A 144,179-nucleotide genomic window follows, 5' to 3' on the forward strand; every position below is an offset into this window, starting at 1 on the left:
GCTTTCCGGCTTCACGTTGTAAACTTGAATTCTAGAGATGCCACAGCTACTGTTGCCACCCACTGTTGTTTACTGTTATTGCTATTGGTAGTGGAAGCATATTGTTTGTCTGTGTTTATACTCGTAGGTATGTGTTAATACATATGTACATATGAGTGTGCAAACATTGAATCGTAGAGTGAGTAGTGTTGAGTGTTTTTTCTACTAAAGGCTGGTATTCCTGCGAATTGTCGCATTGGGGAATAAATACGAAATCATATTTACTGTTTATACTTGCAATAAAACACAATGAAAGGCAAAGAAAAAAAATTAAGTTAAATTACATAATGAGACTATAAAATAAGTGAAATGAAATAAGAAATATTAAAGGGAAATATATAAATTTAAGAAATTAAAAAATAGAGTGAAATTATAAGAAAGTTAATGAAACAATTAAAAACTAAAAAAATGTATTTAATTGAATTAAATTAAAAAAATATTTCGCAGAAAAACAGAAAAAATATCAAAATAAAACAAGTTAAATAAAAAACATTTAAGTGAAAAATAAAAAATTCAAGAATTCAAGAGAAAAATACAAATTAAAAACATAAAGTGAAATGAATTATAACAAAGTTAATGAAAAAATCGAGAAAAAAAATATTTTAAATTAAATAAATAAAAAAATATTTCGCAGAAAAATAAAAAAAATATAAAATAAAGCAAGATTAAAAAAACATTAAAGTGAAAAATAAAAAAATTAAAGAATTCATTTAAATGAAAAATATGAGAAAAAAATCTAAAAAATTTTGAATAAAAAATATAGTCAAATAAAATAAAATAGCATTAACAAAAAAACAAAAATATAAAAAGGAAATTAAGTTAAATATAAAAGATTTCGGAGAAAAATAAATAATTAAAAAAATTGCATCAGAGGAAAAATAGAAATAAAAAGATGATGATATGATGCAAAACGCTAAAAAATAAAAATTAAAAAAAAAACTAAGAAATGTGGTAAGATGAAATAAAAGAACATTAAAAAATATAATATTTGAAATAAAACATATAATTCAAAAATAACTAAAATTGAACTTAAAATTTAAACTATAATTAAAATTAAAATTAAAATTAAAAATAAAATAAAATTAAAATTAAATTAAAACTAAATTTAAAATTAAAATTAAAATTAAAATAAAATTAAAATTAAAATTAAAATTAAAATTAAAATTAAAATTAAAATTAAAATTAAAATTAGAATTAAAATTAAAATTAAAATTAAAATTGAAGTTAAAATTAAAATTAAAAGCAAAATCAAAATTAAAATTAAAATTAAAGCTAAAATTAAAACTAAAAAAATTGGAGTTAAAATTAAAATTGGAATTAAAGTTAAAACTAAAATTAAGATCAAAAATAAAGTAAAATTTAAGGTTAATTTAAAACTAAAATTAAAATTAAAATTAAAATTCAGTTTAAAATTAAAATTAAAATTAAGATAAAAAATAAAGTAAAATTTAAGGTTAAGGTAAAACTAAAATTAAAATAGAATAAAATAAAATAAAATATGCAAAGCAGCAGCATAAATACGATGCAAATGAGGAAAAATCTGATAGCAGAATTTAAAAGGCGCCTTCACGCTGTCTGTAAAACCCAACTTAATTGGAAAAACCAAATCCACGCTATTAATAATTAATTTGTGGTCCCGGTGGTATCGTATAGCTTCGGAATTGTAAAATGGTCATCTACTGAAATAGGAAATCTACAACGAATAATACGTACAATTATGACTAAATACCAGTCACGTCATCCAAAAAGCTCTGTCGTTCGAATGATGCTGCCTAGAAAAGCGGGCGGCAAGGGACAGATTGATATTGGAGCACTGCATGACAAACTTATCTTAAGCATAAGAGCATACTTCCAACATAAGTGCTGCCAATCCGATGTGCACAAGGCTGCAAGTGCTGCGGATGATAATTACACCTCTATACTTCGGATAAATCAATCCTACGAAATCAGGAACGCAACCACAATAGCTGAAAAAATCCAAAGATGGTCTGAAATGGCTGACCACGGCGTATATCGAAAAGACTTGCTGAGCCCACATATCGACCAAAAATTGTCGCACTTATGGCTTATCAACAGGTCGATATTTGCCGAAACGGAGGATACCATTTTCGCCATACAAGATGGTGTGATTCCAACTAGAAATTACATTAAATATGTAATGCGAGATCCAAATGCGGCTGCAGACAGATGTCGAAGATGCAATAGTCGAAGAGAGAGACATTAGGCCACGTGCTAGCGGGATGCACCACACTGGCAAACTCTATGTACCTGAAGCGACATAACGACATCGCGAAAATAATCCATCTAAAACTGACGCAGATGTACAACTTCAATCCAAGCAAAATACCGTACTTCAGATACACCCCAGAACCTGTTCAAGAAGACTCCAACTACCTTCTATATTATGACCGAACAATTTTAACAAATGCCACAAGAGACCACAATAGGCCAGACATTTTCCTGATTGGTTATATAGTTGATATTGCTGCTCCTCTAAGCAAAAACATGCGAAAAACATAAGCGGAAAAAATATCTAAATATTCTGACTTAGGCATTGATGTCAAACGCCAGTGGAAGCTAAGGAAGGTGCACATACTACCAATTATCATCACAGCCCACAGACTCGTGCATAAAAACTTAGCAGACAACGTGAAAACACTTCAACTCCCAGAATATTTAATTTTCGACATGCAGAAAGCAGCTTTACTCAATTCTTGTCATATAGTTCGAAACTTTTTACAGTAAACGTTTTTCTTGTTAGTAAATTTGTTAACTATTTTGTATAATATTTTATATATATTTAATTGTAATATTTTGTACCTGTTATAAATTATTGGTTTCCAGCTAAGCTGTCGCCAATTAATGTAAAACACTCCTTTTTTGGGATGCAATAAAAAAAAAAAATTAAATTAAATTAAATTGAATTAAATGAAATGAAATGAAATGAAATGAAATGAAACGAAATGAAATGAAATGAAATCAAATCAAATGAAATGAAATGAAAAGAAATGAAATGAAATGAAATAAAAGGAAATAATAGGGGAAAATGGGGAGTTGTGAGACACAGGGAGTTGTGAGACATTGTTACCTTTCGGCATTATTCATTTGTTTACATTCGATTTTAAGTGTCAACAAGTGTTCTCGATGCGATCTCTCTTTTCAGCTAGCACTGGTCATATTTACACGCATTCGACGCGTCTCTCCAGGTACTGTGTTTTGGAACTTCTCTGTAAGTTTTTTTCATCATTTGTTTTGCGATACATTCGATCAGTTGGTGAAGCGAATTGCAAATGTTAATATATACAAATTATTAATTGCCCTATTAGCTTTGAATTTACACATTCACTTCGGCATGAACGTTCGATGTGTTTATGACTACGCGGCCATTTATAAAAAAAACGATTTGGGGAGTTGTAAGACAACAAATGTGGGGAGTTGTGAGACACCATTTTTTTCGTCGTTTTAACGCATCTTTCATAAGTACCTCGCAATATTCATGCATTGTTGTATATATATCATGAAATTTTTGGTTAAATTTGAGTTTTTATTGTTTTAAGTTAAGCAGAAACAATTCCATTCATTGCAAAGTACGCGATCGAGCTGTGCACCTAAAGTGCGCCAATTTACGAACTGGTTATTATACATGTTCTCACTGCGAATCATCAGATTGATGGCATTGCATTTTTATACACTTTTTTATAACAATTGTCTTTTCTTTTTTATTTTTCATCTTAATAAAGAACTAACACCTAAAATAAGTCATTTTTATTGATTTAAACCATGGTGTCTCACAACTCCCCATATTTTTGTATTTTGTATTATATTTCATATGATTATATACAATTTTAATTTTAAGGAAAATTGTAGTTTTGTTAAATAGGCCATACCAATAGCTTCCAGTATTCATTGACTAAAGATTCCATCGTTGACATATGCAGAATATTAAGATTTTGAGTAATACGGGTCCAAAAACAAAACCCGTCTCAAAACTCCCCATTCTCCCTTAATTAATTAATTAATAATAAAATATATTAGAATAAAATAAAATTAATTAAATGCAAAAATATAATATAATAAACGAAAGCAAAATCGAATGAAAGCAAAACAAAATAATATCTGAATAATGTTAGCCAAATTGTTGCAGAAAAATGAAAACTTTAAATAAAAACCACTAAACGAAAAAAATAAACACTTAAATTTAGAAAAAAAACTTTACAGAAAAAAATTTACTTGGCGAAAATATATTCACTCAAGAAAATTTAATCACCTTGACTACTACTCATACCGCAACTCAACAAACAGCAGTTAAATCCATTACTCAATGCAAAATACTGCTGCTCACGTGGCACATACATCCTTTCACGACCTTCTCAATTATCTCAGATATCCTGTGGCAAAACATCGAATGCGTACTTGTCTGCATCATTTTATTGATCGACGGATTATCCTGGCGCATTAATTTGAAAGCAGTCAGACCCAAGCTAACAACGCACAGAGGCAGAATCAGAGGATAAGAGAGAGAGAGAGAGAGGGAGCGAAGTTGTGTATGAGAAAAAGCAAATGCAAACAGGCATAAAAGGAAATGCTGTCAAAAAGGTGGATGTAAAATCTAATGAAGTGCCGGCCAAATGGCTTTGTGTAGCCCCAAAGCGCATGTAGCATTCCCTTTGTTCGATGGAAGTTTCAATAAAGCTGTGTTTGTGTATTTTAAGCGTGCGTGTGTGCATGTATGTATTAATATTCAAAAATAGGCTAAGTAATCCTGAATCTGCCCACTGCCTACTAGCAATCATCGTTTTCCACATCCCCACTGAACTTTGATTCGCATGGAAATAAGTAATGTGGGGGGCGTTTGCTCACATCTCCCTCCGCACTTGCACACTTACACGCGCCCAAATCTAAATCCTAATATACTCCTACATGAGCACACACACACGCGCACACATTCGAACATGCATGAGCACAACAACAACAACCTTTTTGCAATGGTACGCGCGCGGATTTACGATAGCGCCAGCAGCTGTTTGCTGCTCATTGTACGCTTTTCGCATTTCACCGCGGGCTTTAAGTTGCTCTCTCCCCTTTCACCACAGCCACTCTGTGCGGATGCTGTCGCCGCCACCTTCGTATAGCAAACGTAATCTCACAGCGATTGTGTGCTATGAACCATATATCGGGCCGCCTTGTTGAAATGTTGCGTATGTCAGTGAACTCCCCATTTTTTGGCTTAACCGACCCCTACATCCCTTGACGCCAACCAAGTTGCTTCTTATGGGATTCCATTTTTTGTTTTACTTTTCATTTGGAATTGTAGCCACTGATCAGTGCAGTGGTATTTTTAGCTGAGCAGTGAAGCTGAGCGGCGAACGGCTGTATGTGACGATAACTGAGCGACAGCATATTTTCGAAATAAGCCAGATTTCTCATTAATCCCAACGATTTTCTGCACTGGGCATTACGGCCGTTGTCGACGTCATTTGCAGAAGCCAACGCCAACACCATCACCGCCAACTATCGTCTCGTCGCCGGGTGGGGAGCTCAACTCAACTCAACTCAACTCGACTCAGCGCAGCTCAGCTCCTGCTGCACTCCACAGCGCTGTCATACTTGCACACACACACACACACATTGCCAGCTTTATTTGTGTATATCTATGGGTTTGTGCGCCGTTTTGTGTCTGCGTTAATCCTTAAACCGGCAGCGCTGGCCGACGCCAACGTCGTTACTTTTCTGCTCGTCTGTCAGGTTGAATTGTAGCTGAAATAATACAACAACAACAGTCGAGTGGGAGCGTGCGGCGCTCCACCAACGCTTAGCCGACTGACTCAACCTGCTACAGTGGCAACATGCCATCGGCTATGCGGCCAACTGTCATTGAGTTTTTGTGTTTGGTAGGCTAACGGAATGACTAACTAACTGGCTGGCTGACTGGCTGACTGGATGAGTGACTGAATGACTGCGTGACTGAGCGACAATAACAGCACTGTGCTGTGCTCCGCTGCTGCTTGTCGTTGTTTGTGCTGCTTGCGATTTTTCATGAGGGCGTGGGATTTAATTTCGTGAGGGATTATTATTTCGGATTTAACTCTTCGTTTTATGGATCGTACGGTATTACGAGGTACAGTGGGATAGTGTAACAGATTTCGAGCACAAACTGTTGCACTCTGTAAATTTAATTAAATAAGTTACAAACATGAAAGAGCAAAAAGGAAAAACGAAATAAAGGGAAATAAAACCGAATAAAAACCATAAATTGAAATATAAAAGTCAACCAAAAAAAAAAACATGGTAAAAAATATTGTAAATAAAATTTATAAAAGCAAAATTTTATAAAACATAAAAAAACAATAATATTAAGTAAAAAACATGAAGAGAAAAATCAAAAAATTAAATAAAACGAAAAACATAAATTGAAATATAAAAGTTAAAACAAAAAATAAAAGTTTCAAAATAAGTTGAAATTAAAAATACTAAAGAGAAAATTAAAAATCTAAAGAACTAAAATAAAATAAAATATAACCGAGAAATTTAACTAAATTAAAATAATACCAAAAAAATAGTACAAAAACAAAAGAAATTACGAATTTAGTTAAGCAAAACTATATAAAATATAATGAAATAAAAAAAAAAAATAATAACATTTAATTAAAAATATTAGAAGAGAAAAAATCTGAACAACTGAAATTAATAAAACCGAAAAATTTAACTAAAATGAAATAAAATCAAACGCAAAAAAACATAAATAAAAATGTGGTTGCTGTTCTAATGGAGTTCTAAAAACAAACCACAAAAAAAGCATAAAGAAATTCTAAAGTTTACCAATTATTGTTGTTGTTGTTTTAAAAATTTTAAATTTTCTTTAGGTGATCCACTAAATAGTGTTGCTTATAACAAAAAATGTAGCAAACTTCTTGATGTCTTGTTATTTTTGGCATTTTTATTATATTTTATTTCATTCTCTTTATGCCAAAAACTAAACAGCATTTCACAAATTAACAAACATAAACTGAAAAGTGGCATTGATAGTTGAAAAAATTGCTAATAACCAACTAAAACGCGACACCAGGTGCAAAAAACTGTAACAAATTTTCAATTTCAACCAAAGTAATACCTGTACATACATCTTTTTTTGTTTTTTTTTTGCGGTGAGGTTGGGTTAAAAAATGCCTGCAAACCATATAGTAATCGTCACTACTACGTGTGTTGTGATTCCACTAAAATGTCCCTCCTCTTCTCTTGGATTTTTCCCTCCACTCCGGGACTGCTTCCGCATTGCTTCGAGGTAGAGGGCCAAGACGGCGTCCTAAGAAGGATACTTACATACTTACTCACCCTGCGTCCAGGGTTGCCTGTTTTGTTCTTATCTATTTTAGGCATAGATGCGTTACAACCTATCGTAATGCAATGCGTTATTGTTTTGACTTGTGTTTTTGGTGTACTATTCGTACAGATCGTCGTTTTATATTCGTCAATAGTTGCAAGGAGCGTCGCTGGGTTTAGCTTGTTTATGTTCCGTTTGCGTGTACTTTTATTTCGACTTTCACGCATTCGTTGATTTTCCATTTCAATGCAAAACGTGATGTATTGATGTTCACTCCCATTGTAATCTTCCACGGCTCTCCAGTCGTGCTTTCCGATGCCAGAGTTATGTCGGGTGTGGTTCCTTCGCAACCTGGCTTTCGGTACGTAGTCGTTCCTGTGTTGAGCACCACTAAAACTAGTCTGGCTGCCAGGTCCAGCACTCATCTACCTCTTGAGTTCGTTGTCGCCAAGCCCCATTCGGTTGCTTTTGAGTTGAAGTCCCCCGCTATTATTAATCGTCCCTCGAAATTAAGGGCCTTGCCTTCAGTACTTTCCAGTTGCCGGGTGAATTCATCTATATTGTCGCTCGGTGTAAGGTAATAGCTTATCATTGTGAATTGGCTGTTTTGAATGTAGACGAAACCATCGCCTGATCCTTTCGCGGTTATTACGAAATTTGTGCCCCTAGGCAGCCAGATGGCGGCAGTTCCCGACTCGTCTTCGATCCAATCTTTCTTGGATTGTTCGCTTATCAATACTGCTTGAACTCATGTACATACATACACAAAAGAGCTTTTCGGAGGTTGAAACCAGTTATGTTTTTTTATACAATTCTGTAGCGAATTGTTTAGGGTAAGTTAAAGTATTCGACTTCAGTATTGTCGACCAGATAATAAATAAAAGTAAAAAAGGGGAGGGGCGACCGCTATTAGAAAAAAGCCTTTTCTTAATTTTGGTGTGTAATTTTTTTTAAATTCATTTCAAAAAACATCTAGGCGCGTGTTTGGAAAAACTGTTTATATTTAACAATTTTTTAAAATCATTGAGGTTTCCCGTAAACATAAAATACGGTTGCATAGATCCATCACTTGAGACCATAAACTTATTGAATTATGCATCAAACGCAGTGCCAACACATTTACCAAAATACCCCTGTTTGTAAAAGCAAATTAGCAAAAGTTGCCCAGATTTGCCCAGCCTATTTTATAGGTCATAAGTAAAAATGGCGCATATCTCCATCAATTTAATGTTTGGTATTTAGTATTTGGTATTTAGCCTTTGGTGCAGCTCGAGTTGTGCGCCCTTTTAATTGTTTCATAGATTTAATAATTCATCCATCATCGTTGATGGCTATCTGAGAGTACCTAGGTGTGTGTGTCACAATCAATTATTATTTTTTATTCTTCTACTACTTTTGATTTATTGAATTCACGGAATTTAAATTATTTAGTCGGAGGAAGATTGAACTCAAACAATTTTTGTTTTTCCTTTTTTTATTTTTTTTTATTTGTTTGTTTTTTGTTATGCTTCATAATCTCTTATCGATTTGCCTCACCGTCTCATAATATCCGAGGTGTATTTCCTCCTGGATTAATTTCTTTTTTTTCTTCTTTGCTTTTATAAATACTACGCACGCACAACTTGCACACCGCGACACACACACACACACACAAACACACAAATAGTAGACTCGTATACCGTACAAATCAGTGGAACGAGAATACGCGCACAAACTTGCCAACGCACATACATACATAGTATCTACTTTCAGAACAAATTTTATCCATCCACCACATTCAAACACTTAAACGCCGTGAATCATTCGAGCATAAAATACAAAACAGAATTATCCCGTCTAAATGACATCCCTTCGAAATTAATCCTTAATTCCATTCATTTCGCATAATCCCCTCTGATATGGCACAATAAACGTACGTAGAGAGGTAGGAAGGCAATGGTGAGCGCACCAAAGAGAATAAATACAAAATTGAGCGCTGATTAAAACAACTCACTAGCATACAATTTGTGAAGAGTACCCAAATGTTGCGAGAGCGAGAGCAGCGACATGTCGTTGAACGCCAACAGCTATGTTTGTGTATACGTATTGGGGATACTCTCTCGTCGCACACAAGTAGTAGTATAATAGTATGTGTACTATAAGTATAACGATGTGTTGGAAATGGGGGGAGGGCCCACACACTCTCACTGGTTGGCTGGCTGGCTGGCTGGCTGGCTGGCTAACTGCCGCTGCCACATGTTGCGCTGCACTGTTTATCAAAGCATGCACGCAGCATTGGTAAGCGATGGCTGGCACTGTTGTTGACGATGTTATTTGGTGTGGTATTGGTGATGGTGATGTGGTGTTGTTTCATTGATGTGCGTGCGTGTGCACATTGTGGGCAATCATTATTTTGTTGGCGCTCATGAGTTGCGTCAGTTACGTGTGCGACATGCTAGAAGAAGGTTGGTGAGCGCATTTCTTACTTACGGCAGTTTTATAGTTGTTATTCCTGTTATTTTTTTTTTCTTAATGCTATTTGGCTTCCATTTGTTTTGTTATGGTTTTCGTGTGTTCCAAATTTTTAAATCGTCAAATTTTTTAAAGCTGGATTAAATATTTGTTTTGTTCTTTTTCTTCTTGTGTGCTCTACGGCGCATTTGTGAATGCGTGTGTGTGTGTGCGTGCGTGCAATAATTGAAAGCAATAAATTATATAGAATTATTTGCTGAAATATTTGTTGAATTTTTATATAAGCCACCGAAATGCTTGATATCTAAAGAATTAAGAAAATTAATTGGCGTGAATGATTGCTGCAAAATAGAAAAAATTACACAAGTGATTTTCATTATTAGAAACTGTGGTGAAATTAATGAGTTGGATAAAAGTCTATGAAAAAAGCAAAAAAAAAAACCAAAAAAAAAACAAATACAATTTGTGCTGATGACTCGGAATTAAATATGAAAAAAAAAAATTTGGTGTGATTTCTTGGTAAATTAAACTTTCTAAAAGTTTTTTTTTTCTTGAGAACTGATTTTTTTTCATGCGCTTTGTGAAGCGAACAAGCGCAGAAGCAGTTAATTGTGTGTTTTCTTTGTGAAACCGAGCTTTTGATGTGGATTTTGACAATTGCGTGATGTTTTTATGATACTATTATATTTTTGGTATTTTTTTGGGTAATATAATTGATGAAATAGATATTAATAAATAATAATTTAATTCAATATATTTGACACACATCTGACACACCAAACTGTTGCAGTGCCAGTTGCCTTTTTGCCAGTACTTTTGATGGAATTCGGATGTAATTAAAGTTACAATGGGAGGTAAAGGCATTTAAAGCTGGATTTGAGTTTGAGGAGCTAAGAAAATTATTTGTTATTTAAATTTTCACAAACCAACTTAAAATATGTGCCATTCCATGCAGGTATTTTAATTCCATTTACTAAAGAGTTCGATAGATTTCCAAAGCTGGCTGAAAACGAGAACAACTAAAACATACTTCATTAAGAGGGAAGCCTGCTTTAGAGGCTTAAAAAAATCTATTTTTGTTTTTTTTGCATAAATGTCTTCCCAAACTATCCAAGAATGTGTCCTCAAAATTTCAGAAGCAAATTCAAAATATTTTCGGAGTTACAGAGGAAATTGTGAGCAAGCGTCGAGCAGGTATACGAGCGGCCGGATCGCTCGAAGTGCGATTTCTCGATTTTTTATTTTTACGATTTTTCCTAATTGGCGGGAAAGATAGGGAAAAAGTTACACGCCCTATCGAAACGAGATAACATTGATTGTACTCGGAATTAAATTTTCTTCTAATTGAACCTAAAAAACCTTAAGAAAGTTATGATTAACCCACTTTTTCAACAATCTAAAGTGAATTTGTTTTTCCAAAGAAATTTAATTAGCGAGAAATTGTTGAATTTCTCACTTTATGTTTAATTTTCTTTGTTTAACTAAAAGCTATACTATATTAAAATAAAATTTTTTGTGGGTTTTTGTTTTCTGATGAAAATTGCGACCTGCATCTTTCCCACCGCACGACACATGCACACTCGAGGCGCCTCGGCAAAATGCTTATACCAGGCATAATATGACATATATTCTAATGAAAAAATTTGGAAAGACTCTCGAAATATATGACAATAAAACCTGAAAGTTTCGTGTCAATCGAATATTTCTTTCCTTCCCAAAAAAATCCACGAAAAATCGATTTTTTGAAGCCTCTAAAGCAGGCCCCCCCTTTAACTAATTCTATAGTATTTTCTACATAGCGCGAAAGCTATGCTAAATTCTGTGAAAAATTACAGCAAAAAAGTGCTACCGAAAACTTTTTAAGACCAACTTCTCCTATAGAAAAAAATAAAATAAATTTCTATATTATAAACAGTAATGGGCGAAAAAATGTGCTCTAAATTGGAATAGCCTATTTTTTAAGTTCATTTGACAATACCAGTGAGAATTCACTGCAAGCAGTCAAATACCGAAACAAAAATTTACTTAAACTGAAAATTCACTGCTTGCAGTCAAAAACTGAAATAAAATTTACTCAAACTGAGAATTTACTGCTTGCTTTCAAATACTGAAACGAAGTTTACTTAAACTAAAGTTCCATTTATAATTAAAAATTATCAAACACATTGAAAACTCACTAAAAGACTGGAAGAAACCGAAAACCGAATTATACGATAATCGAAGTATTAGGTGCTCTGCGGCTTACTTGCGGCTCTTAATCAATTTTTGTTTTTTCTAATTTTTCCTTTTCACTGTTACGCTTGGAATTTAACAGCGAATGGTTAACTTTAGAATTTTTCAAATGTCTCAGCAAATGAATCACCTCTCCTATTTTCTACAAGTAGAGTGACATTGATTAGTGAACTTCGGTGCGGTCGTAAAATATAAATTAACAACAGAAAACAAGCAGACAGAAAAAATGGCATTCAATGATAAATAAATAAAAAAAAAAATATGAAAATATTGTTTTTGTGAAAACAAAGCTATTGAGGTGGTGTGTTAATCTATAGTGTTTTTGTAAAGGGTGGTTAAGTTTTAAGGGCCGATACTGATTTTAAATAAAATAAATTTTTTTTAAGAAATTATTGTCATTTCTCTTTATTATGATAATACTCGTATAGCTCAATTACGCATAAAACAAAATATCGGCCAAATGGCTGCCTCGACAGCACACCTCCAAAGACCACCATCCGATGGTCCAAATTTTCGATGACGCTGAGGCATAATGGAGGTTCTATGCCGTTAATGTGCCGAATTATCTCATCCTTTAGCTCTCGAATTGTTGCTAGCTTATCAACGTACACCTTTTCTTTCAAATAACTCCAAAGAAAGAAGTCCAACGGTGTCAAATCAATTGATCTTGGCCGCCAATTGACATCGCCGCGACGTGAGATTTTTCAAATTTTCCGCGCAAAAGAGCCATTGTTTCGTTAGCTGTGTGACAAGTGGCACCGTCCTGTTGCAACCACATATCGTCCACATCCACATATCTTCCAATTCGGGCTATAAAAAGTTCGTTATTATCTCACTATAGCTATTCACTATTCACAGTAACTGCCTGACCGGCCTCATGCATTGGAAAAAATACGGCCCAATGATGCCGCCGGCCCATAAACCGCACCAAACAGTCACTCTTTGTGGGTGCATTGGTTTTTCGGCAATCATTCTTGGATTATCATTCGCCCAAATGCGGCAATTCTGCTTATTGACGAATCCACTGAGGTGAAAATGTGCCTCACAAAGTGCGCGATATGCATTTTGATTTGAACGCCCGTTTTCATAATAAGCCTGAATAACTTAAACGCGTCTTTCCATGGTGCAAATTGAGTTAGTCTGAAATTGAAAAATGTGAAATGATATACAAAAATAAACTTAACGTTTAGGTGTGGTTGATATTCAACATCGGCCCTTGAAATTTAACCACCCTTTTTATGAGTTGATAGGTTTGAATCTATTCACTCCTCTATGAGCCAAAAGCCGCTCAAAAGTGGGGAAATTTCAAGCAATTGACCGCTTTGTATGAAACTTCTCATAGAGGGGTTTTCGAGGTCGCTGATTACGAGTCTGAATTTCGTACTTTAAAATTCAATATGGTGGACAACTTCTAAAAATATTTAACCGTTGCTCATTTAACTTCGTCTGTCTTTGGCTCGCTTATCGGTCTCATGCCAACAGGAATCTGCCATCATCAAGCAGAACTAGCGAACTTCCATTGCGATTTGCAGGCATTTAAATTAAACTAATTTGGAATTTAGTGGGTTTTTGGAATTTAGTTAGGTTTTTGGAATGAACTGAGGTCACTGAACTAAAGTGAAATTGAGGGGCGGTCACTGTATTTACAATAAAATTAAAATCCTATTGAAGTCGTGCGCTAATTGTTCCAGATAGGTGAAATGGTTGAAGTGCCAGTCTGCACTCCTCAAGTAGCACTGAAGCGTCGGCGTTGATGCTAATTGGTCCAAATCTGCTGCATATTTCATAGTCGAAACTCACTCGTTGGTTTTCGATTGCCTGCTAACCAAAAATAAAAAAAAAACAATGCTTATAATTAAATGTCGCTCATTCAAAAATTTGCTTTCTAAGTCCAACTTTTCGTACTGGGTTGAGCGCATTTGGTCCTAGAGAGTGATTTGAAATATCGGGGAGATGCTAAAAGGTTCACTTGGCAGGACTAGTTCACTGCGTTGGTAGCCCAAGTAATTCCGGTAACGTAGAACCGGCTGCCATGGGAGCGATCATCTTGGAGATCCTGTGAGTGAAAATTGATTTCCGAAATACTGTGGGTAACTCTAGAATCCAAAATAATAGACAGCCAAAATAATTTGGTTCCCGAAGTTAAGTGGCAAAATTTGGCAAAAGGTGCGGAGAGGCATAATCGCTTTAATATTTGTTTTCTTAACAGAATCTACGCGACAATACATTTACATTTGGAGTGAAACTCCAGTAATGCTAAAACTACAGGTTCCTTCAGGTTCAGCTTTTATCTGAAGCATAAGGCGTTAATAATGCTAGAGACTATAAAAGTTGACTAAAGAAATTCTTGAAGCAGCAATCAATGCTTTATTAAAAAAAAGCGTACCAAAGAAATTTTATAGAATTTTAACTAAAATGACTATGAAAAATTATGCAGATATTATATATTTTTTTATTATTATATTTTAATGAAATATTAACGTGCATTCAACCAAAAAAAAAGAAAAAAAACTAATTTAAACCATCACCTCGAAACCGCAAGCGCAGCACAATAAGGCAAGCATACCGACGGCTAAAGGTAGGCCATCTAAGGCAGCCTGCCGCTATCAATTCTCGTTTGCTTTCATGCAACAAAAATATATTCATACATACGAGTATAAAAAAATTTTATGAATTGCATTTCAATTTAAACAATCGGATGATTGATTTTCTTCACTTTTTTATACTGCTCTAATTTAGCACGTCTTGAGAAGCCTAAATTTAAAGGGTTAGCGGTAGTCAGAGGCCCGAAAAAATGATGATCTTCAATATATTTGTTTTTTGCTAGTCAATTGTTTTGTTTTACAAAAATAAAAACTTGGCATTAATACATCATGTTTCGACTTGACTTAAGCAAAATTTCAAAAAAAAAAAGTATAATAATTGGAGAAGCTATCGCTGTTTGTGTGGCGCCCGTTTCTCCAGAAGTCCCTTGCGGTGATCATCACAAGTCTTTGGAGATTCATCTAAAATCAATCGGACAAGAGAAATTAGTTTTATTAATTGATAATATTGAGCCTGATCGAAGTTTTTAATGCATTTAAACCGACTAAATTTGCTGAAAACTCAAAATGAATTTTTTTATTAATGTTTTAGATTTTCGCAGCAGAAACGCAAGAAGTAAACACTTGGATGGGATGAAAATGAGAAAATTTGTTTGAAAGCTTTTTAAAATTGATCGATATACACGGGTGCGGAGCTTTCACAGCTAAAAATTAAAAGCTTGACTGCAACTTTAGCCTTCAACTTTCGTATATTTAAATTGCGTGGATTAAAATTCTTTGGAAAATATTTTTTTTTAGAGAAAAAATTATGTATAAGCCAATAAAATTCCACAAAAACTGGAAAAGAATTTTTTTTGAAATGAAAAATATTTTTTTTTGTAATGAAAATTTTTTTTTGGTATTGCAAAATATTTTTTTTTGTAATGAAATATACAAATATTTTTTCATTTATTTTATTTTTTTATAAAAAATATTTTTTTAATATATTATTAGTGTTTTATGAAAAATATTTTTTTATTATTATATTTTTATAATAATATAATTAGAAAATACTTTTTTTGTAATGAAAAATATCTTTTGTAAAGAACCGAGGAATTCAAACGCTGTTTAACGACTAACTTTATTGAGGACGACAAAAAGAGAAATACAAAATTGTGTACAGGGTTGCAAGTATGCATAGTTGAAATATCAAGTATTTACTACGAACAACTTTGCCTCCGCAACATTTTTGTAATGAAAATTTTTCTTTTGTAATGAAAAAATTATATATAAACCCATTAAATTCCATAAAAACCGGAAAAATTTTTTTTTTAAATGAAATTTTTTTTGTAATGAAAAGTTTTTTGTTTGTAATGAAATAATTCAATTCCACAAAAACTGGAAAAATTTTTTTTGTAATGAAAAATATTTTTTTTGCAATATTTTGTTTTCTTATGAAAAAATTATGCATAAACAAATTAAATTCCACAAAAACTAACAATGTATTTGACCATAGAGATCTAAGTAAGATCTGTTTACAAATTAGCGAGCACTACCTAACCTACCCTAAAATGTAATTAATTGAATGATTTGACTAATTTTTCAAAGCAGAAACTGGGCTGTTCAATCTGCAAGGGGAAATGTAGCCCAGCTCCTGCGGCTCACAACGAACCCATTTCGAGGTATAAGTGGCATCGCTGTCTCTATATGCGATGCGGCTGCCAACCTAACCTAACGTTTTCACATATTTTAGTTTCCATTAGTTCCCTGGGAGAAGAAACTGATTTCTGTCACACACTCACGAGTCGTACCTGGAGTTCTCGGAACAAATAGATATTGAAGGAAATTGCAAAGCCGATAAGCTAGCCAGAAACGGTACTAACCTTCCACTGCTTGAAAACAGAGGAAGTATTGGAATTCCTATGGCAAGTTGCCAATTAAGGATAAAAAATAATATTCGCCAGGAGGTCAATAGGTCATGGAGAGAAGAAAATACTTGTGTTACAAACAACCTAATTTGCTCGCAAATAGATACGAAAAGGACAGCAGAATTGCTCAACCTCTCAAAAGGGAACATCTCGAAGGTCGTGGCTTATGTGACCGGCCATTGGCTGTTAGGTAGGCAGTCTTCTAGGCTAGAAGTATTTTCTTCTGAATACTGCAGAAGTGTAGAGACGAGGAAGAGGAAGAAACAGTAGAACACTTCCTCTGTAATTGTCCAGCCTTAGCTTGAAGTAGAGCAAGGCTGTTAGGAAAATACTCTTTTGACTCTCTTATGAAACCATCTGGTGTTGGGATAAAATTAGATTAGGTTTCTTAGGCTTCATAAGAGCATCTAAATGGTTTCATGACAAATAAAAATTCAGGTTCTCGTGTGTTACACAGTGGTACCACAACGGACCTGCACGGACTAAGTGGCTGTTCTAAACCGACTATCACAAAAACCTAACCTAACCTAATTCAAATTAAAAAAACCATGTAACAAAAAACCGAGTGTTAAAGATACCCGCTGTATGTAATATAAAGGGTGGTTAAATTTTCTTTGGGGTTATTTGAAAGAAAAGGTGTACGTCGATAGGCCAGCAAGAATTCAAGAGCTAAAGGATGAGATAATTCAGCACATTAACGGCCTGGAACCTCAATTATGCCTCAGCGTCATCGAAAATTTGGACCATCGGATGGAGTTGTGCCGCCGAGACCGCGGGGGCCATTTGGCCGATATTTTGATCTATACGTAATTGAACCATACCAATATTATCATAGTAAAGAGAAATGACAATAATTTCCTAAAAAAATTGTATTTGATTCAAAATCAACACCGGCCCGTAAAACTTAACCATCCTTTATAAGTAATTATAAATTTATTTGGAATGTATCCACAAATGTCATTTGAACAAATGATTTCCACCTGCCAACAAAAACCTACTTAAAATGCAAACTGTATTCAAAACCGAAATTTTTTATTTAAGTGGTTAAGGGTAGTCACAGTTTTCAAAATTTTTTTTTTGTATTTTCTTAAAGTATGATATCTTAAAAATATTGTGTGAAAATTTGAAGTGAATCCGACAAACATTTTTCAGGTTATTCAACTATTAACAAAGGCGCTCGGGCGCTCCGGAGCGTTCGCAAAACTTTACTATTTATTTACTAATTAATTTTCTGGCTATTAAAATGCCCATTTGTCTGTCTTTGTACGATATTTTGCAATAAAAATGCAAAGTAAGTTTTTAACAAATACTCTTATATTAAAGATATTGGCGTCAAAATGTTCCAGTTTCAAGTTTTAAAAATGTCATCAGTTCATTATAGGGATTTGGATGATGCTTTCAGCTTAAATGTTGCCTTGGAATGAATAATTCTTTCACAAGCAATTCGCTGGTTGTATTTAAACGGTGATCAATTTCGGATTTTAAATTGAAATAAAACAACGAAAATTCAAATTATTTAGCCAATCTTTATTTTTTTTGTGCAGAACCATTCATGTCATTTATTTTTGAAGTGAAGCTTCTTAAACGTCGATGGACAAGCGAGAATGGAGAGTAAAATTTCAAGGTCATGCAACGTTTTGGGCATTTTCGTTCTGCGAGAGAGAAAAAAGATATAACGTAGAGGAAAAGGAGAGAGAGAGCTATACCTTATATATTTTATAGTAATGTAGCATCATAAATCCATCCATTTTCGGTTGATTATTTGCTGTTGACCGTCTAATATTTCGCAGTTTATATCTTGTATTATTTTATTGCGGGCATCAATCCCAACAATCTGTTTAAATATCGGCTTATTTAAGGTTTGTCGCAATGTTAATCCTTTATGTGGGTTTTCCGAATTGTTGCTGCAATGAATGAAAAACGTTAACCAAAAGATTTCAGATTGCTCAGATATGAACACAGGGCCTCCGCACACGGGTCGTATTGACAGTGGCTTGTCCGCACACAATGCAACTTTCTACCGTAAAAGTACGAGTTGTCAATGTGTCGAGCGATGAAGGGGAATTTTTTTGTAAATTTTGTCTATTTGTATTCTCTGCTAATGTTGGCGTAACTGGGCCATCCGTAAACACTAATTTTGAATGACTCGCTGGCAGACTTCGGTGGGTATTTCGTGAATAACTTTAGTAATGTTGGCTTCCAATGCCTCAATAGAAGCTACTTTGTCCTCAAAGCATTTTATATCCGCACAAATAAAAGCCCAAAGGTGTGATATCATACGATTTTGGTGGCCAACAGGCCAATCCATTGGTTCGAGACGAGAGTTAAATTGCGCACCGAAACGACGACGCAGTAAATCCATTACTTCACGGGCTGTATGGCAAGTAGCCTGTCTCTTGTTAGAATCAAATGTTGTGTAGATCACGGGCTTCAATTTCCGGCATCTGGTATCAAAAAGTCATTTATCACGGCGCAATAGCGTTCGCCATTCACTGTTGTATTGGCGCCTGCCTCGTCTTTGAAGAAATATAGGCCGTTGATTTCTCCAGCTCATAGCCCGCAATAATCTCTTGTTTTTAATGTCGATAGTGACTGTTTTTGAATGGTTGCTGGTTTCTGGTCCACTTCAGCCCAAATGCGGCAATTGGGCTTATTCACGTAGCCATTAAGCCAAAAATGGCCCTTTGAGCTGAACAAAATTCGTGTGCTAAAATGTGGGTCTTCAGCGAGTTTTTCAAGAGTCCAAGGACTGAAATTATGTTGCTTTGGAAGATTGGCCGACTTCAAATCTTGGACTAACTGTATTTTATGCACTTTCAAACTAAGATCTTTGCGTAAAATCGCTCAGGTAGTGCCGTGAGATAGGCGAAATTATTGAGATGGCCGCCGAATCGATTCTTTCGGATCTTCGGAAAAACTCTCATTTACAGCTGCAATATTCTTTTCATTTTAGGCTGTGCGTGGCCAAATCGGTCGTGTATCATCCAGTAATGTAAAAATATTCTCACTTTTGTCGATGGTTTATCGAATAGTGCACTCTGTAGGACGGTTATGTGCACAATAAGTTGGTCTGAGCGCGCCAGGAAGACTTTTCACAGAGCGTCGATTTTCGTAATACGAGTGTACGATTTCTAAACGTTGTTGATGCGTAAGTCTTTTCATGGTGAAATATCAATCTATACTGAAAAGAAATGTGTACTTAGTTTCACAGTAGTCAAGGGAGATCTGTCAAAAAACCCACTTTGAAAAAAGAACCTCCGATCTGATCACCCTTTACATATATGAAATTGAAACTACAACGGCTCGAGTGTCAAACGCAGACTTTCTGCAACAGCTGATTACATTTACACGTTGTCCTTGTGCATTTGTAGGCATGTACGATAGGTACATACTTACACACATACACATAAACAAACAATATTAGAAAATATCAAATGCAAGGAAAACTTTGTAGCGAAGTGTGATTGTGCGAGCAACAACTGAATAACAACATTAAAATCACTGTAAATATGCTGGATAAATCAAATGCAAAAACAACTACAATAACAACAACAAAAAACACGACCAACAGCAGCAGCAGTCAAGAGTACTGCATAGCTTAAATGAACTCACAGCAGCAGTAAACAGCAAATGGAAAGCGAAGGAAGTAAAGCAACGATGAGAAAAGCTTTCAAATCTGATGCTTTCATGCTGGCTAATCCTTGTGAAGTTCACTAGATTTATACTTGACGATGTTGGTATTGTTGTTGATATTGCTTTTGTCGCAACTACTTACAGCTACTGCTGCTGTTGCTGTTGCTGCTGGTGTTGGTGTTGGTGTTAATTCCAATGTTGCTACTCCAAACGGCTGTTGGGGATTCAAACACGAGCAGCAAAGCAAATAAAAAGAGTAAACAACAAAAGTGGCAGCAGGCAGCAGGCGGCAAGAGAAATACGTACATATGTATGTGTGTAGATGAAAAAATCGCAAATCTGGCATTCGAAATGCATCTACAACAACTGTAGCGGCATTAGCAACAGGAGTAAGTAAGTAACTGACACGCAGCAGCGCTTAGCTTAGTCCAAGCAGCTGGGAGAAAGTAGGTGTATTAAGTAAAAGGGTGCACACACACACACACACACAATCGCAGTACAATAAGCAAACAAACAAACAAAAGAAACTTGGTAAGAGTGCGCGCGACAATACGTTGCCCACAATACAACTTGCACACTCCCATACATACATACATACATACATACATGCTCACAAACATGCGCACAAACAAGCAAACATCTTGCAGCGAGCCACACACGCACTTACATATGCATGGCTACGTATGTGTATATGTGTGTATGAGTACAAAGTATAAATGTCGACTGTAAGCCACGGCAGCGGCGGGGTTAAGAGACGAATGAGCGTATTAGCGCAAATCCGCAAGGATAAATGTGGTTTGCGTTGTGCCAGTGCGGCTAAAAGCTTTAGCTCTTGTTCTATACATGCATATGTAGATATGTGTGTGTGTGTGTTTGCAAGTGTTTTTGGCTTTGAAATAGATTTGAGAAATTACTGTTTTTCTATTTTTCTTTATTTATTTTTCTATTTTTTTTTTTTGAATTTTTTTTTTCTTAAATTTTTTTGTTTTTGGTTTTTATTTTAATTTTTTTCTTGTAGTTACTTGACCATACTGAAAGTGTCTAAAGTAACTAAGAGCTATAGGCGAATTGAGAATAGTGCTTTCTGAACTTTCTGAACAATTGCTTTTCAGCAGTAAGTTGTGGGCGGGAAAACTTAGAGCGTCGTTGAAGCTACTCTCCTCATTACAACTGTGTTTATTTTATACGCCACGCACAAACAACGTCAGTGATGGAATGTTGGTGTGGCGACATTTGGAATTAGGAATAAAACCCATGAATAGTAATAATTTTTCTTACTTTCTCCAAATAAACCGGGTTTCCGTTTGCTTCGTTTTGCATATTTATATAAATATATACATATATACAATAAATACAGCCAGCTGTAGGCAAAAAGTAAAGTGAATTTGGTTGTAAAATGAAAAATCTTTATTTATTCTTGTAAATCAATTCCATCCCCTTCAAAATAATCCCCTCTCGATGAAATACACTTATGCCGACGATTTTTCCAATCCCAGAAACATGCCAAATAGTCCATTTCCGGTATAGCCATCAGCACCTTCTTCGATTCAGCTTTTATCTCCTCAATCGACTCGAAACGCGTTCCCTGGAGTGGTCTCTTGAGTTTTGGGAAAAGCCAGAAGTCACACGGAGCTAAATCAGGCGAGTACGGTGGTTGCGGAACGATATGCGTGGAATTTTTGGCGAAATGGTCACGAAGAACGAGTGCAGTGTGAGACGGTGCATCATCGTGATGCAAAAACCAAGAGTTGTTGGCCCATAATTCTGGTCTTTTTAGACGAATTGCTTCACGTAAACGACGCATAACGCTCAAATAATATTCCTTATTAATAGCTTGGCCAGGAAAATCGAAAACAACTGTCATCATGACCTTTATTTTTGAACGACTTTGACGTGCTCTTTTCGGTCTGGCCTCGCCTTTAGCACGATATTCGCTTGATTGGTCGGTTGCTTCGGGGTCGTAAGCATAAATCAAAGTCTCATCTCCCATAATGATGCATTTGAGCTTGTCCTGATAGTCTGAAAGCATTGTTTCACACACATCAACGCGACGACTTTTTTCCAAGAAATTGAGAGTTTTCGGTACCAAACGAGATTTGACTTTTCGCAGACCCAAATGGTCTTTCAAAATGGTTTTCACAGATCCTTCTGATATTCCGATTATATCAGTAAGGTTTTTAACAGTCAACCGACGATTTTTGAGCACTAACTCCTTCACTTTATTGACGTGTTGGTCATCTGTTGACGTCGATGGTCGTCCGCAGCGCTCCAAGTCATCAACACGTTCACGAACCTCTTTGAAGTCTTTGTACCACTTAAAAGCATTTTTCTGCGACATGGTCGAATCACCAAACGCCCTCTGCAACATGCTAAACGTTTCCGCAGCCGAAATTTCATTCCGCAAACAAAATTTGATGGCACTTCTCTGCTCAATCAAATCAGACATTGTAAAAATCGAAAAATGCACTCTTGGTCGTTTGGTAAACACAAGCGTAAATATATTACTGATAATGACATTCACATGAAAGTTAGCCCAGATGTTATTAAAAGTGCTGCCAACTCATGAAAAAAATAACTAGAGCGAAATTTTAATCCCGCGAAGTTTGACAAATAAATTCACTTCACTTTTTACCCACAGTAGTAAACTTTCAAATTGCCGATGCGCGTATATGGTTTTTGGCCCATCAGCCAGAACCCATTGCTGAAAAGTTGTTATTTAGGAAATAGTTTCACACAGGAACTCCTCCTTTAATCTCTATGAAAGTGCATAGTTGAGCCCAAAGAAAAAGTATTAAAACACGAAGTATTAAATACCGTTTTTTGGCATTTTTTAGAAAGCAAGCAGCCGACGGCCCTACCGAACGCTGCTCAGTTCAAATGCAGGTCTACTATGAGTAAAAAAAACTATACCTAACTCGAATTTGTGTTGTAGCAAAGTCAACACAGTTGTGACAGAAATCACGTAAAATCTTCTCCCATTGAACTTCAGTGACATCTTCAGATGCCTTCTAATGGGCATCATCATGACAATATTTCGTTGGGCGCGCCTTTTTGGCCTTCTTCTGCGCTTTCCCTGCACATTTTTGTTTACATGCTCTTGTTGAATTTTCTCAACTAATACTTTCGCTTGGTGTGAAATCGTAAACCACAAATCCAAACACATACAAACACACAAACTGACACACAAACATAGGTATGTACATGTCGCATATTCAAAAACCACAAGGAGACACTGCGCTCAATTGCTTGTGGTGCCAGTTTGCCCAGTTTGCTGATCTTCACATGCTTTGTTGGTGGCTCAGCTGACTCGCTGCTTGACTGTTTGGCATTGAGTGGAATCACAAAAAATTAGCAGTTAATCCTTTTAAATTGAATCCCTCACATGTTGTCGTCCACGTCCACGTCTACGTCGTCGTCGACGTCAACGCCATTGAGCCAAAGCGAAAATCACAGTCACAGTCACAGCCATAGCCAGAGCCACAGCAACAACAGCGGCAAAAGCGAGAACCACAGCTAACGTCAGAGCGAGCGAATAAATATGTGAAATGACAAAAGCTGTGCAGTGCAGATAAAAATCAAAATCAAAAGCACTACGTTAACTATTTTACAAATCCCAAAACCTCAACGTCGGCAGCAGCGAGCCACTCAGGCGTGCTGGTAACTTTTTTCATTTCAAATAGTACCTTTTTGTTTGTTCTTATTTTACGAGGGTGGTTCAACAAGTTATTGGACTATTGCTCTAAAAGTGGATGGTGTAAAAGGTTCTTAGAGCGGATGGTGTAGAAAGAATTTTCGTCTCACAAAAAGACTTGGCTTCAAATTTCAATTTAAACATTGAAAAACTAACTGATATTCTAAGCGTGCGTTGAGGGGTTAAGTATAGAAATGAGACATAAATATTCTAAAACTGCACTGAAGAGTTTCCATTTCTTCAACTCCAAAGTTGATTGGCCATGCCAAGAGAATTTAACTCACTAGAACACGTCAGCATCAGGTTACACGTTAACTGGTCAGATTTGGAGGTTATAGAATTTTTTTTTGTATAAGTTCCTGAAATATTTTCCGTTGATTTTTTCATTATCAAAAGTCATAAGGCGTTTTACGCCGGGAACTCCTGTAACTTGCCGGTTGTGGCAGGTTGCTTTGGCATATTTTTATTTTTTCATCATGGCTGAGTAATCGAATTAAGTGAGTTCTTAATGTCAAAGATTTTTAGGATATTTGTTGAACCTTTTTTTTTGTTTGTTTGTCAATTTTCCAGTATTTTTTATTATTATACCAAATTTAGTTTTTATTGTGTGCACTGCGATCGCTGATGGACCACATCTTGTGCTTGAAGGCGAGCCTATAATTAGAGACTTTTAATGAATGTTGGCAGTTTCTCAGACCTTTTGTGCCATACCACCAATGAGTTTAGAGCCATTCCACCTTGCTCTGGTATTTCATTGCCTAGTTCGCAGACAGGCAGACGTTTGTTTTAACAGGTCCTAGTTTGCTGAAGTAATAACGACTATTAGAATGCCTCGAATAATATCGAATAGGAGTTCGTAGGACCTCTTTATCTAAGCTTAAGAGTCTACTTGACCCTACCCTAGAACGAAATATACTTTTTTTGTTTGCATCTGTGCTAAGCTTTCCTTCCAGTCTCGTATGAATTCTTGGTTGTTATTGTTGTTGTTGTAGCAGTAAGAGAACCCCCGTCAGTGTAGAGTATATCACCGGTTGTCTTCGTCAGGCTCATCTAAAGGTAGGCCCAGGAAACATGCTGTTTCGACAGGGTGCGTTCAGAGGGAGAGAGTGGGTTTTAAAGGGCATGTGAAAAGGTGGTTAGTGTCGTGCGGGGTGCCTTCACATGCCGGACATATGTTTGGTATGTCGGGGTCAATTCTGGATAAGTAGGAGTTTAATCTGCTATTGTACAATATGCAGAACGTAATTGTGCCAGTGTTACCCGGGTCTCACGGGGAAGCTGGAACCCTTCATCTGCAATGGGTGGTGGTTGGACTCCGATTACGGCATTCACTGGACGAGAGCTTATGAAGGTGGTAACAGCCTCCCGGTGAATGTCTTATAATGTCTGTCTAAACACTGTTTGCTCCAGTAGGTTAGTTTTGTCCTGGATCTCGTCGGCGTAGTTTAGTAGGTGTCTCCTGATGTGCCTAGGAGGCGCCACTGGCTCAAGCAGGTGTCTGCAAGGGTGAAACATGCGGTAGCATCCTAACAGGAACTGCTTGCTGATCAGTTTGTTATGCTCCTTGACAGGTAGCATATTAGCCTCGTCATGAAGGTGTTGTATTGGGGACATCAGGAGGCAGCCCGTCGCTGTCCGAATGGCACTGTTTTGTCATGCCTGAAGCTTTATCCACTGCGTGTCACTGGTTCTGGGCGACCAGACAGGCTCAGCATAGTTTACAACCGGCCGGCAAATTGCCTTAGATGTCGATAGCAACAATTCTTTGTCTTTGCTCCAAGTGCTGCCGGCAAGCGATTTGAGGAACTTGTTGCGATTTTGGATTTTAGTGGCAATTGCGTGTGCAGAGAAAGAGAGCAAACTATCGAAGGTTACACCCAAAACTTTGGCATTATTTACCGTCGGAATTGGGGTGTCGCCGAGTTTTACTTTGAGAGGCAGTTTGAATTCCTCTGCCCAGGTGATAAAGAGGGTCGCCGTGGACTTAATGGGGGAAAATCGAAGATTCCTCGCAGTGAAAAAGCGAGAAAGGTCGGTGAGGTAGTTGTTCACTTTGGAGCGCGGGCCATCGATGCCATTGGTCTTCCCAGTCGTTTATAATTTCTTCTGTGTGTGTCAAATTTTTTTTGCCCATGACATTTTCTATGTAGCGCCTAAATTCGTTGAACAGTCCGCCTGTTTGTTACCGTTTTGAGTTTTGAGCTATTAACTATTCGAAAGCATTCTCGGATAGAAATGTGAAGATATCTCTTCCTCTTGTTTGGTGGCTGATAATGTAGCCTAGGAAACGTTGTAGTGAACGGTTAGTCGATAAAGTCAAATTCAGGCTCAATGTAAGACTATTTCAAAATCCTACATTTGGACGGCGAAAACGTTAGAAAAATACTCGATTTTTTTTTTTAATATATAAAAATTGTCTTGAGAATGATTAATGAGTAAATAAAAACATGAAATAATATAAAGTAAAATGCATTAAAAAGAAGCAAAATAAAGTAAAGAAATATAAAATAAACAAACAAAAAAATAACATGAAATGAAAAAAACAAAGTAAATAAAAAAAATAAATCGAAATAAAATAAAAGAAAATAAAATGAAATAAAAAGAAATAAAATTAATCAACTTAGGATAAACAAAAATTGAATAAAATAATATAAAATAAAATAAAATAAAATAAAATAAGGGGCCATACCCCTTTTGACATACTCGTTTGGAGTAATAAAATGGTCTCAGACAGACATCCTTCGGATTGAAACGCTGATACGCACCACTTTCACAAAGTTCCAAAGCCATTACCATCAAAGCGCTGTGGAAAGAATATCGCTTCCTCGAAACGTTGGTGGGAGAGGAATCATTAATATAGCGCGTCTACACTTCTCGCAAACTTTAAAGCTACGTACATATTTTCTAAGCAGCGAGTCTCATCTATTTAAAGCTATCGCTATGGCAGATAATGGCTTTACCCCGCTAAGTCTGATGGAACAGGATTTCCCAGTACCTGAGGGGGTTAAATCCCCAGCAGAAATGATCGCAGCATGGAAGGCAAAAACAATACACGGTGCCCATCCCCATGATCTCGAAATGGAATGGATAGACGCACAATCATCCAATTTATGGTTGAAAAGAGGAAAGCTATTTTCTGAAACAGAAGGTTTCGCAATCGCTATCCAAGACCGAGTTATCCCAACAAGGAATTTCCGAAGGTCGATACATGGCGAGGCAATAGAAGATAGATGCCGAAGGTGCGGCATTTACGGCGAAACAATCGACCATGTAATTGCTGGATGTAGTGTACTTGCCCCCCGTGAATATGTCATGAGACATAACAATATAGCAAAGATCCTCCACCAACAACTTGCGATCAGACATGGTCTCTTACAAGCAGAAGTCTTGTATTTTAAATATCAACCAAAGGCAATATTGGAAAATGCAAATTTTAAACTGTACTGGGGCAGATTTATTTCCACAGATCAAACCGCAGCTGCCAACAAACCTGACATTATTTTGTTCGACAAGATAAATAAAACAATCGAAGTAATCGATATAGCGGTGCCCCTTAATCGCAACATCCAAAGCACATACTCCACCAAAGTATCGAAGTATGCAGCTTTGGCCATAGAACTGAAACGAATGTACAAAGCGAGGGAAGTGAATATAATCCCAATAATTATATCGTCCACTGGATTAGTGCCTAAGCATTTAATAAAAAACTTGAAGAAGTATGACTGCCAACACCTCTTAGAAGACATGCAGAAGTCGACCATATTGGACACATGTGCAATAGTTCGTAGATTTTTAAATATTTAAGCAATAGCAATAGCATGGGCGGAGAACTTGGACTACGCTCCACCAGAGCACAATCCCTTGAAAATTTTATCCGGGATGTGTAATCTCCGGCAATAGCCGAGATGGATTAAGCTCAAATAAAATAAAATATTAAAATAAAATATTAAAATAAAATAAAGTAAAAAATAAAATAAAATAAAATTAAACTAAATTTAAAAAAATGAAATAAAATAAAATGAAATGAAATGAATTAAAATAAACTGAAATACAAATGAAGTAAAATAATGGGAAATAATTAAAATTTAAAAAAATTAAGTAAGATAAAATAATATAAAATAAACAAAATAAAATAAGGTAAATAAATACAATAAAAATTTAAAATAGTATAAAGGCAAATAAGAAAAAATAAAAGCTACCCTCGTATTTTTTAACTTGCCTTGTCAGCTTTATCCAACCATTTAAACGCTTAGCTGCATAGAGACTCTCCTTGTTTGTTGGTCTGTTTGTCTAGCTACATACATACATACACATATACCCACATACACATATACATACATACATACTCACATACACACATGCAGTACTATCTCTTTGCTGGCTATCCAGCTAACTGTCTGTCGTTCCATCTGTCGCGTTGTTCTACTGGGGACAGCTTAATGTGGCATGGCAATTAGCCAGTGTTGCCACATAATACACGCGGATAAATGTTTAAGATTTTGAGTTTAGTTGCGGATTTAACAGTTTTATTTCACTTTTTGTTATTTCTTTGTAACTGCGCGTGCATTTGTGCCACACAGCCATACACACGCACACACACAAACACACGCGCGCATGTGAATATGTCGATATTATATTTTATTGCTCTCGTCTATGCGCTACTGTTGCCATTGCTGCGGTTGCTTATTCTTGTCTATTGAGGTTTTCATTTTTAATTGGCGTTGGCATTAATGCAAGCGCGCCACTCGCACGTGTATGAATGAGTGGAATCAAACACGCACACGCACAAACGCACACTCATACATACACATTTGGGTTAGCGCTAATACATTTCTTTTGCACGGACTGTCTAATTTTACTGTGGCTAGGATTAGTCTGCTATAGATTTTTTCCGGGGATTTACTGTTGTTGCCACGATGGTGACTGAGAAGCGGAATAGAAAAGATGGAGGCAGTAAATGAAGCATAGCAAAGCTTTATCTCTCTGACTCGGCAAACAAATCAGTTTGCGTTTTCATGGGCGCATGTACGTACACACGCATACATTCATATACTTACGCATACTCGTGTATCCCAGTGCAGTTGTATGGGTGTATTTTAGATTTTGCGCTGCTGTAAAGGCAGCTTAACTGAGTGCTGAATTAAGGTGGAAGTTAATAAGAGCAGATAGAGATAGCTGAAGGGTGGAGGGTGGCGGGTTAGTTAGCGCGTTTTTTGGCAGATAAGGCATTAGGGGTGCAGCGAAAGTGGCTTATCGTTACTGCATATTTAGCTTTGTGTTGATTTTTCGATAAATTAAAATAATTCGTAAAAAATGCAGTCATCAGGGAATTATGTAATTTGTTGCACGTGCAAATGCGAGTGCTAATGATAAAAGTAAGTTAGTGAACAAATCATTAATACATATTACAATTTATATATACGCGTATTAGAGATTAGAGGCAATAATTTTTATAGAAGAAATAATAACCGTTTTAATGATTCGCATTAAAGCATTTTTATCTGCGAATTGCTGCCCATTCTCATAAACCTTACGAGCAGGCCGCACCCATCGATTTTCAATAATGTGCAGATGTGAGGAATAGGGTGGCCATGCTAAAGTTTTAATGTTTTAGGACGCAATTCAAGCTTTAGCCATCCTCGAAGTCGGTATAGGTGCATTATCCTGTTGAAAGATCCAATTAATAGCTCCAAGATCTTTATACTCGTAAGAAATCTATAGGCAAAACCTGGGGTTTTTTCACCTCGGATCATTTATTGGATATATACCTCGATCATCAAACCGATACTATTCTACGGTATGGTTGTATGGTGGGCAGCACTCGAAAAACGGTGTAGAGTAGCCACAATTGATCGAATCTAAAGAACAGCCTGCCTCCTGATAACAGGATGCTTAAGTACAACACCTACTAAGGCTCTAAACACGTGGCTTCACTTGTTCCCTATCGATCTGACTGGCAAAGCGATTGCAGCGAAAGCAGCGACACGCATGAATGCCATATCGAAATGGAAAAAGTATCTTGGCCATTCAGCCATACTGAAAAGGAACACTGTTATCTCTTCCGACATAGACTATCATGTAAGTCTTCCATCACCACCCTTGCTATTCTCCTGTTCACTCCCAACTAGGGAAGAATGGAAGACAAATCTTACCGAAATCGATGGCCCTCTGATTATATATACAGATGGTTCAAAACAAGACGGTAAAGTGGGATTTGAAATCTTTTCCAATTCGCCTCACATCAATCTATCGTTTAGATTACCTGACTACTGTAGTGTATTCCAAGAGAATATCACTAGAGGATATCCGCTTTTTCACTGACAGTCAAGCGGCCGTTCGAGCACTCAGCTCCTCTTATACCCACTCAGATGTGGTTCGATCCTGTCTCTCATCTCTTAACGAGATAAGTGTTCAGAATTCTGTCCAAGTTATCTGGATACCGGGTCACAGTGAATTCGAAGGTAACTGCAAAGCTGATGAGCTCGCGAGAGCTGGAGCTGCGCAATCAAATGTTAGTAACTTACCCACAATCCACATTCCGCTCTCAATATGTAAAATGATCATTGATCGAGAATTTCACAGCATTGCTGATCGGAGGTGGCGAGTGGAAACTACTTGCGTTACGACCAGACAAATCTAGCCATCCTACAATCTGAAACAGACAAAAACCCTTATAAGTCTTTCGAAACACGAACTAAGGCATATAATATCTCTTATCACCGGCCGCTGCCTTTTGGGCACTCACGCACGTCGGCTCGAGGTTCCTGAAAACGACCTGTGCAGATACTGTGAGGACGAAGATGAGGAAGTATCGAGCAGACATTTGCTGTGCAGTTGTCCCGGCCTAGCCAGAGGTCGACTCGCTCTTCTAGGCTCTCCAACAATTGACAATCTTTTAGTACTCTCGGACCTGAAAATCGAGTCTCTCATTAAATTCTCGAAACGAATTAATATCTTGGGCAAAAATCTAAAGTAAAAATCTCGGTTAGGTGGGGAAATCATATAACATAATGAGCTCTAGGGCAACACAATGGACCCAACTTGCAGTCTATGTGGCCCTCCGATGCGGGGTCACCCTTAAACCAACCAACCAATCAATCCAAATGTTTCATGAATCTGGCGAATGGATGATTCCAACAGAGCTTCATTGGCTGTTCCCTTCATTTTGTAGTTTACAATTTTAAATTCGAACGCACGATAGTACGAGTCGACATGGCAGAAATGGGTATGTCGACTCAAGTGTCTTTCCTTCTTCCTTAAGTCATGGAAATAGTAATTGTGTTCATTCGGCCCATTCAGATTGAACTTCTTTTTGTCACTAAATACTCATTTTTTCCATTCACCAGGTTCGTTATTTGTGACAGAACTCCTAGCCATGGAGTACTTTGCAAAATCGAGGCTGCATTCTTTACAAAATTTATTCAAAGTTGATTTCTTTTTTGTAATATTTTATGTTTCAGATGTGGCGCCCTTTGAACGCTAGATTTGCTGGCTGCAATATTTGCTATTTTTTAACTTCGGCTGTTGGGAGGGCGGAATTTGATGCAATTCTAAGGATTTTGCGGGTTTCCTTTGCTGTAGAAGCCATCGCTGTTCACTCTTTGTAGTTCTTACCTTAAGAGGCACCTTATTTCACGTAAAGATTCACAATATTTAGAGTTCGACCAATCTTTTTGGCGATTTGGCTATTTGAAAGTTCCTCTGAGTTCAAGATATTAAAACAAAGTAGGCGTACAACAAAAAAAAAAAATTAATTATTTATAAAATCGAATAGTTCGATAACGGTTTAGTTTTGAACGTCTCGTCATAATGTCATCATAAATTAATCGAAAATGACCTATATAATAATGTCTTCAAGTATCTAGGACGACTTTAATGGTTACCCTGTCTGTCTCATATCGATAATTTTAATATTTTTTTCTACTTACTCTTAAGCTAATGCTACTAGAGAGCAATAATTCTTCAAATATAGGCTTTTAATCCCTTTATTTCTTGTACGACTTCTAGCCGCCTAATAAAATGGCTCTTGTTCGTTTTCCCCCAGAGTTAAGCTGTTGTCATTGGGAAACCTTACGACCAACTTTCGATTAATAATAAATTAAAAATAAAGTGCGTTCAAACATTTTTTTAAGCAGCCATTACGTTCCCTATGATTTCAGTCCACTGTTCCATCCTATAATTCCTATAAGAAGAACGACAGTCCTTTCACTTTCGTTTATTTTCAGTGTTGCTAATGTCATCGTTGACGGTCCAGTTCTACTTGAGCGGATAAGCTTTTATTTTCCACAAAGAAGTCTTCCCAATGTTTGCCCTTTTTTTGGGGAGAGCATTAAGACTAAATTTGTGAGTAATGTTGCTCGCCCACTTAGAGACTTTAATTCATTTTCCAATTGGAGTCTGTTTGATTTGGCTTTATCTAAATCTAATTTTATAAGCTTTTAACTCACTCAAAGACTCGTAGCTTTCCAAATTGAAGATTTTTAGGTTATTTCGGTTCACTCAAAGACTCCCAACTTTCAAAATTGAAGATTTTGAGGTTATTTCAGTTCACTCAAAGGCTCGTAACTTTCGAAATTGAAGATTTTTAGATCATTTCTGACCACTCAGCTTAAATTATAATCATCCATTCTCAGTTGGACCCTCACCAATTGCGCCTTGAAATTGAATACTTGCAATCATACACAAACACATACACACACATGTGCATTGGTGTAGTATTATAACATTATTTGCATGTATGCCGAATATTCTACACGTGTGTGTGTGTGTGCGCACTTTTGTGTATTTGCTTGTCATTAGGCCTGCGCACCTTCATCTTCACCACTGCCACCTTATCTTACTTATTTTATTATCACGAAATAGTAGAAGTAAATCTGCAATCGCGTTATTCGAGCTCTTCACAATATGCGCTGTGCATGTGTGCGTTTGTGTGTTTGTTGCGCTGTATTTTGAAACTTGAAATCTCTTAAAAAATTTGCTTAATCTCTCAACGCGCAAAGCAATGGAAATTAAAACGCATCGAGTAAAAAGATTTACAAAGAACCAAACAAAAAAAAAAAAACACAATCATAATTCCAACATCAAATCCCTATTTAAATTAAGCTCCTTCATATCGTCAAGGCACAGTAACAAGCACAGCCGCTGCGACAGCCTTTGGGCTATACAGCTATACCTTGGGCCTTGGCAGCGCTGCCCATGCGGCTCAGCCGCGCCGTTCAACCATTCAATGAATAGCGCTGCAACGGCTCATAATAAAGGTTATGCTTTATGCAAATACTTGCTGGCAGCTCGTCATCAACGTTGCCACCGCTGGCGTCCCCATACGCGTCGCACGTCGACCGTCGTCGGCTGTAGCCGTTTGTGAGTGAGGATCAAATTTCATCCCCATCAAAAGCCCAAATGCGAAATCCTGTGGCACAATCGTCCTCATACCGCATTCACATTCCGCTTGTTGTTAATGTTGCCACTGCTACTGATTTTGCACCGATTTCATTACGCGCGTATGTTGTTGTTCTTGTTGTTGTTAGCTTGATATTGGCTTTGCTGTTGCCGCTGCTGTTGCTGTTGCTGTTGCTTTCGCTTCTGCCGGTGGTGTCTCGCATATTCAAATGAATTTAGAGCCGTTCATCGTTGCACAATACAGAATTTACAATTCGCAGTTCATTGGTAGCGGATTAAGGCGCACAAAGGCGTTCGGATCGATTAAAAAAAACCGGAGCGGGATAAAAGAGAGAAAGGAAGCCGCAGCTAGTAGTGGCTTATGTTTGAGAATGCGCAGCGAAAGAGATATCGGTGTGCGATGGGTGAAGAGTGAAGGGTGAAGGGTGAAGGATTTCAACTAAGGAATGCGAAGATATGCAAATGAAGCGGGGATGACAGTTAGAGGAGTATTGGAGGGGACAAATGAGTATGAAAGTAAGTAAGTGAAAAGAAAATCACAACAACGAAATATCCATAAGTACCATTAACTGGTATTTAACCAGTGGTTGAGTAGTTGGCAAAAGCTTTGCTTGAACAGCAGCAGCAGCGACATAATAGCGATTGGAGAGTGCTCTGTGTGTGTGTTGGGGTTACACCCGCTTTGCCTTCACTCATCATTGTTCAATCAGCCAAACGCTTAAGAACGCATATTATCGAAGGGAAGAGCTGCCAACGAACCAATCAGTCGGTTTGGTGCGTCGATAAACTGGTGGTGAGCAGCTTTGGTGGTAGAGGCCAAATGCTGAAGTGCTCAGACGAGCAAGACAGGCAGGCGGGTAAGAACGTCTTCAAACGGATTATATTAATCAATGCCGTAGCGGCATTTAAGGCTGCGACATAAATACATGCCGTATAAAGTGTAGATATGTATGTAGAACCTATAAGTGTGAGTGTGAGTATGTACTTGTATGCGAGTGTGTGTGTGACTGGGCTTATTTGCATACAAGCCTGAGTAAATTTGCAGCAACATTGAGTGAGCGGCTCAAAGCGTCTTCTTCTATAGGCAGGAATTTGTGAATGGTTGTGTGAAGTTGGTTGCATAGCACCACACCAGCTAAGCTTCATCTGCTTCTGAATTTGCGCAGAGTGAAGCGCCTGGGATATTGTTAATCCAACACCGGATATTCTGCTGACTGATATTTTCAACTATAGAAGGAGAAAGAAAGACACCAGACAGGTGGAAAAAAGGAAGGATGCGCTTTGGATTGATTATAGGATAATGACCAACAGTGGCTATTTGTGGTTGTTGTTGTTGTTGTTGCAGCAACAAGCAGGGAATGCTGCCGAAGTGACAGTCCTTGGCCGGATATAAATCTGGGTCGTTGCGGCTGTCACGGGAACGTATTTTATGCGCTCTTTATGGTCGTATTAGCCGCTTCAACCTACCGCTGAAATTCATCAGATGTGTGAAATTTAAATCTGAAGCATCCGCAGGTGCAGCGAAAAAGTGCGAGCCCAAATGTCCAAATCTTTGCCCGATGAGGGGAGGGCTGCTGAGAAGAAGATGCTGAGATCATTCCTTGGCATTCTCCAGGCAGCTTCTGCAGAAACGACTTGAAGCAATCCCAAGTCACACCGTATGGGCCCCTTAACGGACAAGGTCCGGCGCAAGGATAGCTACCAAATTCGAGAGCTGCAGCTTTGTTAGCCTCAGAAAATCCCTCAATCTACCGGTGGTCAAAAGGATCCCGCGGCTCTGCGCGCTTGCGCACTAGCCCAGCTTTAGAAGAATTGGCGTGAGTTCTCCATCTTTCCACGAGCAGACCTCAGGTTCTCAAAGGAACCCTAATACTCTCCTGAGTATGCGATATAACTAACTCCGGAGTCCACTGTCTAGTCAGCTCATCAGATTCGACATGCATAAATACTATTGAAACCTTTTTGTTCGATTCCACGTCCACTTTTTAACGAAATTGCCATCCGACGCTGCAACCTACAAATCACATTGTCTATGATTTAGTTTGATTGCAAAGAATTAATAGGTAGCCCAAATTAAATTTTATTGAAATGTGCGTGAGAGTAAAAATTTCAGTCCGAACCAAACTTAGCACTTCCTTGCTTGCTGATATTGAAATTCAATGCTCACCATTCAATTGCTAGAAAGTCCATCGGATATTCATCAGATGCCTCTGCAGTGCGTTAAAGTCCCTATTTGGTCGCTTATGTCTTCTCAGACTGGCAAGAGGTGGCGTCCACTTCCAAAGTCTGTCCATCAAAAATGGCCCACTGGAATGCGCAACCTGTAGCGAAAGCGCGGCGCTCATTTGCTCAAAAGTGTATTCCACTTTACCCCAACACTTTAACCGAAAACTGGTTTGTTTAACCCCTCCGTTGAACGCCTTTTTGAAAACTTACGGTTGAACTCCCGGAACTGGCCTTTTTTCGTGCTGTGCGAGAATCCTTTTTAAAAGATTATATCCATAAATCGATAGAGACTTAAATTTTAGTAAGCTAGCTGGATGCTCAAATCGTTAGCTACAGGGTTTGATTGAAAAGTAATGAGCCTTCCCGCGCAGAGCGTCTGCCAAGCGATCAACCGAATCGGCTGGTGGGGGAAAATGATCGTTGGATCTTCCCCTTCCACTAGCAACTGGTCCCAGTTCGCTCGGTGCAGTCAACATCGCTCCGCGCGTGAAAGCTGTTTTAAAAATGTGTTAGGATTTTGCAGTGGCAAAAATGCTGCGATCGTTGGAGCAACGTTACTGGATCAAATTTTGCGTAAAGCTAAACAAAACGAGTACCGAAACCATTGGGCTACTCAAGGAGGCTTACGGGGACCAATCTCTGTTCAGTGCCCAGGTAAAACGGTGGCACAAGTCGTTCAAGGAAGGCCGGGAGGACGTCGAAGACGAACAGCGATCTGGAAGGCCTTCGACGACGCCTTCCTCTGCACCTTTGCATTGGCAAAGATGGGGGTTCCGGTGCTTCCCCACCCTCCATACAGCCCAGACCTGTCCCCTCCGGACTTCTTCTTGTTCCCGCGCCTGAAAAGAAAGCTGAAGAGGAAGCTTTTCGACTCCATCGAAGCGATCCAAAAAACTGTGACAGCCGAATTGAACGCGATTCCGGCGGATGAGTTTAAAAAATGTTTCCTGCAGTGGAAGGACCGCTACCAGCGGTGTATTGACGCTCAAGGGTCCTATTTTGCAGAATGTTTGTTGTATAAGCCAAAAGATTTAATAAAACTGGTTTAAAAAAATAAGGCTCATTACTTTTCAATCAAATCCCGTTTAATAGAAATATGTCCAAAGTCGAAATAGCCAGTCCGACCAGACACGGGAGCCCAACGAAGGATTAATTTCAAAACACGCGCGCTCGTAATAAAAAACCCTATATTATTGGCACTTCTGTGAATCAGTGCGGAATTGTCTCAACAGCAGCCAGTGTATTTCTATTTAGCCATTTTATTGCTACCGTTGACTGCTTTACATTTTTTAGTGGTCACCAATGGGACTACCTACAAACTTTGTGAGTCTTCTTTCAGGCACAAATAGGTAGGTATATATGTGTGTGTATGTATGTATATGTGTATGTATGTATGGATGAATGTATGCATGTATGTATGTATGTTTGTATGTATATGTATTTATGTTTGTAAGTATGTATGTATGCCTGGCATAATCTTACTTAGGTCCATTAAAATTTGTACCCATTGCCGCTTTTGCATTCCCTCACTTTGCACCTGACTCAAATCTATCGCCATTTTCTAATCCCCATCGACGTCTTTGTTATTTAGCGACTTGGTAGAACAACTGTAGCTACGCAAATATGTACGCTCTTTGCACCTATCCCCTATTGGCCTTAAGTATTCACAGATTTCTTTAGAATGCCAGCACAACTGCGAGTATAAACCTCAATATTATCGATATTCATACTTTGCAACCATTTGCCTGTGTGTGTGTGTATGTGTGTATATATATGTCTATGCATAAGTCCATTTGTAAGTGCGCGCAAATTTCCTATGAATGTCTGGATGTAGGTATGTATGTATGTATGTCTATTTAGTATCAGTTATGAAAGCTACTAAGTAAGCATAGCGCAGCGCAACGAGAAAAACCAACGCGACACTGAGTACCAGGCGATTAAGGTTACTTTGTGTCATCAAAGCTAAGAAGGAATAACCTGTGCCAAAGCAATGTTTGTTTGTCGGTTTGATGCAAACGAAAACGAGAATGCAGGAAAAGAAGCCCCACATTCCTGCCTGTAGTTAGTTCCCCGGCTTATACGCTTAAGCACTTGTCGCTAAGTATTAACAAATCAAAGTTGTTCATCGTTAAATCAGCGGCATTTTTCGAATTTTTACACAGATATTTTTACGATTATTTTTTATCAACTAATATCTATGGTGTGGATTGTCGGTATTGTTGTAGTTATTTGTATAGAAAATATTTGTTGAAAACTTAGATAACCGAATTTGTAAAAATTAAAAGTAAGGAAGTTGAGAGTTTCTTTGAAAATAAATAGGAAATTAGTGAATAGATGGCGCTGTTGAAAATTAAGCTCTACATACAACCGCAAACATAAAATTTTGACTAATTTTATGTTTTTTTAATTTTTTTTAAATACTCATTATTTTTTATTTAACAAAAACCATATAAATCCAAATTTCAAATTTTTTAAAGTGTGGTTAAGTTTCAAGGGCCGGTGTTGATTTTGAATAAAATACAACTTTTTTTAGAAAATTATTGTCATTTCTCTTTATTGTGATAATATTGGTATGTGTCAATTACGTATGTAACAAAATATTGTCCAACTGGCCGCCGCGGCACACCTCCATCCGATGGTCCAAATTTTCGATGACGCTGACACATAAGTGAGGTTCTATGCCGTTAATGTGCCGAATTATCTCATCCTTTAGCTCTTGAATTGTTGCTGGCTTATCGACGTACACCTTTTCTTTCAAATAACCCCAAAGAAAGAAGTCCAATGGTGTTGCTGACGTTTAGGTGTGGTTCAGATTCAACATCGGCTCTTGAAACTTAACCACCCTTTATAAAAATTAAAAGAATTCCACAAACTTCACATCTCTTACATCCAAGTAATGAAAAAAAAAGATTTGCTATGCAGCTTTACAGCCTATTAGATTTTAGTGTAAAAAAATGTAATGCTGAAGTGGCTCAAAAACTGCATTGATTTTTTTTTATTTATTTATATATTGTTTTTTAGCGCCCTTGCACATTTTCTATATATAACAGGTGCAAATATCACAGTGCGACAAATTTTCCGGTCAACGGCTCAGAACCAAACCAAACCAATTGACAATGGCCAATTGCTAGTGAATGGTTTTCACAGATCCTTCTGATATTCTGATCATATCAGTAAGGTCCTTAACAGTCAACCGACGATTTTTGAGCACTAACTCCTTCACTTTATTGACGTGCTGGTCATCTGTTGACGTCGATGGTCGTTCGGAGCGCTCCAAGTCATCAACACGTTCTCGACCCTCTTTGAAGTCTTTGTACCACTTATAAACATTTTTCTGCGACATGATCGAATCACCAAATGCCTTCTGCAACATGCTAAACGTTTCCGCAGCCGAAATTTCATTCTGCAAACAAAATTTGATGGTACTTCTCTGCCCAATCAAATCAGACATTGTAAAAATCGAAAAATGCACTCTTGGTCGTTTGGTAAACACAAGCGTAAATATATTACTGATAATGACATTCACATGAAAGTTGGCCCAGATGTTATTAACAGTGCTGCCAACTCATGAAAAAAATAACTAGAGCGAAATTTTAATCCCGCGAAGTTTGAGAAATAAATTCACCTTACTTTTTGCCCACAGTTGTATATACCACTATACCTATGAAATTAGACTTTTTTTTCAATTTCAAATGTGTATTAACAAAAAATGGTTACAAATTTAATCTTCAAAATAAAAGCCATCGTAGGCAACACATTTTGCCCATCTCTCAGGCAATTTGTGGATATCGCGCCAAAAAAATAGGCCGTCTTTGGCCGCAAACCAATCATCCCACCCATTTTTCATCATCCGTAACGATTAGATGCAAGAAAGACTTCCTTTTGAACCGGGAGAGCAGCATTTCACAAGTGGTTTTTTGGTTCTCTTGCTGCCTTTCGGTCAGTTCATGCGGTCCCCATCTTCCGACCTTTAAAATCATGCCCATGTCTTTCAAACATTTGGAAATGGTTTTTTGGGTCACTCCCAACTGATCTGCTATCATTTCTTGCGTTTGACCATGATCTTCATCCAACAATGCTTGCAATTCGGCGTCCTCAAACTTTTTTGGTGGCCGGCCCCGGTCCTCGTTCTCCACGCTAAAATCACCACTTCGGAATTTTTCAAACCACCTGAGGCACTGTGCTCTACTTAGAGCATGTCCACCATAAGGTTCTATAAGCATTTGATGAGCTTGAGAAGCGTTTTTCTTCAATTCAATAAGAGAAAATCAACGATGTCCGCAAATCGTAGTTTAAAGGCACGAAATTCGACATTTTTAAGAACGACAAAAATGCATTGCTGTATGAAACGTAACAAACAATGAACTGAATATTGTTGACAGATGACAGACGAAAAAAAACAAGACATTTGGGAAGGTTTAAAATACTCCTAGCGACATCTATGGACTAATAGCTGGAAGCCTCTTTTCATAGGTATATACAAAAAATCTGTGCTGATTTCGTGTATTTTTCTAGAAATTTATTTAATAATTGAATTCCTTCATTTCGCTGCCACAACACGTTTACCTCTTTCTCGCAATGCTAATATCGACAAGCTTCCTGATTCTCATACAAATGCATGCATGCAAGTTAGGGCACTTCCACAAGGGATTAGGCGCACTACAAAACGCAGTTAACTGTAAATTTCTAGCAATCACACAGCGAAGCGCATGTGCGCTTAGCCTTTTAAACCCTCAAGGTCTCTCATACCACACAACAGCAAGAACAAAAAAAAAAAAGAAATAAAACACACGTCTCCTCGTAAAGTTTTTACCTAAAAGGCATACAAATAAACAAATCTGTTTTTATATCCTTTCGCGCAAGCAGCAATAAAACATGGGAATACTGCGTTGATTTTTCAACACTTTCGCTTTTTCCCAAACACACACACACACATACACAGTCATGTATTACATATGCACAAATTCGTTGGAAGAACACAATTCCGCATTCAAGTGTACACAATTTGAAGTGGTATTAATCAAGGAGGTCGTCGAAAAACACTCAGCTTAAAGGACTCACACTCACTCACATCCATTCCTCCATTCAAGTATATGCCATATTCACATATGTGTGTGTAGACGACTGACTGCATGCATACTCATACACCTTCGGGAATAAGTGAATGCGAGCGCTTAAGTACAAAGTAAATCAGTGAAGCAGCGCATTTGTGTAACCTTTAATCCGGCTTTTGAACAACGTTTCTCAAACGTTTTCCGCAGAGTAGCTAGCGTTTCGTATAGCGTTCTGTACTGGCAGTCAATGGGAATCTTAGCATAGCATCTTTGCTTTTGATTTTGTCGTCATTTGCTTTGGCTGCAACAACCGCTTAAGTATAAGTGAAGGATTTCAATACCACTTCAGTTATATGCAGAAGAGATTCGAATATTCGCATATCCATTACTTTCGCTTGTGCGTCCCACCGTGCGCCCGTTCGTCTGTCCGCCCATTCGTCTGTCCGTCCATCAATCCGATCGTCGATTCACTTACACATTTATGCCTTTATTCATTCATAGCTTTATCCAGTTACTCAGTTGCAACCATTCAGGCAGTGAGGCAGGGAGGCAGGCAGTCAGGCAGCCAATCAGTCATTTAGTTAACGGCGCGTCGTTGGCCTTTTGTTCGTTTCAATGTGTTTAAGTGAATGTCAAACAAGCGTACAAGATTCGCGTAGCTTTTCAAGTGAGTGCCGCACAGTGTCTTGAAGGAAAAATTAATATTTCAAAATCGCAGAAGAAGATTCATTCGCGCGTATTTATTTACTAAGACTTAATATGATTGACGTGAGACGCCATTTGAAAAATTATAAATCTTCTGGTCGGATAATTAATTTTGAGCCACTTTGAACAACACAAAACGACTGTTTGTTTAATAGTCGAAAGGGTTCGCCTATTTTTTACTATTTCTCGTTTTTATAAATTTTTTTATAATTTTCTTCTGTATTTTTTTTTTTAATTTTCATAAATTGCTTTGTAAACTTTTTTTAACTTTGCCTTTGTTTTTATTTAGTTTTCCTTATTGTTATGCAAATTTTATTAACATTTAAGTTTTTGAAGTGAAACTTCTTAGGCGTCGATGGACGAGCGAGAATGGAGAGTAAAATTTCAAGGCCATGCAACGTTTTGGGAATTTTCGTTCCGCAGATATAAGATATAACGTAGAGGAAAAGGAGAGAGAGAGAGCTATACCTTATACATATGTATCTTAGATACACTTTAGGCTATTTTTTCTGAGTTTTTCTTACTGGTTGCTAATTTCTAGTGAGAAATAACACTGCCTACTTTTTGGCGCTTGTTTGTTGGTGCACTTGTAGGGAAATATTATATATTTTTGGTGCCTACTTTTTCCCGTTATATTTCCTTGGTGCGTACTGTTTGGGGCGTTTTTTGGTTCCAATTTTTTTGGCGTTTTTTTTCGTACCTATTTTTGGCGCTTATTTCCGTTTTCTGGCTAGTGCTTGTGCGTACTATAAAGTGATATCCATTTCGGTGTCGGATTTATTGGTATTGCCTTGTGGTAATTTGTGCCATTGCTGCGGCCCTGGAATCGCTGCGTTTGTGCGGGTGATAAACGCTCGGAGTAGTGCGCGTTGTTGCCACGGCTTGTGTCCGCCGTTTACCCACACCGGTCGACCCTTCTCCGTTTTTTGTAAATTTTGTCTATTTGTATTCTCTGCAAATGTTGTGAATTTATTTAGATATATATTCTTTCTCTCTCTCTCCCTCTCTCTCATTCTCTCTCGGGTCTCTCCCTCTGTCTCTCTCTCTCATTCTCTTTCGGATCTCTCCCTCTTTCTTTGTCTGCCCTGAAAGTTTCACTTCTGTTATGTGTACTACGCTACACGTACTTTTTTTTATTGTAATTTTTCTTGAATTTTAATTTTGCAAATTGGTTTTTAAATCTCATTAATTTTTTATTTTTTAAGTTTCGTAGTTTTAATAAATTGTGTTGAAATTGTATTACCTTTTTTTAATTTCTTTTAATTAAATTATATTAGAAAATTTTTTTAAATTGGTTTTTCAATTTTATTACAATAATATATTTTATTTATTTTTTAATTTTCACAAACTGTTTTGAAAATGTCGTAAACTTCGCTTTTTGTAAAGTTTATTTACTTTTCTAATACTTACATATTTTGTAATTTTTATAATTTATTTTGAAATTTTTTTTTTAATGTTTACAAGTTGCTTTGGAAATTTTTTTAAGTGCCTTTATTTTTTTTTAATTTTTATAAATTATTATGAAAATTTTATTAAGTTTTTTTTAATTTTTTTCTTAATATTTTTTTTTTTAATTTTTGTAATAATTGTAAGCAGTTTTATAAATTTTATTAACTTTGTTGTTGTTATTATTAGATTTTAAAAATTGTTTTCTAAATTTTATTAATTTTTATACTTAAATTTTTTTTAATTCTTTATAAAAGGTTTTGTACAATATATTGTTGTTGTTTTTATTATTTTTTCTATTTTCTTTTTGTTAATTTTTACAAATCGGGGTACAATTCCATTAACTTATTTATTTTTTTTATTTTGTTATATTTTTTACTTTTTATAAATTGTTTTGTAAAGGGTGGTTAAATTTCAAGGGCCGATGTTGAATGTGAACCACACCTAAACGTCAACGACACCGTTGGACTTCTTTCTTTGGGGTTATTTGAAAGAAAAGGTGTACGTCGATAAGCCAGCAAAAATTCAAGAGCTAAAGGATGAGATAATTCGGCACATTAACGGCATAGAACCTCAATTATGCCTCAGCGTCATCGAAAATTTGGACCATCGGATGGAGGTGTGCCTTTCGGCGAATATTTTATTCCATGCGTAATTGAGCCAAACCAGTATTATCATAATGAAGAGAAATGACAATAAATTTCTTAAAAAATTGCATTTTATTCAAAATCAACACCGGCCCTTGAAACTTAACCACTCTTTATATTTTTTGACTTTTTTTATCATATTTAAATTTTATTTTTAAGTTTGGTTTGTTACTTTATTAACTTCAATTTTAATTATTTCTTGAAAAAATTTGTTTGATTTTTATAAACTAGCTTTAAAATTTTATTAAATGTTTTTTATTTTATTTTTAATTTTAAATTTTGAAAAGACTTTCGTTTTAATCTTTTTAATATTTCGCCGTTCTTTTTTTTCGACCAATAGTGCAACGGTGAAATTAAAGTGGGCTTTACTTCTTCAATCAGAGTAATTCCCTCAAATTTTTTGTCACATTATTTTATGAGCTTGCTTCCCTGTGTTCAATTGTAGGGACTACTTAGTGGTTGGGGTTGTTTGCATGCGTGCGGTCGTATTTGTATTTGAATGCGTAACTGATTTACTGCATTTGTTATAAATCATATAAAATCGTCATTTTGTGGAGTTTTCGAGCGCATTTTTTCCTCAACTGCAAATCCAAAGCCGCAAAAATGGAAAAAACAAAAATCAGAAAGCAAAAATCAAAATGAAATGAAAAGGAATTACAAATTGAAAAAAAAAAACAAAAAAAAATCAGCGTCAACTTAATCTTTGACATTTCGAGTGCATTTCCGGCTGTCGATGGCCTTTCAATCTCATCCATACAAGCGTGCGCACACATACGAGTACATACACATGTGTGAGTGAGTGCATGCATAGTGGCATTTGTGTGGTTTAGTGCTTCAAATCTTAAGCATCCTTGCACTCGTGTGTGTGTTCGCACACCTACCTCCTGCCTCCTCAACTGGATGCAATGAAGCTGCCTGCCTCGCCTCTACTTAGCACTCGCTCCATCCTTTACTCGATATTGTTGGTATTGACTTGGTGACCCGTTGAGCAACGATTGACAAGCAGCATTTAATCCTTTTTGTCTGCGTCATCATCCCATATTTACCACATTTAAAATGTAGACTTTTTTCGGCTTTAGCAAATTGTTGTAGCGCTTGCACGTTGTTGTTGTTATTATTGTTTGCCAGTGCGTGTGCGTGTGTGTGTGCATTGGCAAGCTAAAATACCGACCGTAATGTGGCTAGCAAACAAACTGCTTAGAGTGTTTTTGTTTGTGAGCTCAGACTAAATTTTATGTGTGTTGTTTTTGTTCGTATGTTTAAAGTGCACACACACACTGCCTTTTCGTTATCATCTCTACCGCTTAAGTCGTCGCTAGCCTCTTAAACAATGTATGCTCTTCTACGGTTCTAAATTGTCACATAAATGATGTTTAATTTATTATTGAAATCTGTGAAAAAAAAGATAAGTTTGCGTTTTTGCAAAACTCAGGCACAACTATTTGCTCTGAACATATACATCCACACAGGCATACATACACACACACATGCAAATATCCATATATTTGGTACTAAATGCACAAAAATTTGATTTAAGCTCAAGTTTCACCCACTCACACATCCTCCTCTTCGTTCATATATGGAAATTTGTGGCTTGACTTGCTACCAAATCTCAATTTTACGCTTTTGCATTATCTGCATTGTCTTTGTCATGTCCATAATCTTGTTATGCGGTTGCTTTGCTTGGACAATTACATAACTTCATTCACACAAACACACACACACACACGTATAGCATTTCTTTGGCCAGTGCTTACAAATATATTTTACTTCCTGGTTAGGCAAAGCGATTTACTTAACTAATTCAGAAAGCATTCTTAGAGCATAAAAATATAGTTAGCATGTGTGTGTGTGTGTGTGCGTATATGTGTGTGTATAAGACTTATCCTTAAAAGGATTTAAGGTTGCCTTTTGTTGGCTGCTTGTCGGTTATGCTCTGGTTATGTCAGTCTGACCACTGCTACTAACTAAGCTAATCAGTTAAGTTTCTTGTGCTACGAGAGTCTTAACTTAAAGTACAAATGGCAAGCCAATGCAGGCGGAAAGAGATTTTAAATACGTAAATGTTGATTTTTTTTTGTGAATCGGCAAAATGGCACACTCGGGAATCCGTCTAATGCATATAGTTGCCCAGTTGGTGAAGAGCTTTCCCTTAACCCTAGGGGACCTGAAATAGTTTTTAACAAAAAAAGTGATTTTAGTGCTTCAGTTGAAGGAACTAATTAGTTAACATGACCTGAAAACCCGTTACACTTTCTGTAAGTTTTTTACAAATTCAACACTTCCACTTATTTAGTAATGAATTCTGTGGTTGCGTTTGTAATTTTTTTTTTACGTTTAGCGAGTAATAAAGGATGATCAGCGAGGTATCTTCAACTTCCCCCCACAGCGACCCTCTTTACCGGCTAGCCAAAGGAGGTCAAACTGCCTCTCAAGGTAAAAGTCGATGACAGACCAACTCCGACGGTAAACAATCCCAAAATTTTGGTTGTAACCTTCGACAGTTTGCTCTCCTTCTCAGCGCACACAACTGCAATTCCCACTAAAGTCCAAAATCGCAACAAGGTCCTCAAATCGCTTGCCGGCAGCACTTGGGGCAAAGTCAAAGAATTGTAACTATCGACATTTAAGGCAAATGACCGGCCAGTTCTAAACTATGCTGCGCCTGTCTGGTTGCCTGGAACTAGTGACACGCAGTGGATAAATCTTCAGACATGCCAAAACACAGCCATTCGAACAGCGACCGGTTGCCTCCTGATGTCCCCTATTCAACACCTTCACAATCAGGCACAAATGCTCCCTGTAATGGAGTACAATAAACTGCTCAGCAAGCAGTTCCTGCTACCGTAGGTTTCACCCTCCCAGACACCTGCTTGAGCCACAGCCGCCTCCTAGGCACGTCATGAGACACCTACTACACTACGCCGGCGAGATCCAGGACAAAAACAAACAGACACCTACTGGACCAGACAGTGGTTAGAGAGTCATTAAACGACATTCGCCGGAAGACCGTCACCACCTTCTTAAGCTCCCGTTCAGTGAATGCCGAAATCGGAGTCCAACCACCATCTATTGCAGATGAAGAGGTCCTGGCACAATTACCTTCTGGATATTGTAGCAGGTTAAACTCCTACTTATCCAGAATTGACCCCGACATACCAAGCATACATATGTCCGGCATGTGAAGGTACTCCGCACGAACCTAACCACCCTTTCACATCCCCTCTAAAACCTAATCATCAAACACCCCTCTCCCTCTGGACCCAACCCTTCGAAACAGCTTGTTTCCTGGGCCTACCTTTAGATGAGCCAGACGAAGACGACCGGTGATATACCCTACACTGACGGGGCTTTTATTACTGTTAAAACAACAACAAAAAGTTTGGAGCTATCGGATTTTCAATTGAAATAAAACAATGAAAATTCAAATTCAAATTCAAAATTCTATATTATTTTTATGAAGCTGCATTCAAACAGATGTGCATATGAAAAGATTACAAAATGAAATAAGTAAATAAACCTCCTATTGTCCGTATACGGCAATCAACGCCCAGGCTCCCTAGCACCAGTGAGTTTTTCATTGGACGTTGTTGTTAGCACCAAGCGCGATGTTTGCTCATTCATGGCATTTATTTAGAGATAATCCCTTTCAAATGTTAGTCGCAACTGCGCCGTAATTCGGCCATCCTTAAATATCAATTTTGAATGACTCGTAATAACTTTAGTAATGTTGGCTTCCAATGCCCCAATCGAAACTGGTTTAGCCACAAGGCATTTAGACTTTACACTCGCCCACATATGAAAGTCCAAAGGTGTGATATCACACGATCTTGGTGGTCAATCCATTGGTGCGAGACGAGAGTTAAATCAAGCACCAAAACGACGACGCAGTGAATCCATTGTTTCACGGGCTGTATGGCAAGTAGCGCCGTTGTTGGATGTAGTGTAGATTACGGGCTTCCACATACGGCCTCTGGCATCAAAAAGTCATTAATTATGCCGCAATAACGTTCCCCATTCACTGTTCCATTGGCGCCTGCCTCGTCTTTGAAGAAATATAGGCCGTTGATTTCTCCAGCTCATAGGCCGCAATAAACTCTTGTTTTTAATGTCTGTAATGACTGTTTTTGAATGGTTGCTGGTTTCTGGTTCACTTCAGCCCAAATGCGGAAATTGGGCTTATTGATGTAGCCATTAAGCCAAAAATGGCCCTTTGCGCTAAACAAAATTTGGATGCCAAAATGCGAATTTTCGGCGAGTTTTTCAAAAGTCCAACGACTGAAGTTATGCCGCTTTGGAAGATCGGTCGGCTTCAAATCTTGGACTAACTGTATTTTATGCGCTTTTAAACCAAGATCTTTGAATAAAATCGCCCAAGTAGTGCCATAAGATAAACAAAATTGTTGAGATTGCCGCCGAATCGATTCTTCGGGGTCTTCGGCAAAACTCTCATTTACAGCCGCAATATTGTCATCACTTCGGTCTGTGCTTGATCTAATAGGTCGAGTATCATCCAGTAATGTAAAATTATTCTCAATTTTACCGATGGTTTACCGAATAGTGCATTCGGTAAGACGGTTATGTATGTGCACCATAACACCTCTCTGAATGTTCTGCACTTCAAAGAAGCCGTGCCAAATATCTTGGGGATTATTTCTTTGAAGACCTGGAAAACTTGCAAAATGTCTCCTTAGAGGGACTAGTTACCTGCTTAAAAAGATCGACTTATAAGTGGTTTAAGCAAAGTAGTTAGGGGACGAAAATCGAATGCAGGCAAAACAATGGGATTTGGGGCCACCGAGGCAAGGACAAGGAACCTGGTAACCTAACCTAACTTGATACAGGTGTTACCGAGCATCAATAAAACCACATGGGCTTCAAAGGCGTCAATTGTACTCGCCTAAGATGGCTATGTGTTGTGTATTTTATGACGAAGGTGCGATTGAAATGTAATTTTTCGCTGATGTAAATGAGGTCACACGAATCGGTCAATGGAGTTTGATATTATGCCCTGTAGGCAGATTCTTTTTTGCCAGAATTGGATAAATTAAATATAAATTAAAAATAAAAATAAAAACTAAACTACAGTTTTCGTTGAAACTAATTGAAAATTCAAAAAAAGAAGTAATAGGTCTATTTATAAGTTCGTGCGGTTTTACAACAGATGGCGTAACTTGATTATTATTCCATCGATCCACATTTCCAAACATTCATTGGAGAGCTACTGTCGTAAGGCACAAACGTCAGTATAAGTTTTTTATTTGAAGCGTAAACAACAATATTTTTACCACACTTGAAAATGTCGAATTTCGTGCCAAATAATGTGTTTTTGCGGGGAATTCTTCTTCATTATTTTAATATGAAGAAAAAAGCAGCCGAAAGTCATCGTATCTTGGTGGAAGTTTATGGTGAGCATGCTCTATCTGAGCGAACGTGCCAGAAGTGGTTTGCACGCTTTAAAAGTGGTGATTTTGGCTTGGAAGACGAAGAACGCGAGGGTGCGCCGCCAAAGTTCATGGATACCGAATTGGAGGAATTGCTCGATCAAGATCCGGCTCAAACGCAAGAAGAGGTTGCAAAAACTTTGGGAGTTGATCAATCAACCATTTCCAAACGTTTAAAAGCCATGGGAATGATCCGAAAGGTAGGCCATTGGGTGCCGTATGAATTGAAGCCAAGAGACGTTGAACGCCGTTTTATGGCATGCGAACAACTGCTTCAACGGCACAAAAGAAAGGGTTTTTTGCGTCGAATTGTGACTGGCGATGAAAAGTGGGTCCATTACGACAATCCAAAACGTCGGGCAACGTATGGATACCCTGGCCATGCTTCAACATCGACGTCGGCGCAGAATATTCATGGCCTGAAGGTTATGCTGTGTATCTGGTGGGACCAGCTGGGTGTTGTGTATTATGAGCTACTGAAACCGAATGAAACGATTACGGGGGATGTCTACCGACGACAATTGATGCGTTTGAGCCGAGCACTGCGAGAAAAACGGCCGCAATACGCCGATAGACACGACAAAGTTATTTTGCAACATGACAATGCTCGGCCACATGTTGCACAAGTGGTCAAAACATACTTAGAAACGCTCAAATGGGATGTCCTACCCCACCCGCTGTATAGTCCAGACCTGGCGCCATCCGATTACTATCTCTTCCGATCGATGCAACATGGACTGGCTGACCAGCACTTCCGTAATTACGATGAAGTCAAAAAATGGATCGATTCGTGGATTGCGGCAAAACCGACCGAATTTTTCACAAAGGGAATCCGTGAATTGCCAGAAAGATGGGAAAAAGTAGTAGTAAGCGATGGACAATATTTTGAATATTAAATTTGTAACCATTTTACGTCAATAAAGTTTCAAATTTCGAAAAAAACCGCACGAACTTATTCATAGTCCTATTATTTCAAATAAAAGTCAATTTAATTAAAAAAAAAAGCATTGGAAAATTGACTTAGGACCTCTCACCAATTAAAAATTTCACATTTACATATTGGGTAGTCGAAAAAGTCTTTTCGTATTTTGTCAATAGATGTCGTTGGAGTCATCTATTTCCAGTGCTACCAATCACATTGTGTCATATCATATGGTGTTAGAAAGGTGACATTTTAAGCTTCGTTCCATCAAAAAAAAAATTAAATTCGGAGAAGTTGAAAAAAATGTATAGCTGCTCAAAAATGAGTGAAAATAATGAAGAAATTCGCTATATTTTTGTATAAAAAAGGGAAGAATGAAACGCAAGCCACCAATGAAATTTGTGAAGTTTACAGAGCCGATGCTGTATCAGTTCGTGTAGCACAGCAATGGTTCGTTCGCTTCCATTCTGGAAATTTCGATGTGAAAGATGCACCTCGCTCCAGTCGACCTATCATTGAAAAATTCAATGAAATTATGGAAAAGATTGACCAGGACCGTCACATAAGCGCCATGACATCGCCAAGGCACTAAACATTCATCATCAAACGGTTTTGAACCATTTAAAAAAGGCTGCTTACAAAAAGAAGCTCGATGTTCAGGTACCACATGAATTATCTGTGAAAAATTTAATGGACCGAATTAACATCTGCGATTCTTTGCTGAAACGAAATGAAATCGAACCATTTCTGAAGCGAGTGGTAACAGGAGACGAAAAGTGGATCAAATACGACAATATTGTGCGAAAAAGATCATGGTGCATAGGTGGTGAAGCTCTACAAATGGTTGCAAAGCCAGGATTGACGCCTCGAAAGGTTATGCTGTGTGTTTGTGGGATTGGAAAGGAATCATCCACTATGAGCTGCTCCAGGCTGCTCGAACGATTGATTCTACACTTTACTGTCAACAACTGATGAGATTGAAGCAAGCAATCGAAAAAAACGGCCAGAACTGATCAGCAGAAAGAGCGTCGTCTTCCATCAGGACAACGCCAGGCCACACACATCTTTGATGACTCGGCAAAAACTGGGAGAGCTTGGCTGGGAAGTTTTGATACATCCACCATATAGCCCTGACCTTGCACCATCGGACTACCATTTGTTTCGGTCAATGCAGAACTCCCTTAATGGAGTAAAGTTGGCTTCAAGAGAAGCCTGTGAAATTTACTTGTCGCAGTTTTTCGCCGAGAAACCACAAAAGTTTTACACTGATGGAATAATGTCTCTAGGAGAAAAATGGCAAAAGGTGGTCGACCAAAATGGTACATATTTGGTTTAATAAAGTTCATTATAAATATAAAAAAAATGAGTTGAAGTTTGATACGAACTAGAAATACGAAAAGACTTTTTCAACTACCCAATATATTATGCCATTTACTTATACTTACTTACTCATTCACTTTAAATAGGGTGCGCAGTACGTCTCCTCTCTGTCTCGCACGCTCTACGCTCTCCTGCTTAATAACAAAATATGCATTTGACCTGCTAAACAGTGTCACAGCCTAACTATTTGTTAGCCAATTTTTTTTCTGCAGCAATGCGCCATGTGCATACATCCATGTGCGCGTGTGTATGTGTATCAACATAAGTGCGGCTAAATCTTTGTTTACATTTCTCAGCGCCTTAGCTAACATATTGTGCAGGAGAGGGTGTTGAGCGCCAAGTATTTGTATATTCTCTATGCCAACAGGCCGCTAGTTGGGGTCGTATGTGGGATTTCTCCTTCTTTCAAACATTGCACACACACACGCACACAGGCATATGCATTAAGTGCATTTGGATATGCTGATTTGGTTATATGTTTGTGTAACACCCTTTCCTGGTATGCGCAAAGCTATGTATGTTCTGTTGATATTCATACTCGTATATGTATGTATGCATGCATGAGTGGCTATGTGCGCCGCTGTAGTGCCTACGAGTGCTGCTGTTATTAATAATATTATTATTGGCTTATATATTGGCGAACATTAGGTATTGTTTGTGTGGTTTTTCGGATTGTACTGGCATATCACCAATCGCTGAGCGCCTAAAAGCAACACTAATAACAATGACGACAACGCTGCATTTGCAGCTGAATCTGAATAAGTTTTGTATTTAGTGCAGTGCTAAATTCTTTTCGTTCTTGCAAGAGCTTAAAAACTATTCTCGCACTCATCTACACGCACATGAATACTTACATACATAGATTTATTTTGTTTAAATACCCTGCAGGAAAAATTACTAGTTGTGAACTAGAATACTAGCAGTTCGCTTATCAGCTCAACCTATATGTTCTATATTTTTTCCTTGTTAGCAGTGATATTACTGAGTTGGGAAATAAGTTCGGAACGTTTTTACCGAACACTTTTATTTAAACAAAAAACAATAATTATATCAATAAGTGAATCAATTATATATTCGCTGTGGCTGGCCTCTTCCCACCTCTCAACCAATTCGTTGATGTCGTTCCGCGAAAAATCGCCTGGTTTGATGTCAAAGAAGTTGTTGACCCAGTTTTCAAGGACCTCGTTGTTTATCGATGGTAATCGATCGGTGCAAAGTTCGTTAAATATGGCGGATGCCTCATTTGAGCTATTGGAGTGCGGCTTTGACGACTTGGGCAACATGGGGTCTGGTGTTGTCGTGAAGAAGTTGTGGTTTCACCATGCCGATTAGGTCTTATCAGGTGAATAGCCTCATTCAAGCGATGTAGCTGCAGGCAATGTAGAGCCCCTTGTTGACCGTGGCATTCTTTTCGAGCATTTCCCAGTACTCCACGCCCTCCCAGTCCCACCAAAGACATATCTTCTTTGATAATGAATATCTGGCTTGACTCTCGGCTTTGGCGTATCTCCTGGAGCCACCCACTACCTTCTTTGCTTCGTATTGATGTGTAGGCATCACCTCGCATCTCCCGTGTCGATTCGCTACAAAAACCGCTGTTTATGAGGGCGTCTTTCTTTGGTTTTTTTGTTGAGCAGGCACCCAGGCCCCAATTTTTCTGTAAGTGTAATTGAATGAAGGTGATTGAGAATCGTTTTATGATTGCAGTTAATTTTGTCCTCCAATTAACGACTGGTTTGGCGGCCGTTCCCCTTTAAAAGAGATTTGAAAAATTATTAATCGAATTCAGAAGGCCTTCGCTGCGGAATTTGTCATCGATATCAAAGTCGCCATTTTTGAGCCTTGCAAACCATTTCCGTGCTGTATGACACCTTCTCCACACACGCCGCTAATGTCCCGGGCTGCTTCGGCAGATTTTTGACCTCGATGAAAAGCAAAGAAAATGTTGATTTTTACCTCCTGAGTATTCTATTTCTAAGCTTCAAAACAAATCATTGTAAAATAAAAGAAAATATAAAAACGCTATGAACTTGTTCCCCAACCCAAAAAAATTCCAAAGTTCAAAATAAAAGCTTCCATCACTCAAAATCATTTTTGTGTTTTCGTTGAGTAAAAAATTATTCAAAAACAAAATTTGATTATTAATTTTACGCCACCTTGTATAAGTAAAACCTAAATAAAGCTAAAATAAATTTTTTATAAAACTAAAAAGTTAAATTTAAGGTATCCTCTTTAAGAACATAAATAAAATTAATGCTAATAAAATTCCAAATTAATATTTTATGTGTCCGGTTGCTGGGAGTATTTTCCTGGGACTAAGTAGAGAATAAAATTACCTGGAGTGCTTGCAAAAAAACTTAAACTGCGTCAAAAATAGTCAATATTGCACTACTCTGCAAGAGTATGGAGAGAAATCATAAGTAAATGGGGTGAAATATTTTTGTCTGTTAAAGTTTTAAGCCTATACACTCACAGAGAAAGTGCTGAGTGCTATCCGCCTCCTCCAAGCAAGGCAAGCACATTCGGTCCATAATGATTCCAGCGGTGGTCATATGCTGACCCCGCGGGTTGTGCCTTGTAATAATACCGACCATCAACCGAGCGTCTTTGCTTCCAAGGTTAAGTAGAAAGTTTGACAGTTTTCTGTTCGGACTTGTCACAAAACAGTTTGCAGTTCTGTAGTGTTCTAGACCGGACCATCGCTCTTTATGTAAATTGAATTTATATTGTATTGATCCAATTCATGATTCCTGCGGAACTGATTCCGATTATTGGCTCTGACCCTTGTAGGGGAACCGCTGATCCACGGTTGGCCAATTCGTCGGCAATTTCGTTTCCTTGCACACCGGAGTGTCCTGAAATCCATATAAGTACAAGCTTGTTTTGTCTTGCCACAGAGTTAAGCTTCTTCTTACTTTCTTGACTAATCTTTGAGCATAGTTTCGCGCTCTCGAGGGCCTTCAGTGTAGCCTGACTGTCACTGAAAACTCCAATCTGTTTCCCGCTCCATCTCCTCTCGATTATCGATTCGGCTACTTTTAGGAAGCTAAAAATTTTCGTTTGGAAAACAGTTGCCATTACCCCCATAGCATTGTGATACTTATTACTATCGTTTAAGTACCATCCGGCTCCAGATCCTATTTCTTTCTTGGACCCATCGGTAAAGAAAATATCCGTCAAACCTCCATGAATGCATTCTGGATTGCTCTGACATCAAATTTCCTTCCAAATGAAACTGTGGGTATCAGGCCGTCTTTAAGTGCCAAAAACAGTGGATACTGCTCAGATAGCAACTTAAAGATTTCTCTGTGTCCCGAAGTTCCGTCTTCGTGTTGGTTTTGGTTGATATGGTTTCTATCTATGGAGTCTACACATTGCTGCTATTGCTTCCTGTAGTATCTTAAGGTCCAAGGGAAGCAAATCAAGCATACTAGTTTTATGCGTTTCAATAATTTTAACGGTTTGCTCTATAGAGAAAAATTGTGCATCTGTCTACTTGAGAAATATTAAAGATGACATAGAAGAAAAGGTACCATCTCCGAATCAATCACATTTGGCATCTAGGCTTACTTTTAAATACCTTTTATTTCTTTTTTCAAATAAATATTTTCAGCAGCATCTTCTTCTTAATTGCCGCTATACCCGCTTACGCGATTTAGCCGAGTTTAACAAAGCGCGCCAGTCGTTTATTTCTCGTGCTAACCGGCGCCAGTTGGACACACCAAGTGAAGCCAAGTCCTTCTCCACCTGATCTTTCTAACGCAGAGGAGGCCTTCCTCTTCCTCTGCTACCACCAGCTGGTACCACATCGAATACTTTCATGACATGACGTCGTCCAACGTAGCCGCTGGATCTTTATTCGCTGCGCTATGTCTATGTCGTCGTAAAGCTCATACAGCTCATCGTTCCATTGCCTGCGATATTCATCAGCATCTACTTATACATAATCAGCAAATCATCGCGTTGCATTGGTGCTTCCATAGACGAGTATTAAACTCTCTTATCAAAAAAAAAAAAACTCTGCTTATTTGCAGACAAATCCAACGTTTTACTACCGGTACTATTTTTTTTTCTTGGTCAGTGACGAACTACTTTGATTTCTCCTACCCAATTCCAGTATCTCTACTGAAATATTCCCATACTAGTCTGGCTTTTCCCTTCAGGGTAGCTATGCTACGTACAAACGCATCCACTTATATGCCACAAAATATACTTATTGTTGTTTGTTTGTGTTGTTAATATCGTTGACGTTACAAGTTGCATAGTTTGCTTGTTATTATTAAAAAATTATTAGTATTACCTTTGTTTTGTCTTTTTTCTTTTTTTTTGTGTCTGTTGCAATTTAATACGCTTACGCTTATTTGCTTAAAGAAATACCATTGCATTTGTATTTAGCACGAATACACGTGTGTCGGTCTGTGTGTTCTCAGCCAGTAGAACGAAATCGAGGCTGCGAGTCACCAAAACCAAGCCATTCATCTCCGTCCGTCCATACGTCTTTCTTTCCTTCTACAACTTTTGGCCAATACTTGGTTGTACGCATAGCCAATATTGTGGCTGTTACAACTGCCGCTTGTTGTTGTTGTAGGTACATGTTGCTAATATCGTACCTACTTAAAATGTTTGTTGTTGTGTTGAAATATTTTTAAATTCCACTAATGTAAGTGTCGCTTATGGCTGTTGGTTGGCTGGTTACCAGATGGCTTGTTGTTGTTGTTGGCCATTACCGTTGGCTTTGCACGGCGATTAAGCACAAATGCATGGGTGGCATTAAGTCTTCTAAGCAAATGCAAATGTGTGTGAAAATATTTTCCTTCAAAAGTGTACTTAACGGGTTAGCACCAGAGAATTAACTTTTTTCTCAAAAAAAAAATTGTTTTACTTGACTGATATTTTTTACATGGTTTTTTTTCCTTGTTTTCTCTCGGGAGCCTAGGGCCTCGACAAGACTCAGTCTGGCATTGCTTTCGTTAATCTATTTGCTTTCTGACAGGGTAGGTGGTTAGCCTGCCGCTACCAGTCCAAAGTAGTGGAAATGCCCACCTGTCGTTACTTAGGAACAACGCCTTCTTGCTGCTTGGAGCGCCATCTGTGTCTCACATTTATCTGGCAGAAGGATCGCGCAGGTGGTTGACGACTTTGCTAAATCTCGTGTGTCTGTGAATTACATATTAATAAATAAATATTGCAAAAATAAGTTTTTTCTGCGATAATTCTGGAATGGCTGCCTGTTAAAGTTACCCCATTAAAAAGAATAGACATGATTTCTCAAGTTTGGGGACCTGAAACAAAATAATAAAAAAAAATAGTTATTTGTAGAAAGTGGACTTGTCGCTTTTTCATTAAATATGACGGTTGCAAGCCGAAAAAACATTAGAAAAATAGCGATTTTGAAAAATCTGAAAATTTTCTTAAGCCCTGAATTGTAAAAAGGGTTAAATACAAAATCACAAAAATCAAATTTAATCACCCCTAGCCGCCAGAGCCGGACATTTGCAGAGAAAGCGCTCAACAGTCTCTTTCTTTGCAGGATCCCCACAGCTTCTGCAATAGGGATTGTACGGAATTACAAGCTTCTCCGCATGAGTCCCCATCACCCAGTGGCCAATGAACACCGCAATGAGTTTGAAATTTGAATGGCGGGGGACTCCCATCACCTTAAGCGTTCTGTTTCTATCGTATTGGGGCCATAGCGTTTTCGAAATAGCACACGTTGAGAAAGACCTCCATCTGTCTTGCGCTTTTTTTAGAAAGAAATTATGTATTGTAGTTTCCCTTAAACAACGGTCAATCGGACACCAATGCCAGAGAAAGCGACAACTGAAACTGGTTCAGACGACCCTTTCCCAGCAAGCTCATCGACAATTTCATTTCCCTCTATCCTTTCCCTCTGTGCTCAGCAACGAACCCAGATAAGGAAAATGTTTCCTGCACGTTCGAGACGTTTGAGTTCTTCCTTACAGGAGTTTACGAGAAGAGAGCTGCAATACGGCGACGACAGGGCCTTAATCGCAGCTGAGTGCAGCCAGCGCACCTTCCACACTTGCAGCCATTACTGATGAGAAGGGTACTGATACCAATAGGGCCGATGACTAGCATATGCTGCCACCTTTACCCCAGCCCTGTTCAAGCGAGTTAAAGCTATTAAAGCGGCAATTAATTGTACAAAAAAATCAAAATTTTTGAAAAAAAAAAATCCTTCAATCAGGCACGAGCTTTTTATATTTTTCAAAAGCAGTATAAATTGTATTGAAGTCTACGAAGCGATTTTTAAGTTACAGTGATCACCAGTTCCAAAAAAATTGTTTTGAGAAAAATACATTTAAGGTTTTTCTAACCCCGAGTTATGCCCGAGCGCCCTTTGTTAATTGATAAATAACTCGAAAAGTATTTGTCGGATTCACTTCAAAATTTCACACAATATTTTTAAGATATTGTACTTGAAGGAAATTTAAAAAAAGGTCCAATTTTTTTGAAAATTCTAACTACCCCTAATCATTAATTAAGTATGTAGAAATGGCCACCAGCTCCTATTTTATTCGGTGTAAAACATCCATGGCTATATCAATTAAATATGGCTTATTTAGATGATACTTTTAATCCCTACTTTTCTTGAGGCAGAGTAAACTGAATACTTTCAAGACATTTTTCTCAACAATTTTTTCTTTTTTTCGGATTGCGACACGCTTGCCAGCAAATGAGTGATGTGAAGTCTTACAATTGTGCGTGCTTATATAATTTAAAGTACGTAATAATCAAGTACAAACAATTTTTAAGTTTATATTTACAAAATCTCTCATAATCTGCTACGAATTACTTCTGCATAAACTCATCAAACTAACCACAAATGATTTCCATTTAGCAATAATCAGAATGACCAAAAACACGTGATTGCAACTAAACATGCATACACACACACAAGCTCACATACTACATGCGCACATACATTACAATGATTTCGAATCGAATACGATTTTGGTCGAAAAACAAAAAGCCCAGTTAATTAATGTTACAAGTGCCTCAGTTGTACTCATACAGTTATTCAGTTTATATTCTTAGCCACTTATGTACTTAAAATTGCTATTACATTTTGGACGTACCGAAGACTTAAGCATGAGTACATGAGCAAAAACAATAACAAAAGCAATAATAACAACAATAACAATAACAATAGCAATAGCAACAAATCAGCAAATAAGCGGTAAGCAATAAGCAGCATTAAGTTGGCATAAGAAGCCTTTTTGTTAAGTATTCTTGGGGATTTTCTTCTACTGGACTAGCTTGAAGATGTTGAAGTTGTTGCCAAAGCTGCTAGAAGAACAACAACAACAACTATACAAACAACATAAATAAATCGTATATCCAAATGAATATGCATAGTTGAAATGTTGCGTAAGTGTGTGTGTGTGACAATGTATGAGAGTGTGCATAATACTGATCACTGCCCAACAATGACATGCAGTTAAATTTTCACAATTCTTACCTTACTTACCCTTACCTCCATGACCCACAACTAATTCTACACTTCTGCGTGTGTCTGCTACGCCTTGTATTTGTTAAGCTGCCCTCACTTCACAAGAGTAGCAAGAAATATGTCCCTACAGTCAAACCAACTACTTCGAAACTTTTGCAGCTGAGGAACTGGCATAGCTCGTTTTCTAACTTTTTTCAATGCTAGATACTGTTATTTTCTATATAGCGAAGTTTTAGGTCAAGTCGATTACTGCATACCCAAAATGTTTCTCAAAGTTCTGTTTAAAAAGTTTAAGATTTAGATAAAAAACTTGTGGAATTTTTCAAAATTTGGTGTAAAGTTCAACATATAGGGATTTCATTAAAGGCCCCAAGACATTAAAAACCACTTTTTTCGACTCTTAACCTAAATTATAGTACCAACAGCTTCTTGAAGAAAGTTAACGTTGTCATGGAGGCCTCAAATATGCGTCACAGGTTGGAAGATCAATTCTTCTGAGACGTGACGAATTGACGGTATGCAACAGCGACCCAGCCAATGGATTTGGGTGGTGTCTCAGCCTTTGGTATTAGTTTTGTTGGATTACTGCTCTTTCTGCTGCCACTAATGGAACATTTAGATCTCGATGGATATTTTGATTGGTTATGTACCACGGCACTCCATTAACCATGCTTAATATTTTAGATTACCTTCGTTGTAAAGGGTGGTTAAGTTTCAAGGGCCGGTGTTGATTTTCAATAAAATACAACTTTTTTAGGAAATTATTATCATTTCTCTTTATTATGATAAAACTGGTATGGTTCAATTACGTATGGAACAAAATATTGGCTAAGTGGCCGCAGCGGCCTCGGCGGCCTCGGCGGCACACCTCCACCCAATGGTCCAAATTTTCGATGACACTGAGGCATGATTGAGGTTCTATGCCCTTAAGGCCGGCGGGCCAATTAGATGTCCTAAATTCAGTAGTTTTCGCGAAGCGTTGTAGGATGAGAAAAAAAACAATTAGCCAAATGAAGTTTTGGGGATAGTTTAATATATATTTGAACTAAAAAAAAAAATTGGACAATCTCCAACAATATATTGTAAGCCGAGTTATCAATAGATTCCCAGATCGCCTGTATCCAACTTCTGTACAAGATACAACTTGCAATTTTCATCTGAAAACAAAAAAAAAAAGATTATTAATTTTGATGTAATTACTATTATATGGCCCAGGTATAGATGACATAATTAAATAATTCGGCTAACTCCACATAAACCGATAGCAGAACTTTAAATGCGTTTTTCTCAAAACTATGTTTTTTGAATTGGTGATCACTGTAACTTAAAAACTGCTTGGTAGATTTCAATAAAATTTATACTGCTTTTGGAAAACATAAAAAAATCGTGCCTTATGGAAGAATTTTCTTTTTTTCAAAAATCTCGTTTTTACACAATTAATTGTCGGTTTTTACTCGAAAACCTGAAAAATATTTCCTGATTAATTTTGAAGAAAAAACCTTCGATTATCTATTAATAAAACTCCAGTCCGATAGATTTTAGATGAATCTCGAAGAACTTGCGATGATCACCGCAAGGGACTTCTGGAGAAAAGGGCTCCACGAAAGCAGCGATAACTTTTACAATTATTATTTTTTTTGTTTTTTTTTAATTTTGCTGAAGTCAAGTAGAAACTATATGTATTAAGGCTATGTTTTTATATTTGTAAAATAAACCAACTGACTAGCAAAAAAAATTTTCTGAAGTCATAATTTTTTCGGGCCTCTGACTATCCCTAAACCCTAAAATATTGAGGTAGAGCTGTGTTCAAAACAATAGTTTTAATATTTTTTTTTTTTATATTTTATATTAAAAATTTTCAGCTTTTTAATCACAGCCTTTAGAAACTTGAGCCCATTAAATTTGAGTTTAAGAAAGCTGACACTGACAAAGTTGACACTTTTTAACAATTTCGTTTTTTGTTGCGCACAACGTAGAGAATTTTTCCACTTAAGGCCCATTTTCTGAAATGGAAGATGTTTGAGATGGAAAAAATGCTAAACACTTTAAAATTCAACGAAAAGTATAAGGCACTTGAAACTTACAATTTATTATGCTAATATTGAATGGGCTCTAAAACAGCATAAACGAAATTTTTCAAAAAATTTTGACTAAAAATTTGGAAATTTGTATGTCTTTTTTTATTATTTTTTTTTATTATTATTTATTTTAATTATTACTATTTTTTTAACTTGTTCAAGTTTTGTGAATTTTGTACGAAATTTGCAGGGATATATGGTTATTGGTGTAGAATGCACTATTTTTTTTTTTTTATAAAAAATTAAAAACAAAAAAAAAGTAAAAAACAAACATCAGTTAAAACTTAGTAATTCGACACGCTCCCATTATTTTGCACACCGGTGTAGATGATTGTCTCAACACCAACATTTCTACCCTTCTTTTATGCCCCTTTCACATATAAAGAATTCTTACCAGCAGAATATCAGCATATTGCATACACCTTCAATTGGTCACTTGGCAACTAGTACAATTCTAGTCACTCTCGAACTGGTATGCCATTTTCCAACAACTACATGAACTCGAATGTGCGCTGAGTTGTTTGGCCTTTCACTGCAGCAGCATTATTAATATTTGCCAAGCTCGTGTGTGTTTGTGCAAGTGTGTTTGTGTGCATGTTTGACCCATCGTGGCATGTTTTCTGGTCATATAAGCTTAAAATGAGTTAAGAAAATCTCTGTACTTCTCTGTGGAATTAAGTTAAGTTGAAAATTTCTTGCAGTTTTAGTAATTTTCCTTACATCCTTCTCGAGGTTTGTGCACACACGCACACACACACACACACATACATACCTGCGCCCTTAGCTTGCAACAAAGCAAGAAAGCGAGCAGGCAAGGAAGTAAGCTTAAAAGCGAGCGCACATGTGTGCGTACGTGTTTGCACAAAATAGAATTTTAAGAAAATAATTTCACCTGATGATAGTCCCCAAATCACCATTTGTTGTATTGTTGAAATTTTCTAAAAAAGGATTTCAACTTAATTCGCCTTTGCTTGCGGGGCGGGCCATGGACAAGCGCAAGTTAACACATACACAGCTTATGTTATGCTATGCTTATGTTATGCTTGGCATGAGGACTTAATACAAAATATTTATTACGCAAATAAGTTGAGACAACTTAAATGCCTTTGCTAATGCCACATAAGTATTGTTTTTCCTTGCTTGGGTTATGCGTAAGCGGCATATCCTCCCTCTGTGTGTGTGTGTTTGAAGATGTGTGCATGTGTATGTATGTATGCAGGTAGTGCTTTAATATTCGAGCAGTTTTTGCCTTTAGGTCGACAGCGCCTAGGTTGGTTATTATAAATTGCTGCTTCAGGACATTTCATTAAGATGACACTTACGCATAAAAATGGCATGCACACGCACACATTCATATACCTATATACATATGCAAGCATGTGTGCATATGCGTACATACAAACATACATAAAGCGCTTAAGCATTTTTAAGCTGCACAGAATTGTTATTATTTTTCTTGAACTAAACTAAACTAAATGCCGCTAGACATTTGGTGTAAAGTGCTGGCGAAGTGCTTTGGAATTCGGAAATTTCCTTTAAGCAAATTGTGCAATTTTCTTCGAAGACGCAGAGTAGATTTTCTTAAAAAATTGCTACACAGTTTCTAGTCGACAAGCAGCAAAGCAATTAGCAAGCAAGCAAGATTGCAGCAAGCACTGCTGAACAATCAAATCAAAAACAAAGGGATTAAGAAAATACTTTTTAATGCCTTTGCATTGAAAAAAAACCAAGATTGATTTTGGCCTTTCGAGAAATGCAGAAAATCGTGTTGAAAAAAAAATGAATTTGCTGCTCAAGGCCTTATAAGAGTATTGAGTGCAATTGGTATTTAATGTTGCTGCCAGTGCGCTCGTGGCTCTGATTCGCCCTGCAGCAGGTGAGGTTAGTCTTAGGTTGTTGATACTCGTACATAAAATAAATAATATACTGATTATAATATTACATTAAAATTGTAACCAAAAAACAATCTTTGCATATGAAGTCTTGAGGTTTCCACATCTCTTAACAAAAATAATAAAAAAAAAGAAATGTTTTCAGGGATATGCTTTTACATCCAATAGGATTGGGTTACAATTTGAAATGGAACGAAACGGTGTTGGAGAAAAGCCGAAAAAACAGGAAAAAAGCGAAGTATATCTAAAATCTATTAAGGGCGAATACCACCGTGATTTTTCAAAAAAATCAATTTTTTTTTGCATTTTCTTAAAGAAGATATATTCAAAAATATGTAAAAAAATGTTAACTTAAAATCTTGAAAACTGACGAAGTTATACCCAATACAATAAGTCCAGGTAGTGAGTTACAACGGCCAATGAATACTTTAAACGCGTTTTTCGCAAAACGACTTTTCTGAACACGGTACCCTCGATTTCTCGAAGACTTTTGAGCCGATTTAAAATTTTTTTTAATTTTTGTACATGTATTGGCTAGAGTCGTACATAGCCGTTTTTAAATATTCTAAAAATTAATATTTTTTCAAGCCTTTCGAAAACAAAAAAAGGGTAAAAACACAAACTCATTTTCAAACCTGCACCAGTTTCTCAAAAAAAAAAAAAAATAAAAAAAAATAAAAAAAACCGCCACGTACGATGATAGCCATTGATGTATAGATTAAGATTTTTTTTTGGATTTTTGCCTTCAGATGATTTTTCACCGCTGTATCGTGGCCACCAGAGTGCATCAGTTTTTTATGACATCATTGCATTAATATTAATAACAATTGTAATTCCGAATATTTTTTAATAAAAGTTTGTGGCAGTATAGGTGAATACCTATATGTTAAGTAAAGTATAATTTGCCCCATCCTCAAATAATCATCCCTACTTATAAAAAAAAAAAAATCATGAAAATCACTTAATTTTCACGCGTTCACAGTGGTTTTCCCCCTTAACACTACTAACACGCAAAATGTGTTATACTCGTAAAGCACTAAACGGTACGCACAAAATAAATAAAAAACTGGACCATCGTGTAGATCAAAGTTATTTGAAGTGATTAGGGGTAGTCAGAGGCCCGAAAAAATGATGATGTTCAATAATTTTTATTTTTGCTAGTCAATTGCTTTATATTACAAAAATAAAATCATAGTATTAAAATATCATGTTTCGACTTGACTTTAGGAAATTTTCAAAAAAAAATAAAAAAAATTATTAATTGTAAAAGTTATCGCTGTTTGTGTGGAGCCCGTTTCTCCATAAGTCCCTTGCGGTGATCATCACAAGTTCTTGGAGATTCATCTACAATCAATCGGACAAGAGTTTTATTAATAGATAATCGAAGCTTTTTCTTCAAAATTAATCAGGAAATATTTTTCAGATTTTCGAGAAAAACCCGACAATTAATTGTTAAATAATCGAAATTTTTGAAAAAAAAGAAAATTCTTCCATAAGGCACGATTTTTTTATGTTTTACAAAAGCAGTATAAATTTTATGGGACTCTACCAAGCGGTTTTTAAGTTACAATGATCACCAATTCAAAAAACATGGTTTTGAGAAAAACGCATTTAAAGTTTTGCTACCTTCTCCGGAGCGCCCGAGCGGCCTTTGTTAACTGTTGAATAACTCGAAAAGTATTTGTTGGATTCACTTCAAATTTTCACACAATATTTTTAAGATATTATATTTTAAGAAAATGCAAAAAAAGACTCAAATTTTTTGAAAATTCTATCTACCCCTAACCCCTTAATTAAGACATAGAAAAATTTTAAATTTCATGGATTTTTAAAGCCAGAAGTAATTGCATTATGCGTAATGGTCCTTATAATAAAAACTCCGTTTTATGTAGTTTAAATGGGTAGGAAAAAATCCAACATTTTCTCGGACGATTTTTCAATATTCAAAATATTAAAACAATACCGCTGCACTTTCTTTGGAAAGACCGACTTTAGTGATGCCGAAATCGTTCATATTCTTGATGATTTTCAATGGAATAAATTATTCAAATTTATTAGTGGTTCTTTAAAGTACAGCCATATTTGTGGCGAGAGTGTTGATGTTGTTCGACAAGTCCGAACGTCAGATATTTTTTTATGGGAAGCTTCTTCATGGCAGAAATACACACCTACCATGGCCTGCCGAGGGGTGACCGCTATTTGAAAAAACGTTTTCTCAATTTGGTCTTTCACAAAGATTCGAACCTACGTTCTCTCTGTGAATTCCGAATGGTAGTCAAGCACCATCCCATTCGACTACGGCCCTGAATACTTTTGCAACTTAAAATATACTTAATTTTTCTGGCAGACGACTTTTGAAGCCATTGCTGTTGGTTCACTTAAGTGAAGTAAAAAATATTGTGAATAGTTGTGTGAGATTTTTGTAGAAAATATAACTATAGTTTGACCAGAAGCGTTATGATGACCCCAATTACACAGAGTTAGCCACGGCTATACGTTTTGTTTCATCTGACTTGAGATTAAGTTAGGTTAGGTTAGGTTAGCCTGGTTGGCATTAAGCTGCGTATAGACCTTTTGAGACCGACCTCTATGAATACTGAAAGTAGACATCATGTAGGATGTCTCAATGGATCAATCTCGAGTACATCACTTTAAAATTTTGCTTTTAAACTGTTTTGCTAAATTCATAAACAAAAAATTTTTAACACTTCAAGCGTTTACCATCTCACACAAACTAAAATAATGGCATATTGTTCTTGACAATCGGCTGTTCGACAATTAAAATAAAAAATAATAACAATTAAAATAAAGAATATATAAAACAAAATTGAAAATTCGGCGATTTGTGGGCGAATCAAACAAAATGTTTTTATGGCGCTATACTCCTCTCAAGATAAGCTTCAAATACAGCAGCGAACTTTTACGCCTTTTCTTCGCATGGTGACCGACCCGGTATCATGACTATCATTCGATAGCGCCTGAGTTCAGAATACACCCGGGCATGACGCATTAAATTATAGAAAAGATTTTTCCAAAATCGATCATCTATCGGCACGAAATTGCAAATCTCCAAATTGTCTTGAAAAAGCTCTTCTTCCATTTCTGGAGCAACACGCACACCACAAATCGGTTGAAGAGCTTAGCCAAACATTTAGCAAAGGATATACGCGCCAATTATTCATACACTCGGGTACATCCGGTCAAGGTTTTAGACTATTACAACTTCAAGCAGCTTCACTTTTTGAGTTGATTTGAATATGTAAGAGCAAAGGCCAAGATATCTACTCAAAATTCTATACAATGTGGACTATGGATTCGCACCGCCTTATTTGTCAAATTTTGAACTTAAGCTCTTACGAAAGCGCTATTGTACTTTAAACAATTAATATTTATAATAAGTTGAAGTGGTTTGGATTCATCCAAAATTCAACTTGCGCTTCCGCACCGTTTTATTGCATCATCCTCGCTACCAACTTGTTTAACGGTTAATTGCAGCCTGACTATATCCAGTCTGTGCAGTGTAAGAACCTTATTAGGTTGTTGACGTCCAAGCTTGACAGTTGTGCGAGACTCTCGAACAGTGGTTTGCCAAGGGTTGACACCCTCGCCTTTCATAGGGCAGGTCATTCACAGAGGAAGCGAAAGATAATAGGACTATGAATAAGTTCGTGCGGTTTTTTTTCGAAATTTGAAACTTTATTGACGTAAAATGGTTACAAATTTAATATTCAAAATATTGTCCATCGCTTACTACTACTTTTTCCCATCTTTCTGGCAATTCACGGATTCCCTTTGTGAAAAATTCGGTCGGTTTTGCCGCAATCCACGAATCGATCCATTTTTTGACTTCATCGTAATTACGGAAGTGCTGGTCAGCCAGGCCATGTTGCATCGATCGGAAGAGATAGTAATCGGATGGCGCAAGGTCTGGACTATACGGCGGGTGGGGTAGGACATCCCATTTGAGCGTTTCTAAGTATGTTTTGACCACTTGTGCAACATGTGGCCGAGCATTGTCATGTTGCAAAATAACTTTGTCGTGTCTATCGGCGTATTGCGGCCGTTTTTCTCGCAGTGCTCGGCTCAAACGCATCAATTGTCGTCGGTAGACATCCCCCGTAATCGTTTCATTCGGTTTCAGTAGCTCATAATACACAACACCCAGCTGGTCCCACCAGATACACAGCATAACCTTCAGGCCATGAATATTCTGCGCCGACGTCGATGTTGAAGCATGGCCAGGGTATCCATACGTTGCCCGACGTTTTGGATTGTCGTAATGGACCCACTTTTCATCGCCAGTCACAATTCGATGCAAAAAACCCTTTCTTTTGTGCCGTTGAAGCAGTTGTTCGCATGCCATAAAACGGCGTTCAACGTCTCTTGGCTTCAATTCATACGGCACCCAATGGCCTACCTTTCGGATCATTCCCATGGCTTTTAAACGTTTGGAAATGGTTGATTGATCAACTCCCAAAGTTTTTGCAACCTCTTCTTGCGTTTGAGCCGGATCTTGATCGAGCAATTCCTCCAATTCGGTATCCATGAACTTTGGCGGCGCACCCTCGCGTTCTTCGTCTTCCAAGCCAAAATCACCACTTTTAAAGCGTGCAAACCACTTCTGGCACGTTCGCTCAGATAGAGCATGCTCACCATAAACTTCCACCAAGATACGATGACTTTCGGCTGCTTTTTTCTTCATATTAAAATAATGAAGAAGAATTCCCCGCAAAAACACATTATTTGGCACGAAATTCGACATTTTCAAGTGTGGTAAAAATATTGTTGTTTACGCTTCAAATAAAAAACTTATACTGACGTTTGTGCCTTACGACAGTAGCTCTCCAATGAATGTTTGGAAATGTGGATCGATGGAATAATAATCAAGTTACGCCATCTGTTGTAAAACCGCACGAACTTATTCATAGTCCTATTAGTTTCCTTTTTAACCGGTTTACTACAACTATGGCAGTCTACTTACAGTTACATTGTAAGGGATACCTATTTTGGTTACCCTCTCTACTATGGACCAGAAGCCAGCTATCACTGCCGTGAGTCTGCAGCCGTGCTTTCGTCTCATATTTGTCAATGTTGACGTTTGTTTGAGGTTATCGGTAGACCAACACGTTTTGCTAATTTTGCGTGTCGTCTGGTATCTCAATCTACAATCCGCAATTCGGAGGTATTTCGAGGAAATCGTGTTCTTCATTGCGCATAGTGGTGTGAATACCGAATCTGCGAGAACGTTATTCATAGCAGCCTCAATTATTACGACCGAGCAAATTGAGCAAAAACACTTGAAAATTGCGACCACCGACTCAGAATTTCGTTGGTGATTTTTAATAATTTCTAAAAGTTGCTGGTTCGTGAACTGCACCTTACACAAATGTTGAGTAAAGTAAAACAAGGTTGTCAACGCATTTACCTTAATTTCCACAATATTTTTCGCTGATATTTCACATTTTAACGAACGTTTCTTTACTTAGGCTAAGCAGCGGTCGCTTCATTTTTATTTGACTACTTGGAGACGTGCAAGACGACGGAGCGTAATTATTTACATTTAATCAAATCGAGCTGTCAGATATCATTAACAAACAGAAAAACATTTTTTTTTATATGTACGCGCATTAAGTAGAAACTGGAAAATTGGGAGCATTTATCTTTAAAATTTTACGTATTTTATTAGGACTCTTAATATTTTGCTGCTGAAACATGTTTTTCGCATTCCATTACGCCAACGTTTACGAAATTGTTTTTGAAATTATACATTTAATATTTCACTTAAATCTCAGCAACACTTAAGATTCCAATTAACACCTCTAAATGGCAGTCATTTGCAGTTGATGAAAATTTTAATAAGTTTCTGCGTCGAATGGTGCAAAAGAAACAACAAAAGCCCAGATAAATAATTTATAATTGTTGTAGATCAGGTTTTTCTTTCGACGACTGATAAATTGGCCATACTATGCGCTACTAAATATTTATTAATAAGGTGTGTCGTTGGGCGCAATTCGCAGCAACAGCAACAGCAACCACAACTGAATGAATGCCATTTATGTTGCAGCTCTTGTAATTATTCATAGAGTGATAATAGAGGCATAGATTTAACAGGAGTGCAAATTGTTAATTGTTATAAATAAAAGCTGGGTACAACTTTATTTTATCGACTGTGTGCTGCGTTTCTAGTGCACTGCCCAGTTGCTTGTAGAGCGTACAAATCATTATTATACGAGGATGAATAGTTAGCTGACTTAGCAATGCTTTTTTTGCTTTTTAGTTTTAAATAAATGTAGGGCTTTTCAAACAGACTTTTCAATTGAAGTAAAATCTTCTATCATGACAGTTTTGACTTTTTCACACAAATCAGCTGAGTTGTTTTTTTTTTTCTTTCGCCGCGTGCAGTGAATGTCAGCTCTGAATGAAACACGGCGAATTCATTTTTTGTTTTCTAGTTTCTCAATACTTTGCTTTGACAATCAAACGTACAGAACATAGTTGTTGGTCTAGTGCTAGCACCTTCATCGAATGCGCCTTACAAAGAGTTGAAGCTTTACCGCTTCATTGGCAATGGCAATTGGCAATGAATTCAGTTTCACTCAAAAACCGCACTCAAATACAAAAAAAAATAGTGGAAAATGATGAATCAGTAGAACTCAAATTTCTGGAAATTCATAATATTTTCGATCAACATAATTGACTTTCTGTGACCAATAAATTATTGATAGTCAATAAATTTGAGCCGCAGTGGCACCGCACATAACGTTCACAACACCAGCGGGTGCTCGACCGCATAGTTCACGTGGAAACCTCGCAGTCATTCCCCAAAGTGTTGCAGAAGATGCGAATTTGTCAATTGCTCGACGTTCTCAGCAATTGGAGCTATTCACAATGACCGCATGGCGAATTTTGCGTAGCTGTTGATGATATGGATTTCTTTAACTTCAACGACACAGTGCCTCATATCACACGGCTCACAAAACAATAAATTTATTGCAAAACAAATTTCCCGATCGCTGACTATTGTGCGGGAGTAAGAATGAAATGATTTTTTTTTTTAGAAACTGAAAGTAGGTAAATTTGAAAAGTACGAGGACCGCGCTTTACGTGAATTTCGAAATTCAGCTGCTAATTCGCCATCAAAATCATGCGGCTTAACATCACTGAATTGTATTCTATACAGAACGAATCGAATTGAATGCAACCTTGAAACTCAAAATCCCTGATGCTTTTGAAGTGAAACTTCTTTGGCGTCGATGGACGAGCGAGAATGGAGAGTAAAATTTCAAAGCCATGCCACGTTTTGGGCATTTTCGTTCCGCGAGAGAGGAAAAAGATATAACGTAGAGGAAAATGAGAGAGAGAGCTATACCTTTTATATATCTTAGTGAGAAATAACACTGCTTACTTTTTGGCGCTTGTTTGTTGGAGCAAATTCTACAAGTTACAAGTCTACAAATATATTTTTGGTGCCTACTTTTTGGCGTAATATTTCCTTGGTGCCTACTGTTTGGGGCGTTTTTTGGTCCCAAATTTTTGGTGCCTAGTTTTTGGCGTTTATTTCCGTTTCCTGGCTAGTGCTTGTGCGTACTATAAAGTTGGATAGCACCGGCGTCGGATTTATTGGTATTGCCTTGCGGTAATTTCTGCCGTTGCTGCGGTCATGGAATCGTTGCGTTTGTGCGGGTGATAAACGCTCGGACTAGTGCGCGTTGTTGCCACGGTTTGTGTCCGCCGCTTACCTACACCGGTCGACCCTTCTCCGTTTTTTGTAAATTTTTTCTATTTGTATTCTCTGCAAATAATGTGAATTTATTTATTTATTTATAAAAAATAGCCGAAGGCCATAGTAGCCAGTGCTTTAGCTCTTTAAGTGTTACTCTTTTAATTATTTAATAAATAAATAAAAAATAAAAAATCAACGAGAATTTTGAGCCCTTCAAAGTTTCACTTATATATACTAAATTTTAATAAGCTATAAAACTACATACCAAAAATTTTTTTAGTAGCGTTAATTAAAACCGCAACAACCACAAGTAGGAGGAGCAGTTCGGCCAAGCACCCAAAAAGGGTCTTTATAGTGATTAAGATACAAAATATTTGCTAACTCTGACACTGAATAGCATATCAACGTTATTTTGTTATAATACTCTTTGTTGTTTTATTTATTTCGACTAAAATTTTTCTCCTTTCATCACGTTAAGGGGGAGCCTGGTTTATAAGGTCAAAAAAATCATTTTTTTCTTTTTCGTTTTAAGCGATTCCTAATATATTTCAGAATATTCACACAAAGCTACAGAGCCTAATTCTTAATATTTCCGTAGATACAAAGCCAAAGGTAGGCGAACTTTAGGTAGTTACGCTGTGACCGGACAGCTATAGTACAAACTTTATCTTCTTTTCTCGACTTTTCATTTTTATGGTTTCTTTGAATTGGCGTACATGAATGAAAAAAACTTAATGGACCTTTTGAAATGAATCTCTTCTATTTGAACTAACAAAATAGATAAAAAAAAAATTCAAGATTTTTGTACCCAGTTGAAGTGAATTTTTTTTTATAGAAAGGCATTTTTTTCTTTAAAACCTCCAAAAAGTTGAAATTTTGGAATTTCTCTCAGTTTTCTTAGCTCATCTAGAATAAAAAGTCATGATAATTAGAAATCCATTTGAATTTTTTGCTTTAGATAATAATTACGAGCTGTATCTTGTACGCCAGTTGGAAACTCCAGCGTTGCAGCGCGCTACTAATTTCTATGTTAAACATTTTTTTCAACTTATTTTAACGAGTACAAAAATTTTGTATACTTTTTTAATGTTCATTAAAAGATAGAAAAAACTTTGCAGTGCTAAATTAATTTTTTCCTTAAAAAAAAATTCGCAAAGAGATGCAATTTTTAGACCTCATAAACCAGGCTCCCCCCTTAAAAGTAGTAATTTAGTGAAAAATTTTAAAGGGTTCGAAATTTCGTGCTAAAAAGGCTGTAGAGCCAAAAGTACTTACAATATCCTTCCAAAAATGTAACAGTATATTTTCACAGAATATATTTTCGAAAGAATTTACTTTCGAAATTTTAAAAAGAAAAATGCCTTTAAACTCTATTTCGCTAAATACAAGTAAAAACTTTCCTAATAATATCCCAGCGACCCATCAAATAGTGCCCCGTGAGTTACCTGAAATAGCATTTAAACACTCCCAATAAAATGTTGCAAGTTAAATTATCAAAATAATAACTACTAAATACTGCTGAGCAAGTGACTGATGCATTGTTGTTTGCTGAAGATTTCTAGGCGCAAATAATAAACATCAGAAACTCAACTTTGGTGTTAAGCTTGACAACTTTGCACGCATCCATACAGAAGCATAGAAAAATGCATGCACATACGAGTATGCATGGCTATGTAATAACGTGTGTGTGTGTGTGTGTGCTTGTATTACAAGTTTAACGATGAAAGGACGTCAACAGCTGAAGCCGAGCTGAAAGTTCAGATGCGGCAGCTTAATACGCATGAACTTACAGGGATTTTATAGTTTCTTTCAACTTTCTTCGAAACTCACACGTACATACACACACACACACACACACACACACACCGCACCAATAAAGACTTTTAATTTCACTTTGCACGCTGTCAAGCAAGAAAGTATAAGCACAACAACCATAGCCACAAAGCAACAATGAAATTTGTTGGTAGCATTCATTCAAATGCAACGATTATTGCAAGCTATGACAAAGCCGTGGAATGGGACGTGCGAAGTGCTTGAGGTGGTGAACTGGTGAAGTGGTGACGTGGCAAAAAGGACTCGTAAAAGTGTAAAATAATGTATGCGCTGCTGTCCAACAACAGCACACTTACAAGACAGGCAGCACACTTCGGTACATCTACAAGTACGCAGCCAAGTATGCACACACAAGCATTCTTACGTGCATATAAGCATAGAAATACAACACTCGTCTTCGATCATACACTTAATAGCTAAGGGTTTGAGCAGCAATTTTAAGCTGTGGAATTATAAATTAAAATGCATGAATTAAGTCTCAGCTGAAAATGAAGTTGATGTGGCAAGAAAAAAAAAAGTGAAATAAAAAATGCAAGGATTTGTGAGGCAACGTGTAAGGAAGTGCAACGACAGTCTGAAGATTTTTAAACCAAAGAAATTACAAAGTACTTAAGTTTTAGCAAAACTTGACAACAACAAAATTTTAGGGAACAACATAAAAATTCAAATATTATGATGTGAAGTAAGATTTGCGTAAAGCCAAAATATTTATAAATACGCACACATGTACACATATACATACATTATTTGCATATGCACTTGTCCAACACATGCACATGACCCAAGAGAGAAAAGTTGGCACAACCTCCTTAAGAGCTGGTTGTGCAAACGCTACTGGATGGAAAAGCCAGTACAGCGGCGTGCAAGCCAGTAGCATAAACTTCCTTCTAGTAGAGCACCAAATAGGCTCCGCAACCTCCAGATAGAGAGGGCTTACGCACACTCACCGGATACTATGCGGGACTCTTTAAGCTGCAAATAGTGGTGCCGTAGCCTCAACGTCATAGCCGCAACCTTGCAGCATTTGACGGCTAGTCACTGTAGCCATGAACAGCTGATCATCAGCATCATCATCATTCCTTCGTCTACGTTGCGGAGCATAGGGCCGAAGTAAAATTTTCCCATTTTGTGCGATTCCCGAATATAATTTTCACTTGGTGCCAGGTCATTGTTTTGCCCACGGCTTTAGATTCCTCTTTGATGCAGCGTCGCCGCCAAGAGCCCCTAGGTCTGCCTCTTCTGCGGTGTCCTTGGGGGTTCCAGTCCAGCGCTTGTCTGCTTGTCTATCAGTGCCACCTTTCCGTAGGGTATGGCCAAGCCGTCTCCCGTTACGCTCTCTTATTTCAGTTGCAATTGGTTTTTGATGGCCTCGTCGATGCAATTCGGTGTTAGGTATCCAGTTGTCCGGCCACCAGACTCTCTTAGTTGGGTGCTCTTTTTAAAAAGGTCGGTAAATTAAGCTCATCAGCAGCTGATATTGAAGTAGAGTTAGTGGCAACATTTGCATTTTGTCATGAAAACACGTCATGACGTCGTGCATTTCAAATATTCAAATTTTTAGTTATTCCCTATTTCAAACATTTTTGCAAGCGATTCAGTAGTTAGCCAGTTCTTGTGCCAAATCATACCAACGAACGTATGTAGTTTCGCTTGCAATTTATGCCATTAGGCGGAGCAAATGACGCACATTAGAAACTCTGGTGGTCACTTACTATATATTTAAATTTTTTATTTTTTTTTAACGTTTTCTTTTTTTAAATCAAGTGAATTCAGTCTAAAAATTCAATAAGTCCAATAAAATGAAAGTTCCTGCCTTTCCGAAGTTGCGAACTTCGAAGTAGAACCTCTGAGCGTCGTGATATGTCGGCGTCATTCGTTTTGTGTTTCACAAAATTTAGCTTTAGCGTAGTAGAATCTAAAGTTCCCCCAATAAAAAATTTTTTTGTTCATCATACCTAACGAGCAAACCTGGTATCTACAGTGGAAAGCAAAACTGTCCGGATGTTTTGCATTAAGAAAGAAAGGTAATGAAAACAATACAAATATAGGTATATTATTAAATATATGTATTTTTTTCATTTAATTGCATATTATTTTAAATTATAAAGCGCAAAAACTCATATATTTGCTACAAAAAAAATAGAAACAATTAAAAAACAACAATTCCATTACTCGGGCACTTTTGCACTGATTGCGGGATTTGCTTAAAATCAATTAATGTTGCCAATTCAATATTTCGTCCAAAGGCCTTTATTTTTAATTACGCTTTCAATACGTTTTGGCATACTCTCTACCAACTTTTGGATGATATAATGGTCAAGAGCTCACCATGCATGCTGTATTCTCTCCCAAAGCTCGTCAACATATTTTGGAGGGTTTTCATATGCTCCCAGCTTTCTCTTAACAATAGCCCATACGTTTTCTATGGGATTCAGATCTGGACTTTGTGCAGGCCATTCCATTGTCCAAAAAGTTTGGTTTTGTAGCCAGGTGGAAACTATTTTAGCCGTGTGCTTCGGATCCCCGTCTTGTTCAAAAAAAACTTCTTCGGCCGGATAAGCACTCTCATCAACAAATTCCGGTAAATTTGTGTGGAGAATATTCAAATAATTCAAAAAAGAATTCAATGAAGGAGGTTCTTCATTATACCTTGGATTCTCACCAAAGGTCCAATGTTCCACCAGGTAAAACATCCCCACACCATAATACTGCCACCACCATGTTTCATCGTTTCCTTCACATGTTGCTTTTGGATGCGGTCATGCGGCCTATGCCAATGATATTCTTTTCCATCAGACTGGTATCTGTTCACTTTCATTTCGTCGCTCCAAATAACCCGTTTCCAGTCATCTACCGTCCAATTTTTGTGGGCCTTGCAGAAATGAAGGCGTCTTTTCACATTTCTATCGAAAAGTGCTGGCTTCTTCTTTTTCACACTGGCTACTAAACCAATTCTCTTTAATGCGCGTCTGGCCGTCCAGGAACTGACATCCTTGCCAATTTCATCATTCTTGACAAATTTCGTTATTTCCCCACCGAATTTCACACTGCTATGTTAAACTCCAGGTATATTTATTTTGCAATGAAGATTAAAACTAAAATTCAAAAGTTAGCTGAAACCTAAGAAAGAGGAGCCTAATACTGTAATGTAATGTTGTTGTTATTGTAACATAATACAATTTAAACTTTGAGAGAGATGTAAGAAGCAGAGAGTGTTAATGCACATCTTAACAGAATACTGTTAGACAACATATTGTTAATGTTCGTACATAACTCGCCGAACATAACATACCGAAGCTCTACAGAAGCCGCATTTCATTCACGCCTTAATACCAGAGAATGGCAATGTTAATGTTAGCGAAATGTTAACATTCTCTGGTAATACACCGCTAAGTAAAAGTAAGCAGTTCAAAGCATTGTGTGGTAACAGCAAGATAATCAGTTGTTTTTGTTGCAGCAGCATAAACATTCCCCATACATATACGGGGAATGCTGCTGAATTGACAGTCCTTGGCCGGATATAAATCCGGGTCGCTCCGGTAACGTAGAACCGACTGTCGTGGGGGTAAGGAATGAGTAGCCTCTAACATTGAACTATAAAACCTAGATAGTTCCGCGCTAATTCGATTTACTGCAGGAATAATTTTTTCTCCCTCCTGATAAGTAAAATATCTGGACAATTAAGAAATTGTGTTATTTTCTAAATGCTTTTCTAAGTTTCTCACAATGGAGATTTTTTGTGAAAATCCTCAATTGGCCCAAAGAAGTGCAACCCATATACACATGTAAATATCCTTACACATACAAACACATAACACTTCAATCAAATAGCCTTTCCCAGCGCTAAAGCCAACCCCAACCCCGACCGCTGAGGGTCGGTGAAAAGTTATTCCATCTTAAGCTTCTAACTTTAATATCCGGTCAGTTGCGTTAATTTCCTACTGTTCTACTACTGATAAGTAAATTGTTATGCATATAAGTTCTTAGGTTATTTTTTTATGCCCAAGTAAACTGGCCGCAACAAACTGTCAATAAAGTAAAATATTCTCTAAACAACGCCACGCCACCACTTTTACGCTTTACTTGTTTGTTTTCTTACGACGTTCATAAATAAGTAATAAACAAATTTTCTTTAACAATCAAAAGTATATTACTTAGAGGCTTAAAGATATGCATAAGCGCATAAGTGTTTGGTATTGCTTGCTCGCTTTAGTGTTTATGTGAAAATGTGAATATGTGAATATGTGGATATTTTCTCTGGCCAACCCCTGACAATTAATCCTGCTACTTTTACCGCCTCAATCGCACAAGCAAATGATTTCCCGGTTACATGCCAACACTTTGAGGGCTCTTGTTATGGCGGGATTAAGGCGTCCGTTGGCCAGTCTCTTTTATCTTAACTAATAAGTGGACACACAAGCAGGAGTGGTTTACTATGGTGAACAAGTCTTATTTCCTTGGTTATTTTTGCTAACTTTGCTGGGGTATTTTCCTAGTCAATTGGTCAACTACTTAAGTCTGTGTATGTAAGATAATATGAAAGGGATAGGTCTGCTTAATGCTCACGTCCAGCGCAGAAATATTTCTTAAGTAAATTGAAATTTAGTTTACCAAGTGCACGAGTGTATTCTAAGTAGCTTTAATGTTGTTTACAAGACATTATTTAGGTGTAGATGCTGATTCCAATTAGTGATAAGAAACACTGGTAACTGGAGCGCATTATTCAACACGGAAGACTATATGCAAATATATTTAAATAAATTTGCTCAGTCGGGTCAGTTTAGGTTAGATTAGGTTAGCCAGGTTGCTTGTCTAAGGCAAGCCACTCGATGGCCCTAAGGCTCATTGTGATACCTGCATTTGATTTCCGTCCCCTAACTACGTTGCTTAATCCACTTAGATATTTTTAAGAAGGCAACTAGTCCCTCCAGTCAGACATTTTGTACATTTTCCCAGGTCTTCAAGGAAATAATCGCTAAAATATTTGGCATGATTCGAGCATTCGTGGCCAGCAAAAACAGAAGAAAATTACCAAAAATCAATGCAAATCTTTAGCCACTTCATTCATTCAGGATCTTTCCAAAATTCACTGTCAAAACTTTTAATCAAAAGGTGTATACATTTTTTTTTTGTTTTTTTTTTATTTTTTTGCAATTTACACAAAGTTTGAAAAGTGGTTTTATATGATTTTTGTTATAGAATAAACTATATTTTCATACAAAAAATTATCAAAATTGACTGAGAAACCAATAAATTATCCACACAAAATATAAAAATTGCCAATAAGTCCCTGCGCTGTATTTATTTAATGCACTGTATAAGTATATACATACATATATACATACATTAGGGCGGGTCGATTTAAAAATCGCTCATTGCTCTGTGAAAATCGTATTCTAGGGATCAAAATAAGAAACTTTGCCGAAGGAACCATACCTCTAAAACGAATTCTGATGTCCTCCAATTTGGGTCGAACGAAAAATCCCACTTTGACCCATTTAGAGTGCTCCAGTCGGGTCCAAATGTATGACCGACCCCCACTAACTTTGGACGGTCAATCCACTCATGCCAGTGGCACACCCCCTGGAACTCCCCTGGGGGGTTCCCCATACAATCATTTCAAAGTATCACCATTTTTGGCCTTTACATGAGAAAAGAAACAAAAAAGTTCGACCCAAATTGGGGGACATCAGAATTCGTTTTAGAGGTATGGTTCCTTCGGCAAAGTTTCTTATTTTGTTCCCTAGAATATGATTTTCACAGAGCAAAGGGCGATTTTTTTGCCTCCCCACAAATCGACCCGGCCTAACATACATATATACAATGTCCACTGCAGCTAGGTGATAGAGTCAATGCGATATTCGTTTTAAATTTCTAAACTACTACTGGACTGCCCATATAACATCGACTCTTAACGAATACTGTTTGACATGGTGCGCCGCCCTGTTAAAACCAAATATTATATTACGCAAGTGCATATTTTTCATCTCAATACAGAACAAATCGGTAATTATAGACCCGTTACCGACGTTGCATTTCCACTAAAAATTTCTAACAAAAACAGGTCACCACTCCCACATCAGCCACAAACTGTCTGCCCTAAGATCTTTTTCTCTGCAAATGTCCGGCTATGGCGGCTAGGCGCTTGAGATTCTTTAGCGTACCCTTTGGGGATGACTTGAAGAAATTCTCCAGCCTAGATCCCTTTTCTCTCCTTCACTACATCAACAGCACGGGATGGCTGTAGGCGGTTTTTCTCTTTCCAAAATCTTTTCACAGGTGGTGGTCCACATTATGGTGTCAAAACGGCACGTCAGTGCTACTTGAAGTGTACCTGGGGTACTCTTGCCATCTTACCTGCCTACCAACCTAAGATCTCACAACTCTCATCAGGCTTTTGAAACGAACAACTGGTTCGGTGAATCCCTACAAACATCGGACCATTTGCACTTTGTTTCATATAAAAGTCAATTTTTTATGGCAGAAAATCTGCAAGAACGTTTGAAAAAAAAAATTAAAGAAAATCAACGGCAACACCGCAAGAGACGTCATCAAAAACAAAAAAAAAAACAAAAAAACCCAATATTAAAAATTAAGTCGTTTTTTCAGCAGCTTGAAACTTGCACCTATTTTATTCTCAATTTCATGATCAATGATTCGGCATACCCCAAAATTTTCAAAAATGTCAAATTAAAAAGTTGAAAATTTAGATGCAAATTTGTTGAATTTTTCCAAATTCGGTATAAAATTGAAAGTTAATTTTTTTTTTGCTTGAGGCAAAAGCAATATTTTATAAAAATATGTAAAAAAAAAATTAACTCGAAATTTAACAAAAATTTAAGTAACAACAAATTTAACAGTTGAGCTGCCCTGTATACTTATCCTAACTTTACATGTATTTATTTACTCGGTTATACCCATTAACCTATGAACTATTAATTTTTCCTTGCAAACTCCAGATTTTGAGGTTCAATTCAAAATTTCGAATACGTAGTGTTTTTGCACTTGACTAGGCCTGCAGTCTGACGTATCTCTTTTTTTTTGTTAATACAAAATCTAAGTTACTTATTACAAAGTGGCGCAAAAATTATCATCCAATTTTGTTTTTAAACCATTTTTTTAAATAATAAAAAAAGATTTTAAGTGGATTCTTAAACCATCTGAAACCATCACTGGCGATCGTTACCGAGAGTAGCTAATACGTTTGAATCGAGCTTCAAAGAAAAGCGGCAGGAATGGCACGTTAGACATGACGAACTGATTTTGCTGCATGACAACGCCAGGCCACACGTGGCTAAATCGATCCACAGATATTTAGAGGGACTGAATAGAGAAATCTTGTCCCACCCGCCATATTCCCCAGACATTGTACCTTCGGATTACCATTTGCTCCGATCATTGCAGTCAGCCCTTATTGTAGAGCGATTCACTTCTTACGAGAGCATCGCAAACTGGCTCAATGAATGGATCAAGTCAAAAGAACTCGAATTTTTCTTATGAGTAAATTTCCAAGGCCATAAAAAATTAATTCACTCATAGCGTTGCCGACCAGTTTTCCCAATCCATTCTTCCCAAAACTTTTTTCCCAATGCTTACTTTTCCCAAAGGCAAATGTTCCCAAATTTTTTCATCCAAACTGTTTTTCCCAAGACTTTTTTCCCAAAAGTCATTTTTCCCAAAACTTTTGTTCTACGCAAAAATACGGTGGATTGCGTAGCTGGAGCTGGACTGATGAGGGTTATTTTTTTGAAGCGCGGCCGAAGGCCGCCCACGCGAAAAGGAGTTCTACGCAAAAAAAAAAAAACAAGTTTGGGAAAAATAGGATTTTAATTGAATTGGGAAAATTGGTTTGGGAGTTATTTTATTGCGAACAAAAGTTTTGGGAAAAATGACTTTTGGGAAAAATGGATTGGGAAAAGTGTACGGTAACCCACTCATAGTTTTTAACGCTGTCTTCTTCGTTTTCTATAACGACAAATAATTATTACAAATCAAAGTACATATGTATGTATGTATGTATGTATAAAAGTATGTGAATAAAGCATTCAGTAGCATTTATAATTTTTAATTGAATTTAAATTTCCCGTTTACAACTTCACCACAGCCCCAACAGCGTTGACGACATTGCGTGCTGAAATGCCGAACATGACGATGAGCACATTTGGTGGTCATGTTATTCGGCCAGAACACTCAGTTTGTTTAGAACATTGGTCCTTTTACTATCCATTGAAATGTTATAAGTTTATAAGTCTATGAAAAGACAATAATTATTAGTTGCACTGAATTAAGAGCAACTGTAAAGGCCTACATATTTCCATTTTGGGCTCCTCCTCTTACAAATGGAGGGACCTACAAATTCAAGCCGGTTTCGGAAGGCAGATATTTTTATGAGGAGCTTTTTCATGGCAGAAATACACTCGAAGGTTTGCCATTGCCTGCCAAGGGGCGATTGCTATTAGAAAAAAAACGTTTTCTTCATTTTGCTGTTTCATCGAGACTCCAACGTGCGTTCTCTCTCTAAATTCCAAATGGTAGTCACGCACCAACCCATTTGGCTACGGCGGCCACGTACTTTATTTAATACTAATTTTATTTTCAGACATTTCGTTAAGTATTCATATGCACCTTTTTATATTAAATATATATTTACCATATATATAAAATATATTTATAGCTGTGTCACAACCACAAAATTAAAAATATTGCTTATTATTATAATTAGCGGATATTTGGCGAAAGTTGGTAGTTAAAATTTGAATATTATGTAAACCGATTAGCAACTTAAAATGCTTTCCAAAATTAATACAATATTTATTTAGACTTGCATTTGGTATTTAAGCTAAGTACCATTTTTTTTTGTTTTTTCATTCACAAATAATCAAATTACCTATTCGCTGGTTTGGTATTTGTGTAATAAATTTAGCTAATTTAAGCATAGATGTATGCATATGTAGATTCACATGTTTGTATGTATGTATGAATGTATGTATGAATGTATGTATGTGTGCATGTATTTATAAATCATATAATAATTATTAAGTGCAAAAATGCGCTTTTGTTTGAGGCTTTTCAGTTAATGCGCCATATGAACTTATTTGGGTTTATTGAAAAGATTGCATGAGTGTGGGTGTGTGCGTATGTGTATGTGTGCTTTTAAATACCAAGGATTACCGCAAATACAAACCATGAAATTCGCACTAAGTATATTATTTCACTGAGTACTTTGCATTAACATTTCATATTGACTTTTAGCGCGCAAATTTATTGTTTTAGCTTTGATAAAAATTGACGTCATTTGGTTGAAAATAGAAAACCAAAAAAAAATCTATTGCGATTAAGGTATTTGTAGGGGGGATTTTTCCTTAATGTGATATATTTTTAAGAAACTTAAATGCATAATAGTAGAAATACTGTACAAAAACAAAAACAACAAAAAAAAACTCAATCCAATAAAATATAAATAAAAAACATAAATCTTCCAATGCATCGATATTCGTCAATTTTAGGAGGGTTGCCGATAATGAAAACCGATTAAAATGATAATTTTATTAGTTTTATTGTTCTTCAAAATATTATATTGGCTGGCAATTCACTTAACCATTTGCTTGAACCAATTTTCAAAGCACTTTACCCGCTCAAAAGTGGGCAGCTCCAAACCGAGCTGCGTAATAACTTTGAGAGTTTCTTAAGGCATTGAAGAACGCTGACCTCGTATTTTATTTTTGGTGTTCCCAAATTAGTACTGTAAGGCCGATGGCACATTAATTTCCTTCTTTTCGAGTGCTTGAAAACTCTCTTGCGTGAACCGATGCGCGAGAGCTCGCATTGCCTTGATGAAGAATAATTCGCCTCCGGGTCCTAAGCTTATCAAATGAATTCGCTATTTGGCCCCTATCAGCTTTTTTTCGAGGCGAGAAGGGTCACCAAGCGAAAGTATGCGTTTTTCGCCCTTATGCGGAGCATGTAAAAGAAACGGAAGAGAGGATACAAAATGAGGAAAATGTTCTCTGTGTCGAGCGCCGTACATTAAAGCGAAAAAATGAGGATTGAGCAGATCAATCTAAACCACTGCGAGCCTGCGCAGGAGCTCCTAAAACAAAGGGTATATGATAATCAGGTGGATGTAGTGCTAGCTAGCGACCAGCATAAAAACATGTTAGCAGAGCCTGCGATGCCGCCATGCGCAGGAAAAGACAGAGCGCACCCAGAAAGCATGTATACTGGTGGAACGAGGAGATCAGCATTCTAAAAACCGAATACAAGAAAGCGAGATGTCTTCCTCAAAGGAGTTATGGGTTGGCAGAACACTACAGGCTCCCCGAGAACTATAAAAAGAAGCGGAAAGAACTAAAGACAGTCATTAAAAGCAGCAAGGCAGCCAGTGTTAATGAACCGTGCCACAATGTGGATGAAAACACATGGAATGATGGCTACAAACTCGTTATGGTCAAGGTCAAAGAAGGTAGAGGACAGGCACCAACTTGCCCCATTCTCTTAGAAAAAGTTGTACAGACACTCTTCGCAAAACAAAACATACAACCAAGCGCGAATCAGTACCTTGCAGCAGAAAGTAGTGTAATAATCAATGAGGCAGATATGGTTTTGGCAACGGAAAGTTTCGGCAATGCCAAGGCAAAGGCGCCAGGACTTAACGGCACTCCGAAGAAGCTGCTGAGAATCGCTATCAATTTCAATGCACAGCTTTTTCCAGAACACTTCACCAAGTGTATTAATGAAGGCATATTTCCGAGGGTATGGAAGAAGCAACGACTAGTCCTATTTCAGAAACTAAATAAACGTGTAATCCAAGTTCATATCGGCCACTCTGCACGATAGATATTGTGGATAAAATCTTGGAGAAATAATCTGCACGCACATGGAGCAGCATCTGGCTGAACTAGTGCCGGCTGAACTATCCGAATATCAGTTCGGCTTCCGAAAAGATCGCTCAACTATCGACGCCATCAGGAAGGTGACAAGCATTGCAAGCAAGGCCATTGAGGGTACAGGTGCATGCATGGTGACAAAAAATACTGTGAAGTTGTCACTTTGGATGTCAAAAATGCTTTCAACTCAGCATACTGGCCCCATGTTATGAAGGCTCTGGAGGTGAAAAAACGCGGCAGACCTGCTACGGGTTATAAGCAGTTATCTATCGGAAAAGGTACTTCTATACGACACCGATGAAGGTCCTAAGAGATATGGAGTGACGGACGGGGTACCGCAAGGGTCTGTACTGGGTCCGATCATATGGAATGTCCCATATGGTGGCGTACTGTGACTCCCACTGCCAAGAGAAATGCAAATAATAGGATACGCAGCCGACATTGCGTTGACGATAGTCGCCAAAACAATTCCTCCGATTCAGAGCACCTGCAGCGAGGCAACAAGAGCAGAAGTATGATGCAAAAAGCATACGCGCAGAAAGCGGAAATAGTTTTTAGACTAAGTGCCCTTAGAGTTGCCTGTGCTTTCAGAACAGTATCCTATCAAGCGGTGTGTGTCATATCGGGTATAATGCCACCACATATAATGGCCTCCAAACAGGGTAGGGTCTACGACAAAGTATAAACAGGCGACAAACGGCGGAAGAGCGTAAGGAGAAAAGACAGGAGAGCATAAATGACTGGCAAAATCGATGGGACCTAGCGAAATAAGGGAGGCGGACGCATAAACTCAACAGAAGCATACAGGCATGGGTTGCGAGAAGAAATGTTAACACGGATTACTACCCGGCACAGTTCCTAACGCGGCATGAATACTGCAGAGAGTATCTTCAAAGACTTGGCCACGACGATGCAGCCGATTCTGCTCGTTCTGGGGCAACGGTAGTGAGAACGCGCAACATATCTTCTTCTCCTGCCCGAGATACGCATCTGAAAGAACGTCGATCGAAGAAATGATAAAAGAGAGAGTAAACAACAGGGGCAATATTGCATATCACATCTGCAATCGAAGTTGGTGTGGACGAAGATGAGAGAATGGCCTGCGAATGCGTTACAGGAACTGCGGGGGAAAGAAAGGGAATGCAGCAAAGAAAAAATCACAAAGAAGTAACAAAGGGTAGACAGAGACAGAAACATATTGGGTTGTTCGGAAAGTAATTGCCGATTTTACATATAGACGGCGTTGATAATTGTTTTGAACAGCTTGTTACTATTTATTTTAGTTTTTTCTTTTGACAGTTATTAGCTGTCACTTTTAGCTTGATTAAGACAAAAAGTGCGCGTAATTTTTTTTATATGTGTTTGTTTGGCGTCAATTTTAATATGAAGCATACAAAAGAGCATTTTCGTTTTATTTTACTTCATTATTTCCATAAAGGAAAAAGCGCATAGAAGCTTGCTAAAAAGTTGCGTGATTTGTACGACGATAAAGCCAGAAAAGAGAGACAGTGTCGAAATTGGTTTATCAAATTACGTTCAGGAGATTTTCCACTTAAAGATGATCCACGTTCAGGTCGGCCAAGTGATGTCGATGAAGACGTTATCAAAGCTTTAATCGACTTAGATCGTCACGTAACTTTGCGTGAGATTGGAGAGAAGTTAAATATACCACAATCAAGCGTGCATGAGCATATAAAGAGCCTTCGACTGGTAAAAAGCTTGATATTTGGGTACCACACGAATTGAAAGAAATTCATTTAACAAACCGTATCAACGCTTGTGATATGCATCTTAAATGCAATGAAGTCGATCCGTGTTTGAAGCGGATTATCACTGGTGATGAAAAATGGATTGTTTACAATAACGTCAATCGAAACCAATCATGGTCCAAGCATGATGAAGCGTCAGAAGCCACTTCAAAGGCGGATATTCCCCAAAGGAAAATTATGCTGTCAGTTTGGTGCGACTGGAAGGGTGTCGTCTATTTTGAGTTGCTTCAGAGGAACCAAACGATGAATTTGCCGGAAAGATGGCAAAAAGTTATAGAACAAAACGGAAAATATATAATTGATTAAAATTCATTCTAAGTTTTAATAAAAATGTATTTACTTTCTTTTAAAAAATCGGCGATTTCTTTCCGGACAACCCAATATATGAAGAGCCATACTGGCCAGCTTAGCGCTGCGATGCAATGCTTAAACGGCGGTACAGCAGGACAAACTTGAGCTGCAGCGATCAGAATAAGGGTTTAGTACGTAGGTGTACGATTTCGCAAGTCCAGTTTAATAAGTTAATACTGACTGTGTGTGGTCCCGAATGAGGTGCACCTTTAGCGATCAGTGTGAATCGTGCATACCCTCTATGTTGACGGTATCTATGTATGTAAGATTACCCCTTCGGATAAGAAAAAACACAACTACACACACACACACGTATGCATTTTTTTATCTGTAACGCTGATAGCACACACACACTGCCCTATCATTTGTAATTACTGCTTCAATTGTCAGTCGCAATTGGTTAATAACTGCTAAGGTTGGCCATCAGTCAGTAGTTGAAAGCGCAACAACAACGACAGCAACAGTGTTGATTTAAACGTAAATGATAAAAAGATTGAGGTGGTATTTATGGAAGGACGCACATACAAGTGCATGCGTATGCGCTTATGTGTTTGTATTGGTGCTTTACTTGTCGGTGATTTCGCAGTGGTTAATTCTTTACTTGGTCAATTTATTGAACCGCTATGGCGGCGTGGCACTGCTAATGAGCTTAGCGCACGTAATACTATTATTAATTATTCCAATTATTAAATGTTTAACCAACAAAAATCCAATTGCATTGTGCACCTGCGCATGAGCTGCAGAATAGGCTTATATGTGCATATATACATACACATACACACGCACACATATGCCGTATTAAATAATATATTTTTATAAGTGGCCCCTTTAGGGCCTTTAGAGATGCGTGGCCGCGATTCTGCTCCAAATTGGGAAGTACAAAAATGTAGTTACATGCAGTGCTATGCAGTTTTATGCCGGCAATGAATGCCAGTTGGATATGCGAAGCTTTTTCATGGCGTACATGCACTCTGCGTCCGTCTAGTCATGGCTCATGGAAAGGCGTCCGCTTTTCAACCGCAACACCGCTCCCATCGCTTCACGCTTCATATCCCCAATAGGCTGCGAACTAAGAACCCAGTGCATGGTGGTCACACACAACTTCTCTGTCTTGCAGCGCCCATGAACTGTAGCGAATTTATGAAAAAGAGAAAAATAGATTTTAAGTACCCGAAATTGTAGGCGCACGCTTACACATACACACCCACACACACAGCCACACACATATCACTACATGTATGCTTGCGCGTACTATTGAAACACACTCACATTGATGCCTCCAGTTTGCATGCAACACTTATGCACTTACCACCTGTCCACTTATCAAACGTAATAAGCGTATTCCCTTTTTTTGGCGCTGATTTTCCATATTTCATTCGCGTTGATGATAATTCGAATACAAGCTGCCGCAAAATATGTTAATTGAAAATCACTTTTTGCATTATATTATTTTTGATGCGTTTGTGCGATGGGTATTTAACAAATTTACACATTTATTTATGTACTTTACATACGAACATACATACAGTCATACATATATATGTGTGTGTGCGTGCGTTTAATGCATGGAAAAGCAGCAATGCGTTTACGCATTTTTCATGCAAAACAATTACCGTTAGCGAAACGCTTAAAAGCTGCGTTGGCGAAGCGGTGCTTGCAATTTAAATATATTTTGGATTAAATTGTTGGACAATGTAGGGGCAGGGCGTATGAGTAACATTAAATGCCGAATGGCAAAAAATATGTTGATGGGCAAGAACTAAGCAAAAATTAACATGAATAATTATTTTGAGTGCTTAAATTTTTTTTTTTTTGGTTTCTTATTAGTGTTTTCATTGCAACTAGTATAGCATTACATAATACATATACTTACGAGCAAATGAAAACTTAACTGAAAGGTACTGCTATTTCAAAGTCATGCATTTGGTTGTTTGCCTTGCCACCGACCTCAGAGATTTCTAGATCACGTGCTTGCATTTGCATTACTTCACGAAAGAAACTCAAAAGGTGGGCCCAACTGCGTTCAAGTTCTATGGAATGGCAGCCATTTGAATTTTGATTGCTCGAACTTGCCTACTCACAAGAATACCTAGCTTGATGTGGCATCAATATCTTATACACCCAACTCTCTATTTACCCGATTTTGTATTATAATATCAACTAATACATTGTTTACGCGAAATGTTCGTTCTTGCGCGTATCTCAAAGCAAAAAATGATTTTCTAAGCAAAACATAATTCTTAAAAAAATGTAAAATGAAAGTAAAAATTTCGTGTAAAATAAGAGAAATATGTAAGTATAAGATTATCTAGTAAGAGGTGTTCTTTTGATATCCAAAGAAAAATTCTATATTTTAAGAGGGGAGCCTGGTTTATGAGGTCTAAAAATTGCATCTCTTTGCGATTTTTTTTAAGGAAAAAATTAATTTAGCACTGCAAAGTTTTTCTATCTTTTAATGAACATTTAAAAAGTATAAACAATTTTTGTACTGGTTAAAATAAGTTGGAAAAAATGTTTAACATAGAAATTAGTAGAGCGCTGCCTCGCTGGAGTTTCCAACTGGCGTACAAGATACAGCTCGTAATTATTATCTAAAGCAAAAAATTCAAATGGATTTCTAATTATCATGATTTTTTATTCTAGATGAACTAAGAAAACTGAGAGAAATTCCAAAATTTCAACTTTCTGGAGGTTTTAAAGAAAAAAATGCCTTTCTATAAAATAAAATTCACCTCAACTGGGTACAAAAATCTTGAAATTTTTTTTTTATCTATTTTGTTAGTTCAAATAGAAGAGATTCATTTCAAAAGGTTCATTAAGTTTTTTTCATTCATGTACGCCAATTCAAAGATATCATAAAAATGAAAAGTCGAGAAAAGAAGATAAAGCTGGTACTATAGCTGTCCGGTCACAGCGTAACTACCTAACACTCGCCTACCTTTGGCTTTGTGTCTACGGAAATATTGAGAATTAGGCTCTGTAACTTTGTGTGAATATTCTGAAATATATTAGGAATCGCTTAAAATGAAAAAAAAAATTTATTTTTTTGACCTTATAAACCAGGCTCCCGCCTTAATATTATATAAATGATCGGATGTTTATTTCATCATAAATAGGAAGTTATGCCCTTAATAGTGGAAAATAACATCACGCAAATGGAGACCACGACCATGATTACAGGACAATATCCTTTTCAAGAAATTTTCCTTAACCGAATTGCAAAGTGGCTGCCCTATGTCCTCGATAGCCTCACGAATTTCATCTTTGAGGTCTTGATGCGACCCTGGGCTGTTGGCGTAGGCCTTCTCTTTCACGTGGCTACAAAGAAAAAAGTCACAAGGTGTTAAATCACAAAATCTCGGTGGCCAATTGTGATCACCTCGTCAAGAGATAACACGGTCCGGAAACTTTTCCCGTAAAAGATCAATAGTTTCGTTCCTTGTGTGGCACGCAGCGCCGTCTGGTTGAAAATAAACGTTGTCCAGGCCAATACCATCCAATTCCGGCCATAAAAAATCGTAAATCATCTCTCGATAGCGCAATCCATTTACCTGTGACACCTGTTATTGGAAAACCCTAGTTGCGCAATTCGTTCATTTGAGATAACTGTTAATTCTGCTTGCCAGTCCAAACTTGAAATTCAAAAGTATTTCTCGCTAGTGATATTAAAAATATGAGCTTCACTAAACACTCCAGCCAATTAAGATTCATGACAGTCAAAAAGGACAGCAAACGCACGCTTCTGCGGATGATCTTAAAAAACTCAGTTAACTCGCCGTCTGCGGGATCAGTATGAATAAAGAACGGGTAAAGAAGGTATGCTTTTCCTAAACACTGTTAGTTCGTAATCCTATGATTACATCTCCTACAAACACCCATTCAAAACTAACTTTTATTTTTTTGTCGGGACAGACTAGCAAGTACAGCACTCAAACACATTTAAATCCATTGTACTGCATGCGGGTTCCTCTCCTCCGAAGAAATCTAAGTACACCTTGTGGTGCCATGGAGCCAAGGTGACCGCTTCTTAACACCTCAGTGCCAAAGACCTCAAGCCTCATTCGAGCGATGGCTAGGCAGACGCACAAAAAGTGGTCCACCGTCTTATCCTCCTCTCCCCATACTGGGCAAAGTACACTGTCTGAGGTGCTCACCTTTTCCATGTGTTTTGCCCTTAGAAAGTGACTTGTCATCAGTCCAACCAGCTGCCTACAGTCCTCTCTGCTTAGTAACAGGAGGAATCGGTCGGACATGACAGGTAACTTCAGTTATGTCCATCTGCAGCCTCTCTCAGCCTGCCAACCTCACTTGTGGGTTACAGTAACCCGTTTGCTGACCGTGGCTTATAAACGCACCACTATTTATTTTTTTTTTTAAATTGTACCACAGTTCAGACTACAACGAAAATCATATAACGCAGAGTTTCAAACTGTAGTCATAATATTCCGACATTTTTAATGAAAATTAATGAATTCATAAAAAAAAACCAGAAGTAAGTGGTCAAAACTGGTCAACATGTTTTGGTGCTACAAATCTTTTAACTTTTAAGCCACAATTTTCAGAACTTTTCTGGCTATGCAGTTTTATAGTGCTCTGAGTTTTAGTATAACAAAGTCCAAGTTTCAATCGACTACGAAATACCATTGAGTTTCCACTATACAAAGTAAGTGCGCGAACTTAGTGCTCGTACATAGCAAGAAAATGTCGTTGGCTGTTGGAAAATACTGCTTTAAAAGTAAGAAAAATTATGAGAAAAAAATTGTGCAGCGTTTTATAATTTTAATATAAATTTCATGTTGAACATTGCTTTATGTCATTATTGTTATTATTTAATTTTTTTTTTAATTTTGTGAGCGATTCTCTTCGCCGAAATATATAAGTAGCATATCCATGCATTTCTCAATCCATCTACACATTTCGGCTCATTATGGTAATAATGCGATTTTTTCCATTATTTAAATTGCGCTAATACCAAGCCGCTCACGCACACACTCTGAAAAACAAAAGCGCTGGTCATCCCTACGCAATTTTACACATCCCCCGACACCCAAATGTACAAATAAGGATATAATCCATGGCGCCATCAATTCAATTTCGAGCATATTTTCCTTCCTTTGAATTTTGGGCTTGTGGCCAATACATAAAAAAAAACCTCCAAGCCTATTCACATTCCTACAAAACGTTGAAGAGAAATTATACACACATGCATGTGCATACATATTCGTATGTGTAAATGCGTGCTGTGTAGCGGCTCCACCGCTGAGTGGCTGTGTGAAATCCGCTTTTGTTTTAACCTCAAATCACGGTCGAGGATAATGGATTTAATGAGTTTATTATTGGTGGCCAACGCGGTGAGTTGGGGCAACATAACGGTGCTTGTGGCCTACACACCTACATGTTGAGCTGTGAAGGTACAAAAGTGGAGGGAGTAAGTGCACGTACGTTACGGGGCAATTGTGAACCAGTGCCAGACTGAAACTGATGTTGTTTGCGGCAAATTGGGACCAGTAATGGAAGTAGCTAAATGTGGGTTACTAGAAGAGGCTATAAAACAGATTAATAACACAAGTCGATGAAAATACTTTTTTCTGGTTTTCGGCTTTACCTAATGCACGAACTTTGGTGTAAAGCGTGGAAAGGCAGTAAATTATCAAAATTACTAGATTTTAAAGTTAACTTTTCTCTATTTTACATCGATAAGAGATTTAATGCGAAAAAGTCCAAATAAGAAAATAACTAAAAAAATTCGTTCTTCAAAATGATTTTTTAATATTTTGCACTTTTATGCTATTGTAAGTCATTATTTTTGAGTTACAAACAATTATAAAAAATTATGAAAAAAAAAATTTTAAATTGGAAAATGTTCTATGGTTTCTACAAAAGTGATATTTGAAAAAAAAAATATATGTCCCCTCTATTAGTAACGCAAAAACAAAGAGATACTCAGCAGCCAGACCCAAAATACGTGTCGACAAGTGTACAGCCCACGAGGAAATTATAGTACCACAATACTTTGACCAGTTTTTCGTAAAAATATATTTATATGCAATTTCTAGCAGACAAAGCCCAGTAACCTTGTTCGCCAGGCAGAGATATTATCATATCTACCAATCCCATATACATACATACCGCGTGGCATTATTAAATGCCACATTAAATATTATGGCAAGATGAAGAAATTTTGAAAACAGATTAAAAAATTTAAAATCTAGTGAATATTGATAATTAGGTATAGAGTTTTTTACCAGAGAAATACTTTTCACATTTAACATTTAATATTTACAATTTTTTTTTAATTTTTTTTTTTTAATTTTTTGATAAAGTTTTTTTTTTAATTTTTCTTTAAGTTTTTTTTAGGGTAAGATATACTTTTCAAAGATTTTTTGTGAAGAAAATTTTTATGTTCTGTAAAAATTTATTGGGATTTTTAATTTTTTGTCATATGTGAAAAGCACTAACGGCCTGCCATTCAGGAGTTCGTAGGTGCAAATATTCGTGCAAGAAACAGCAAAATTCCAATATCGGTCGCTCCTCGGCTGGCAATGGCAAACCTCCGATTGTATTTCTGCCACAAAAAATGTCCTCATAAAAACCATTTGCCGTTCGCAGTTGGCTTAAAACTGTAGGTCCATCCATTTGTGGAAAAACATCAAGAAACACGCCACAAATAGGAAGAGGACCTCGGCCAAGCATCTAACAGAAGTGTACGTGCCAAGTATTTATTTATTTATTAAGAATAGCACTCCAGTTTTTTTTTATCGGGACAACTAGCAAGTACAACACTTAGACACAATTAAGTCCATTGAGCTGCACTCGGATTTCCTTTTAATTTTTTTTAAATCTAACCGATCTCCGAAGGTGCCGTGGAGCCAAGGTGGTCGCTCCTTAACACATCAGTGCCAAAGAGCCCAAGCCTAATTCGAGCGAAGGCGGGGCAGAAGCACAGGAAGTGGTCCGCCGTCTCATCCTCCCCTTGACAAGCTGGTCTGCCCAGCTGTCTGCGATGCCTACCTTTTCCATATGCTACGCCCACAGAAAGTAGCCCGCCATCAGTCCAACCAGCTGTCTGCAGTCCCTTCTGCTTAATAGTAGGAGGAACTGCGACAGTCACTCGGGCATGACAGGTAACATCAGTTTAGTCCATCTGCAGCCTCTCTCAGCCTCAAAAGCTCGCTTGTGGGTTGTGGTACTCCACTTAGCACTCCACTTAGTTTCTTTCGTAATTTACATTTTTTTTTTTATTGATAGCTGAGGCTATGCTCTGTAATGCCTGCGAGTTTCAAAGTGAGATTCCCATAAATTTTTGAACTCTACTCAAAAACACACAGCGAATAAGTGAAAAACACTGCGTACCTGTTTACATATTTCGCTTCGTTTGATTTGTAAATGGGCGTAACATATGCGCAGCGCTTCGCTAGAGCAGTATTTTTCCTGTTCACTAGACAGGGCTAGTTTATTGGGGCAGCAGCCCTTGGTCATGAAAAACCCGAGTCATTCCGGTAACGTAGAACCGGCTGCCATGGGAATGACACATACCAAATATATGTCCGGCATGTGAAGATACCCCGCACGATACTAACCACCTTCTCGCATGCCCTCTAAAACCTACTCATCTAACACCCCTCTCCCTCTGGACCCAACCCGTCGAAACAGCATGTTTCCTCGGCCTACGAAGACGACCGGTGATACACCCTACACTGACGGGGCTTCTATTACTGTTAAAACAACAACAAAAACAGTAGTATTTTTCCACTGTTTCAAACATGACAACATCAAAAATATCCAAAAGACGGGAGTGCCTCTCTGTTCGCTCAGAGATTTCTCAATTAGACAGTTCTTCGTCGTAGTAAACTTTGATACTTCCGACTTGGTTCAAGCGATTTGCTAATCTCAGTTTTCAAATCGGGCACTACTTTTGAAAAAGAAATGAGTTCCTAGGTCACGCAAGGTTCATCAGCTGCTTACAGTCAAAAAAAAAATTAATGCGAACTAGTCATAGTTTCAAATCCTCTGGAATGGCACCAGTTCCAAAGCAGCTCATTTTTCTGCGGGCACTTTGATGTGCCTGCGTATGTGCGGCAAAATGCATTAACGTAATAACATGACAACAAAAACATCACCATAGCAGCGAGAAAAAACAACAACATCAACCAAATATAACGATAACTTTGCGCCCTTTTGGCCAACGAAATCACAAACAACTATCAGCAGCAGTACAAACAACAACAATGCACCTTCAAAAAACAATAGTCCACACGGCACGCAGACGCATTCACAACAACAACAGAGCCTGTGTCCACTTTGGAGTTCAAAAAATTAGAATAAGTATAAACGCCAAATATGCCGCGGGCGTGGCGTTGGCATTAGCGTACCGTAGTATTACCGGCCAACAACAACAGCTACACTACCAAGTTCTAACTCAACTACTATAACCCTCTCAACGAACCCCGCGATTTAGCGAATAATGTTTTGTGTTTATTTGTTTGGCTGCCTGCATTTGCGCACACAACTAAGTCGCTGTTTGGTTTTGGCCTATTGCTGTTAATATGGCTGCTGTGGCTGCCACATCATAGCGCACGCATTACGACCAATATGCCAATATTGGCAGCTGGGGTCACATGCACTTACTGAGGTGCGCGTTTGGTGGTAAATGTATTTGGGTGGGGGCGAGTGGAGTTTGAGTATGTTCCTGTATGTGTGCGTGTGTGTGTGGCAAAAACTCTTAATATGCCTGCTGGTCAACAGTTTCACCCACAACTTCGCCATGTTTTTGGCCACTAATAGTGTTGTAGATGATGACGACGTTCTAATTTATTAAATTCATGATTGATTACTGAAAGTGTATTAATAAAGTCCGCCTGTTTGCCCGACATAAAAAAAAACCGAAAATTTAAATTTGAAATTTACCCACCGAAAAAAATCAAAATTTTTGAAAACAAATTTGTTTCAAATAAAAACCAAATCAATCACAAAAAAGCTAAGAAAAAAATATGCACTTATTTTTTTTAATGTGTGCTTTATTTCTGAGCCATGGCGGAGTAATAAAGGTGAAGTAATGCACTGACCATGTTAAGCAAACGTAAAAGTCCTCATAAGATGCCGAAAAGAGCGAGAATTGCTGCAAAATGTTAAGCACCGCAAAACAGCCCACCTGGGTCACCTCATTCGTGGAGCGAAATATGAATTACCCCAACTAATAATCGAGGGTAAAATATAAGGGAAAAGGGGCATAGAACGAAAACAGATGTGGTGGTTGAGAAACATCCACGATTGGACTGGATTGAGGACGATTAGGCAACTCATCCACATGGCCCCAGACGGAGAAGCATATTTCAGTTTTATTGGCAAAATAAAATAAATATAATAGTGTAATATAAAAAAGTTTGTATTAAGAAATAAATTTTATTAATAAATGTGACCACCAACATACATCAGTGGATGGGCAGTCGAAGAAGCATAGGGCATCTTTTTTCACTATACATTTTTCACAATTCGGCTGCCTATTTTAAAATGTTGCCCTTATTCGTTGGAAGTTTCATTTGTTGCTTCTTGAAAGGCATTTACATGTACGAGGGGGCTAACAAAAGTACGATAAATTGAATTGAAAAAAAGGAAACAAAATTTTTTTTTAATTTATATTTTTAATTTTTTTATTTTCACCTTTTAACTTCTCCACAAACTCGCCTCTAATTTCAATAAATTTTTTTATTTGTTATTTTTCACTTTTATTTATTCTCTGTTAAAAACATTCCTTCAAATCACGTTTTTGCAGCTTCTTAAACTCACATGAACCGCATTTATTTTCTCTTCATTGCCACCAAAGACCTTTCCTTTAAAATTTTTCTTAAAATTTGTAAATAACCAGAAATCACACTTCAACTGATGTGGAGAATATGGCGACGTGGGAAATTTTTCAATAATACAAAGCGCAGTCAAGTTACTGGATTGGGGGATAAGTTCGTAGCGTTTTTACCAAAGGCTTTTTGTCTCTCGGCTTTGGCGTATCTCCTGGAGCCACTCACTTCTTTCTTTGATATGTATATATTGATATGTATATTGGCACCATTTCTTATCTCACGTGACGACTTTGTACAAAAAGCGCCGTTTATGACAGCGTGCTGTTCGATGGTAGACGAGATGCTGAGAAGAAATTTGAAGGCGACTATCTTTGGTTTCTTCGTTGAGCTCGTGAGGTACCCAGGTTCCCAATTTCTCAGTAAATCCCATTGAATGAAGGTGATTGAGAATCGTTTTATGATTGCAGTTAATTTTGACTGCCGATTCCCGACTGGTTTGGCGACTGTTCTCCTTCAAAAGTGATTTGAGACGTTCTTCAACGAATTCAGAAGGCCTTCCGTTACGGGATGTGTCGTCGCCGCTTCTGAACTTTGCAAACTATTTTGTATTGTAGACACGCCTATGATACCTTTTCCATACACGTTGCAAATGTCCCGGGCTGCTTCGGCAGCTTTTTGACCTCGATGAAAACCAAAGAAGAGAGGATGTCGAAAATGTTGGTTTATGCCTCCTGGGTATTCCTAAGCCTCAAAACTAATGAAAAATTAAATAACTCAAAAATGCAATTAACATAGTTTTGTAGAGAAGAAAGAGTTCTAACAAATGAAGACTTACCTTTTGCCAAACAGCAAACAAATCATTGTAAAGTAAAGAAAATTTGCAAACGCTATGAACTTATTCCCCAACCCAATACTTATAAAACAAAAACCATTAATTTTTATTACAAATAGTTAAAATTAGTGTGCAATGAAAATTCAATCAATAAATATAAAACACATAAAACTGGAAATTGAAATTAGGAAAAAAGTCAATTTTGCAACTATTCATCGCTTCTTGATTATTAGCGTCCACGATTATTTCGGACTGGACTAAAAATGCTATCATCAGAAGATGAGTCAAATATGTCCAGCCCATCTGTCAAACTATGAACTTCTTCCCTTGGTTATTTCGTTGTAACAAAGTCTTTTATTAGCCATTGATTTTTGCTTGTTCGAGTTGTGTATTAAATGTGGCTCAAAATTAATCAATCTATGGGAAAATTTATAATTATTGCAAATGGCGTCGTACATCAGTCATATTTGACACTTGCGAACTAGACAGCTGCAGTATACAAAGAGACAAGCAATGGAGCGAGTAAAGGTCAAATAAAAATTCCTATCACTCAAAGTTAATTTTTTATTTAGGAAAAAAATTATTCAAAAGCCAAATAGGATGATTAATTTTGCGCCACCTTGTCCCATACAGATTTTCATCACTCAAAATGATTTGTAATATATGTGTATGTTTGTATAATAAAATAAAAATTCAGTAAAAAAAAAATGGATGATTAATTTTGCGCCACCTTATTCAATACAGATTTTCATCAACAAAATTATTTTTTTATTCAGGAAAAAAATTATTCAAAAACCACATTGGATGATTAATTTTGGGCCACCTTGTTCAATACAGATTTTCATCACTCAAAATTATTTGTAATATATAATAAAATAAAAATTCAGTAAAACATTACTTAAAAAAAATTTTTTTTTTGGATATTTAATTTTGCGCCACCTTGTTCAACACTGATTTTCATCACTCAAAATTATTTGTAATATATATTGTAATAAAATAAAAATTCAGTAAAAAATTACTTAAAAAAAAATTTTTTTGGATGATTAATTTTGCGCCACCTTGTTCAATTCTTGTCATCCAGCTACACGCGACCTACATATGTAGGCATTACGCTGAAACTTTAATGCACAGTTGGACTTGGTTAGTTCTCTACTGTACTTTTTGCACTTACACGAAAAATTTTTTCCTAATAAGCCATCCTTTTAGGAATTATCATACATTTGGCTTAGAAAAATATTTTTTTGTTTTGAGACTCGTGCAAGAGCGAAAATTTCGTGAAAGAAATGTATTAGTGAACCGTGGTAATTCCAAATTTCTGAAAAAAAAAACAATCAGTTTCAATCAAAATTGTGTACCTCAAGTAGATTAAATATTTGTAAGCATCTCGATACGCAATCTAAAAACTGTATTTGAGTCTTTATTGAATGCCCGATTGTATCTAATAATCTCATATTGTTTTTATAATGCATCTCATTTTCGAATATTTGCTAGAATGAATCTTACTACATACACAAAAAAGTCGACTAACATCACACAGTAGTCTTCCTTCCCCCTGTGTAAGTGCAATATGTAACTACACACATACATATGTACATGCACCTCCTCCTCCCCAAAGCAAAGCAACCCCTCCTTTGCCCGCAATACCGCCGTCATATCATATCATCTTTGTAGCAATTTGTAGCATGCAAAGAGCAGATAGTATTAAGGAACAGCAGATAACAAAAAAAAAAAAAAAACAATAAGCACTCCTCAGCAACCTCTAACAGCCAACAGTCAATATTAAGTGGCTATGGATTTATTAAGCAAGAGCTCAAAATACAATCCGCACTCGGCTGTGCCAGGATTTACAACCGCGCACTGCCTGTATTGATATGAAAATAATGAAGCTGTTGCCACAGAAGAAAAAAGATAAAGCGCAAAAAAATAAACAGGCGAAAATTGAAAGCCGCAAAAAATGAGCCACACCGCCACCACTCGCTCAAACGTCGCCGCAGCAGCTCAAGACAATTTGAATTGATACATACATACGTGCATACACGCACACACGGATACATATTTACCACGCGCATAAGCCACTGTGACGTTGGCACGCGTCGTCTAGCTGTCAGTGAGATTGTTGGCGACGATTGAGGGGGTGGTTTAACTTTGGTTTATCACCGACAGTTGCAATTGATTTGTGCGTGCATTTGTGCCGGAAAGAAGACGTGGTTTTAACTTGACATTGCGGCAATACGTTGCCGATAACCTTACATTTCATTTCTTCTGCCATTCGATTTGTTTTTTGTTTGGTTTGTTGCGGGCGGCACACAACAGTTGTCACAGGATTTATTTATGCGTGAGCAACTTTTCGCTGATAAGGTCATTAAAGCGATGTCGTTGGTGGGTGGGGGTGGTGGTGGAAGATTACGGCTAAGCAGCGCTAAGATGATAGATAGATGGATATTCTATTAAAAAAATAAATAACTTTCGAAAGATGTTCATAGAAGTTGGGTGGGTATTAGGGAAGGTAATGGGAACAAGCTAATGATATTATTAAAAAAATATATGTTTTTGTATGTATGTTTGTGTGTATGTAGTTTCTTGTACTTACGCACGGCTTTCACCTCACGTTTTTGTACATTTTACATGTGACTGCTCACGCCCCTATTTCAATATTCCCAACTATGCTTCCGTAAAGTGGCATTAATGAAATATGTTTTCATGCTTTACCTCAGAAATATCTTAGCAGCCAGTGCTTGGTCCTTTTTTTTCTTACCTTTAAGTGGAATAATTATTTATAATTATTACTCTTTTCAATAAATAAATAAATAAATATCTTTTTCTTCTTGATTGGCGCGATAACCGCTTAAGCGCATTTGGCCGAGTTTAACAAGGCGTTTCTTTTCTCCGCCAGTCGTTTCTTTCTCAGGCTAACCGGCGTCAGTTGGGAACACCAAGTGAAGTCAAGCACTGCTCCACCTGATATTTCCTTCTCCTCTGCTACCCGGTAGGTACCGCTGGTACCGCATCCAGTACTTTCAGAGCCGGAGCCTTTGTATCAATTAGGACGAAATGACTCAGCCAACGTAGCCGCTAGATTTTTATTCGCTGCACTGCTCGGTGGTCTACGTCGTCGTGAAGCTAATAAGCTCATTGTTCCATCGCCTGTTACACTTGCCATCACCAACGTGCAAAGGTTCAAAAATCTCCCGCAGCATCTTTCTCTCAAACACTCCAAGGAACGCCTCATCGGATGTTGACATCGTTCAAGCTTCTGTGCCACACGTTAGGACGGGCATGAGAAGAGCGTTGAAGAGTGTTACTTTTGCTCATCGAGAGAGGACTTAACTACTCAATTGCCTACTCAGTTCAAATTAGCCCTTGTTAGCAAGCCAAGTAGCCCTCCGTTGGATTTCAAGTCTGATGTTGTTATCGATGTTAATGCTGATTCCTAAATAAGCGAACTCTCTTACACCCTTCTTAGGGGTTTGACTGAGCTCCTGCTCTTATATGTGGCGGATGTCTTGAAATTGCTCCACAAATGGAGGGACCTACAGTTTTAGGCCAACTCGGAATGGCAGATATTTTTTATGGCAGAAATACACTCGGAGGTTTGCAATTGACGACCGTTATTAGAAACAACTTTTTCGATGTCTCTTACAACCTCGAAATCATGACTGTCAACAGAAGCGTGGATTCACCGCGAGACCCATTCGCTTTCCTTCTTTCTCAGAAATATGCAGTATGGCAATTTCAGTTTGTATGGGAGGTATGCCGCGATTTCCTCAAATAATCACAATTTTCCTCCAATGGGATGGGATTGGTAAAAACAACTTTCCAAATAAAGGGTCCTCCAATAAGAGGTGTTTTTTTGATAAAAGATCAATGGTTTCGTTGCTTGTGTGGCACGCAGCGCCGTCTAGTTAAAAATAAAATCAATACCATCCAATTCGGGCCATACAAAATCGTTAATCAACTCTCGATAGCGCAATCCATTGACCGTAACTATTGCTCTAGCTTCAATTTCGAAAAAGTAAGGTCCAATCACTCCGTCGGACCATAAACCACGTTGGGCATAGAGAGGATTTCAAAAAAAATTCTTGGATTTTCTGAGCCACTGATCCGACAATTTTGCTTGTTGACGAAGCCACCGAGGTGGAAATGGGCCCGTATTCACTTAGGATGATTTTTCGATGGGATTCCGGATAATTTTCATGCATTCCAACGACCCAATCAGCAAAAACACGACTTTATTGATAATCGGCCGGCTTGAGTTCTTATGTTAACTGGACTTTATAAGCCTAAGACCCAAATCTATATGCAAAATACGGTGTTATGACTTTTGTGGGAGGCCTAATTCCAAAGAACGACGAGGAATGGACAAACCTGGGTTTTCTTCAATACTTTCGGCTACAACAGCAATATTTTTGGCTGTTCTTGAGCGACGTGCACGGGTTTTATACTTCACATCACTAACTTCACCCAGCAGCTCGAATTTATTCACCAATTTCTGTATTGCGGTCAAGTGCTTCACGATGTTCCTAAAATGTTCCCGTTTTACGAACCGTCTCTGCCAAATTTTCACCATTTTTATAGTGAATTTTAATCATTTCAATGCGTTGTTTATGAGTGCATGGTTCCATTTTTATTAATGGCGTGTTTCTACTTGTCAAATATCAAAAAATTACAGCCTAAAAGTGACATCTACTGAAATAGTGGGCTATTCAAAATAACACCTGTTTTTGGAAAACCCTTTATATGTATACATTGATAAAGGCGTGTGTGTGTGTAATATAATATTTGCAATTATCGTATAACCTCTTGCTTATTATGTCAACCGTCAGAGCTCAGGCACAGTATCATGGGATTAGTCACATAAGTTTTTTCCGTTAAGAAAGATCCGAGTGAAAATGAGCTCAATAAATCGTAAGCAAGATTTCACTTACAAACATACATGAATATTTTTATTTATTTTTTTTTTTTTTTTCAAAAGCATATTACTTCATTTTTCTGTGTATAAATTGAATTTTTATTTGTTATTTCCCTTCTAATAAATGTTTTGCATCCTTTCTTCATATTCTACTTGCAGCAAAATCGCTACCGTTGCATTGTGTCGTCGAATCAGTGCATTCATTGCAGGCCTCACTCGCCATCGATTCGCGTAGTCCATGGAAGCGACGCACGAATATCGAGACAGACAGTTATGTGATTATGGCCGCTGCAACGCCATGGTCGGAATTGGTGCAGACAGCATTGCAGCGACTTGGCTACTCTCAAGAGGCGGTCAATACGGCAAGAGGTAAGTGAGGAGCAGAGCTTTCAGTCTCAGTTTAATTGCTTACATGACCGACAATCACATGCATACATACATAAATTATTTACATACATACATTTACATTTGCATATGTTCTTGTTTTGCCTCTCAGGTTCGATTATGATTAAAAACTGGAAACCCATACCGCTGGAAATGATCTCCGATAATCCGGTAGTGCCCGTGAGTGATATAATCGGTGAATTGACCTCGGTGGTCACACTACGTATTGTCATATTACGTTCCAAGCCATCCACATTCGGTGAAATCAAGGATAAATTACTGAAGTTGCTGGTTTTGCAATCACACACCGTACTGCGCTCCACCGGTTGTCCACTCGATGAGGTGAGTGTGCTGATAATAAATAATGATTTTACATCATTTTTTTTTTAAATATTTTTAATTAAGTATACATCAAATTTTTGCCATTTTATTATCCCACATCACAGTAAAAATACTTTTTAAACCAAATGAATCACTCCAAAGCGAAAAGGTATTAACGTCCATAGCTGCCAACAATCATATCCTGCGGCGCTTAGAAAGTATTAAAGCAATTTTGGCTTGCTGCTCAGTGAAGAATTTTAGTCAAATAAAAATTCACTTCAATTCCGAGCAAATGATTTGGTTCTAAACAAGGCGAATCTATTAAAGGTGATGTTGGTAAATCAGCTGAGTTTTTTTTTCTTTCGCCGTGTCCATGTGGCTGTCAGCTCAGAATGAAACAAGGCGAATTCAGTACTTGTTTTCTAGTTTCTCAATACTTTGCTTTGACAATCAAACGTGCAGAACATTGTTGTTGGTTTAGTGTCACCACCTAATGCGCCTTGGTTTTATTTTAATTTAAAAAATTGTTAAAATTAAATGAGAAACAAAAAATGATCAAAACTTTCCAATAAATCCTTGTGCTAAAGTTATTTAACGCAGCGCATGTATGTACACATAGCAGATAACCGAAAACCGACTAGAGAGTCATGGTAATATTACAAAAAAAAAAATTATATTAATAATATGGCCTTTCAATTTGCACTGACTTGGGTTTGCGCATAGGAGGGTCTCTTTCTATGACAAATTACCACACTTGCCAACAACCCTCAATTGATATAAGAGCGGATTAACTCTCTAATAAAAGCTGTGCTGATACATCTATAGGACACACATCAGCTACACATCTAAGCAAAACTTATTGGGTAAGCAAGCAGTGAAGTGCTTCTACCTGTACAGATGGAAATGCGTAAGTGATTGAGGCGGCTTTTTATACTTTTATGTAAAATGTTACAAGTATTCGGCAATAAACCGATTAGTGACATAAAATACTCATTTCATTAGTTTTATTGTTAGCGACAAAACGGTTTTGGTGCACTTTTCTCAAGTTCAAAGAGAATAGGCAAAGAAGTACTAATTAGTGTTTTTAACTATGAGCTTACATGCAAATCTATGGTAATTGGTGGGGATGTGGTGGAGTGCAGTCGCTTTGAGGATTATGTGTGATAGGAATTAAAAATTCGTTAGCTTCTAGAAAATCATAAGTAATTAGATAGTTGCAGTTATTGGAATCCGTGCGCTCTAAAATTAATGGTTTTATATTTTTTTCCAACTGAAAGTTCAAGATTCCGTTTTTTAACAGTAAAAATTCATAGTAAAAAAATAAATGGTAGAAATGCTCTGAACTATGCTCATATTAGGGCTGCCCATTCTGGAATGCCAATGTTTTCAGGTCCAGAAAATCCCGGTATTAGCTTTCTTAATCGCGGGATTCCACAATATCAGATTTAAAATATCTATCTGAAGGAAGTGAAAACTGGTTTAGCATAAAATTTGATTGCTCACAAAAACATTGGAAAAACATTCCCATATACTACAGGCTACCTGTTATGTTGTTCCCTCCGTGACAAAAATTCAACGCACTTGGAATGAGTCGAGCAGCCACGCGTCTCGGTCTCAATTGACGGTGGAAAATGTTGCGAATTGCTTCGTGAAACCCGCTAAGGTCTCGAGCTACCTCCCTCAAACTTAAAGGATGGTTTTTCATCACCATTTCCTCGACTTTGTCGACGACTTTGTTTTCATCCGTTGAAAACGTTGATGGGCGACCAGATCGGGGCAAATCTTCCATGACTTTTAGGCCCTCTGCAAAAGAGTTATACCGCTCGTAGAGCCATGTTTTCGATAAAGTATACCCGCACGCATTTTCAATGATTCGGCACACGAAATCCCATTTAAAACACAAAATCTGAGATAAATTTTTTGTTCGATATTTTTATCCATAGTGAAAATCGCAGAGAAAACCTGCGCTTGAATGATATAATTAAATGCCAAAAACAAGCTGATTGACAGATCAGGCTCAAACTCTGCGACACTATAGAGGATAGTTGTACCAACATTGCAAAAAAAACTTAGTACACTACACGCGCGGTTTTTAACTAAACAATTCCCGATATTTTTTTGACAGAATGTAAATATATATGAAGCTTTTGCTAAGCCAAAAAAAAAAAATAAAAAGAAAATACGAAACTTTTTACAATTAAATACTCAGTTACACTTTATTTTTAATACTAATTAATTTGACTCCACAACTACTTCATCTTGCGGGAATTAGAATTTGACTGACTAATTTATTTTATTGTACTTTACCGTCACCATTCAGCGCTTGCAAGCAGTGTTCAACTCGACTTGCAAAAAATATGTGAAATTTCTGAAAACAATTTTGTAAATAAATTAAAAATTTAAATTGGTAGTAAAATTTTGTTTGGAAATCGCTAGTGCGCCTAAATTGCTTTATTGAAACGATTTCATTATATATTAGTATAGTATAGTTAATGGCCCCTGAAATATTTAAATTACTTATCATTCAAGGGCCAACAAAATTTTGGCGTTTAATTGTGTCAATCATTAAGGAAAACTACGAAAAATATATTATATTTATAAAACTATGGCTAACCACCAAGCGCTGTGAACCTTAAATTTAAGATTTTTTAAAAAGTGGAGTTAATCGAACTGTACACCGAACAGCTCATACTTGTATGTATGTATCTGCTACAAGCTACTCCGTTATCTCGGTGCCTTGGCATTTAATTCTATACACAAACATTTGACTCATATTTCCGAGGAAAGATTGCCTAGCTATTTGACTCATTGCAAATATTTACGATTATGGGTTAACACTTGAAAAAATGAAGAGATTTCGATAATTAAACGATTTTTTTATATTACTATTTAAATTTTACAGAAAAAGTACACTCATTTTAGATAGTTTAATGGCTGTAAACAGGAAATTTTATTTTTATGTATTTTCTTTCATTTCGCGCATTCATCTTTTTCTGTCCTGTGATAAACAGCCCAAAAACAATAACATTTCTTTACGTTTAGGTTTGCAAACAAAACTAGCAGTTTGTTTATAATTACTTTTTGATTTTATGAAATTTTTTTCTTGTGTTCAATAAAGCCTCAGTTTTTGTAATTTTCAACGTATTTAGACAAGACTATATCCAGTCTGTGCGGTTTAGGAACCTTATTAGGTTGTTGACGTCTATGCCAGACAGTTGCTCGAGACTCTCGAACAGCGGTTTGCTAGGGTTAACATTCTGTCCTTCCATAGGGCAGGGCATTCACATAGGAAATGGAAGATTGTTTCCTTTTTCTGCGGTTGTTTACAACTATGACAGTATGCTTATATATATATTGCAAGGGATAACTACTTTGGCAGTCCGCTCTACTATGGACCAGAAGCCAGTTATCACTGCCGTGAGTGAGTCTGCAGGCGTGCTTTCGTTTCATATTTGTCAATGTCTACTTTTGCTTGCGCTTGTAGGTAGGCCATAACGTCCTGCTAATTTTGCATTTCGTCTGGTCTCTCCATCTACAATCTACGATTCGAAGGTATTTTAGGAAAATTGCATTCTTGACTGCACCTAATGGTGTGAATACCGGAACTGCAAGCACGTTGTTCATGGCAGATCCCCCTCTTGCCAGTTCATCGACTTGTTCGTTACCTTCTATGTTCCGGTGTGCCGGGACTCAAATTAAGGTTACTTTATAGTTTTCACTCAAGGTGGTGAGGCTATTTCTACATTGCTCCACCACTTTAGAGGTTGTTGTAGCCGAGTCCAGTGCCTGGATTGCAGCTTGGCTATTCGAAAGCATAGCGATATTGCCTTTTAAAGAGAAATCTACGATTAGTAGCCTACAAGCTTCCCCAATTGCCAGTACTTCTGCCTGGAAGACACTGGTGGTATTAGGGAGACGCACAGATTTTTCAATTCCAAGTTTATGCGAATATATACCAGCTCCAATACCACAATCCATTTTACTGCCATCTATATAGACTGTAGTGTCGAAGTTGTTTAGAGGGAATCCCTTATACCATTTCTCCTTAGATGGAAAGAGAGTGGCAAAATTCCTATTGAATGTTACCGTCGGGACGATGTAGTCAGTCCTCACCGAGATTAACTGAGCTTGTCGCAATATTAGACTGGCATGACCATAAGTTTTTTCTTTCCAGCGACCCACTTCATTTAACCTAAATGCACTCATTGTTGCCATCTTCTTGATATGTAGATGTACCGGAATAACGTGTGTAAGTGCATTGAGAGCCTCTCTAGGACATGGTCTGATTGCACCGACCGTTATTGCACAGGCGGATCTTTGTATTCTGCCGAGTAATTTGATGTTGTATTTTCTCTCTAGAGCTTTCCACCAAACTACCGAGCCATACGATAAAATAGGTCTTATAACCGCCTTATACAGCCATAATGTATGCTTAGGTTGAATACCCCATCTTCTTCTAAGCATACGTTTCGGTATTCTGCTTCCCTTACCCTAGGGAAACCTAGCATTTGCCAAAAAGTACTTTAATATGCCATTGAGTTTCTGGAAGACGGTTATATGGAGCGATGAAAGTAAGTTTGAGTTGAGTTGAGAAGCTCCAATCAAAGTGCGTGCAAAGCGCAATTAAGTTTGGCGGGGGAAGTGTGCTTATCTGGGGCTGTTTTTCCTATAGCGGTATATCAGGTCTGGTACATATTGAAGGAAAAATTACTGGGGAGTCCTACGTCAATATGCTAAGCAAATTCTTAGAACCCTCGGCACGAAGAATGGGTATTGGACACAATTTCATCTATCAACAAAACAACGACCCCAAACATACCAGTCGCGTAGCAAAGGAATACTTTAGGCAAAACTCAATAGAGCTTTTAGAATGGCCCGCTCAAAGCCCCGACTTAAGTCCTATCGAGCACTTATGGCAATATTTAGGCCGCGCCACCACTCACATTTGTCACTAATAATCGAATATTTGCTTAAATTTAATCTAAAAATCTTAGTTTTTCCTACTTCCTACTATTTATAGCACACTCTAGACTTCATAATCCGCATAAGTTGTTCAACTATGACCCAAATGCAAAATTCAAAAACGGTTTGAGATAGAAAATTAATAAAAATAATTTTGATTTTATTCAACGAGGCATAGCAACGGATGCCGGGTATTGTTATATTATGGTTATTAATAAAAAATTCTTTTCTATGAAATTATTGTTTGTAATTCTTTTCTAGACATATCCTAAATCCCTAAAAATTACTCCTACGCGAGCGGGGCCGCGGGTTAAAGCTAGTATAATATATAAATATATATAAACATGTACCTATTTTGGCACCCTATATACCTATCAGTGTGTGTGTGTATGTTTTCTGCGCGTATGTTCGTATGCGTGCCGTGTGAGATATTAGTTCTTTTCCGCTAAGCCCACAACTAAATCATGTAACTAAACAAATAGATAACCCGTTATACAGTGCATTGCGCATATACCGATGTATTTATGTGCGTCAACAACAGCAACAACAAAACCAATATTGCCGCCACATAGCCAGAGGTGTAAATATTTTTTATAAACCTTTCTGCGTAATGCCAAATGTAGCTTAAGTGATTAGAAATGTCTTCTTTAGCTGATAGTCGTAGCCGATATCGCTGCCCATTACCCGGCACATGCTTTTACAAAACAAATGTGAGTGTGTATGTATGGATGTATGTGTGTGTGTATATATGTATGTATGTATGTATGTTTGTTTGTTTGTGTGAATGTACTTATTTATAATTCTATTTTAGCTGGCGTATATCTTATGAGCTTAAATAATGTCCCATATGCCTCCAGTTCTCGATCAAAAAATTAAATGCACACTCTCAAACATACATACATAAACACATGCATACATACATACACAAATAAATATGTATGCGGCTATCTGCTACTTTTGTGTTAAAGTTCTTGTTATTGTTACGTTTGTGGCCTTTACTTGAAAGCCACTACTAATACGCGCACCACCGACCACCGCTGGCCGCTCAAATCGTATCGCACAAAAATCAAGCAACTCACTCGCATGACGAATTAATGGCATAAGCGAAAAATCAAAAATACAATACTACACACATACCGACATACCGACACATTTTGACTGATATCAACTGCCAGCGTAATGAACAATATTTTGAAAATATCGAAGTGATTTAACGTCTTGCAATCACGCCAACCCATTTACAAGCTAAACGAATCCCACAACACTCGAGAGGTATACAAAAAAGTAGTGCCGTGATTTTTATGGTGCACACTTAGCAGGTGACAGAAGTGGGTTGGAAAATTTATGTTTGCAGCAGTAAAGCGCATTACGGCGGGTACGTACGGACGCACACGTTGTTGAGTTCTGATATTAGTGGGGGATTAATTAGGTTTGAATTTCGTTAGATTGTTGGTTGAATGGTTTACTACTTACGCCCGAATACATGCATGCATAGGTACATATATTGATAAACTCTCACACACACACACACACACATACGTTGCTACTTACCTGGTAGGCTGTGCGATTGTTCGATGGCTCGCCGGTTGGACGGTTCGACTGTTGTCTGCTGGCTGATGGCTGATGGCATTGCATTGCTGCTCAGCTTAAGCAGAGTATTAACTTGTGTTATTGCAAAAAGTTCCTAGTCAAGTGCATTCATTGCGAACGTTAATATTTATTGGCCTGATTGTGTACTTATGGGCTACAAAATGGAGCCATATGGGATTACAGCAGTTGGGAAATTTCGGCATCAACAGTCATGGGATCCGTTAGATAATGACTGCAGTTTATCAAAGTAGTCACGAAAAAACTTATCGTTTGATTAATTTTAAGTTAAACATACTAAACAAGAAAATAAATAAGACATAACACAGTAATATCGATAATTGTCATTGTGACTAGTTAGTTAGTACAGGGTGACTCACAAAGAGCGCAGGTTTTTGTTTTTATAAATAAAACGCAACAAAATTTGTCGAAATATTTTTTTTTTTGTGTGCTTTCAATATGCTTTTTAGGCTATGGCATTTATATACCCTATGATCAGAAAGTACCGGGAATGTTTAAACAAAACAAAACAGAATTAAATTTCAGGCAACTTTATTTTGTTGAGTTCTGATATTCAGCCTATGACCCATCTGATGCAACACACATGTGCCCACGTTTAACCCAGTCCTCCATGCACCCCTGGTAGGCCGACGAAGGAATGGCCTTCAGCTCTTTCATTGCATTCTTTTTGATCTCCTCTATCGACTGAAATCTCCTTCCACGAAGTGGTAACTTCAACTTGGGAAACAAAAAGAAGTCGCACGGGGCCATATCAGGTGAATGCGGTGCACGATGGTATTTGATTGGTATTTGTTACAGAGAAAATGCTCAACAGTTTCCTTCTCTGAAAAGTCCCCACAGCTTCTGCAATGGTGATTAAATCCTTAACCTAGCTTTTCCGCGAGTGTGCCGATCGTACAGTGATCGGTAAACACAGCTGCGAGTTTGGAAATTGAATGGCGAGGAGTCCAAAGACTTTCCTTCGTATATTGCACTACGGTCAAAGGGTTTTCGAAATAGCGCACAAAGAAATGGAGCTCCATCTTTTCTGCGCTTTCCTGAGTTGCTCTACTTGGCTAGAAATCTTTTGCAGAAACTTCTTGTCGTCTTACTCTCAGCTTTTTCCCGCGAATCAAAAAAGTTCTAAGCTGAATCGCTTGATTAAAGTTGGGAAATAATAAAATCGAAGAAGCAGCCGACAGGGTATTGTTAATTGGCTGCTTAGATCTGCAATTTGACTCCCTTTCAGTATTTTTTGCTGGGAGTCGCTAAGAAAAAATGTTACTTCAACTATCCAGAGATGATTGAAAAGTTGAAAGATGACATCGATTATGCCATTGGTGAGAAAATGATGATGAGATGGGGATGAAAAACTGTGTTTATAGCATCAGCTACTTTTAAGCTCGACTGCGTGAATGATAGCCACGCTTTTGAGCCATTAATCAAATTTCACCTTAAGCTTCCTTTATCAAAAATACTAGCATTAATTCACTAAACCTCATTTTGCATTTCTCCCACAGATGACGCTTTCACAAATATGCCGCGCCTCTTACCAGAACCCCTATTCATTTCCTGCGGGCGAGATCTCCGATGAGCTCCGTCGCAAATTCGACCAATGGTGGTCGCAACAACTCACGCCACAGTCAAGTATTACACCAAAAATGTTACCGTTCCTAACTGCGCCAACGTCAGTGCCCAACGAAATGGACTTTCCAGTCGGCTCCGCGGCCGTTGCAGCAGCCGCCGCTGCCGCTGCAGCTGCACAAGCCGGCCTACATGCCGCCTCGGGTGTGGGCAATGTGCCGGGCAGCAATATGCCCGGCTTGAGCGCTAGTCGTGATTCGCTGCTTATGAATGATGCCACACACCATGGCCCACAAGGTGCAGCCACAACGCATCATGCCAATATGCTAGTGCATCCAGCCATGCACCCGTCAATGCATCATCACCATCACCACCATCCACACGCACAGTACCCCAATCAGAAGACACGTATGCGCACCAGTTTCGATCCAGAAATGGAGCTGCCAAAACTACAGAAATGGTTCCAGGAGAATCCGCATCCGTCGCGTCAGCAAATACAAACGTATGTGGTGCAGTTGAATGCTTTGGAGTCGCGACGTGGCCGCAAGCCGCTGGACGTGAATAATGTGGTGTACTGGTTCAAAAATGCACGTGCCGCTCAAAAGCGGGCTGAAATGCGTGGCGGTTTGGCGGCACTCGGTCATCCCAGCCTCAATGGGTTCGTGCTGAATCAGCACGGGCAGCTGGGTCAAAGCTCGAGTAGCAGCGCTGGCAGTCACCAAATGAGCAGCAGCAATATCAATTTGGCCATGTCACATGACTACCTGAAGAGTCCGTTGAGCCTGAAGTCTGAGGATGTGGATACAATGTCACAGCACTCGGATGACATGGACGAAGACAACAGCCGCCCAGGCTCGCCACAATTGCCGCTCTCTCTAACTACGCACGAGCGCAATCGCAATTCGCCACTCGAGGACGCTGAAGGAAATATGGAGCACAATGAGAGTCGTCGTGATATCGGCGCTGCCGAAGGCGCGTTGAAAGATGAAGCCGCCGATTGCCAAGCCATGTTGAACGGTTCGCTTAATCAATCGCTACGTTCGTGTTCGCGCAGCTATACTGAGGAGGAAACCCAGGCGCAGGGAAAACAGAACGAGTCGCAAGTAGATGACCAACAAGGCGACAATTCCAATGAAAATTCAGCTAATAATCAACAAAATGATACAGAACACAACAACAATAGCAATAACAACAATAATAATAACGCAAGCAATGTCAACAATAATAACAATTGTAACAATAGCAATAATAACAATAGCAACAATAACAACAACAACAATGAACAGCTCTGTGATGCCGTTAATACACAACCGCAAGCACATTCCTCCCCCAAAATGAGTTCGCCGAAAGAAGAGGACGATGATCTCGATTTGGAAGACGATGACGATGACAACGAGAATGATACCTCACAGCTGGATGAGTACCGTTCACCCTCACCCGATTTGGCAAATGCCATAGCCCAACGCAAAGATTTGCCCTTTCCAATGGTGCCCAACTCGATGTTCTCACAGTCGTTCATGTACATGAGCCATTATATACCTGGTTTCGGGCAAGCGGCTGCCAATCATCCGCATGCACATCATGCCGCTGCTGCAGCTGCTGCTGCCGGTATGCCACCGAACGCGCTAATGAACCCGAGCGGTCTGAATTTGTCGAGTATGTCGAGTGAGGAGCGACGCAAAAGGAATCGTACCTTCATCGATCCGGTCACCGAGGTGCCGAAGCTGGAGCAATGGTTTGCTATGAATACACATCCATCACACAACCTGATACTGAAGTACACGGAGGACCTGAACACAATGCCATACAGGTAAGTTTGAAAAAATCGAAATCAATTTTTGGTTAGTAAAAATTGTATTCAAAAACGAAATTGGTGAACTACTACCTGGACATCTGCACGGTGTTCTCGTTGATTCACTTTATGTGGCCAAGTATAACTCACAAAGTTATAGGAATCCCGTTTTACTGAGTGCCAGCAATTAACGAAAAAATTTTTTCAAAAATCGCAAGAAAATTTTTTTCAACAAATTTTGAAAAAAAAAAAAATAATATTACGTGCGCAACTAAGTTATCGCAGTTTTTTTTAAGGAAAATACAACTTTAATCTGAAAACACTGGTTACAAGTGAATCATTGAAAGTATTGCCCATCGCTGGCTACTACTTTTTTCCATTTTTCTGGTAGATCTCGTATGCCGTCGCGGTAAAACTGTTCCTCTTTTGAGGCTATCCACGGATCAAGCCATTTTTTGATGTCTTCATATGAATGGAACTGCTGGTCAGCTAGACCAAGTGCCATTGATCGGAACAGGTGATAATCGGAGGGCGCAATATCTGGAGAATATGGCGGGTGGGGTAGGATTTCCCATTTCAGTGTTTCCAGGTAGGTTTTAACGGGTTTGGTAACGTGAGGCCGAGCGTTGCTATGCTGTCGAATCACTTTTTCATGCCTCTCCGCATATTGCGGCCGCTTCCCGCACAATGCTCGGCTCAATCGCATCAATTGAAGTCGATACCGATCCCCAGTGATGGTTTCGCTGGGTTTTAACAGTTCATAATAAATAACACCAACTTGGTCCCACCAAATACATAGCATAACCTTCGCAGCCTGAATATTCGACCGAGGCGACGACATAGAAGCATGGCCGGGCAGTCCCCATGACTTTCTTTTCTTTGGATTGCTGTAATGAATCCATTTTTTTATTTTTCATCACCCAAGTCCCCTGTTTCTGAATTCTGAATCATTCCCAAAGCATGCAATCGCTTGGAAATGGTTTGCCGGGTAACTCCTAATACTGAAGCAATCTCTTCTTGCGTTTGACACGGATCCTCATTGATCCTCAATGCCTCCAATTCAGCGTCTTCGATGGTTTTTGGCTTTCCTTCACGCGGACGGTCGTCAACATTGAAATCACCATCTTTGAAGCGACTGAACCAATCTCGGCACGTTGTTTCACTTAAAGCAGCATCTCCATAAACTTTTCGTAGCTCTCGATGCGCTTCAGCCGCCCTTTTTTTGCGAATGAAAGAGGAAAATCAACACTTCCCTCAAATGACGATTATTCGGCACAAAATCAGACTTTTTCACAAAACAAAAAGGGTTTTAAATGGCGGGTCCCAAACCCAGCGCACAACCAGCTATTCTGTTTGGTGAGGTTTCGATGTTGTCAATGTAATGTAACCGTTGTTGCCACCACTCAATTCAAGATGAGGAAATGTGAAGTACGATTCATCATCCAAAATTAAGAATTTTTCATTCGACGAAATGCATGGCAGCGAATTGGTATTTTTTCGAGTTGCTTCACTGCATATTTTGGTGCTCGGTTACGTTTACGATAAATTACATTGTTTTCTTCAAAATCTTGTGAACGCCGCACTTTGAAATGCCAAATTTTCGTGCTAATTTGCCTGTTGATTGACCAACCATGTTTTCGGCACTAAGAAGTAGTTCACTTCCCCGAAGTTCCTTTGGACCTATTTGTCAATTGATGGAATAAGTTTCGCCGTCCATCTGCCACTCAATGCTTAGTGGACATATTTTATTTACTACTCTTAGAATTTTTTTGATTTTCAATTTTCGTAGTTACTAAAAAATTTCGCATTTCATTTGATCTTTCGCAGACAAAAGTTCCCCCGTTTGGAGAGTAAAAATGTGCAGTTTTGGTTCAAGAATCGACGTGCCAAATGCAAGCGTCTCAAGATGTCGCTCTACGACAGCTCTCAGCTACAAGGCCTCAACTCATTTGTGAGCAAATATGAAGAACGCGATTAGAGGGGAAATGGAACGACCGAAGAGGTGTAAGGGGACCCACAAAAGCTGATTCTCCTAAACTGAAAATATTGTAAAAACCGCAGGTTTGTGCAAAATTTGATGATTCAAAAGAAAAGAAAAAAAAAAAAAGAACACAAATAATTGTAAAATCAAGCGTGTCGATTACCAGTGATAAAGCGACTGATTGTTGTTTGAAATAAAATACAAAAAACAAAGTTTCACTACGAATATTGTGAACCAATCATTATACATAATATTGTATTTAGCGCCAATGTATATTAGTATTGAATTGAATTTACGAGTATTGAAGGTGCGATACGAATGCACACGAATGAAGCTCACACGAGCCGAAGTCATCATTTGTATAAGAAAGTTAGTGAAAATGCCTACGCAGCCACTTGTGTGTGTGCGTGCGTTGCAATTGCTTAGCCCATGTGCGAGCATGTGAAGGAGAGAACGTGCATTATATGTGTGCGTGTGTGTATGCATGTATGCAATAATACACGTACAAAAACGGCATAAGAGGGAGAGACCGCATGTACATAGAGATGCAAGCTCATTTGCTGTAAGTTTGCACGACCTTTTAATTAATTTATATATCACACATACATATATATGTATGTATGTATGTATGTATGTACATATATGTAGACGTTCTTGTATATTGTAATAGGACTATGAATAAGTTCGTGCGGTTTTTTTTCGAAATTTGAAACTTTATTGACGTAAAATGGTTACAAATTTAATATTCAAAATATTGTCCATCGCTTACTACTACTTTTTCCCATCTTTCTGGCAATTCACGGATTCCCTTTGTGAAAAATTCGGTCGGTTTTGCCGCAATCCACGAATCGATCCATTTTTTGACTTCATCGTAATTACGGAAGTGCTGGTCAGCCAGGCCATGTTGCATCGATCGGAAGAGATAGTAATCGGATGGCGCAAGGTCTGAACTATACGGCGGGTGGGGTAGGACATCCCATTTGAGCGTTTCTAAGTATGTTTTGACCACTTGTGCAACATGTGGCCGAGCATTGTCATGTTGCAAAATAACTTTGTCGTGTCTATCGGCGTATTGCGGCCGTTTTTCTCGCAGTGCTCGGCTCAAACGCATCAATTGTCGTCGGTAGACATCCCCCGTAATCGTTTCATTCGGTTTCAGTAGCTCATAATACACAACACCCAGCTGGTCCCACCAGATACACAGCATAACCTTCAGGCCATGAATATTCTGCGCCGACGTCGATGTTGAAGCATGGCCAGGGTATCCATACGTTGCCCGACGTTTTGGATTGTCGTAATGGACCCACTTTTCATCGCCAGTCACAATTCGATGCAAAAAACCCTTTCTTTTGTGCCGTTGAAGCAGTTGTTCGCATGCCATAAAACGGCGTTCAACGTCTCTTGGCTTCAATTCATACGGCACCCAATGGCCTACCTTTCGGATCATTCCCATGGCTTTTAAACGTTTGGAAATGGTTGATTGATCAACTCCCAAAGTTTTTGCAACCTCTTCTTGCGTTTGAGCCGGATCTTGATCGAGCAATTCCTCCAATTCGGTATCCATGAACTTTGGCGGCGCACCCTCGCGTTCTTCGTCTTCCAAGCCAAAATCACCACTTTTAAAGCGTGCAAACCACTTCTGGCACGTTCGCTCAGATAGAGCATGCTCACCATAAACTTCCACCAAGATACGATGACTTTCGGCTGCTTTTTTCTTCATATTAAAATAATGAAGAAGAATTCCCCGCAAAAACACATTATTTGGCACGAAATTCGACATTTTCAAGTGTGGTAAAAATATTGTTGTTTACGCTTCAAATAAAAAACTTATACTGACGTTTGTGCCTTACGACAGTAGCTCTCCAATGAATGTTTGGAAATGTGGATCGATGGAATAATAATCAAGTTACGCCATCTGTTGTAAAACCGCACGAACTTATGCATAGTCCTATTAACATAAAAAAAGAAAATGACAAATAATTAATTATAACTTGAACTAAATGAGAACTAAAAAAATTTGAATATCGAGAAAAGAATACAGTTTAGGTCATACAAATAATTTTAGCATAAAAATATTAGACATTTTTGCACTAAGAAAATTTTGAAATGCTTTTAATTTTAAATTAAATCGGTTTGAATAGCGGTAAATCTAGATTAAAAAAGCTTCACTATTAGCTGTACTGTAAAGTTTATTGAAATACTTGTCACCTAATCGGTAATTTAAATAATGAATTCTATTTGTAGTTAAAATGTAGTGAAAACCAAAGATGGCATTTCTAAATAGGGTAAAGCAAGTATGTAATATGTAATGTGTATGTAACGAAAGCTATGAAAGAAAAAAAAAACAACAACAAAATACAAATCCTAAAAACCAAGCAACGGGAAAAGAGGAATTTCTTATTTCTTAACTTAACGCTAAGTAATGCAATTTTTTAAATTTAATTAAATAAAAAAAAAGATTTCTTTTGCAATGCTTGCCGAATATTGCCGAAAAAAAAACAATAACAAAAAATATTTAAAATCAAAAATATCCTATGCAAATGAATAGTAAAAAAAAACAACAAAATGTATAGGGTAAGTCTATGCAATAAGCAGTGTTATTGTAATTATTATATAATTTTTACAAATTATTTTAATGCACGAATGCACATATCGACTATTTAATGCAATTTTTAAAATTTTCCAAAACATAGTATACTGTTATGCAAACATTTTGAACGTTATGTTTAGATTTATTTAAAAAAAAATTAAGTTTTCAGGTATTTAATACCAAGCAATATGAATATTGAGCGACAACACAGCAATACAGCAAAAGTGTATTGAAATTTGTGTGAAGTTCAAAAATTATCAGGAAATCTGATTTAAGTTACGCGGAAAATTTTAACAAAAAATTAGTAACAAAAAATATAAAAAGAAAAACATCTACACTTCACTTAGAAATTGATAAACCTACAGCTTGCATAATCAGTACATTTTTACAGGGTGACACAGGTGGCAGGATGGAATTTGAACGAACGCTTTTGCCGACTATGACTTTATAAAATAACAACCGTGATGTGTCAGAAATTTAGCTTTTATTTTTCAAATTTTTTTATAATAAACGCTTACATCCTTTTTGGGCACTTGGCCGAGCTCCTCCTTGTTTTTATGATGTGCGTCTTGATGTTTTTCCACAAATGGAGGGACCTACTGCTTTAAGTGGTTAGAGGTAAATAGAGGCCTGAAAAAGTGATGACTTTCAATTATTTTTTTTTTTTTGCTAGTCAGTTGCTTTATTTTACAAAAATAAAAACACATCATTAATATATCATTTCTCGACTTGACTTTAGCAAAATTTCAAAAAAAACAAAAAAATTAATAATTGTAAATAAAAGTTATCGCTGTTTGTGTGGAGCTCGTTTCTCCAGTAGTCCCTTGCGGTGATCATCACAAGTCCTTGGAGACTCATCTAAAATCAAACGGACAGGATTGACAAGAGAAATTAGTTTTATTTATAGACAATCTTGTGGATGATCGAGGACTTTTTTCAAAATTGACAATCGATTTTTTTTTGAAAAATAACTCAGAAAATAATTTTCAGATTATCGAGAAAAAATCCGATAATTAATGGTTTAAGAAAAATCGAAATTTTTGAAAAAAAAAAACAAATCCTTCTATCATTCACAAGTTTTTTATGTTTTATTTTTATTTTATGCAGAGTAAATTTGATTGAAATCTGCCAAGCGGGTTTTAAGTTACAATGATCACCAGTTCAAAAAACATAGTTTTGAGAAAAACGCATTTAAAGTTTTGCTATCTGCCCCGAAGCACCCGAACGTCCTTTGTTAATTGTTGAATAACTCGAGAAGTATTTGTCGGATTCACTTCAAAATTTCACACAATATTTTCAAGATATTATAAAGGGGTTTTCCAGAAGAGGTGTTATTTTGATATTCAAAGGAAAAGGCTATTTTTTAATAGGAAATGATCGGCAGAAGGTGTAAAACTGCCTCTTCCTCTTCCCCATCGAGAAAACTTCTACAGAAGTCATATGCTTGCACACCCATAACATCAGGCAAATGACCACCACGATCACGCTTAGAGGACAATATCCCGTTCATGAAATTTTCCATAACCGAATTCCAAAATGGCCGCCCTATGTCCTCGACAACCTCACGAACTCCATCTTTGAGGTCTTGAATCGACCCTGGGCTGTAGACCTTCTCTTTCACGTGGCTACAAAGAAAAAAGTCACAAGGTGTTAAATCACAAAATCTCGGTGGCCCATTGTGATCACCTCTTCGAGAGATAACACGGTCCGGAAGCTTTTCCCGTAAAAAATCAATGGTTTCGTTGCTTGTGTGGCACGTAGCGCCCTCTTGTTGAATATAAACGTTGTCCAGATCAATACCATCCAATTCCGGCCATAAAAAATCGTTAATCATCCTTCGCTAGCGCAATCCTATTCAAAATAACACCTGTTATTGGAAATCCTTGTACTTTAAGAAAATGCCAAAAGCAAAAAATCGATTTTTTTGAAAATTCTGACTACCCCTAACCCCTTATGATTATTTTTATTTTTGTAATAAGTGCTGCCCAATGCCAGTTTTTTCAGTCAACTACCTGATTACTTCAAATTCGCTGATTGCCGTTTAACGATCTGATCTTGGTCACACCTTTTAAATTCTTTTCATCAGGCGCCTTTTAATTACCGCCGCATTAAATTAAATTCAAAAATTCATGTACCACCCTGTGCTAGATGTTCCTGCTATAACTGCACAATTGCTTTTTTTATTGCTTTTTTTGTTTTTGTTTTTTTTTGTTACATCAACACACGGATCTGCTACTCTCAGTATACCCAGCACAGCAGCTGTAAAAAATTTCAAGTTTCAAAGCAAAAACAAAACACATGCATATAGGCATGTATGTGTATGCATATGCATGTGTGTATATGTATGTATATGAATTCTACCTTAAACTACTAATGCAAAATTGCACCAAAAAGTACTACTTTAAGCAATCACACAAACCTATGTAAACGCAGTAAAACCAGTAAAATAAAATGTCTTAGTTATAAATTGAAAAAAAAAAATATTTTATTTAAAATTTAAATTTAAAGTTAAATTAAAAAAAAACACAAGTGTAATGTATTTAATACCAGAATATGACAAATTATTTGTTTTTTTTTCTTAGCCCTAAGCTAACTGTAAAAGGTATAATTATATATATATTACATAAAATATTTCAAGTTTGTAAAATAAAAAATACGATATTCGTCAATTTATTGCAAAAATTCCATTAATAAAACAAGAAATAAAAATTTTAAATGTAAAACTAAAAAAATTAGCATTTCAATTGTTTTTTGGCAAATAACAGAGTGCATGGAAATAAAAGTTGAAGCGATTTATCAAAGTAAGTACCTTGAAAGTTCTTAAAATTAAATAATTGGCGCGTACACCCTTTTTGGATGTTTGGCCGAGCTCCTGCTCTTATTTGTGGTGTGCGTCTTGATTTTGTTCGACAAATGGAGGGATCTACAATTTCAAGCCGACTCCAAACGGCAGATGTTTGTTTATGACTAACTTTCTCTATTGTTTGATGTTTTGCTGTCGTTCTGGACATCGAGGGTCCTCTCAATACCATACTTCCGAAAGCAATTACCAAATCGCTAACGGAAATGGGAGTAAACAGAGCGCTTTTCTCGTTCATAGAACGAATGCTAATCAGGAGCACGATACGCGCAGATTTGGGGGAAACATCCATTAAAAATCCCCGATCAGGTGTACACCACAGGGTGGGGTAATCTCTCCACTTCTGTGGAACCTGACCGTCAATAATCATGTTCAGCAACTTAAAAAATTGAAAGGTAAGATTTTTTCATATGCCGATGGTCTCGGGCAAACAGATTCCAACACTGTGTGATCTTCAACAAAGAGCTATCAACAGACTATCACTTTGGTGCAAAAGTCGAGGACTAGAAGTAAGTCCAGAAAAAACGGCACTGATACTGTTCAGCAGAAAATATACAACACCTGCTCTTCAACAAACACGTTTAGGGGTAAAACCCCTTAAAGTAACAGAAAACGCTAAATATCTAGGACTCGTACTGGATAGGAAGCTAAATTGGGGGCTCACAGTCGCAGATGAAGTACGCAAAACTAAGACGGCGTTATACTCCTGCGGAAGGCACTGGATGGCACATTGAGGCTTCCCGAAAAGGTGGACTATACAGTCCCGCCTATACTGGCCAATGCAACGTTCACGACCCTCCTACCCTCGAGGGAAGAGCGGGAATGGGGCGTGGTAACACAGGGCGAATCCATCCACGTATGCACAGGAGTCTCAAAGCCTGAGAGCAGGATGGGCGGAGGTGTATATTCCGAGCATTTGCGGATCTCCTTCTGTTTTCGGCTTCCCGAGTACTGTAGTGTCTTTCAGGCTGAACTGATGGTAATAATGAAAGCTGTAACACCGGTACAGTGTGATGCGATACCTGGAGAGGATATCTACATTTTCTCTGATAGCCAAGCGGCGATAAAATCCCTCAAAAAACAGTCGACAACCTCCAAGGTAGTCATAAAATGCCGCGCATCTCTTAACGAGATGGTTGAGTCATTTCACCTAATGATAACATGGGTGCCCGGCCATTGCGACATTGAGTGGAACTGCAGAGCCGATGAACTAGCGAAAATCGGTACCAAATTGACTGATGAGTACTAGAAGTATACAATACAAAAGCATACTCTTGCAAACATGTAAACTACATATCTTTGAAGAAATTGTAAGAGTAGCGAATGAACGATGGCGTAATGAAGCCACTTGCAAAATCGCCCGACAGCTGTGGCCGACTCTCAATGCTAAACGCAAGGAACTTCTACTAAGAAGAGATAAGCACAGTCTTAACACACTGATTTCAGTTATAACGGGGCACTACCTAATCGGTAGGCTCGCCCAGAGAATGGGTGCGCAAAGACATGACTTCTGCAGAAGTTGTCTAGATGAGGAAGAGGAATAGACGATCCCGCATCTTCTGCGTCACTGTGCCTGCTCTATCCAGACGTAGACTCGCCATTTTGGGCGGACATTTCTTTAATGAATTAGAAGACCTCGGCTATGTCGGAATTAAGGGTCTTATAATTTTTTTTGAAAAGTATCCACCGGTTTTAGGAGGGATAAGGGCAAGTTCCCCACGTGGCATCACAATGGGCCATGAGTCTGAGTGTGTCCCACAGTAGACAACCGCTTCAATCTAACCTAGCGTAACCTGATATTCATGAATGGAGATTCGATCCTAGTCAAGCACCAACCCACTAGACCACGGCGGCCGAAAATTAAAGCTTTAAAAAAATTGAATCAATCAGGTTGTCATGAATGGCAATAAAACTCTAAAGCGATTGAAGAAAGTAATAAACATTTTACCATTTACAATGCCGAATATGCTGACATGCAATACTCCTATAAGTGGTGACCTATAGAAGATCGTATATGTATAGGCAAACGATAAGGTAAGTAGACAAAAAGAAGTTCCGCAAATCCTTTCTGAACTTTTCTGACTATTTAAAATTAACTGTGGCTTACAGACGGACTGCCAAAATTCAAAAGTCAAAGGCAGCAGCTATGTAATTTGCTAATTGGTCCTTAGAAAGCCTAATTAGGGGGAAAAAATGCCGGGCTTTTGCATCAGAATAATGTGCCGCCCTACAGGCCAATCGAATTTTCGGTGAAGAACTCAACATTCAATTAATTTTTTTGACGTGATAACGTCTTATAATTCGATGTAGCCGGCTGCACGCACCAAAAATGCGGCGTTATTTTGCTCAATCGTCGTTATCTGGCTCATGCGTCGTTACCTTGCTTGAACTGCAAGCGAGAGCGCGGAACGAACGACAAAGAGCACAATCGGCCCCCGTGTTCGGCAACGTTCGACATCTGGCTCTGTCCTACTTGAGTGAGCATATATATGTATGTATATGCGCATATGTAGGTATATAAATTCACATATTTGTATTTGCATATGCCTTCTTCCTGTACGCATGGTAATAAACCATTTCTCTGTTGGGAATAGGACGATGATAGAAAACGTAGGAAATGAAAGGGAGTGTTTCGAGTGTCTTGAAAAGTCAAATCGATGATGGTGCCTCTTAGTGTTGTTGACTTATTAACGTCTGAGGCGCAATCGAAATCGAACATATCTTTCATGAATTTGATAAATGTTTCGTCATTTTTCACGTTTGTGTAAATGTAACTTGACCTATTCCATTGCAATTCCATTTACCTCCTTCTCTATATCCATACAAAATATCTATCAAACAAATAAAATTAAAATTTTGTTTTGAAAATTGCAACCATTTCTTATGACGTTTTCACCTTAAACTATCGTCAGTAAACCGACTTCACAGACAACCTCTTTTTGTTAAAATATGTTACTATATAGTGGAAGACAGCAGAAGTAAGTCTGAAAGCCGGAAAATCGCCAAATGATGTATCTTCGTACCGACCTATTTCTCTGCTACCAATGCTGTCCAAACTTTTTAAACGACTGTTACTGTGTCGAATGTTGCCGATTGTAGAAAACCAGAGAGTTATTCCAACGCACCAATTTGCCTTTCGAAAAAACCACTCTACAATTGACCAAGTACACCTGGCAACGTCTATTTTTCAATACATAAAGCAAGAGCCGGGGTACCTCAAGGAAGCATCCTAGGCCCTCTTCTATACCTCTTGTATTCGCATGACTTACCGATTCACGAGCAACACGTTACCGCCACCTTTACAGATGGAACGGCTATCCTAACAGTTGGAGAATTAATCGAGGCTACAACGCGGAATTGCAATCAGTGGTGAGTTCTATTGCAACATGGGCAAAAAAATGGCGCATCAAATTAAATTATTCAAAATCAGTGCACATTGTATTCGGCCTGAGTAAAGCAATTTACAAGCCAATCTGCATAAACAGCCGTACATCAACGAGGCAAAATATCTTGGAATAACCCTTGATGCTTAACTGCGTTGGAAGGCGCATGTGAAGAAAACGCGTGAAGAGCTGGAATTAAAAACAAAAAAGCCTTCTTTATCTTAATGGCAGACACTCTTTTCTGTCACGAACAACAAACTACTGCTATACCGCGTTACACACATTCTGTCCTATGAACCAAATATACTTTTTCGGAAAGGGGAGAAAAAATAAAAATACACGTGTATCGGCGATTTTCATGTACACGTCACAATTTTTTTTTTTTTGTATTTTATAACTTTAAACGAGCAATTCTAGTATGCATATCTTTATAGCCACACGGTCTCAGGATTAGCTTAACGGATTTGAATGAAATTGGGCACACAGATAGTGTATCACATTTCTAGACTTTTCACCTAGGTGTTGCCACTGACAATGTTTCACAGGATTGCCACCTTTTCGAAATAAAAAAAAAAAAAAATTCCATGAGATATGCCGATGTGGGTATCAAAACAAAGGTATTTCACTCCGCATTACAATAGAGATATAAAACCCCGAATTTTTTTATTAATTTTATTATATTAAAATTAATAATTGTTACATAAAAAATGTTAATGCTTTTAAAGAAACTTAGGCCTTTTATTTTTGCGTTTGTAAGCATTTGTGTCAGTATCGCGACAAATAGACCAACAGTATTCGCCAAGCATATGCGTAATGTCTTGTCCTTTAAAGCGCTTTTCAATAGCCGCAATGTCCTGATGGAACCCTTCGCCATGTTCATCGCTACAAGCTCAAACAATCTAAATGATTGCGAAGGAAATGGATCAAAATGCTTGCGTTACTAAATGCAGCACTGCTGTCCCAAGCTCACTGGGTGTTGGTACAAATTCCGATACTTCTGGTTTTCCGCATCTCGCATTCGATGCAAGAAATGTTGATAGCATTGTTGGTGCTACTGTTGGTTCTCCTCTCTCTGAACATCATCAAAAATCTCCATTGAAGCCGCTATACGCTCTTCTGGTGAGTACAGAGCCGCTGGAATAACCGATTCTACATTAGCGTAGCGAATTTTGTTGCGAGTATTGGTACCCTTTAGTTTAAGTAAAAGTTACGCAAAAGTAGCACAGTTCACTGCAGTGCTCCCTTCAAGTTATGCCGAAAATTTAGAAAAATTTTTTTTTTAGAAAAAAAAAATTCAAGAAAATCTGAGAATTGATAAAATTTTTTTTTTAATTTTAGATAATAAAAACATTTCCACGAGTCTGCCTGCAGAAATTCAGCGCGATTGGATCACGAAAAAAGGGTTAAAAATTGATCCAAAGCTTTTCACACAGGCGGACTACGAGCTCTATATTTTATACATAAAAAAAAAATTCTGACGTGTACATGAAAATCGCCGCTACACGTGTATTTTTATTTTTTCTCCCCTTTCCGAAAAAGTATATTTGGTTCATAGGACAGAAAAATAGTATGTTTTTGTAACGCAGTGTAATCAAATTCTTAAACCGGTCTGGATGTATGTCATTCGGCTATGGGGATGCTCAAGCGAATCTTGCACGACTATTATCCAACGATTCCAAAATAAAGTGTTGCGCAACATCGTCAATGCTCCTACTACTATGAGAGAAAACTCAACCCCCATCGTGAACAATGGTACGCTGCTCGTCACTGACTTGGCGAAAAAGTGTGCCATGGCTCACAGACAGCGTCTAAGTACGCTGAAGCATTGGTTTTGCTCCAGCCAAGTACTCATCGTCGGCTTAAGCGTAAAACAGCTTCATCAAATTCACAAATATCTCCTCAAGCGGAAGTCAGGTTCAAAAGTTTTGCATAACCTTTTGGTGGGCACTTAATTACCATTAATTTCATAGAAATAATTTGAAAATCGTAATGGGTCTTGCGATAAATGCAACTCACTTAATTCCCTTTTTTTAGATCTCAAATAATGTAAACATTAAATTATAACTCGGGAACTCCTTTACTTTCTTAATACCTGACTTCCTATTTGGACTGCAGGTCAGATTTTTTTTCATAATTTTTACCTCCAAAACCATCGTATTACGCGATTCAAATTGATTGGAGCTATAAAATATGTATATGTAACACCTACTGACTTACACATGAAATATTACATGCGCAGATAAATCGATCAGACTTTGCCGTTTAACTAAGCATTTATTCAAATTTGAGAAAATTGCGCTCATAAATAACCTAAGATGCATTTTGCTTAATTTAAAAGTTTTGCGATAATAAATGACTCAGAACAAAACATGGTTATCGCGCTGAGCAATACATTCATTTTGTATAATATTTTAACATGCATGAGACTGTGTGTGTGTGTGAATATACATGTGGCTGAGGTGAAAGATGAGGTGCACCCCAAAGTGGCTGGCTAGTGGAGGTACTCTTTTAATGGCAATTCACTGATTTAGGACATCTCCGAAGCAGAGCAACCGCAATGCCTGCAGTCATATTCAGCCAGGACTTGCACGTGTGAAAGGCAACTCACACCATTACACACACACACATACACACATATATGGGCTTCACAAAAGGAGCAGTGCTGGTGTCTACTTGTACTCGACAGATAACTCATATGCTTGGCTCTAGCTCCAAGACGCTGCAAACACACACACACACGCACACCCACACATACATGCGTACGTACATGCATAAATAATACAATACTTCGCGGCATACGAGAAAAGTAATTTTACATTTTTACGAATATTTATTTCCATTTCGCTTATCAGCGCAGCAAAAGCAAGACAAAAAAAAAGAGCAATTCGAGTTCGACTGAAACAACTCGAAATGGGAAGAGAGCACAAAAAATGTTAAAAGGTAAATACAAGTAATAAAGCAAAGCAAAAGAAATATATGGAAATTATTAGACAACAGCGCCAACTTTGCAAGCCTGTACTCGCTCTCGTACATATCCTCACACTACGCATTTCGTATAGTCGACTGGATGATTGGGTGGCTCTACAATTTATTCCTTGTTATGAAAAAAAAAACAGAAAAAAATGAATAAATAAAGCGTTCATGTGTGTACACTGCACCGTTTCCGCTGGTGCGATTTCCGCTTTGCTAGTTGTGTGTTGCATTAGCCCTCGTGTCAGCGGTGGTGGAAGTGATGGTAGTAGTGCGAGTGACTGCTGCGACTATTGCTTTTACCATTTGTACATTTTTTATATCTTTGCTGCTTATTATACTTTTTTTTCATACACGAAATTTACCTCATTTGTTACAGATGAACATTTAGGTTGTGCTCATAATTCATTGGCTTCACACAATCGCCACACCAATGCCGCCTCTACGTAGATAGATGCGTGTAAGTGTGTGTGTGTGTTCAGTTCTATACTGATTTTTCAGTGAGTATCTCGTCTTTATTTTGCATACACAGGTAATGGAATGTGTGGAATTTATTATTTTGCTCAACTTGCTGATGAGAAACTATTTTCAGAGTTAACATTTTATAGTCACCAGCTTTTTTATTTATTTATTCATTTACTCTATGAACGGGAGCTTCTTACAGACTAATTACAACGATGAGTAGAATAACTAACGCGCAAGAAACAAGATTTAACACTAGAACTACCAACCGGCTGTTGTTGTTGTTGTAGAAGCACAAATATTTCCCATACATGTACGGAGAATATAGCTGAAGTGAAGTTGGGGATTCCTCGCAGCGAAAAAGCGAGAAAAGTCGGTGAGGTAGTTGTTCACTTTGGAGCACAGGCCATCGATGTCATTGTCCGACGCCATTATCGTACAGTCGTCGGCGTATGAGATCAGGGAGACTCCCTCTGGTGGCTGGGGGAGTTTCGAGATGTAGAAGTTGAACAGCAAGGGTGAAAGGACACAACCCTGTGGAACACCTTGCATGATCTTCCTCCGTTTAAAAGTTTGGTCACGAAAAATCACTGCCGAGTGACGACCCTGGCGGGAGTGTGGAATGGCTGACAGTGTCGAAAGCCTTCTTCAAGTCCAACGCTACTAAGACGGTCCTCTCGCAGGCGCGGCTTTGGTTAAGCCCGCGGTTTATCAGGGCGTTTATGACGGTGAGTGCAGTGGTGGTGCTATGCACTCGTCGGAAACCATGCTGATGTGGGGCTCGGGCCATGTGTTTCGTGAAGAGTGGGAGTAGCAAGACTTCAAGTGTCTTCACTACTGGGTAAAGGAGAGTTATATGGCGGTAAGATTCCCCTTGGTTGTCGGGTTTCCCAGGTTTCAGTAGTGGGACCACTCTCCCTGCTTTCCATTTGTCAGGGATAGTGAGAGTGGCCGGGGACAGATTAAAAACCCTTGTGAGAAATCCTACTCCCAATGGTCCCAGGTGCTTCAGCATCAGCATGTTCAATCCGTCATGGCCAATGGCTTTGGATGATTTCGATTTGTTGATGGCGCCCTGAACCTCATCACTGGAGAAAGTATGTGGCGCACTATCGTTCGTCAGTTTGTACAGCCGTCTGGTGGCAAGACGCTTGGTTCTGTCGGCCGGAGGAAGTAGTATAAAAATGCTGTAAAATTGTAAAATTGCTGCTTGATGAAAATACAACTTTATTCTAAAAACATAGGTTACAAGTGAATCATTGAAAGTATCGCCCATCACTGGCTACTACTTTTTCCTATTTTCTGGTAGATCTCGTATACCGTCGCGATAAAACTGTTCATCTTTTGAGGCTATCAACGGATCAAGCCATTTTTTTATGTCTTCATATGAATGGAACTGCTCGTCAGCCAGGCCACGTGCCTTCGATCGGAACAGGTGTTAAACGGACGGCGCAATATCTGGAGAATATGGCGAGTGGGGTAAGAATTCCCATTTCAGTGTTTCCAGGTAGGTGTTAACGGGTTTGGCAACGTGAGGCCGAGCGTATTGCGGCCGGTTCTCGCGCAGTGCTCGGCTCAATCGCATCAATTGAAGTCGATACTGATCCCCAGTGATGGTTTCGCTGGGTTTTAACAGTTCAAAATAAATAACACCAACTTGGTCCCACCAAATACATAGCATAACCTTCGCAGCGTGCATATTCGGCCGAGGCGATTACGTAGAAGCATGACCGGGTAGTCCCCATGACTTTCTTTTCTTTGGATTGCTGTAATGAATCCATTTTTTCATTTTTCATCACCCGTAAGGATGCGATGAAGAAAACTCTTCCTTCTTTGCCGCTGGAACAGTTGTTCACAGGCTACACGTCGAAAGAACGACGTTCAACATCCCTTGGTTTTAACTCATAAGGAGCCCAAGTCCCCTGTTTCTGAATCATGCCAAAAGCATGCAATCGCTTGGAAATAAATTGGCGGGTAACTCCTAATACTGAAGCAAGCTCTTCTTGCATTCGACACGGATCCTCATTCAGCAATGCCTCCAATTCATTGTCTTCGAAGGTTTTTGGCCTTCCTTCACGCGGACGGCCGTGAACATTAAAATCGCCGTCTTTGAAGGGACGCCACCAATCTCGGCACGTTGTTTCACTTAAAGCAGCATCTCCATAAACTTTTTGTAACTCTGGATGCGCCTCAGCCGCCGTTTTTCTCGAATGAAAGAGGAAAATCAACACTTCCCGCAAATGACGATTATTCGGCACAAAATCAGACATTTTCACAAAACTAAAATTATATGATACCATAACAAAATCAGTAATGTGTCGAAGCAGTTTGTTAACCTTATGTCTAGGCTTGGTTTATGACGTTTAGGTTATGTAAGAATCGACTAGCACGCACTGCTGGCGTCGTCTATGGGCGTGAACTTGAAACAATTTTGAAATTTGAAAAGGCCGAGCCAAGGAGCACCAGGAGATTTGGTGGCGTCTAAAACACTCAGGCTAAAAAGCCCATTGTATTTAAAGCTCTGGAAAGAGCGGAGATAGTCAAGGAGGGAAGGAGAAGAGTATCAGAGAAAGAGATAGGAAAGAATAGAGACAGAGATAGAGATGGTTAGTCCTGTGAGAATTTTCCAGATGCATATCTGCAAATATCCTCTATTTCAGTAGCACGAATCTTACTCATTCTCATGACATCGGAACCCAAAACTCGTAGCCGTGCTCTAGCAAAGGCAGGGCACTCACAGAGAAAGTGCTCAGTGCTATCCGTCTCTTTCAAGCATGACAGGCACACTGGATCCTCAATGAATCCAATGGTGGTCATATGCTGACCCCATGGGTTGAGCTCTGTAATGATCAACCGAACATCTTTCCTTCCAAGTGTGAACTTAGTTGCGCACCTAATATTAATTTATCAGCTTAATATTCACCAGCCTACAAATGAACCAATATTTTTAAGAATTTGCGTGAGTGTCCAAAATACTTGGATCACTTGGCATGGAATCGCTGATATGCTTTATTAAGAATTTCAATAAGTCATACCTCAGTAGGCGTCCCCTTAAAAGCATATTTCATGCGACCAATTATTAGCTTTTGTACAGCGCACTTCATCAAGAAAACTTTTAAAAACTGCACTTCATCTAAATTTATCCTCACTCTTAGTGGTTTATTCTAAGTATTCGAATACTGCCTGCAGTCCGCAACCAGCACTCAGCAATTTATTTTACCAGCAAATTAAAAAGTTCAGTAAAACAATTTATCAGGAATAACACAGAAAAAAACGAGCAATAATTTTGTAAAATTGTAAATATTATTACAAAAAAAAAAAAAAAAAATACCAGTACATTGTATACATACCTACATAGGTAAGTAATATGCACTACATCGGTATTTTCCACCATATCAAAGGCATCATTCCAACGGGCGCAAGGCGCAATACAAATCATCATCGCCCAGATCCTACTCTAACAATTATGTGCAGAAATAAGATAATAGAAGCACTTCCTCGCGAACTATGCGCTGTTTACAAGTATTTATGCGCGAATGTGCGCGTGCACGCATACATACACACACACACATATGTACAAATAAATGCAAAGTAGCTCAAAGAAGGAGCGAGTGAAAAAAAAATTTAATTAATGGATAAAGTTGTTTTGTGTAAATTCCATTTTGAATGTTGAATGCAGAGCAGACGGACCGACCATTGGCAATAGCCACTAGAGTAAACGTGGGAATTTGAAAATTCCTGGCGAGAGAAGAGAACTCCGTAGAAGATGCTTTATAGGTACTTACATACGTACATACCTGTGCTTATGCAAACTGTTTTTAAGCACAACACCAAAACAACAAGCCAAATAAACAAATACAAATAAGAGGAGAAATCCTCAGCACATTCTTGCATGCAATGGTATGCGTGAAATTGCCAATTGTGGTGGTGGGAGTGTTGGCTTGGCATTGGCTCTCTGGCATCCTTTGGTGTTTGCTGTTATCTTGCTTTTGCACATAAATGAGAAATATTTTTACGCACATACATACATGCATTCATATATATGTATGTGCATCCTTCATTTGCTTTGTTTTTCGCATGCCATGCATTGCTCTGCTTTGTATTTTTTATATTTGTTTGTATATTATTTTTTTCTCCATTGCGTGGGCGTGTTTTCGCAAATGGTACTTTTACTAGCACATACAGTTATAAACTTGTATGTGTGTGGAATCTTTTGTTTCCTATATGATTGTGCTTATGTAAGAAAGCTCAGCTAACACTGGATCCTACTTTCGCGTCTTTGCCACTTGAGGGGTATATGAGTATGTATGTATGTATGTATGTATAGCCTTGCGCAAAAGCTTAAGACAACTAACTAGAATTGAAGTCAAAACTAACTAAAAATTCAAGTCAAAACTATTAAACTAAGTATTAAAGAATATTAAATTTTTTAACAGAGTTGAATTTTTTCTGAAAATTTTCTTATTTGTGGGCTGGAGTATAATTTGAAGTCAACTGAAAATTTTTGTAACCAAAATTTATAATATTTATAGTTATTCAAAGTTTAAAATTTGGGTACAGAGCCATTTGAAATAAATTCAGTTGGTATATTGAGGAAATTTAATTTCTTTTAACCTTTAATAAAAATAATTTTTTATTTTATTTTTATTTTCTTGTTTCTTTTAATTCTTTAGGATAATATACAATATAATTTGAAAAAAAAAAAAAATAAGAAATTACTTATATGTTATATATATTTTATATAAAAAAATAAGTAAAAAAAATGTATAAAATCCCTTTATGAAAATATAATTTAAAAATATATAAAAAATATTTATAATTTTTTTATAAAAAAACTAATTAAAGCCTCTATATCCTTTTGTATTAAAAATAATAACTTAAAACAACCATTTTTTTATACAAATAAAATTTTTTTCTTGTTCCAATATTTGTGGAAAAACTTTATTTTCTTGCTTTTTTTAATTCTTTAGGGTAATAAATAATTTGAAAAAAAAATTCAAGAAAAATATATACATTTTTATTAAAAAACTAATAATTTCAAAAATATATGTAATTTTTTTATAAAAGAATAATTAAAAACAATATATCCTTTTTTAAAGAAAACAAATTATTTCAAAAAAACATCATTTTTTATATAAACAAACAATTTTTCTTGCTCCAATTTTTTTTTTAAATTTATTTGCTTCCTTTTTTTAACTAAAGACTAAAACTAAAGACATAATATATAATTCGAAAAAAAATTAAAGCAGATAAAAGAAGAATAATTTTTTTATAAAAAAAATAATTAAAAAAAAAAATATTTATATTATTTATAATTTATATTTATACAATACTTAAAAAAAAATTTAAAAAAATATATAATTTGTTTATAAAAAAATAATTAAAAGCAATATATCCTTTTTTATAAAACAAAAAAGTTAAAAAAAAATATTTTTTTTATATAAGCAAAAAAATTTCTTGACCCAATTGTTTTGAAAAATTTTATTTTCTTACTTTTTTTAAGTCTTTAGGGTGAAATATAAGCTATAGACAAAAAATTAAGAAGAATATATTCTTTTTTTATAAAAAAAAATGTAAAAAAATTATATAATTTTTTTTTTTTTAAATAATTTAAAAATATTTATTTTTTTTTTATAAAATAATAATTTAAAAAATATATAACGTTTTAAAAAGTAATAACTTTTTTTTATAAAAAAAATAATAGTTAAAAAGACATGATTATTTTATAAATTTTTTTATTTTTGAAAAAACACTCGAAATTAATAGCCAGTAAAAATTTCGAAAAGTTTCTTCTCTTGATAGCGCGCTAACCGCGCACACCAGTCGTTTTTTTCACGTTAACCGGCTCCAGTTGAACACAAGACAAGAAAGCAAGTCCTTCTCCACATGAATTTTCCAAAACAGAGCAGGCCTTTCTCATCCTCATCCGACGAAATTGCAATCGGCGGTGAGTTCTATTGGAACATGGGCAAAAAAAATGGCGTATCAAACTGAATAATTCAAAATCAGTGCACATTGTATTCGACCTGAAAAAACAATTTACAAGCTAGTCTGCATAAACAGCCGTACATCAACGAGGCAAAATATCTTGGAATAACCCTTGATGCTTAACTGTGTTGGAAGGCGCATGTGAAGAAAACGCGTGAAGAGCTGGAATTAAAAACAAAAAACCTTCTTTATCTTAATGGCAGACACTCTTTTCTGTCGACGAACAACAAACTACTGCTATATAGGTAAATAATCAAATTCTTAAACCGGTCGGGAAGTATGGCATTCAGCTATGGGGATGCTCAAGCGAAACTTGCATGACTATTATCCAAGGATTCCAAAATAAAATGTTGCGCAACATCTTCAATGCTCCATACTATGTGAGAAATCGCGACCTCCATCGTGATCTTGGTATGCTGCTCATCACTGATGTGGCGAAAAAGTGTGCCATGGCTCACAGACAACGTCTAAGTACACATGCCAACCTTGAAGCATTGGCTTTGCTCCAGCCAAATACTCAGCGTCGGCGGCTCAAGCGTAAATCAGTTTTAGACCAGATGGGCACCCAGTAGCAGCTGTACCTTATATTATTTATACATTCATAATGAATTTATGAATATTGAGGCAGCTTAGATTTTCCTTTTTTAATATACAGAAGGTCAACAGAGCTGCTGGATCTTTATACGCTGCACTAAGTAGGTATATCTCGCCGTAAAGCTCATACAGCTCATTGCCCCATTACGTGCGATACTCGCCGCTGCCAGAGTGCAAAAGTCCAAAAATCCGCAGAATCTTTATCTCAAACTCCCGTGTGTAGAAGTACGCGCACATGAGGATTTGAACGCCATTTGCTAGGATACGCTTCAAGCAGCTCACAACTTCCGGACTTCACCCAAGTATCTTCTGGGTAGCTCCCAAGCACCCGTCTGCGAGCGAGCTAGTGGGAGAAAGCGAAGCAACCTAGGGTATCTGGTTTGAGGCCCGCCACGTATAAATCCTTCCCCAAAAAAAACCCAAGCCAAGGTTCGGATGAGAGCTCTCTACTCTGATGACAACCACGGTAAATAAACTAAATGCAATGACTTAAATGTATGCACCTGGAATGTTTGGTCCCTTAATGAGGAAAGCACCCCTGCACGGCTGATTGATGTCCTGGTCAGAGTAAAGGTGGATATCACTGTCCTTCAAGAGATGCAATAGGCGGGACAATGCATGAAGACAATTGGACCTCGGAAGAAGACAACTACATCTCCTACTTCAACCACATAAAGGAGCGCGAATTCGGTGTTGAATGGAATTCGGATGGATATGCCGCGATATTTGAATTTGGTATCCCCTCATAGCTGGTATGGTTGTGCAAAATAACGCGGAGCAATACCAGCAGCTCCATCAGAATTGGGTAAAACCTCTCCGAGCTCATATGCTCCGATCGAAATAGAAAATAAGAAACGAAACCGAATTCTCTGTACCACTTTTGGCATGGCAAGACAATCAAGAACGGGAATCGGAATCTGGAGTTCAGCAGCGAAAAAATAAACGAAAAAGCCATATTAGCTCCTCTCCACCAACTATAGATGAAATAATTTTAGCGATTAAAGGGCCCAAAAGAGCATGAGGTCGAGGTGTAAACCTCGTAGAGAATCTTTAGCAATTAAGGCTATGAAATCCGGAAGATCAGTTGGTGTTGACAATATTTTTGCAGAGATACTTAAAGCTGATCCTGAGCTGTCAGCCAATGCCCCGCTTCCATCAACTCCGTATGGGAATTGAAGAAAGAGCCTTTTCCCCTTTCTTTTTTAGCAGCATATTTTAGGTACTTCAAAAATAAAGAGTTAAAAAAAACTCCGCGGTGAGAGGCAAGAATGGGTTGAAATGCTTAACGAAAAAATTTCTTCTGAAATTTTAGTTCATATGACCGAACATTATATTTCGGCCAGATTGATGCTTTAAACGTTATTTCTGATTTTCCGAAACGACCTTAGCCACAAATATGAAAACTCAATTTCATGAGAAAAAAACAAAAACAGTGTGTTGATCTCTATGGGTTCAACCCTTTGGGGATTTTAATATACCCAGTTGACGTTACCGCACTGCAAAAGAATTTTCCGCCCGCCACACCTACACCTCGAATTTGTCTCACAGTGCAGCCAACTCGAAATGGCCTAAGTTAGGTTAGATTAAATGACTGCCCTAGCTTGGGGCCCACTTGGAAAAATTTCGATCAAAATTCGTCCGTTGCGATGCCATACAGGGGAAAGAAGAAAGGAGAAGGGAAGGAAGAAGAAGCCTTGGGATTAGAGGATGATGACCACGCACTTACGACGACGCCGACGTTGGGTGATTTGCGTTCGTAATTAGCCGCCACAAGCTACTGATGAACTTCACCAGGTGTGTGATATGTGGGTATATATCTATTAGCGGTCGCCCCTCGGCAGGCAATGGCAAACTTCAGGGTGCATTTCTGCCATGAAAAAGCTCCACATAAAAAATATCTGCCCTTCGGAGGTGGCTTGAAACTGTACGTCCCTCCATTTGTGGAACAACATCAAGACGCACGCCACAAAAAGAAGGAGGAACTCGGCCAAACACCCAGAAAGGGTGTACTCGCCTATTATATACATATATATCCGCAGGCATATCGAAAAAATGCGAGCCCAGATGTCGAAATCTTTGCCAGACGAGAGCAGGGCAGCTGGGAAGAAGGTGTTGAGATGAGTCCACTTCATACTCAAGACAGCTGCTGCAGAACGAACTTGAGACAATCTCAAGTCTGACCGCATGGACACCTAACGGACCACATTCGAGAGCTGAGGCTTTCTTAGCCTTAGGAGTTTCTTCGAGCGTCCCCGATCTAACCGTGGCCAGAAGGATCTCGAGATCTCGCACGTTTGTGCACTAGCGCAGCGCTCGCTGAGTTGACTCGAGGGCGATCGTTCCAGGAGTAGACCATAAGTTCTAGGAAGTCTAAGGAATCCCAATGCTCTCATTTCGCGACGAAAGCGTCTCCAAACTTCCCTGTCTAGCCAGCTCAACAGCTCAGCAGCAATGTGAAGGAAAGCGTAACTGCTCTCTTGAAACCTTTACTAGCTTGAGTTCGGATGATGCGAATTCGAGTCTCGCTGAACTCTAGAAAGCATCAACCTTCTTGTGGGATGGGTGAACTCAGCAAAATCAACTTCATCCTCCATCAGTTTGAATATTTTTAAATGAGCTTGCAGAAAATATTATTAATGCCATTAAATTTAGCTACACTAAATTAATTAAACTCAGCTGGCACGGAAAAAATAGTGGGTGAATGGTTACTGCGCAACATACCAACAAAAGCGCATAAGTCGAAGTCATAATGGAAGGAAATTGCGTGCCTTTGAGCTGAACATTCCTCCGCATGTACTCGTTCATACTTCAAAAGAACACAACAAATTGAGCAGCGAATGTAATGAAAACGCTGTCAAAAGAACAATCGCTAAGGAATGGTGGAAGGAGGACCATAGGTGCTGCTAGTTTGAGTATTAAAAGGATAAGAGCCAATTTGTTAAAAGGGATAGCACCAACAAACCCGTACATATTTCGGTAAAATGGAAATAAAAACGAAAGTGCATGCGAGACATAAACGAAATCTGTACACACAAAGCAGAAAGCATGCAAAGAAGTACACAGAAGCTTACTGAATGGCTGTCAAGACGCCAACAAGCAAATAGACGTTCATAAGCGCCAAGGCTTGACGACACCACACCCCGCACCCCACACCCCGCACTCGGCATTCACGTATTCAAGCGTGCATCAAAAGATGAAGAAATATTCGGGCAATTAATGCTGCAAATAAAAAACAAAACTACTTACTAGCAGCCTCACCTTGTGCCGCCCCGCCAAAACTAACTCAAATGCCCGCACAAACGGACACACGGACAGCGTGGCATTTGTGACTTTTGCGTTTGTCGAGGGGCAGTGGTTGTGCCGTCGATAGTGGCCGTGGTAGTCATACACATAAATAGTTTTGTGGCTTTGACTGATATGCTTTGGCAATAAAACTAATGAGCCTGCTTTTCGGCGCTATGGCCAATGCGAGTCAATGAGGCGATGCTGATGACGACGACGACGACCACGACGACAAACACTGGCGACAACGAGGACGTGATTGCGGCGTTGCTTATTGTGGTGGGCGGCGATTGTGTGTGTAAGGACATGTCGCACATTTTGGTTGGATGCAATTGCTGTGGCTGTTATTAGTTATTTGTGTTTGTAATAAAATACACGCAGCGTTGGACGTGAGTGCATTTGGGTGTTTGTGTTTTTGTGTGTTTTGCGGTGTTGTTAGCTCACCGTAATTTGCCAAATTGAGAGCAAATACAAGTCTATCGAAATATAAATGAATAAAAGTCCAATTAAATGGTCATAAGTAATAATAATACCACTGTGATTTGTGATTTGTGCTGCTGGTAGATTTTCGCGCACTGCCAAGCGAGTGTAATAAGATGATGCCTTTGAGGTTGTCGGCGGCAGGGTGGCAGTTACAAAGAAAGTCACTGTTTGTGCCTTGATATGCTTTGTGGTTGCGTTATGTTGCGCATGGTAGTGGTAGATAAATTAGTTAATGACTTAATTTCGATTAATTAGTAATGGATTTCTTAGAGTAACACACGGGCTAAAAAGTCCCGGGCCTAAACAACGTTTTTTTCAACGTAATTTCCTTCAATAGAAAGTTCTCATCCGAGGCTTTTTTAATCTTTTAAGGTGGCAGATACCTGTAAAATTTCGAAAAAAAAAAGTTTTGTTTTTCATAAAATGGAAATATAGTCCTTTAAAAATATGTCAAAAAAATTTTCGAACGTAAATTTAAGTATTTCTTATATTATAGATCGTCAACCGTGACGACTCTATTCTTTGCGTTCGAGCGCTGGGAGAGGTATAGTTACGTTGTATTCAAACTTTAAACGCGTTTTTCTCAAAACTATATTTTTCGAATTGGCGTACACGATTTTTTATGATATTACGTGAATTTACAAGTTTTCGAAAGTTTTTTGAAAAAATAATTTTTTCGAATCAAAAATATTTTTTTTTTTTTTTAACTTTTTATTCCGCGAAGTTTTTTCCATTTTTTTTTAATTCATCTAGAAATTACGACATTAATAAACAAACAAATTTTTGGTTTTTTGTATTCAGGTTACTGAGGCCGATGCTACAATGCGCGCCGATTGAGAAGCTCCGCTGTGACCTTCCTGGAAGAATTGAGTGTACATTAGGCCAGGTCGATTTGTGGGGAGGCAAAAAAATCGCCCATTGCTCTGTGAAATCATATTTTAGGGATCAAAATAAGAAACTTTTTAGTTTCTTTTCTCATGTAAAGGCCAAAAATTGTGATATTTTGAAATGATTGTATGGGGAACCCCCCAGGGGAGTTCCAGGGGCTGTGCCACTGGCATGGGTGGATCGGTCGTCCAAAGTTAGTGGGGGTCGGTCATACATTTGGACTCGATAGGAGCACTCTAAATGGGTCAAAGTGGGATTTTTCGTTCGACCCAAATTGGGAGACATTAAAATTCGTGTTAGAGGTATGGTTCCTTCGGTAAAGTTTCTTATTTTGATCCCTAGAATTCGATTTTCATAGAGCAATGAGCGATTTTTAAATCGACCCGCCCTAGTGTACATCCACCATTTTAAACGATTAAAATAAAGAAATGTATATTATTTTATTGTATAAATAAACTGTATGGCAATTTTGAAAAAAATATATTGGCTTCTTCATTTTAAATAATTTTAATAAAAATCAGGGAAAATAAGGCCGTTTACAGGTATCTGTTCCCTTAATTGGGGAGGTTTTGTAAGCGGCGGGTCCCAAACCCAGTGCACAACCAGCTATCCTGGAATAATTCACCTTCTCACATTGGTTCACTCCCGAACGGGTGTTCGGAAGCTACTCAGACGAATACTTGGGAAGCTGTGAGCTTCTTCTTCTTAATTGACGCGATAACCCTTTACGCGATTTTGACCGAGATTAATAAAGTGCGCCAGTCGTTTCTTTCTCGTGCTAACAGGCGCCAGTTGGGCACACCAAGTGCAGCCAAATACAAATGCAAAGGAGGCCTTCCTCTTCCTCTGCTACCACCAGCTCGTACCGAATACTTTCAGAGCCAGAGCGTTTGTATCCATTCGGATGGCATGACCCTGCCAATGTAGCCGCTGGATCTTTATTCGCTGCGCTATGTCTATGTCGTCGTAAAGCTCATACAGCTTATCGTTCCATCGCCTGCGATATTCGCCGTTGCCAACGTGCAAAGGTCCAAAAATCTTACGCAGAATCTTTCTCTCAAACACTCCAAGCGTCGCTTCATCGGATGTTGTCATCGTACAAGCTTCTGCGCCATACGTTAGGACGGGCATGATGAGAGTCTTGTAGAGTGTTAGTTTTGTTCGTCGAGAGAGGACTTTACTGCTCAGTTGCCTACTTAGTCCAAAGTAGCACTTGTTGGCAAGAGAGATTCTGCGTTGGATTTCCAGGCTGACATTCTTATCGCTGTGAAGGGTGGTTCCTAAATAAACGAAGTCTTTTACAACCTCGAAATTGTAATTGTCAACAGTGACGTGGGTGCCGATACGCCAGTGCGCCGACTGTTTGTTTGAAGACAGGAGGTACTTCGTTTTGTCCTCGTTCGCCACCAAACTCATTCGCTTGGCCTCTTGATCCAGTTCGGAGAAGGCAGAACTAACAGCGCGGTTGTTAAGGCCGATGATGTCAATATCATCGGCATACGCCAACAATTGTACGAGTACGCTCTTATAAAATATTGTGCCTAAGCGATTAAGTTCTGTGGCTCGTACAATGCTCTCCAACATCAGGTTAAAGAAGTCACACGGCAGCGAGTCATCCCGGAAGTTGTGAGCAGCTTGAACCATATACAGAAGAATCGTCCTGGCCACTTCCAAGTGAATGGCGATCAGTAACTTTTCCCACTTGCGTCGGCTTCTACATATGGAACCATCCTCCTCGCAATCATTCCAGTGTCGCTCTAACATTTCAATATCACTTTTGAAGACCCATTTATCTTTTGCCTCAAAATAGCTCTCAGTTTCTCAGTTTCAGCGATAATTTCTTCATTCGAGCGAAATTTCTTATCGGCGAGCAATTTTTTAGGTCTGCGAATAGCCAGTAGTCGCTGAGAGCCAAATCTGGCGAATGCAGTGGATGTGGGAGCAATTGGAAGCTGAATTCAAGTAGTTTTGTCATTGCTTTGATTGACTTGAGACACGATGCGTTGCCTTGATGAAAGAACTTGTTTTTCTTTGCCATATGCGGACGTTTCTTTGCAATTTCGGCTTTCAAACGCTCCAATAACGCTAAAAAATATTCATCGTTGATGGTATTTCACTTCTCAAAATAGTCTTTGAATATTACACCACGCACACCCCAAAATACCGAGGCTATAACCTTTGCAGCCGATTGTTGTGCTTCGGGCGCTTTGGACGAGGTTCATCAGTTGCTGTCCACTCAGATGGCGATCGCTTTGATTCCGAAGTGAAGTGAAGGATGCATTTTTCATCCATTGTCACATATCGATGCAAAAATTCCGGTTCATTACGTTTGAACATGGCCAAACACTGCTCAGCACCATCTCGTGTTTGATCAACAGTCAGTAAACGCGGCACCTACTTTGAATTGAGCTTTCTCATAGTTAAATGCTCATGAAACATAAAGCCAACATTCTTTTGATATCTTTACTATGTCAGCTAACACAGGCAACTTCACTTTTCGATCGTTCAAAACGTTTTTGTGGATTTGTTTGATGTTTTCTTGTGTTACCTCCTCAGCTGGACGACCACTGCGTTGTGCATCAGACCGAGGTCGATGTCTCTACAACCACGTTTGAAGTCAGCAAACCGTTGTTTTATTATTTTTTCCGATGGAGCAGAGTCCCCATAACACTTTTCAAGTCATTGCTTCGCTTGAACAGTGTTTTTTCACAACAAGAAGCAGTGCAAGATTTAGAAAATAACAAAGTAGCGTCACTCTGAGCACAATAACTCACGAACTTATGAATCGAATATCATGAAATTTTAACAGCCGCCTTTTTAAGGTTAGTACTAACTGAAAAATATATATAAATTAAATCCTTTTATTCCTATATGGAACATAGAGCCTCTACAAATTGTTTCCACTGATCCCGATTTTGCGCCAATAATTTAATTTCGTTCCATGTTTTATTCGTCTTCTCCATCTCCATCTCTATCATCCGTCTCCATGTGTTTGGGGGACTTTCTCTGCGGTGGCTGCCCTCCGGGTTCCACTCACTTAAAAAAACGGTGAACGCAATAAAACCAGTGCCATCTATATGTTAGTCCCGGCACTTTTTAACCCATGTGTTATATTTGAAGAGGTTTGAGTGCAAACAAAGCACCGTAAACTATTGTAGCTTTATGGCTGGTAAGACTGGACATTAGTCAGTTAATTAATTAATAACGAAATACCATTCGGGATGGCCACATAAAACGGTCGTTAAAAATTACGAGTACGAACGTAAGCGAGGTGTGGCAATTAGATAAGTTCCGGAAATTTAGTTATAACTCATAAGCCAACATATTGAAAAAATGGAACCTTCCTTTGGTTTCAGCCGAAGTCGATAACACCTTTGGTTTGGATTTTCTACGAGGTTTTCGAAAATATTTTTTTAGTAACGTCATAAAAATGAGTCCCTAACATTACAAGCGATGGCAGAGTAAGTAAAGCGACTATAGTACTTAGCTCTAGGCGGCCGCCTTAGCCGATGGGTTGGTGCGTGATTACCATTCGGAATTCATAGAGAACGTAGGTTCGAAGAACCAAAATGAAGAAAAGTGTTTTCTAATAGTGGTCGCCCCTCGGCAGGCAATGGCAAACCTCCGAGTGTATTTCTGCCATGAAAAAGCTCCTCATAAAAAAAATCTGCCGTTCGGAGTCAGCTTGAAACTGTAGGCCCCCCCATTTGTAGAACAACATCAAGACGGACACAACGAATAGAAGGAGAGGCTCGGCCAAACACCTAGAAAGGGTGTACTCGCCAATTATATTATATATAACTTTTAGACTTTCATCTGACATAGTTCATTGGATTTACACCTCAATAGCAAAACCAATCCTAACTTACGACCCAGTGATATAGTGGCCGGATCATCAACATCATCATCATCATCAATAGCACTGCAGTCTTGTGCAGACCATTGCTTCACTCCCATCGATCCTCTGCTACACCTTTTCAGTTTTCGATCTCCATTTTCCGCAAGTCGGCTGTGACCTCATCAATCCACCGTTTATTTTGTTTCCTTCGACCTCTCCGTCCAACTACTTGCCTATGGAAGTCCATACTGGCAGCTCTCCCTTTGGACATTCTGTAAATGTGCTGCAGCTCTGCTTCGTTGTCTTTTTACAAATTATATGGCGTTTCCATTTTAAATCAATGCATCAAATTCTTGGTTACATCTTATCCGATATGTCCTGTCATCTCGGCGGAAGGAACCATCTACTTTTGGCAGCATCTTTCTTTCAAACCTCAGTACTTAGTCGATGTCTGTTGTTTTAAGTACCCATACCTCGCTGCTGTATGTTAGTATGGGTCGTACAAGCGCTTTATACATTGACCTCTTTTGAGCTTTTGATAGCAATCGAGATAATGGCCTAAATAAAAATGAAATAACTATTGTATCTATGCAAATGGCTCAAAATTAGCTGACAAAGTAGGTGTTGTGGTCTATTCCGAAAAACTGGAGCTACAGCAATCATTCCGCCTACCCGAGCACTGTAGAGCACTTCAAGCGGAAGTCACTGCTATTAAGGAAGGACTTTCAACGATAAAAACAAGAGTATTATCCACCAGAAACTTCGTCATTTATTCAGACCGCCAGACAGCAATAAAAGCGCTAGGGTTTAAAACACGCTCGTCGAAAACAGTCATAGAATGTTATTAACTTCTAAATGGCTTATCCCAGCTTGTCAATGTAAACATCTTTTGGGTGCCAGATTTTAAAAACATAGCAGGAAACTGCATAGTACATAAACTTGCCAGAAAGGGTAGGTAGGTAGGTGAAATGGTTAAAGTGCCAGTCTGGAATTCCTCAAGCCCCGTTTTGATACCATTATGAGACCTCCAACAGGCAGAAGTCTACGGCCAGCCAGAGCTGTTGATGTAATGGAGAAGATTGATGGGATTTAGGTTGGTGCACTGCCCCAGGCTGTCGAAGAAAGGAACACCCAGTGATCTTAATAGTCTAGCTGCCAAACCCAGACAACAATCAACAGTCTCCTTCTCTGAAGGGCCCCCACAGCTTCCGCAATGGGTGTTAAATGGTAACCCTGGCTTTTTCGCGTGTGTGCCTATCATCCAGTGACCGGAAAGACAGCTACGAGTTTGGAAATTGAATGGCGAGAAGCCCAAAGAACTTTCTGAGTCCTTCGTATATCGTAGTGGGGCCAAAGGGTTTTCGAAATCACACATGAAGAAATGGAGCTTCATCTTTTCTGCGCTTTCCTAAGAAATAATTTGTGCAGTTCTCCTCCAACAACTGTCAGGGGGATGCCGATGTCTGAGGTGGGAGACCTCTGAAACCAATTGAGTCGAGTCCTCCCTGGCAAGCTCATCAGCAATTTCTTTTCCCTCTATGTTCCTATGCCCTGGAACCCAGTTCGGAGAAATGTTACATGCACACGCAAGAGATTCGATCTCCTCCTAACAGGAGTTTACTAATTTCGTTCTGCACCATGGCGTCGCTAGAGCCTTGATCGCGGCTTGTCTATCGGAGGAAATGTTAATATTTCCCTCGCTCCCGCGTTCCCTAAGCATTTTGCATGACTGCAGGATCGCAAAGACTTCTGCTTGAAAAACACCAGCAGTGTCCGGCAGTTGAAAGGAAATAGATAAATTGGCTCATTTAGAGCAAACTCCTGCTCCGACTACCGATTCCATCTTGGAACCGTCAGTGAAGACAGAGGTGCAAGATCCTCAATCCAATCCTGCCTACTTGGAAATGTTACCCTAGCACGACCCTCAAACTCTAGTTTGCGAATACATAGATCGATTCGAAGTTCGGAGAAATACGGTGCGAACCGCCCGAAAATGCTACCATGTCCCTTGAGAGATTGCCTCCAGAGGTCAACCTCCTTTAACCTGATTGCACTTTGAACTGCGATGGAAATAACGTAAAAGTCGATGGAAAGTAAGTACAAAACGATATTTAGGGCAGCACTGGGGCAAGTTTTACATGCTCCGGTGATGTCAATGCTTGCAGTCTTTTGCACCCTTTCCAGCTTAGAAAGGGTACAACGCAAACTAATAAATCGGACCAAGCGTTGATTCCCATGGCTATAGCCACTTGCTGATAGATCGGGAAACGATTACAACAGTAAACTCAAAATGGTAAAACCCAGTCGCGACTCAACAGTGGTCGTTCAAATGGCATGCTAAAACTCAACAGAGAGAAGAACTTTGATAGGTGTATTAACCGGAGTTTTATTTTAATTCTTTTTGCAAACTTTTTATTGCTTCTCATTCTTCATTCGAGTTCAGCATCTGCATTACAAGATTATCTGGTGTGAGAACGCCGCCGAGGACATTTGAAAAGTCACATGTTCTGCACCCTCATCTTTTTTGTGGCATTCTCCGCAGGTCTAACTATCTGCTGGACGCAAGAAAGCCACTAAGTCCGCTGAGAATCTGGGTTAGATAGAAATCTGTTTCGCCGTGTTTTCTACTTATCCTTTCAGTGCAGCAAGAATTGTAATACAACTCCGTAACATAGAATGGAAGCTCAAAGCGGGAGCAAGGAGGAAGCGACCCGTCATCAAAAGCAGTCGTTTTTAAGCAGACATCCTGTAAGGATGCCTGTATTTATGAACAGCACGAACGCCTGAGATAAGCCCCAAGTCGAACCCAAACAGACGAAAAGTCGATATCGAGCAACGATATTGCAACTTTTCAATGTCCCAATGATCACAAAGTAAGAAACCTGGACGCAGATACCTGATGTATCTGAAAGTCAAAAAACAAGCTCCGCCTTGATGAGAGGAATGTTGCAGTGTTAATGGGAGCAGCTGAACGACTGCTGGCAATAGGCCAGTGGCAGCAGCGGTGGGATGAGACACAAGGTGGACGTTGGACCTACAAACTCATCCACGTGTTGATGAGTGGTTAAGGAGAAAATATGGAGACACTGACTATCACCTTTCGCAGTTGCTCAGCAAACATGGCTGTTTTCAGGAATACCTGCACCGTTTTAAGCTGGCAGACAGCCCTTTATGTCCAAACTGCCTGAATACTGACCAAAACGCAGAATACGTCATGTTTTATTGCGACCGCTTCAGAGAGGAACGAGCTATCCTGGAACAAGCCCTGGGCCATCAATCATCCACCAGCACCCTCTTACGAGATATGTGCATAACCAGCGGTACGAGGGACGCAGCGCAAACGTTCGCAGGTAAGATCATGATGAGACTTCGCCATATTGAATGGGAACGCAAAGCGATACAGCAACAGGGAAGGCGGACAGATTCTGAGGAGCTGACAACAAGCATAGACGTTTGAGTGAAACACTCAATACCGTATCATACAGAAGACAAGACGGTAGAGTGAGTTAATATAACATTACCGCAACTTTTCCGATGTCTCCTTTACTTTGGGACCACCTATAAACACAGTGGGAGTAATTGGGACCTTCATATGTCTGCCGAAGAGGAACCTGGACGCAGGTAACTGTTGTGTCTTCGGTCATAA

General features: G+C 38.0%; 1 protein-coding gene across 1 annotated transcript; it reads left to right on the top strand.

Moving 5' to 3' along the window:
* The first annotated feature begins 9,580 nt into the window (after positions 1-9,580).
* Positions 9,581-113,274, top strand: LOC128868284 (homeobox protein 2). Its single transcript, XM_054110189.1, has 5 exons — positions 9,581-9,804; positions 100,744-100,953; positions 101,081-101,310; positions 109,359-111,232; positions 113,042-113,274. The coding sequence occupies exons 1-5, from the start codon at positions 9,765-9,767 to the stop codon at positions 113,190-113,192; spliced, it is 2,505 nt and encodes an 834-aa protein (XP_053966164.1). The 5' UTR covers positions 9,581-9,764; the 3' UTR covers positions 113,193-113,274.
* Positions 113,275-144,179: the final 30,905 nt, after the last annotated feature.

The sequence above is a fragment of the Anastrepha ludens genome, chromosome 6 (genome assembly GCF_028408465.1).
Source record: "Anastrepha ludens isolate Willacy chromosome 6, idAnaLude1.1, whole genome shotgun sequence".
Classification (NCBI taxonomy): Eukaryota; Metazoa; Arthropoda; class Insecta; order Diptera; family Tephritidae; genus Anastrepha; species Anastrepha ludens.

Bases quoted from the DNA above. Each gene is read 5' to 3' on its own strand.
- LOC128868284 (XM_054110189.1), top strand. From the start codon at position 9,765: ATGAGTTGCGTCAGTTACGTGTGCGACATGCTAGAAGAAG. The intron at 9,805-100,743 runs GTTGGTGAGCGC...TTCTACTTGCAG, and splicing joins GTGCGACATGCTAGAAGAAG to CAAAATCGCTACCGTTGCAT. The intron at 101,311-109,358 runs GTGAGTGTGCTG...TTTCTCCCACAG, and splicing joins CCGGTTGTCCACTCGATGAG to ATGACGCTTTCACAAATATG.